This window comes from Polypterus senegalus, chromosome 13, assembly GCF_016835505.1.
Source record: "Polypterus senegalus isolate Bchr_013 chromosome 13, ASM1683550v1, whole genome shotgun sequence".
In the NCBI taxonomy this organism is placed as follows: domain Eukaryota; kingdom Metazoa; phylum Chordata; class Cladistia; order Polypteriformes; family Polypteridae; genus Polypterus; species Polypterus senegalus.
In genome coordinates this window covers 111379298-111523476 of record NC_053166.1, presented here as the reverse complement: position 1 = coordinate 111523476, position 144179 = coordinate 111379298, and positions in this window count along the sequence as shown.

The following is a 144179-nucleotide window of genomic DNA, read 5'->3' as shown; positions in this document are numbered from 1 at the left end:
TGGCCTTGGATAGAATAGTAGAGACAAAGATGGATAGAGCAGCAGAGACAGCAGCATGCCTCTGTAAGCCTTTATTTGTCCAGTCCTTGACATGCCACTTGGACCAGTTGGTTGTCATAGTGCCTGATTTGTTCCAGTCCTGTCCAGGTGTGACTTGGCCTCTATTCCATCCCTGGTCTTTCATCTCAGCCACTTGTATTTCTCCAGGCTAACTGATAACAAACCTGCCTGTCTTTCATCTCTCACAGAAGAATATTTATCTGTTTTTATCTGTAATTATGTTTCTGACAAGAACTGGCTTATCCAGCTTCCCCACCAGGTTAAACACTTTAAAAGTACATGTTATTTGAAATTAATAAAAAAAAAATAACGATTAACCTATAAGCTAGATATAACTCTCCATTACATCATCTTAGCATGACTTCTTGTTTATTAGTGCTAAGTGTGAGGTTTTCACTTTGTGAAGGAAGAAAAGTGTTATCTAGTGCTAACTTATGCAAAAAAAAAAAAAAAAAATCAAACCACAATTATGTTACTAAACATCCAGCAATGAAATGGTAAAAATGTTTTGTTCACCCAGTCTCTCATTCAACATTTCATCATCATCCAGACATTTTAGAAAGATAAAATTATCAATCTTGGATTTCTGAAAAATCCATCCATTTTCTGTGCCTTCTTACTATGTCCATCACAAGGTAGGCACACAAACACACACCAGGGCCAATTTAGGGTTGCCATTCCATCTAACCTGCATATGAACAATCAAATTTAAAATTATACTTGCTATACTTGACTTCTATGGTCATATTCTTAAGATGACAGGGTGGCATAATTTTGAGTATGCTACAGGTGAGGTACCATTTGAACAAATTTCTCCCACGTGTGTGCATTTCCACTAGGTACTGTTTTTTTCTCCTGCATTCCAAGGACATAAGGCTGGTTGGAGACTCTTCATTATCTGTAAGCAGCAGTATATACCAATCAGCCACAACATTAAAGTCACCTGCGTAATATTGTGTATGTCCCACTTGTACTGACATAACAGCTCTGACCTGTTGAGGCATGAACTTCATAAGACCTCTGAAGGTGTCCTGTGGTACCTAACATCAAGATGTTATCAGCAGATCCTTTAAGTCCCGCAAGTTGTGAGATAGGTCCTGTATGAATCTGACTGTTTTTTCTAGCACATCCCACACGAGTTTGACTGTGTTGAAGTCAAGATCTTCAGCAATTTGTCATGCTCCTCAAACCATTCCTGACCATTTTTGAGGAACAGGATGCAGCTGGCCATCTGGAGGGAAGGTGGATGTGAGGTCATCAGGGGGTATGAACTGTAGCTGGAACGGCATTAGCAGACTTGATCACCCCCTGTACCTGTCTTTCAGCATTACTCAGACCCCCATGCTGCCTCTCATGTGGATGTGTTTGACAACAACTAATAAAATATGGCTCAGCACCTGAAACATTATTTACAGCTTTTTTTTAGCTTTCATTTTAATTACTTTTCTCATATTTTCATATTAGGTTTACTGTTCCATCATGTCTGATGTCAGACCCATCACTGGATGTCATTTGACAACTGAAAAGCAAGAATCTCATAATATGACAAAAGCATCTTACACTTAAAACTATCCAGTAACTGTTTGTTTTTAATTCCTAAAAATGTTGAAAGAAGGAGATGACTATCAATGAAAAAGAAGAACAAGTTTATTCATTTGTAAATAAACTTGTTGTGGCTGAGTGGTGTATATATATATTTAATTTAATATTTTTCATGTAGTAAAATTAGGAAAAAGTGGCAAAGTGAAAACCAATATTATATAACCTAATGCAATGAATTCAGCTTCTTAAATGTGACATAAACAAGTGCAGTGAACTAGACAGATAGATAGATAGATAGATAGATAGATAGATAGATAGATAGATAGATAGATAGATAGATAGATAGATAGATAGATAGATAGATAGATAGTGTAAGAGATTAGGTAGATCATGATAAAGAGTTGGAGCACCCCCTATGATAGTAATTGCAGGTAACGTTTTTTCAGACAGGTGTTCCAAAGTGATCTGAATTGAAAATGGCCAAATTCCATATGTCCTTTTGGAAAGAAGAGGCAGGACCATGTGGATGAACAACAGAGGTTATAGCTTTCAATCATCTGGTCTACAAAGGAAGGAAGAGACAAGGCATTAGAACACAGTGCCAACCCCTGCAGCAGCATGTAATTCCAATCACTAGAGCCTTTAAACAGCCCCGTATGCATATGTGTGTGACAATTGATAGATAGATAGATAGATAGATAGATAGATAGATAGATAGATAGATAGATAGATAGATAGATAGATAGATAGATAGATAGATAGATACTCGTGTGTGTTTAATCTCTTATCTAAGTTAAATAGATAACACATGAAGAATGGGTACCTTATGATAATTTTTCACTGACTCATTGGAATATAGTTATGTAATTCATCTGTATGCTTATTATGTTAATTTACCACAACAAAAAAAAAAAAATACAAAATAATGTAGCTAATTCACATTAGTCTATTTCCAAAACGCACAAGAACAGGGTGCCAATGCAAAGTGATTAGCCTGCTAAGAAAAATGCCAATTGGTGCTGGCTAAAACAACATATTATAGTTCATTACAAAGCACTCTGAAACCTGTTTACTGTTCATCATTACTAATATCTGAAATGGTTTTGCTTCAATATTATGCAAAACAGTGGAATGTGTTTGCTTTTTTTCCTTTAATTAAGTATGGCTGGTAGTTAAAGAACTTTAAAATGTCTTTTTCTCTGCATATGCCCATTCATTTGCATCCTTCTGGTATCATAACACTACTATTATAATTAAATATATTCCCTATAATTAACTTATTTAACACTAGAATCTCTGAAGCCTACGAAAAAAGTCATAATCCACCATAAGGCCACCTTAAATTGCTTCGTACCTCCTAATCAGCGTCTTTGTCTTGCAAATGTGTCGATCAACACTGGCAGCAGGCAGCCTGCTCAGTCATCCCCTCATGGAGGCAGCTGAATTCAACTCAGATACTGAAGTCTCTTTATCTGACAGGGAGGTGTTTGAATTTGTATAGGCTGAATAATATATTATTATTTGGAATACATATATTTCATGTGTGCTCCGGGTCTGCAATGATCTGGATAAATGTAGGATAACAGGAAATTCGAGGCAAGAAATGTTGAACACATAACTAAAAAATAAATTTTTTCATCTTGCTGTAATAATGACAAAATGCTGATGTGAAAATTATAATGTGTGAAGACTGAAGTCCAAATATCATATAAACACTTTCACAAAAGGTATAACAAAACAAGTGCACTTTTATACAACAATATAACCAAAGAAAAAGAAGTAATTCAATTTGCATGTGTGATAGTGCTGGTCTGGCTCCATGCTCCCTCTTGCTGTTTTTGAGAGCCTCTTGAACCCACCACCGTCGATGAGCTGGCAGGTGGGGATAAAACACTCCAAGCAATGGGATGGCGAAAAGAGCAGAAGTGCTTTTGTTAAACAATAAACATCAAAACAGTTTGTGTCCAAAAAGAAAGTGCAGCGTTCCATAGTTCCATATATAATCGATAAAAACAGTGAAAATCCAAGTGTTTAAAAATAAGGCCAAAAACGAGAATAAAAACCAACAACAGTCATTGGGTCAAGATTCACTACTGGGGCTCCTTTACAGCAACAACAATTTTCTGTCTGTTTAGCCATTCTGGTGTGAATTCAGACCATAACATGACTATCTATCTATCTATCTATCTATCTATCTATCTATCTATCTATCTATCTATCTATCTATCTATCTATCTATCTACAAAAATATTCCCTCCTTCTTGACTTGTTGATCTGTTGCTGTTATACAAGGTAAAATCAATGTGTTTTAGTAGGTTTATTACCTTTGACATTCTGAAAAAGTCAACATATAAGACAAAAAAAAAACAGTTGATCCATCAATATTTGCGCCTACTTTTCCATTTCAGGGTAGCTGGCAAATATAGCCTATAGATTGACTTATCATTCCTCATATTTAATTAAATGATCTAGAATGATGAGGAAATGGTCAAGGATAGGTAATGTTGGGAGCAGAAAAACAAGATAAAAAATTAAAGGTTTCAGGATAAGTTTGGCATTTTTTCAAATTATTAAAGTTATTTCTTTACAATGGTATATGTTAAGGCCAAAGCCTTAAAACCTTACTGAATACATCTGCTTTAAAGTGACAACATTTCCAATTTATGAAAACGTGTCCTCCGTTTTTATGAGGTATACTTGTGACAACAAAATTCAGCTGGAAGTGATAAAATTTATCAAAGATTCTTGCTACTATTTTTTGAGGTAAGAATATGTGTCCTGTTGGCTTACCAACACACAGCAGCCTCTCTGGGTGTAGTTTTACATTTTCCAAATTGAGCTGCCTTGACATAGCTTCAGAATGGATACTATCTGCCTTTAGTTTTGCAATTCTATTTCATCAATGATTATGTTGCTATGATAGGAGTTGCTTTTAAAACCGAATTAGGTGAGGCCTCCAACATTCAGCCAAGAAGCAGGCCAGAATGTTCACTGATCTGCCCAGCAGAGGCGTAGTTAGTCCAGCCTGGTCCCTAATACTAACTGTTAGATTCAGCCGGAGCAGGCCTAAAAATGGGGAACTGGCCAAACAACTATAAAAATGACCAAAATAAAGCAAAAACCATACAAAGAGTAATGTTACTGTAAACCTCCAGCTCTATCATAAAAAGATCAATAACGAATATTTATAAATTAAAGATTTAATTCAAAAAGAGTAAAGAACAAAAGCTCAAAAGAGCCAAACGAGGAAAAAAGGTGTTGCCTACAAAGGTAATGCACAGAAACCCAGTCTCAATACATTAAACATAACTCAAGATTCTTACTGCCAAAAAATGTCAAAAAACAGAAGATCCAAAGAAACAATACTCATAAAGAAGGGAAGTAATCAACACAAAGTACATGCAATGTACTGCATTGTACTACGTTTCCCATGTTCCTTTATATGGCTGGCAGGAGTCCCTCAATGGAGATTGACAGGTGACACCACCACACCACCGCTTGAGGAACAACCCAAACAAAACAGTTAAAAAGTATATACTTATACAAATAATAAATATAAATAAATTAAAATAAATAAAACAAACAAAAGATAAAAAATCAACAAAAAGGACATAAAAACGGGATGCTTAAACATAACATATTTTCTTCCTTGACTTGTAACAAATGATATGCTGCACAAAAGTCTGCAGAGTGTCTGATGCTGTTTTGACTTAACAGGAAAGCAGGGGGTAGTTTTCTGTACGTCGCTTAAATCATTCGAGATCAGATGCCTCATCTTGTATGAGTTAATGCCGGTGAAACTCATCCGGGTTAAGTCAGTTTTTCAAACGTAGTTGTGTAGTAGATTAGTCTAGCTGGATCTAATCATCGAAGATGAATACGCACACCCACGCTGATTGAAAAGCCCATATATATTGAGTCTAGAAAACATGATCAACAAGTCTTTGATAGGCTGCAACAACATGATGAAAGAATGGGCACATTTTTTCACACAAACGGAGCAGGACGTTTTACTCGAAGGAATGAAGAATTTCAAGATTTAATATGCACAAGGGGTAACACTGCAAAAGTAGCCCAAACCAGAAAAGATGGCTGGCAAAAAGTGGCCGACAAATTAAACACTAAGTAGTGTGCATTGTACTTACTGAATGCAGTGTTTCATTTCCTATGTTTCAGATTAATTATTAATTAATATGTCATAATTACAGATCAAATGTGAGCACAACGAGAACATGGGAACAGGTTAAAGTGAAGTTCAAGAATATACTTCAAACTGGTAAATATTGGTATATAACTATTTAAAGAATTGTTGACATAAAGAATCACATATAATATAAAAACATTAATTTTAAAGCTAAAAAGAAGGCAGACAAGCAAAAAACAGGTGGAGGTCCACGCGGTCCAGACCTAACCCCTGCAGAAGAGTTGGCTCTCCAGCAAAATGTCCATCGCCCTGTTTCTGAGGGCATTCCAGGGGGAATCTCCTCCTCAGAACCAGTGGCAGGATGCAGTGATCACTTCATTTCAGGTAAAGGATGGTCATTGCATATATTTGTTCTCAATGTGTGCCATAGGTATGTTCCGTATAGCCCTCTTTTTTTTTGTTGTTGGGTCAGTTGCCAGGAATGTCATATCCCTAAGAACTTGTGTCTGACCAACGAGATATAGATGAAGGTCAAATATATGATAAAGACACTATGTCTGATTATTCATCAGGAGGAGAGGTACATTTTCCAAATAATGTTCTATCAAACTCCACTCTGATCAGTCCCATGTGCCCCAATCACATTTGGAAATCCTGGGTAATGAGAATCTTAGGCTGATTGTGAGATTCTTCTTGGAACTGTGAGTGTTTTTGACTGTGTATTACCTATCTGCAATGGCATGAAACGCCTCTTTTATTGTCTGCAAGTGTCCAAGAAACACTATGAAAACCCAAAGGAAATATTTCTGAGCCAGACAGACTTTACGAATTGCCTGGCAAACTGCACTTTTAGATAGATTTTTCACCTACAGTATATAAAAAAGTGCCGCTTGCAAAAAACCTCAAAGCAATGCATACTGCCTGCGTGCTTGTGTGAGCCCGACTTCGAATATAAGGTGCTAATAAATCTTTGAGGTACAATATTCCCCCCCGGCTAAAGCAGTATCTTTCAAAAAGAATTTCCTCCGGGAGCAATAAAGGATCTTGCCAATCGTGCAAAACCCTTTCTATATGAAATTCTCTTCTTATAATTTGCGCACCGATATCAATTGGTTGCTCATTCATGAACGGTAAAGCCATGACTGAATGAATTCCATGCATACAGTAGACACTGATTATGTGTGTAAGCTAATCCTTGTTTACACAGAACAAACATGCTCCAAACAGGTTTGAGTATTTGGATGTGCTGCTATGACAAGACATCCAGCAAGAGTTTCGAAAAACCGACAGATCCAGGATCATACCAAGTCGTCAACGATTACATCCGGCTAAACGAGTAATCCATGTACAAAAAATACCCCCCTGATAACTCATGTTTTGAGTAAACCTGGAGAAGCGGCAAAACAAAATAAAATAAAAATAAACCAAAGCAACCAAAACCCAGATGAAAGGCAATAATCAAGGTCAAATAACAGGCAATAAGATGAATATAAGGCAAGACAAGAAGAGTAGTATGCAATAAGTTAAAATGAAAACAAGGATTTTATCCACAGATCAGATAAAGCTCAGAGCAAAAGGCTGACCTTTTATGCCGTCTGCTGATTTAGTCAAGGTCACAACCCCGGAGACTATGGCCCTAGAAACACGGGACGTGACCCTGATAACAGAACACATTATGGCTTCTCTACCTACAAAATATCAATGTTCAGCCTAAACCATGACAAATACAGCAGCAGAGCTGGTAGAATGCAATGAAATCATCTGATCTGAGTATGCATCTGCCAACAAAATACTGTGACTGTACGTGATACAAATTGTGCATCAGTGCTGGCAGCAAATACATCCTCAAATTATCTTTTATATATTCAATGCTGACACACGTACGGAACCACATAGACACACAGTGGTTTAAAGAGACATGCACTCTCTGATTATTTTTCCCTTATGTTGCAGCAATCCTTCTATAGCCTAAGTGCTACAGTGCAATCTCAGATGCATGTCAGCTTCAAATAAAGAAAAACGTTTATTTAAGCCTATAATATGATGAGGTATTTGTGGGCTGTGAGTGATTGCAAGTGTGACATATTTTCAGTGATTATTGTCTACTTGTCTACAGACCAGACGCAGCAAATCAATTCACATCTGAGCATCAGCATTCAATAATGTCAATTAAAATAGCAGCAAGAAACAAGTTTTTGAGGTGCAAATGAGAAACTAAAGTAAACTGCACTCTTGGGACTGAAAGGTTGCCACAGATGAGTCGAGCAGTGAGATAAAGGGCACAGCTATTCTTTTAAGAAAGCTGAATCACACAAGAATATGTTGTTTTTTTACTTTCTAAAATGACATAGATGTGCTGTTTCACAATATGTGTACAAATGTGGACCAATACCCTTGGCTTTGTAAACAGACATATTCTGTAAATTTTAAGGTTGTCATTTTTTCTCCATTTTGAAATTCACGAAAAAGCTAGGTAATTTTTTTTAATTTATTAAAAACGTGGAAAATTAATAAATGTCATAGTTCTAAAGAAATAACTTTGACTTGAAAAATACAAAAATGCACACTTTAAGAGAAACTAAAAATGAAATTGCTTTATTGTATAGGTATCATGCTCTGCACAACAGTTAACTATGGCTTTAAAGTTAAATGGATAGAATCTTTTTTCTTTAAACCCTTATCCAACTATTTTCTCAAGTTTGTGGTCAACATTTTTTGCTCAGGTGTAACTGTGGCATGTCCAAGATCCCATTGAAACTGTCATATTTTAATTAACAAATGCTACTGAACTGGACTTTATATATATAGATACATTGTAACTGCTTAAATATGTGATCTGCAACAGTAAAGATATACAATTTAAAATAAAATACTGTTTTTAAAAAGTTGGCTTGACATAGGTATTTAATTAGTTAGATGGTCGCTTAATAATAATGGATATTTGTTCAAATTGTAATTTATAAATGAATATAATGTTCCATTCACTACTAAATATTATGCAACTGAGTTCTGTTCTGTTCCAAGTGGGGTGAGAATTTTATTATCTTGTATTCCTATGGGGGAAAACAGATTTATTTATTTAACTTAGATTATTTCTTTAAACTTTGAAAACATTTACATTGATACAGGGTGTTAATAAAGTGCAAAAGCAGCAAACATAGCATAAGGAATTCTTTTTTGTGAGCATCTTTTTCTACACCATCTGCTCTTTTTTTTAATTTAATGGAAATACTTTTGGTTTTACTTAATACAATAACCAATAAAGTAAAGAAGGTATTGTTCATAAAACTGCATAGATGTTACCCAGTTAAACATTTTGTTCAATGGAAGATTAACTTACATATACACTGTTCGTTCTGTAAAAAACAATGAAAAACATTATTTCACCAGTTCAGGAAAGATTTTATAAGCTAATTTTTTTTTTTGATTGAACATGTGCTTTTTAGTTTAAGCTTATTTAACCTATATAATTTGTGAATATTGTTATTGCGTTTTTGTTTTAATTTTTGTTAATTATTTTTCCATGAATAGTTTGCCTAACTTATTGCTTAATAAATCAAAAATATTTATTTACTTAGTCCTTGAAATTGCAGCTGTTGGAGTGCTGGTAAGTCTTTCAGTTTCATGTGAGACAAACAGGTAATTACAATGGGTGGCTTCTATGTGTTTCTGCTTCTGAAATATCCCACCAAAGCCCACTCTCTTCTTATCTTCCACCTTTATTCCCTGGTATCTCTCCAGTTTAGATTCTTTCACATGGTGGTCATACATTGCCCCAAATCAAATTCCAAAGCAAAACTCTACAAGTCAGTTGCAGTATACCCTAGTACGATTATAACTGCAGTTTAAGAGGAGATTAGTTGGTCTGGTATTAGCTGGGTGTTGTTCTAAGGTTTTTTACATTGCAGTGTAAAAGGTAACATGTTCAAGACTAAATTTACCTAAATTGCAGCTAATTTTGTTGTTGTCTGGTGGTCATCATCATCTGGCTTTCTGATTGCCCATAAACAGCAGCGCGCTGAGAAGTAACAACTTTCCATGAACTAATTTCCACATTTAATGATGCATAGCACACATACATTTAAATTTAAAATTCTCAATAACTTTCACATTATGTTTGTCAACAACTACATTGATTAACAATAATAGAGTGTCTTTGTTAAATGATTTTTTTTTTCAGTGCCCTTGAAACAAATACTATAGTTCATCAAAGTTATATAAAAGGCCCCACCTATAAAGTCTTCATGGCCTGTTTATACAGAGATTGTTGCAGGACTCCATTTTACAGTAGGCAGCACCCACAGTAGTATTAAGGAATTTTAAATATTCATTCAAAGATTATTTTGATAATTGCAAATAATGACTTCATATTTGGCATCAAACCCTAGTGATGATCATGAAGTTGGAAATTGAAAGTGCGATGATGAATGTTTTTAGTGCATATGCTCAGCAATTTGGGTGTGCATTGGATGAGAAAGATTTCTGGAGTGAGTTGGATGAAGTGATGGACAGTGTACCCAAAGGATAAACAGTGGTGATTGGAGTAGATTTCAATGGACATGTTTATGAAGGGAACAGAGGAAATGAGGAGGTGATGGGTAGGTATGGTGTCAAGGAGAGGAATAAAGTAGGTCAGATGATAGTGATTTTGCAAAAAGGATGGACATGACTCTGGTGAATAAGTATTTTAAGAAGAGGGAGGAACATAGGGTGATGTACAAGAGTGGAGGATGATGCACATAGGTAGATTATATCCTATGCAAAAGGGTCAATCTGAAGGAGTTTGAAGACTGCAAAGTGGTGGCAGGAGAAAGTGTAGTTATGCAGCATAGAATGCTGGTCTGTAGGATGACATTTGAGATCAAGAAGAGAAGAATGAGGGAAGAGCCAAGGACCAAATGGTGGAAATTGAAAAAGGAAGACTGCAAGGTTGAGTTCAGGGAGGAGGTAAGACAGATATTGGTTGGTAGTGAAGAGCTGCCAGATAGCTGGGCAACTACAGTAGAAGTAGTAAGGGTGACAACAAGAAGGGTGAGTGGTGTGACATCTGGACAGAGGATGGAGGAAAAGGAAACCTGGTGGTGGAATGGGGAAGTACAGCAGTACTATACAGAGGAAGAGGCTGGCAAAGAAGAAGTGTGATAGTCAGTGAGATGCAGAAAGTAGACAGAGTACAAGGAAATAAGCTATAAGGCGAAGAGAGAGGTGGCAAAGGCTAAAGAAAAGGTGTATGATGAGTTGAATGAAAGGTTGGACACTAAGGAATGAAGAAAAGGACCTGTACCAATTGGCTAGACAGAGGAATTGAGCCTTGAGAAGAGTTGTGGTATTGTATGAGGAAGTCGGGAGCGGCAGAAAAATATGTAAGAGCTGTACAGGATATGTACAGTAAACCCTCATTTATCTCGGTTAATTCGTTCCAGACTCTATCGCAATAAATTCATTTCCGCGAAGTAGGATTCTTTATTTATAAATCAAATATTTTCACAGTTAGAGCATAGAAAACCTGTTTACGACCTTCTAAATACGTTTTTTAACATTATTAGAGCCCTCTAGACATGAAATAACACCCTTTAGTCAAAAGTTTAAACTGTGCTCCATGACAAGACAGAGATGACAGTTCTTTCTCACAATTAAAAGAATGCAAACATATCTTCCTCTTCAAAGAGTGTGCGTCAGGAGCAGAGAATGTCAGAGAGAGAGAGAGAGAGAGAGAGAGAGAGAAAAGCAGACAATCAAAAATAAATAGGGCTGTTCGGGCTTTTAAGTATGCAAAGCACCGCCAGACAAAGCAGCTGCAAGAAAGGGAGCAATGTGAAGGTAATCTTTCAACATTTTTTAGAGGAGGCCTCCCTCTAGGCCAGTGTGTGAACTGCACCTCTGCTCACACCCCCTCCGTCTGGAGCAGAGAATGCCAGAGAGAGTGAAAGAGACAGAGAAAAGCAAACAATCAGAAATCAATACGTGCTGTTGGGGCTTTCAAGTATGCGAAGCACCGCGCGGGAAGCATATCATATATCATTGAGGAGTTTTATTTATTATGTAATACGTGCAGTGGTCAATGTTCGCCCAGGGGCTCAGATTGGAGGATGGATAAAGGGATGGAAGTTGCTTACTTCATGATGGACTAAATGTATTTTCTTAATTTAAAAGTATTACAGACACATTTTCAATATTCAGTGTTAAAACTGATAATAATAGTTAAACACTATTATCGATCAATCTAGAAATGCATGGACAGAAAATGCAAATTTCATATCGTCAGCAACGTAAGGCAGGAATGCCAGCTCTGTGTTACTACTCTGCCTATATGTTAAAACACCTGTACTAAACTTTAACCAGATTAAAACTAATTTATTCCTGTAACTTGTGTTGAATTCTTGTCACTTGACTGGAAGGTTAGTGCACACTTGACCTAAATCACTGTCACTATATAACTGAATCATGGCAACATCAGCATTTTTTTAAAGTTTGAATGAGCTGCTTCACTCCTTGCTTATCCAGTAAGAGGCAGTGACTTCCTGTAGAAAAAATTCCAAAAAACTCTGTTTTCTTTTAGCAGTGTTTTATGAGCATTACAACTGATTTCAATGGAATAGGTGTATGACTGAAAATGCTTGCAAACTACTGCATGAAGGAGTTTTCTAAACTGCTTGCTACTAAAATACTAAGGTGTGAATTGTGTTGTTGAAAACAATGGGAAATAACCTTTCAAAGGGTTTAGGAGGTCCTTAAAGGAGTAATAATCCCCACCCCCACTTCCCCCAGTAATGTATTTTTTGATTTTATTTAGGGGAGACATTATTGGCCTTTTGCATGTCCACTCTAATTTTCTCCTTAAATAAGCAACTTGGTTAATTATTAAACTTGTGCAGGTACTTATCACTCAGAGCGTTTTGAGGTCTCTTATGGGCACCCCATGCCCTTACTCACTCTCACCTTGTAAATGGTAATTCACACATGGGCAATACTGTGTATTTTGGGGTTGCTTGCTATCATGCTTTTATCTTTCTCCTATGGTTCTATCATTATTTTTCTCAATGTCACTGTGGTTTTCTGTGTTGTTACTTTGCTTCACAAGGGGCTCTTCTCAGCTAAAACATTCCCACTAAAAATAATTCTGACCTTGTCCTATTCAGAAAAGAAACACCAAATGAAACACTTAATTTACATTACATTTTGGGTGGAAAAGGTAATAAAAGAATAATCAAAATAATTAAAAAGAGTAAATGTAAAAGAAGAAACTGAATAAGACAAGCAACAAGAACCTTGAAGGGTAAAAAAATAGACATTAAACAAGAAAACTAAGCCATGTTTAGTGACAATATTGTGAACTCCACAAAAATTATAAAGCATTTAAGTTGAATTTGGCAGAGAATTATCAATTAACAATTTGGGTTCAGTTTCATACTGAATCAAAACATTAATTAGACTTCAATGTCAGAAAGAATATGAGATTTAGTGAAGTAATAAAGAAGCATATCAGTTATTTTATTTTTCTCGTGAGGCAAGTGCTAATGCTTAGAGACTTTACTATGAACGTCTCCTTGTTTTAGAGTGGAATTATTCTGACTTCACGTAACACGCTGGGGTCTCATCACATTGACTGGTAGCTTTCCACATATATTTGCACAAAATGGCAGTGCCCATTGAATAATATAAAAAATAATAAAATGTAAAAAAATAATCAGAAATGAGACAAAACAAGCTACAATGATGTCAAACACATATCTTATAGGCAGATTCAAAAACTCAAAGGCCCATAATAAACCCTATTTTCAATAAAATAATAAAAATGCTCTGAAGCAACAAGATCTTTAATGACAAATCCAATACTTATTAATAAAAAGCAAAACGTAATCTATGAGAAGAAACCTTTAACATTTTGCATGACGGGGGCCAAATATTCTTAGAATCTATCAATGGCATGAGATTAGAGGGTAGTCAACTGCTAGATTTTGTATGCTTACAGTCTCATTAATCAGTCCGCTGATAAGCATTGTGCTGAGCTGATTTCCGACATTTATTCTACAATTGTGCTTGTAGAAGTGGAAAAAAAAGCATATCAGGTCATATGTTACATTAAAACAATGATGACCACATTTTTGCAAATTGACAGACTTGATGATAAAGATTTTCCATGTGAACAGACTGTTATTCGACAGAATTACCTTGAACTGCTGAGGTGTCTGAGGGCAAACATGTCTGGCATACACAAAACTGCATGTTGAGTTTTTGACCAAAAATAATGTGGAAGTTGCTCTGTACCATTGGAATTCACCAAATCTTGCTCCCCATGACTTATTTTTGTTTATGAAACTAAAATTGAAACTGAAGGGAAGATGATTTGCTGCTGTTGAAACAATCAAGAACAAAATTGCAGGATATTCTAGACACATGATTACAGGAAAAGTTAACTGGAATAGAAGAAGACAAAGCACTGGAACATGTTTACTGTATCTCAAGAGGAGTATTTTGACAGTAGGTAATATGGAATTGCTGTAAACTATATAATAAAGTTAGCCTCTCTTCTCTTACCCGAACTTCTTTCATGTCTAGATAATTCTGTCTTGGTATCATTTTGGATAAACAAATCTCTGTAAACTTCTGAGAACCCTCTTTGTTTAATCGAACCTTACTTGATCTTTTTATGGTGCAGATAAATTAATCCTCTGGCTGCAATATAGAGAAGTGGTTTAGATCTGGTTGTTTGGGGTAGGGGCTGTCCAAACCATGCTACTAATCTTAATCCTTAGTCTTACCCTTTTTTATTCCTTTTCTCTTCTGGGGCTCACTGCATCTGTCTGGCTTCTCTCACTGATCTATGCAGACATCAGTAGTTTTAGTCCTGTATCGAATCCTTGTAACAGGGCGATTTTTGGTTTGGGTGCCTTGTATTGTTGTTGCTTTCTATGGTTACAATCTGTCCTTCCTTATACCTTATTTAAACTTAGAATGTAATAACAAAGATGGTTATAGCAAACCTACATAGTGTAATGCTTTAGTTATTGTTGTAGCTCTGTCTTAAGTTTATTCTTTGTTTATTTAATAGTTTTATTATTTTTAAAATATTATTTGCCTGTCCATGTTGTTGTGTTTGTGATTTTGATTTGACTTTTTTGATTAATTTAAAATCATGTTTTTCTTTGATTAAGCTTTCTTTAATTGTTTAAATTGTAAGTATTGTGCTTTTATATTCTCCTATACTCCTTGTATTTTGTTGATGAGACATACCCAGAAATCAGGGCTGAAGGACTGCTGCCAAGTTCTATATTGTGAGGTTCAGAAGCAGATCGTTCAATTGTTCATGGACATTCTTGAGTGCATTATAAGTAGTTTTTTTCTGGGTTTTTGGATTTTTTGAATTCTGTTCTTGGTTTTGATTATTTGATAACATTTTGAGACTTGTTTGCTCTGGATTGCCTTTTAGGAAAATCCTTTTTGCTTTTTACCATTTTTGTGCTTCTTGCCTTTAAAACAAATAACCATATTTAAAAAAATTCTTCTTTGGGCTTTTACTACCAAGTTTTTTCTTACTGTTCCTCCCTCTTGAAATTTTGTTTTAACATATTTGGAGTATAAGGGTTATTTTTGAACTTTTGAAGCCAAATTCCTTTTTTTGGGTCTGTAATCCAACACCCTCTTTGGGATGTGGCTGCTTGAGGTGAGGCTTATTTCAGACTTATGGTTCCTTTTTGAGGTCTAACACCTTCCACTATTTAGAGTGCACTCAAATCATGACACACATATAATCACTAAAAAATAATTCTTAAGCACAGAACTGATTAACTGTAAATAGAGGTGCCTCAGGTAACTTCTATAACTAGCTGCACACTTGTGTAATTGATAAGAATTGGAGACCCTGACCCTTGCCTCTCTTCTCTGGGGAAACAAGGAAAGCAATTAACACATAAAGGGGATTTTAGAGGAAAAGAAATGTTAAAATAGCCCCAGGAGAGGAGTCCCAGCAAGAACATGACACTTTCAAATGCTGTCTTTTCTCTGGCGGTTTGTTCATTAATCCCCTATGCTATTTGCCATTTTGAGGTATGTGTTACTCCTGGAGATTATTTGCATTCATGCACTGCATTAAAATCAGTTAAGATTAGGACTACAGTTTTGTTTGGTCAGTTTCGTTAGAGACAAGCATAAAGAACACATTAATTATTAACTAACAGGTAGACAGTAGATACAGTCAATGAGTCCGTTAACTTACATCTACTGATGTGGAAGTCTAGCAAAAATGTCACAAAATCTATTCCAGACCACAGTAAACACAACAATGACTCCATTTTGGCTCCAGGTTTATGCAGTTGTGAACAAGGCAATAACTAAATGGAGGAAATGCCATTAAAAAAAAATAAAAACAGTGACAATTTATTTCTTAGAAGCTCAGATTGGGCAAGTGACAGGTAAAGTAAAAAATGAAACAGCATATAGTGCAAACACTATCTGACAGGTCTGGTTAATAACATCTAGGAAGAAACTAAATTACAGCTTTAAAGAAAAGTTGATAAGCTTCACTCGCCTTATTCTAGCAAGTCAGCATGTTAAGTAAGGGTAAAATTTAAAAAAACAGTATATGTTAAAGCATAAACAAGAAGCAAAAAGGTAGTATAAAGGTGAACAAAAAATATAAACTGACAGAGATTTGAAGACCTGGGGCATCATGTACAATGCCGGGCATCGAATTCACACTAAAACATTATGTATGAACAAAAGTGGAATGTGCATATATACAAAAAATCCAGTTGCATAAAACTGTGCATATGCCAAGTTCCATTCACTTCCCTTTTAGAAATCCCAATGAATATGAAATGTAGTGCATGTGCATGCACCTACAGCCACACCCCAACTCCTTCCAGAATTTAGCATATTTCAATATGCAAATCAATATAAATATCACCTTCTGTTCGGAGTTTTGTAAAAAGTATATGGAAAAAAGAAGAATTTCAGTAAATGTGAAGTGGAGGCAAGGAAAAATATTCTATTTTTTGGCTTAAGTAGTGGTATAAGTAAGATATTACAAAAGCTGCCCCCGTGCCAAGGACACGAATCCACATGATGATAGTGTTGCTGTGCCCAGCACAGCTTTGGGCTCTGGGTGCACACACACCTCTGCCTCGGAAATCGTTGGTCTTTCATTTGCCTGTGTGTTGACAGATGCTGCTCTGAAATCCATCCATCCATTATCCAACCCGCTATATTCTAACTACAAGGTCACAAGGGTCTGCTGGGATTAATCCCAGCCAACACAGGGCACAAGGCAGTAAAAAAAACCCCAGCCCACCGCATGGTGTACATACACCCACACAACTTTAGAATCACCAATGCACCTAACCAACATGTCTTTGGACTGTGGGAGGAAACCCACACAGACACAGGGAGAACATGCAAACTCCACGCAGGGAGGACCCGGGAAGTGAACCCTGGTCTCCTAACTGTGAGGCAGCAGCACTACCACTGCGCCACCATGCCGACTGCTATGAAGTCACAAAATGCAATAGTGGATTCCAATAGGGACTCTGGTCTGTTGGGCCCTTGAGCAAGGCCCTTAACCTGCAATTGCTGAGTGCTTTGAGTAGTGAGAAAAGCGCTATATAAATGCAAAGAATTAAAATAGTATGTTGCTAATGAATTAAGGAGCATAAGGGCTGTACTATGTGATTTCACAATTTAAATGAATTGGATAAAAAATAAATGATGCCTCATATTATCTGTTTCTACATTCTGATAATTACATTCAAACTAAGATCATTTGGTGGGCCAGGGTCAGTTTCATCATACCACATCTCTTCTGGTACAAACAAGCCACAATTGTGTGTCACATTATGCAGCATGCTACATGCTTGCAGAATGCAAGACAGTTTCTGTGCACTATAAAGCATCACATGAATAAATTGGAAATGCTTTCTATATACACAAGTAAATTAATTCTTTGAAGGCACCTTTATAGTGTAGCATTGGCGCCAAGCAGCACAACAGATGGATTCTCTGCTCTTAACATGTCTCTTTGAGGTGATTCAGTATCTTTAAAAGGACTGCTCGCCTTTTGCCGCACTAGTTGGAAAAAGTATCTTCGACTCTGTGGAGCTGCCATTTTTATAGGCACTCCTGCTATAGATGATGTAGTTCCAGCTCATTATTTTGGTAATTCGTCCCTGGCTGATGTAACTTGTCCAATGCCATTGCAATAGTAATGTGTTTTCAATTGATTGCTCTGATAACATTTGGAAAATTGGACATTGCAATGAATTGCGATTTTACGTTTGCCAATTCAAGCACAGTATAAGGAAATCTTATATATTTGGATGACAAGCAAAAAATACCATCCAATACAGCTGGCATGGCGCAACTCAGTGATGTTTGTGAGATACCCAATTTATCAATAGTTTCTTTTGAAAAGCTCCTGTGAATAAAAACCTGAGGGTGGACAGAACTTGCAAAGGAGCAGGTAGAGCACAATTCCTCAAATTCTGCCTTTGTAAAGCCGGTGCCAGTTCAGCACACAACTCTAACTGGATAGCTCTTGGAAACCGAAATCGACTTAGAAGCCATTCATTATCATCTCTAAATACACGCTGTCTTCTAATTTTTCCATTTGCAAGTCTTCTAACAATGCTAAAGCAGCTTGGTAGTTGGAATAGTTTGGCCATTCCGTGCACCATTATATTGCTACAGAATGATTACAATCAAATGAATTAAATTTGTGAACAATATGTAGTTAATTTCGGTGTATTTAATAAAACTATTGTCATGGTTGTGAATATGAAAAAGAAACGTAAACGACACAGAAACACTAGCACTACTTTGACATTTAGTGCCATTTGAGTTTGCAAAACCGAGCAGAAAAGTGCATACACAAAGTGAGGGGCTACCATGAAAATGAGCATGGCTTTACGGCAAGTTTAGTTTTTATAGTGTACATCTCGAAGTGACAATGAAAATGGGCATACGCAACATTTTTGTGCGCATGCACTGTTTATACATGAGTCTCCTGCTGATCTTACCCCTGATCCAAGCCTACTTTTATGTTTTAAATTTTCATATTAGTACCATATTTCTGTGCACAGTTTGGAGTTTGGGGCGATGCTGTTTGATGTGAGGTTTATTTCTGATTTAAGGCTCTTTCTCAAGGCCTATTACCTTTCACTATTTTGAATGCACTCAAATTATGACACACATATACTCACATACTGTATATTGACCAAAAAACAATGCCTAAGCAAAGAACTGATTAGCTGTAAATAACAGTGCCTCAGGTAACTTTTATAATTAGCTTCACACTTGAGTAATTGATAAGAACTGGAGGCCCTGACCCTTGCTTCTGTTCTCAGGGGAAACAGGGAAAGCAATTAACACATAAAGGGGGTATTAGAGGAAAAGCAATGTAAAAAAAAATATTAAAAAAATAGTCTCAGTAGAGGAGTCCCAGCAAGAACATTATGGCACTTTCAAGTGCTGTCTTCTCTGTGGCAGTTTCATTAATCCCTTGTGCTATTTGCTATTTTGAGGTTTGTCTTACTCCTGGAAGTCATTTGATTCATTCACTGTATTAAAATCATTTAAGATGTGGGACTGCAGCTTTCTTTGGTCAAATAACAGATGTTAGAGATAAGAAGAAAGAATACATGAATTATTAACTAACTGGTAGACAGTAGATACAGCCCAATAGTCCATTGAGTTATGTCTACTGTTGTGGAAATCCAGCAAAAATGTCTCTAAATCTATTCTATACCGCAGAAAACACAACAGGACAGCACAGTAGTGAACGAGGCAATAAGTAAATGGCACAAACACCATTAAAGTTAAAAACAAAAACAATCTAGTGATGTTTAACATATTGCTGAAAACTTCACATTCAATAAGTGACAGGTAGACTCAAAAAGGAAATGGCATGTAGTGCAAACACTATGTGACAGGCCTAATTAATTAAATGTAGGAAGAAGCTAAATAATAGGGGTAAATGGGTACAAAATCAGTACAGTGATACAAAAATACCAAAAAAAGAAACAGTACCAAAAGCTATATTTTCAAAAGCATAAACAAGAAGGAAAAATTTAGCAGAAATGTGACCAAAAAATTTAATTGACATAGATCAAAAGATGATCAAGCCTACTTTAATGTGGAGAAATTTACACAGTAGTGGCATAGTTCTGCAAACATTATGACATCCACCAAAACATTGTGGTCATCTTAGATCCCAGAAAACAGCTCATGATTTCTAGACCAAACAAAAACAGTAAAAATCCCAGAAATATCAAAAAGACATGTTTAAAACAGCTGACACACTGTATACACACAATATGCTACCTAATGACAGACGTAATGGCTATATATTCCTTACAATTCTGCTAACAATCAGTCTGTTTTATCCATTTTCAATGTATGTTTTACAATTACTACTGAAAACACTGACATTTATGACCCATTAAAACTACAAACATTATCAGCTTCCAGCAAGTGACACCTATCAGTTAAGATCTGTTTTTGTTTTATTCCTTATAATTTTTATCATTGTATTGATGATTTTTTTTTTGGTATGCTTGTTTTATATGAATGCCACGATGCTGTGGGTCTGGCTGCTATGATGGTATATGTTTGTTAGGCATCTGATGCATTTACCACATCACATGTGGCTTCATGGGACACATAAAAGACGGCTGCAAGCATTAAGACATGCACACATTTTTTTGAAAAAGGAAGGATCTAGTGAGAAAACTTTGTCTTTGAGCACTTTTTAAAAATCAGTAGATAACAGAAATCTGTGAGCTAAACAACCTTACATTCATTCATATATATATCTGGCCTGCAGGAGGCACTCAGCTCCCCAAACCCGACCCAGACAAAAGTTCAGCAGCACATTTTTTTTATTTTCCAGTGGGAAACTCTTTCCCTTTCATTTCCCACCTGCTCAGCACATTTCAGAGCAGTGGCAGCGGGCTTCTTTTATCTTGCACTCTGGAGTACTTCCGTTGGCCTGTCAGCATGGTCCGGACATACTGAGGCACAAACACAATGAACTAGGGCTCTGCAGTCTCTGCAGCACTCCCTACTGGTGCCAACGTAACCCAACAAGGCTGTACTGAATTCCAACTTCTATTTTGTTCTGTGGGAGTCTGAGGCACCAATGCAATCCAGGCTGGCTGGCATCCAGCACCCCAGGGGGAGATAATGCCCTGCACATGTGCTCTCCTCCATCCTTCTATCACACAGGCATTTCATAGGAAGTGTGTGTGTCTGTCTGTCTGGCTCAGAAGTGCAAGGCTACAGCATGAAGCCCAAATAGCCGGCAAGACGGCCCCAAGTTAATGAGTCGGAAGAAGAAAGAAGTGCGAGGCTGAAGCATGAAGCTAAAAGAAAGTGACCCCGTTGCCAAAGTGAAACCGCCGACGAAAGATAAACTCACATAACTGCAAATACACAAATGAGGCAAGCACATCTGCAAAACGAAACCACGTACTCTGCATTTCAGTTTTTTTTCTGATGATTTCAATAATTTCTAGGAGCCAAGGCTTTTTACAACATGGGCTTACACAGCTAGCATATATATTGTATTATGTATATATATAAATAAAAGCAAAGGTCTATTATATGGTTTACATATTTGTAGCTAGAGATCCACAAAGGTAGAAAATGAGTCTTAAAATTCCTAAGCTTTCAACAACCTACCAGGTGTCATCAAGTAAATGATTAGACATACATGAATCAATGCAATACATAGCAATTGATGGGTGGGGAGTGAGTTTTGTAGGGGGGGTGGATTAATAAGGTGGGATTTGGTAGGTGTTGGTCATAAAGTCTTTTTTTATTATTTGTATGTTCTTCTTCTTAAGCCTGCATATTCTGAATTCAAGGCCAAGTGTCTGTTAATGGAGTTTTCATTAAAGAGCTATGATTCAGCCAGATCTCTGGCACTATTAGTATTGGCCCTAAATTTTCTGAACCCGACCTTATTTATCCACCCTTCCTTATAAACTCACCACCCACACCCCTGCATATTGCCTTTGATTCTTCTATGTCTAATCATTTTCCTGTCAGCGTGCATCTGAAAAACAAAAAAGGTTAAAGGCTATTTCCTTACTGAAATGTAAAGAAGATAAAACACTTCAGCTGTATAGCCTTCATCAGGTGTGTGCTTATACACTACCAATAAATAGTTTTAATAAACCCCTGTTTTTCCAGTTAGTTTTTGAAATTTAGAGTATTCAAATTCAGTGAATAGCCTAAAATGATATAGAGGTAAACAGTACATTTCCAGAAGTAAAAAAAAAAACAAAAAAACTTTAGGTTAGCAAAAACTAGAAAAGTCATTTTTAGAGTTATATAAATAGGCATTCTTCAGGGAACTAGTAATGGATTAACAATTTACTGTTTTTTCTGCAGCAGTGAACGCTAATGAAGCCTTGAAAGTTGATAAAAACTATTTCTACAAGCGTCCGATTCTTGTTGATTATCTACAAACCTATCTATATAAAAGAATTGTTGAAAAAAACAGTGTTGCGACACCCTCAGAATCATTTTTGAAAATATTACACTGTAGAAAGTAGTACATTGCAAAAATAATTATTGACAAAAAGGCAATTAACAAAGGAGACCAGACAAACCATTTTAACAGTTGAAAGTGTTGGCCTTTCCTTTCAAGTAACTGCAAAATTAGGGTGTTGTACCGTGTTAGCCATTATGAATATAGAGAAAAGCAAAGCAAAATGACACCTTTTATTGGCTAACTTAAAAGATTACAATATGCAAGCTTTCAGGGCAACTCAGGCCCCTTCTTCAGGCAAGATGTAATACAGAAATTGGAGTTCCCTGTGTTTATATACACACACTAGGACAAGAAACAGCATTGGTAAATCTTTAAGTGAAAAATCTTAAATGTAAAAAATTAATAGATTCCTTCAGGCTAAGATTAATTTAATAAGAGAGAGAAGAACAATTTATGGTCAAGATCTTTGGATAAGGTAACTGTCCAACAAAGTCCTTTGAAGTTTGTGATGAGTTTTTCAAAACAATATGGGTCTGTAGACAGGTTATCTGTGTCAGTCTGAGAGATACAAACAATCCTCATATCTCACGATAAAACTCTTGTCTTTATTCAAGACATGTTGTAATGTATTAAATTTTAACATGAGTTTAACTTCCCATTCTTTTCTTTCTTGCTGTGTTTTGAAGTTGCCCATAAGCACTGTGACTTTAAAGTCCCTCTCACAGTGTCCATGGCTGTTGAAGTGGGCCGCAACAGGAACATCTGTGTTGCCATGTTTAATGTGGAACCTGTGTAAATTCATTCTCTGGCGGAGTGTTTGTCTACTTTCTCCCACATAGAGTGCAGTGTCAGGACATTTCATGCAGGGAATTAGGTAGACCACATTAGATGGTCTGCAGTAAAATGATCACTTTATGTGATGTTCAAGTCGGCAGTGTGGTATAACTATACAGTCTTTATTGTAAATGTGGGGACACGTTTTGCATCTTTTCTGTAGGCAGGGAGATGTGCCATTTCTGTTTGTTCATTTAGGGAGGTTCGGACAATTAGTTGCTGAAGGTTTGTTGTTTGTCTGTATGCCAGGAGGGAAGGTTCAGAAAATACATTTTTAGTGTTTGGTCATTGTTTAGCATTGGCTGAAGTTCTTTTATAATTTTTCGAAGTGTTTTCAATTTTGGGTTGTAGGTGACAACAAGGGGGTGCGGTTCTTGTTGTCTTTGTTTTTATATTCCAGGAGGTTGTCTCTGGGTATGGCATTAGCTCTTGTTATTTGAGCATCTTTCATTTTGGGTCTGATGAAATCTTGTCTGAGCTCCTGCAGTTGTTGATCCCAGTCTGTCGGGTCTGAGCAAATACGATTGTACCGTATTGCTTGGCTGAACATAATGGAGCACCTTATATTCTTGGGGTGTAAGCTATCACTTCTTAGGTAGTTCCGTCTGTCTGTTGGTTTGTGAAAAACGGAAGTTACAAGGGTGTTTGTTGTCTTTTAGTTGAACGGTGGTGTCAAGGAAGCTGACTTCTGTTTTTGAGTAATTCAGCTTCAGCTTTATGTTGGGGTGAAAAGAATTATATTCATTATGAAAATGGAGGAGGTCCTTCTCACTGGCAGTCCAGATTATGAAGATGTCATCTATGTAATGGAGATACAACATTGGTTTTATGATGCACATTAACATGAAATCTTCCTCCAATTTTGCCATAAATAGGTTTGCATAGTGAGGTGCAAACCGACAGCCCATTGCAGTCCTCATTTGTTGCAAGTAGTAATCTTGTCCAAAAGAGAATAGATTACGTATCAGAGTGAATTTTATCACTTCTATTACTGACTTTGTGGGTAAATCATGTTGTCTGAGGAACGTTTCACATGCCAATATATCATCATCATGGGGGATGTTTGTGTACAGTGCTTCAACATCCATTGTGGCCAGTAAGGTTCCCTCAGGTAAGAGGCCTAAAGCAGGTAGTTTTTTTAAGAGGTCAGTGGTGTCCTGGATGTAGCTGGTTATATTATGAGTGAGGGGTTTAAGGATGTGCTCCACCCAACCTGAAACCTGTTCTGTAAGGGAGTCAATTCCTGAGATGATAGGCTTTCCTGGGCTCCCTTCTTTGTGGATTTTAGGAAGCATGTAGAAGTAACCCATTTTGGGGTTCTCAGGAATTAAACTGTTTACATGATCCCTGATGTCAAGAGGAAACCTGCTTACTATCTTTTTTAGTTCCTTTTGGTCATCTTGCAGTTTGTAATAATGCATAGTATTGGATACTTGTCTTTGTGCCTCCTGTATATAATCTGATGTGTTCATGATGACTAAAACACCCCCTTTGTCTGCTGGTTTGATAATGATTTCTGTATTTTCCCTTAGTGAATGTATGGCTCTCAGCTCATCCTCAGTAATGTTTTCTATCCAATTTTGCTGTCTGTTTAAGATCCCTGTTTTCACTCTCTGTTGAAAGCAGTCTATATAATTATCCAGGGTGGAGTTTCTGCCAGCTTCTGGTTTCCATGTGGATTTATTGGTGGGGTTGTTGTAACTGCTTGTTGTTGGTTCCTGTGTGTTACCATTTTCTTTCTTGTGGAAAAATTCTTTTAGTCTGAGTTTTCTGAAAAATTCTTCCGTACCACTGCAGAGTCTGATGTTGTCAATGGGTTTTGTAGGACAATATTAGAGTCCCTTTGTAAGTACTGAAATCTCTGCTTCATTTGGTGTGTATGAGGAGAGATTAACAATGCAGGTCTGTTGCTCTTTGTTTTTTGCTATTAAGTGTCCAGCTTTCTCTCGTAATCTATGTAGCTTTTTATTTATTTATTTTTTTTTGACAATAAGGAGTTTCTGGATTCTTTTGTAATAGTGCTGGAGCTCCTTTACCATCTCCTGCCTGTCATTTCCAAGGAGCCGGATGAGGTCTTGGATCTCTCTTTGTGTGTTCTTCTTGATGTTGTATAAAATTTGGATTAAGTTGTTTCTTATCCTTGCAGATGTCCTAAAACAAAATTGCTCTGCAAACCGAGTATTATAAGCATGTATGGTTGGATTCCTTATTATGATGCCTTTCAGGATAAGATTTTCCTTTTTGCATGTTTCTACAATGTTTTTATGGCGTGATATGAGGATTGTTTGCATCTCTCAGACTGACACAGATAACCTGTCTACAGACCCATATTGTTTTGAAAAACTCATCACAAACTTCAAAGGACTTATCTTATCCAAAGATCTTGACCATACATTGTTCTTCTCTCTCTTGTTAAATTAATCTTAGCCTGAAGGAATCTATTAATGTTTTACATTTAAGATTTTTTACTTAAAGATTTACCAATGTTGTTACTTGTCCTAGTGTGTGTATATAAACACAGGGAACTCCAATTTCTGTATTACATCTTCCCCGAAGAAGGGGCCTGAGTTGCCTCGAAAGCTTGCATATTGTAATCTTTTAAGTTAGCCAATAAAAGGTGTAATTTTGCTTGGCTTTTCTCTAAGTAACTGCAAAGAAAGTCAAAGTGTCAGTGAATTCAGTTTCCAACACCATTAAAAAGAATTTGGACACTGGGGGGAATCTTACAGGAAAAGGTCTGAGAGACCCAAAACCAAAACAGAATCAAAAGTTTATAGGAGTTAACAGCTTTTCTGTCTCACAGAACAACAGCTGCAAGAAAATGTCAATGTAAATTTATTTATATAGCACATTTAAAACAACATAGTAATGCTGCGGCCAAAGTGCTTTACAATAATAGAATAAAAGAAAAACAATAAACAATAAAACATAAATAGTAATAAAATATATGAACATAAAATAAGATAGATAATAAATAGAAATAATGTTATATGATCACAAAGAGGAAACCATCAGTATTACTGAAGGTCACTGAATGCAAGTGAAAAGAAGTGAGTTTTTAATCTTGTTTTGAACAGTTCAATTGTAGATGACTCTTTAATATGATGAGGTAAAGAGTTCCACAGGCGAGGGGCAGCAGCTGCAAAGGCCCTGTCCCCCTTGGTTTTACATTTGTTACGAGGGATAACAAGAGACAACTGACCAGAAGATCTAAGCACTCTGGATGGCTGGTGTAAAACACACAATTCAGATAAATAGGCAGGAGCAAGCCCATGTAAAGATTTAAAAACTAGCAGCAAGATTCTAAAATTAATTCGAAAACTGACAGGCAGCCAGTGTAAAGAAGCTAAAATAGGAGAAACAGAGTCATACTTCCTTGCCCCAACCAGAAAGCGAGCGGCAGCATTTTGGACCAGCTGTAACCTGTGTATCAGAGATTTGCTAATCCCAGAATACAGCGAATTGCAATAATCGAGATGAGAAAAAATAAAAGCATGAGTAGCTTTCTCAAGATCTTTAGAAGATAAAAAAGGCTTTATCTTACCTAATAGACGAAGTAGGAAAAAGCAACTCTTGACTACAGAATTTATTTGTTTCTCAAAAGAGAGGTTACTATCAAAGGTACAATACAATACGATACAGTTTATTTTTGTATAGCCCAAAATCACACAGGAAGTGCCGCAATGGGCTTTAACAGGCCCTGCCTTTTGACAGCCCCCCAGCCTTGACTCTCTGAGAAGACAAGGAAAAACTCCCAATAAATACCTTGCAGGGAAAAATGGAAGAAACCTCGGGAAAGGCAGTTCAAAGAGAGACCCCTTTCCAGGTAGGTTGGGCGTGCAGTGGGTGTCAAAAGTAGGGGGTCAATACAATACAATATACAGAACAGAACAATTCCTTAAGACAGCATAATAATAAAAATTTTAGAAGTACGGTTTAACAGTAGATGATATGACATAATTAGGTTTGGATATTTTTCCTGGAGTCCTGGAGACCTCATCCGTCTAGCTGTCTCCCCATTTGGCCATGCCACGGCTAAAACGTTGCTCCGATGAAAGGACCCCTCTTTCCCATGATTCCTGTGATCCTCCATCAGGGATGACTTTACCATAGGCAGGCCAGAAACTTGGCAGGTGGTCCGTGGCACCAATGGCCACATTTGGGTACCGAGAAAAGAAACAGAATAGGTGAGGGTTAGTATTCAATTATAATTATCATGTTACTTATGTTATAGTGCTAATGACTAACAACAGAGATGCAGTCTGTACAGTTAATCAGCAGCTCTAGTCAGGATATGCTAAACTGAAGTAGTGAGTCTTCAGCCGGGATTTAAAGGCTGAGACTGAAGGGGCATCTCTTATGGAAGCAGGAAGACCATTCCACAGTTAAGGGGCCCTGTAACTAAAAGCTCAACCTCCCACTGTTATTTTATTAATCCTTGGAATCCTAAGCAGACCGGCATCTTGAGATCTTAATGTGCTCAGGTTTGTAAGTCATGATAAGTTCAGACAAGTAAGCCGGACCTTGGCCATTTAATGTTTTGTATGTTAAAAGGAGGATTTTGAAATCTGCCCTAAACTTAACTGGGAGCCAGTGTAAAGATTTAAGAACTGGGGTTATGTGTTCATATTTTCTTGTTCTTGTAATAATTCTTGCAGCGGCATTTTGGATTAACTGGAGGCTGTATAGAGAACAGTTTGAACAGCCAGTGAACACCGCATTGCAGTAGTCAATCCTACTAGAGATAAATGCATGAATTAATTTCTCACAATCCTGTTTATTTAGAAAGCGCCTTAATTTCCTAACATTTTTAAGATGGAAAAAACATGTTTTGGACGACTTTGTAATATGCGCTTTAAATGACATGCTAGAGTCAAAGATAACACCTAGATTGCGGGCTGATTCAGTAAAATTAATTGGGATTCCAACTGAGTTAAATAACGACAAAATATTGCTGTGATCAGCGTAACACCAAGATTGCGGACTTGTGGTTTGGAAAAGACAGAGAAAGAGCCGAGAAGTCCAAGACCAATTTGGGCTTTAGCTGGTGGACCCACTATAAGCACCGCCGTTTTATTTTGATTTAGATCAAGAAAATTATTAGCCATCCATGATCTTAGTTCAGACAGACAGTTGTGGAGTGTGGATTTGTTGCAGAGTTGCAGACGGGAATATAAACCTGAGTATCATCAGCATAGCAGTGAAAAGAAATGTTAAATTTCCTAAAAAATCCCTCCAATTGGGTGAAGGTATATAGACAATAAAATAGGACCCAAAATGGATTCCTGAGGAACACCATATTTAAGAGGAGCAGTAGATGAAAAAGAGGAATTTAAAGTCACTGAAAAGTGTCTACCAGTTAAATATGACCTGGACCAGCTAAGAGCAGCCCCTTTAATCCCAACAAGATGTTTGAGCCGCATCAGCAATATTTCATGGTCAATGGTGTCAAAGGCAGCGGACAGGTCAAGGAGGACAAGAACTGCCGCATCACCTGAGTCAGTAATAAGAGAGATGTCGTTGAACAATTTCAGGAGTGCCTTTTCAACACCATGATAACGCCTAAAACCAGATTGGTAGGTCTCAAATAAATTATTGGAATTTCCATGTGGATTTATTGGTGGGGTTGTTGTAACTGCTTGTTGTTGGTTCCTGTGTGTTACCATTTTCTTTCTTGTGGAAAAATTCTTTTAGTCTGAGTTTTCTGAAAAATTCTTCCGTACCACTGCAGAGTCTGATGTTGTCAATGGGTTTTGTAGGACAATATTAGAGTCCCTTTGTAAGTACTGAAATCTCTGCTTCATTTGGTGTGTATGAGGAGAGATTAACAATGCAGGTCTGTTGCTCTTTGTTTTTTGCTATTAAGTGTCCAGCTTTCTCTCGTAATCTATGTAGCTTTTTATTTATTTATTTTTTTTTGACAATAAGGAGTTTCTGGATTCTTTTGTAATAGTGCTGGAGCTCCTTTACCATCTCCTGCCTGTCATTTCCAAGGAGCCGGATGAGGTCTTGGATCTCTCTTTGTGTGTTCTTCTTGATGTTGTATAAAATTTGGATTAAGTTGTTTCTTATCCTTGCAGATGTCCTAAAACAAAATTGCTCTGCAAACCGAGTATTATAAGCATGTATGGTTGGATTCCTTATTATGATGCCTTTCAGGATAAGATTTTCCTTTTTGCATGTTTCTACAATGTTTTTATGGCGTGATATGAGGATTGTTTGCATCTCTCAGACTGACACAGATAACCTGTCTACAGACCCATATTGTTTTGAAAAACTCATCACAAACTTCAAAGGACTTATCCAAAGATCTTGACCATACATTGTTCTTCTCTCTGTTAAATTAATCTTAGCCTGAAGGAATCTATTAATGTTTTACATTTAAGATTTTTTACTTAAAGATTTACCAATGTTGTTACTTGTCCTAGTGTGTGTATATAAACACAGGGAACTCCAATTTCTGTATTACATCTTCCCCGAAGAAGGGGCCTGAGTTGCCTCGAAAGCTTGCATATTGTAATCTTTTAAGTTAGCCAATAAAAGGTGTAATTTTGCTTGGCTTTTCTCTAAGTAACTGCAAAGAAAGTCAAAGTGTCAGTGAATTCAGTTTCCAACACCATTAAAAAGAATTTGGACACTGGGGGGAATCTTACAGGAAAAGGTCTGAGAGACCCAAAACCAAAACAGAATCAAAAGTTTATAGGAGTTAACAGCTTTTCTGTCTCACAGAACAACAGCTGCAAGAAAATGTCAATGTAAATTTATTTATATAGCACATTTAAAACAACATAGTAATGCTGCGGCCAAAGTGCTTTACAATAATAGAATAAAAGAAAAACAATAAACAATAAAACATAAATAGTAATAAAATATATGAACATAAAATAAGATAGATAATAAATAGAAATAATGTTATATGATCACAAAGAGGAAACCATCAGTATTACTGAAGGTCACTGAATGCAAGTGAAAAGAAGTGAGTTTTTAATCTTGTTTTGAACAGTTCAATTGTAGATGACTCTTTAATATGATGAGGTAAAGAGTTCCACAGGCGAGGGGCAGCAGCTGCAAAGGCCCTGTCCCCCTTGGTTTTACATTTGTTACGAGGGATAACAAGAGACAACTGACCAGAAGATCTAAGCACTCTGGATGGCTGGTGTAAAACACACAATTCAGATAAATAGGCAGGAGCAAGCCCATGTAAAGATTTAAAAACTAGCAGCAAGATTCTAAAATTAATTCGAAAACTGACAGGCAGCCAGTGTAAAGAAGCTAAAATAGGAGAAACAGAGTCATACTTCCTTGCCCCAACCAGAAAGCGAGCGGCAGCATTTTGGACCAGCTGTAACCTATGTATCAGAGATTTGCTAATCCCAGAATACAGCGAATTGCAATAATCGAGATGAGAAAAAATAAAAGCATGAGTAGCTTTCTCAAGATCTTTAGAAGATAAAAAAGGCTTTATCTTACCTAATAGACGAAGTAGGAAAAAGCAACTCTTGACTACAGAATTTATTTGTTTCTCAAAAGAGAGGTTACTATCAAAGGTACAATACAATACGATACAGTTTATTTTTGTATAGCCCAAAATCACACAGGAAGTGTCAATGGGCTTTAACAGGCCCTGCCTTTGACAGCCCCCAGCCTTGACTCTCTGAGAAGACAAGGAAAAACTCCCAATAAATACCTTGCAGGGAAAAATGGAAGAAACCTCGGGAAAGGCAGTTCAAAGAGAGACCCCTTTCCAGGTAGGTTGGGCGTGCAGTGGGTGTCAAAAGTAGGGGGTCAATACAATACAATATACAGAACAGAACAATTCCTTAAGACAGCATAATAATAAAAATTTTAGAAGTACGGTTTAACAGTAGATGATATGACATAATTAGGTTTGGATATTTTTCCTGGAGTCCTGGAGACCTCATCCGTCTAGCTGTCTCCCCATTTGGCCATGCCACGGCTAAAACGTTGCTCATGAAAGGACCCTCTTTCCCATGATTCCTGTGATCCTCCATCAGGGATGACTTTACCATAGGCAGGCCAGAAACTTGGCAGGTGGTCCGTGGCACCAATGGCCACATTTGGGTACCGAGAAAAGAAACAGAATAGGTGAGGGTTAGTATTCAATTATAATTATCATGTTACTTATGTTATAGTGCTAATGACTAACAACAGAGATGCAGTCTGTACAGTTAATCAGCAGCTCTAGTCAGGATATGCTAAACTGAAGTAGTGAGTCTTCAGCCGGGATTTAAAGGCTGAGACTGAAGGGGCATCTCTTATGGAAGCAGGAAGACCATTCCACAGTTAAGGGGCCCTGTAACTAAAAGCTCAACCTCCCACTGTTATTTTATTAATCCTTGGAATCCTAAGCAGACCGGCATCTTGAGATCTTAATGTGCGCTCAGGTTTGTAAGTCATGATAAGTTCAGACAAGTAAGCCGGACCTTGGCCATTTAATGTTTTGTATGTTAAAAGGAGGATTTTGAAATCTGCCCTAAACTTAACTGGGAGCCAGTGTAAAGATTTAAGAACTGGGGTTATGTGTTCATATTTTCTTGTTCTTGTAATAATTCTTGCAGCGGCATTTTGGATTAACTGGAGGCTGTATAGAGAACAGTTTGAACAGCCAGTTAACACCGCATTGCAGTAGTCAATCCTACTAGAGATAAATGCATGAATTAATTTCTCACAATCCTGTTTATTTAGAAAGCGCCTTAATTTCCTAACATTTTTAAGATGGAAAAACATGTTTTGGACGACTTTGTAATATGCGCTTTAAATGACATGCTAGAGTCAAAGATAACACCTAGATTGCGGGCTGATTCAGTAAAATTAATTGGGATTCCAACTGAGTTAAATAACGACAAAATATTGCTGTGATCAGCGTAACACCAAGATTGCGGACTTGTGGTTTGGAAAAGACAGAGAAAGAGCCGAGAAGTCCAAGACCAATTTGGGCTTTAGCTGGTGGACCCACTATAAGCACCGCCGTTTTATTTTGATTTAGATCAAGAAAATTATTAGCCATCCATGATCTTAGTTCAGACAGACAGTTGTGGAGTGTGGATTTGTTGCAGAGTTGCAGACGGGAATATAAACCTGAGTATCATCAGCATAGCAGTGAAAAGAAATGTTAAATTTCCTAAAAAATCCCTCCAATTGGGTGAAGGTATATAGACAATAAAATAGGACCCAAAATGGATTCCTGAGGAACACCATATTTAAGAGGAGCAGTAGATGAAAAAGAGGAATTTAAAGTCACTGAAAAGTGTCTACCAGTTAAATATGACCTGGACCAGCTAAGAGCAGCCCCTTTAATCCCAACAAGATGTTTGAGCCGCATCAGCAATATTTCATGGTCAATGGTGTCAAAGGCAGCGGACAGGTCAAGGAGGACAAGAACTGCCGCATCACCTGAGTCAGTAATAAGAGAGATGTCGTTGAACAATTTCAGGAGTGCCTTTTCAACACCATGATAACGCCTAAAACCAGATTGGTAGGTCTCAAATAAATTATTGGAATTAAGGTGATTGACCAATTGATTATAAATAATTTTTTCTAGAATTTTAGCCAGAAATGGCAGCTGGGAAATTGGACGAAAGTTGGTTAAAACTCCAGGATCTAATCCTGCTTTTTTTAGATGGGGACGGACTGCAGCATGTTTAAAAAATGAGGGCACAACACCCGAACTAATAGAATCATTTATAATGGCTAGTAAAGATGGGCCCAACACATTAAAGGCTTCCACTAAGAGACGTGGTGGTACAATATCGAGGGGGCTGGAAGCTGGTTTAAGGGTGTCAATAGTTCTTTTTAGCATTGAAAGTGAGACTTGATCAAAGGAATCTAGAACAATGTTATGATTAACAGTAGGAAATTCATAGCCAGTTTGAACAATGCCACGGCGGATAGTATCAGTTTTGCTGACAAAGAATTATAGAAACTGCTCACATGAATGAACAGTGCTATTTAATCCCCTCATAGAATGAGGGTGAATGGCCGCATTAATTGAATTTAATAAAACCCTAGGATTGTTTGAATGGCGGGATACTAAATCAGCAAAGAAGTCATGTTTCGATTTCTTAACTTCAGCCTGGAAATTGAAAAGAGAAGTCCTAAAAATCTGTTTACAGATAGTCAGTCCATCTTTTTTCCAACGTTCAGCAGTTCAACAGACGCGGCGCAGTGATCGCGTAGTTTCATTTAGCCAGGGAGCAGGTCTTACCTTATTACAGCGTATATTGGGCGGAGCAATTGCGTCTAAAACCGTTTCACAGGAGGAATTCAATTTTACGACAGAGTCATCAATATTATTATTTTGGTCATGCATATAAAGACTAGAGAAAATGGTTTTAAAATCAGATATAATGGAAGAATTTAGAAAGCGCGAGCAGCGTGGTGGACAGCTGTTAGTCGGGAGATCAACAGTAATATGCAGATCTATCATTACAGAAAAGTGATCAGCGAAAGAAACATCACATAAATCAATACTATTCACTGAAATATCACGAGTAAGAACGAGATCAAGGGTGTGACCAAGAGAGTGAGTTGGCGTATTAATATGCTGTATAAAATCAAATGAGTCCAATAGCGATAAAAAGTCTTTGACCAAAGGTTTCGATTGACAACAAACGTGAATGTTGAAATCACCAACAATAAATATTTTGTCTTGGGAGAGGGTGATATCAGCCAGGACATCAGAGAATTCAGAAATGAAAGTATCATTAGTTACAGGAGGTCTATAAACCATGGCAAACAACAAAGAAGGGAAGTTTCACACTTCGAAAAGTTGAAGTTCAAAGCTGCTAAACAGACCCCTTGTAAGGCTCATACTTTTAAAAACAGTGGCAATGATCCCCCACGACGAGTCAAACGACGAGAGTTTAAAAATGAATAACCTGATGGAACCAAGTCAGTAAAACATGAAGTGTCACCATTTAAAATCCAAGTCTCAGTGATGAAGAAGGAATCCAGATTTTTTGATGTAATAAAGTCTTGCAGAATAAAAGTTTTATTAGACACTGATCTTACGTTCAGGAGAGCAGCCTTGATAGAAGTAGAAGAGCTCGTTGCAGGATGAGCACGGGTGAGTGTGTGAAGACTAGCAGCGTTTACTGTCCGAGGAAAAGTGATGCTGTCTTGAAATGGACAAATTAAATCCGGTGTCCAGTGCCCATGAATCAGTGATGGATTCCTGAGCAGGAGAAGATGGGTCATAGACAACTCGCAGGCATTGGGAAACAAAGCTCTGGGACTTGAGTCGGCGTTGTTTAACAGCAATTCCAGCTCTTTTCCCATGACAGCAGCGGGTGCGTTTGCGTCTCCGAGAGGCATTCAACTCACTGATACAGGTGAACACCGGCGTCCAGGTGAAAATATAGATGCACACACACTAATGATAAACATTTTTGATTTTTTGTATATATTGTGAGCTGGGGGGCTGATCGCTCCCCCAGAGAATACAGACGTTCCTGGAAAAACCCCTGAAAAACTTTGACAGACTACCTTCACATTGCTCCTTACCTTATTTACACTCTGTCTCGTGATAAACCTCTCGCGCGGTACTCTGCATACTTAAAAGCTTGTTCAGTATTGGAATTGATTGTTTTTGCTTTTCTCTTTCTCTCTCTCTCTCTCTCTCTCTGACATTCTCTGCTCCTGAACTGTCATCTCTGTCTTGTCATGGAGTTTAAACTTTTGAAAAATAGACAAATGTTCATTTATAGTGTCTGAATAAAGTTCATGTCTTTACAACCTCCTGTGTTTCTGTGTAAATCTGTGACCCAAGCGTGCCAATATATATTTACGTGCAGAGTATTATGTATTGTATATACAGTATGACTGAGGATGTACTATGAACTTGTTTTAGCATTGCAGCTATAGTCTAGGGTTTCTACAAAGGAGTCTGGAAAAAGTTGTATCTCTCTAGGACCAATGTGGTATGAAAAAAGTGTCCCCCAGGAGCTCTTTCAGGTTCAGGAATTCAAGAGCCTCCCTAGCCTTAGCCTAAGAAAGTTATCAGTTGATAAGATCAAATTATTGACAGTGGAAGAATAGATGCGGAAACAAGTATGAGATTATAAGTGTTTTGGAGAGGTGGCATAACCAACTAAAAAACTAAAAAAATTGCAGTCAATATTTCTTGTTCTTTCACTACTTTCAAATTAGAAACTTTGTTAAACAGAACATGCCCAATTTTCCTCACCTCCCACCTACCTCTATGCCAGAAAAAATATTGATCAGTCTCGAGGATTCAGACCGCATTTCCATAATATATAAAACCATTTTACAGTCCCTCCCTTTCAAAGATCCAAGAGAACAGTGGGAAAAGGATCTCTTACTTAACATTTCAGAAAAGGAGTGGAAAATAGCAATGCACAGAATTCACTCAAGCTCCATATGTGCAAAGCATACAATTATTCAACTCAAAATTATTTATCGAGCGCATTTCTCTTGTTTAAAATTGTCCAAATGTTTCCAGGGCAAGATCCAACCTGCGAATGCTGCAATCAAGTTCTGGCCTCACTGGGCCACATGTTCTGGACCTGCACCAAATTAACATCATTTTGGACCAAAATCTTTAAATGCCTTTCAGACAGCCTTGGGGTCACAATCCCTCCTAATCCACTAACAGCTGTGTTTGGTGTACTTCCAGATGGGCTTAAAGTGGAGAAGGACAAACAAACTGTAATTGCCTTTACTACACTATTGGCACTTAGACTTGTATTGCTCAATTGGAAGACTCCTAACTCACATATTCTAAGTCAGTGGGTAACTGATGTTATATACTACTTGAAACTGGAAAAAATCAAATTCATAGTTAGAGAATCTGTAGAAAACTTTTTCAAAACCTGGCAGGACCTAATCAAAAATTTTAGAATGAGCATTTAAATTTAGGAAGCAGGTTCTTTCCCCTCTTTTACTCCATTTATCTTTATTCATTATTAATTTATCTATTCACTTATCTTTACTAGCATACAGTTTTACACTGCTGGCCTAGCTCTCTGTCTTTGTAGGGGGGGAGGTTGATTTGTTTTGAACCTTTCTTTTTTTTTTTTTTGTAAAACTTGAGGTATGTATATGGAATGTTATTTGATTTTAATAAAATTAAAAAAATTGTAGTCAATACTCAAAGAGAGTAAACAAGAAAAACAAAAAGCATATACATGTAAACTGAGTCAGAGTTCATTTTCAAAGGGGCAAAAAAGATGTAGAACTAGAGTTCAAAATAAAATTTTAAATAATATTAGGCTCTTTAGGCTGTATTGGGCAAGCTATGATGTGTCTGATGCTAATCTTAATATCTATGACCATGTGATGTCACATGTCACACACTTCCTATTGTCCTTGCCAAGCAAATCCCTAGCAACAGAGACAATGAAGACTATAAAATGGTGGTAACTGTAACTAAGTTTTTTAAAAGGTGGACAAAGGAATTAGTTTTAGTGAAAATGTCTTATTTAAAAACAAATGTAACAAGTACATTCCTTGATCACTAAATTCCATAAAACTATGTGCAAATATTTAAAAATGCCAAGAAACAGCTTTAGAAATTAGAAACAAAAGTCAATACATGACATGCGAGTACATTGTATTACGGCAACAGGAGTTTCTAGAATTTTCCAAAAGTTTAAATGTTACATGCAGGATGGAAATGGTTAGTGGTTTATTCTAGCCATGAGAAGGAGGGACCAAAAGTTAACCAGATTAGCCCATAACTATTTTCAAAATGTACATGTATTTCACTAGGGGATCTCAAATCAAAGCCTGGTCTGGGATAACAAAAGGGCAAGAACACCCTATATATACAATTAAGACCAATCATAAATGACTGACAGTCACCCTACTACTGTGCCTGGAAAAAAGGCCTTTCCTGATCTCTCTAAACTTTGAACCTCCCTCCATTGATATTGTATTATTCTAGGGTTCTTCCCATCAGTTATTGATTGGGAGTAAAAGCTAATTGCATAGATCCTTATTTTTATCTCCCCTTTGTGAGAATGGCTTTTGGGGGATAGAATTCATTCCAATTAGTACAGCTACAGCTGTAAAAGAATAGATGTGTCCCATGCAGGATAGAGCATTTCAAATTCTATTTGTAACTCTTGGTTCTATAAACAGCTTTACCAAACTTTGGAATATTATTGATTTTAAATGGATATTCCTTTTCATGAGGTTAGTTTTGCCCAACTTGACATATCTTCTGTTACTATGATTCCCCTTGTATTATCAGATTTTGCTTAACACTAGAATTACCAGAGCCTCTGAAAAACTCGTAATTCCGTCCCACCTTAAACTGCTTCTTAAATCCCTCACACACCTCTCCGCCAGCGCCCTTTGTCTTCTAAATGTGCTGATAAAGAGAAGCTCGGAGCAGCCGGCTATTCCATCCCCCCACCAATTTAGAACGTGCACGAACTCTCTCAGCTTGATTGATGCCTTTTTAGAGTGGAAATTAGATCGTTGTTTGGAGTATCAGTAATCTGGGAGTGAAGTGGAGTTTTAGAGTGGTAAATAATAGATCGTTGTTTGGAACACACGCATTTCATGTCTGTTCATGCGCGTTTCTACAGTAATCTGTGTCAACACATTGTTAAAACAGAAACGTTTTTATATTCTAGTAGTAGATGACAAAATGTAGGCATAAACTATATAATGTATGAAGCCTGAAGTCCAAATAGCAAAGAAACATTTTCACAAGAATAACACAATTGCACTTTTATTCAAACATATAACTGCAGAAACAAAAACCCGCCTTAACATGCGACATTGACACCACTTTACTGTAACTGACTCCGTGGCTCAATAGACTCAGGCCCCGCTTGGGAGTCAAGGGGTCGCGGGTTCGATCCTGCGCCCCTCCGTTTTGAGAAGTAAACTGCTCTTATTCTTACTGTTTTAGGATAAAAGCATACATTTGATTTCAGTCTGTAACAGCCGGTGCAATTTATGATCCATGTAAAGGTTAGCTTTTTTTTTGTTCACTTTTCACTCTTTCAGTCGCGTTCAGAATCAATCCATACAACCCCATCTGACACGGCTGTTTTCACTAAAGACGCGCTATAGCTCTGCAGTGTACCACGATGCATACTAACGCACAATCACACCCCCGGTTCTGACACACAAACGCTGGCGAAGCTGCCTTCTTCGTATCTCACCGTCACTTGCTTTTCGTTTTATTGAGTGTTCCTGCCAGTCCCCGCATGTTGCTGTATGCTTTTTCTTTTGTACTACAGGACATGCAGAGGAAAGAATGGTAAAGACCAGTAACTTCGGCGCTATATGCAATCATCAGACACTCCCCATCTGCCCGTGTCGTTCAAACACAGGAACATATATTGGTGTAAGAAAGTACAGTGTCAGGTGCTCATTCAGTGTGATAGAAATCATAGCACAGAGAGGTGTGTGCACTGCAACAATTACACATGTCGTAAATGTAGGAAGGACGGTCCTTGGGTGTGTGGGAACTGTTAATATTTGAATGTGATGATTTCATATAGCACGGAATGAAAATCAGCACTTCTTAGCATTGCACCATAGCTGTCATATCAATCGCCTACTGTAACTTGCTTTCTTTTTTCTTCGGTTATACAGGTAGTCTTGCACTTGTTTTGTTTGCGAAATGAAGTGTCTGCGTGCACTTTTCGTGGCATTACACGTGTATTTTTTGAGCATGCCCGTTTGAGCAGTATAAAAAGTATTGAAAAGTATAACAAAACAACGGGCAGATGGGGAGTGTCTGATGATTGCATATAGCGCCGAACTTACTGCTCTTTACTATTCTCTCCTCTGCGTGCCCTGGTGTACAAAGAAACAGAATACAGACGCTATAGCTCTGCGTTGTATCACGATGCATACTAACGCCCCCCCACCCGGTTCTGACACACAGACGCTGGCGAAGCTGCCTTCTTCGTATCTCACCGTCACTTGATTTTCTTTTATTCAGTTTTATTGAGTGTTCCTGCCAGTCCCCGCATGTTGCTGTATGCTGGATATGTTCATATGTATTGTCTCTTTCTTTCAGGTGTGTAATAGAAACCACAGCATAGAGAGAAGTGTGTACACTGCTTCTTACAGGAAAAGTCGATGGAAAAAGTGCACTTGAATAAAAGTGCACTTTTGTTATACTTTTACACCAATATATGTTCCTGTTTTGAACGACACGGGCAGATGGGGAGTGTCTGATGATTGCATATAGCGCCGAAGTTACTGGTCTTTACCATTCTTTCCTCTGCATGTCCTGTAGTACAAAAGAAAAGCATACAGCAACATGCGGGACTGGCAGGAACACTCAATAAAACGAAAAGCAAGTGACGGTGAGATACGAAGAAGGCAGCTTCGCCAGCGTTTGTGTGTCAGAACCGGGGGTGGTGTGATTGTGCGTTAGTATGCATCGTGGTACACTGCAGAGCTATAGCGCGTCTTTAGTGAAAACAGCCGTGTCAGATGGGGTTGTATGGATTGATTCTGAACGCGACTGAAAGAGTGAAAAGTGAACAAAAAAAAAGCTAACCTTCACATGGATCATAAATTGCACCGGCTGTTACAGACTGAAATCAAATGTATGCTTTATCCTAAAACAGTAAGAATAAGAGCAGTTTACTTCTCAAAACGGAGGGGCGAGGATCGAACCCGCGATCCCTTGATTCCCAAGCGGGCCTGAGTCTATTGAGCCACGGAGTCAGTTACAGTAAAGTGGTGTCAATGTCGCATGTTAAGGCGGGTTTTGTTTCTGCAGTTATATGTTTGAATAAAAGTGCAATTGTGTTATTCTTGTGAAAATGTTTCTTTGCTATTTGGACTTCAGGCTTCATACATTATATAGTTTATGCCTACATTTTGTCATCTACTACTAGAATATAAAAAACGTTTCTGTTTTAACAATGTGTTGACACAGATTACTGTAGAAACGGAACAGACATGAAATGCGTGTGTTCCAAACAACGATCTATTATTTCCACTCTAAAACTCCACTTCACTCCCAGATACTCAATCAAGGCATGAGCTGAGAGAAGTTCGTGCACGTTCTAAATTGGTGGGGATGGAATAGCCGGCTGCTCGAGCTTCTCTTTATCAGCACATTTAGAAGACAAAGGGCGCATGGAGAGGTGTGAAGGGATTTAAGAAGCAGTTTAAGGTGGGACGGAATTACGAGTTTTTTCGTAGGCTCTGGTAATTCTAGTGTTAATACGCTGACTTTTGTTTTTCATGTTCCATACTATAGCTAACTGAAACAGATTTCTTTTGGATAAAAATAGTTTTATTGTGAACATTGCACAATAACAAAATGCATTTAATCAGTGTATTAAAATAACAACCTGATTTTACAATGGCATCAGAAACAAAGTTACCTATAGTCAATGTAGCAGTCAACATGTTACTAGATTGATTTTCCGTAAATTCCTCATTTGTGAAGGAAGGAGACAATGTATAAAGCCTTTTGTAGTACGAAACAGATATGTTACATTATGTGGGTAAATGTTGCATGGTTTTGCACTTTTCTCTTACCGTTGTATATTTACTGGCACAATAACAATATACTGTACTACGTAATGAAAAAAAAAAAAATCTAGTATTGTGAACCTAAATTTTGCAATTATTTTTCTAATACATTTTATAGCATATACAAATCTGGCCAATTCACTAGCATTTTCAATTAAGCTCTCTGCCAGGAGGTTTTTCTCTACAGTTTGTTCTACTCAGATGAGACCTCTAAGCTTTTTGTTAAGGTTGCAGCTATAAAGTATGTCTATAAATAAAACAGAGAAATATAATTTAAAAGTACACAAATCTTAAAATATATGACTATCCATAACACCCAATTAATTGATATATTTTGAAACAACTCTAATTAAATAAAGATATAAATATATAAATGTATATACTATACTCTGTTTTCTCTTTTATTTAATAATTTTATTAGTTGTAATTATGTTGTACAGGGATCATTTTATTTCATATTTGTAATAAAGAATGAGGTAAAAAAATGGATGTCTTTCATTAAGGTAAGGATTGTAAGTAATCATAGAAGTGAAGCATATTTCAAACGCAGGTAGAAAAGTCAATCCCATTGCAAAATGAACACTTAGCGATACTGATACTTGTAAAAAACTACCTTAAGGCACACACGCATGAGCTGATGAACAGCAGCATTTATTGAGCAAAAGGGGGATCCCTGGATCTGTTGAATCTCCCAACTTTTCAGACTAGTATGAATATCCTCTAATGCAGGCATTTTACTAATTCTAAGCATTTCTTGTAAAGATGCAACTTATGTAGTACAAGCAGCAGTGGAACAAATTTGGAACTCATGCACATAGAGACCTTCACAATGTTATTCCTTGGTGCAAACGAAGGAGGATTTCTTGATTATTAGTCTCTTTCATAGAGAATTGAAACTAAGAAGATCACCCATCACTATAGACCATAGTGGTCAGAATGCATGTTTTCTCACAAGTGAATGTACAGTAATACCTTAGTTAACAAATACTATGAGAAAGAAGCTCTTTAGTAATGAAGTTGTCATGAAACAGGTTGCTTGTTCAAGTACCTGTCTTTGGTAGCGTACACCATCTCTACATGGAATATTCATTGTTTTTTTATTAATATTGTGCATGTTGTACAATGCAAAATTAATATTTGTGAGTGTGTTGGTATTTCATGCATATTTCAGTTACTTTATTAAAATGCAGATTTTAAAGTGTTTAGTAAAGGAGGAAAATAAATTGCACACAACAGGAATGAATGGGGTTAGCACTCAGCTATTAATAGCGCTGGTTCAGTGGGTAGAAAATGGGGTGCGGATAGAAAGTACTTGCAACGTACTTGCAAGCAAAATCCATTGGCCTTGATGCTTGGCCATCACTGCAGCTAATGGAGTTGGGGAAAGTGAGCCATAAGTAGCAGCATGAATGTGTAAGAAGTGGACAAGGCTGATGAGAGTGTGTGTAGCAACACCAAAGGAGCCATGAAAGATCAATGCAGCAGCAGTGCAGGAAGGAATTGGGACTGCAGTTTTGACTGTGGAATAAACAATGGTAACCTTCATTTCAATGCAAGATTATTGCAACTCCGATAACAAAGTTTTCTTATAATGAAATAAGTCATGTAATGCATTGGCTTTGTTAATGAAGGTATTGATGTGCTGGACAATGCTAGCTTTTCATTGTAAGTAAATTAAGCATGTAGTGGGCTGCTACAAGTTTTAAGCCATCTTTATGAACCCTATATATTGAATTAAAGGATGTTTTATTAGTATTGAAAACAACAAAAGTAGGAATACATTTCAAGAGATTAATTTTATTTATATTCATCATTTAAGTCTCCAGAATTTTGATATATAATTCTGGACTTCTTTTTCCTATTTCAGGATTGATTATTTGAAAGATAGGACATATCACTGCAACAGTACATCAACAATCATTGCACCTTTAGTTAGTTTAAGTAAAGCACCAAGAGAAACTTTACTGGTCTTGATAAATAACTATCATAAACATAAGAACAGTACATAAACAACATTTCAACCAAAAGCGTTCTTCAGACATGACATTAATATAGAAGAGGAAAGAAGTCTTTTTTTCTATAATGAGACAGATGTTACAACACCACTTTCTTATTATTTTAACAAGTTGGACAGCTGACATTAGGCATAGATGCATCAGAGTAGTAGCATTCTCACAACATCCTAGTGCTTTGAAGATGAGTGAAATCAAAATCCACTCCCTGAATGTTCCTGGAGTATCGATGTCCGTAATAACACACTTGCACAGAAAGCTGTTTATCTGTGATTTTCCCAGATCAATACTTGGAGCTCTTTGATGTGTCAATGATTTTAAAATGCCTGACATTTATCATCTTGTAAGCTCAGATCTCCAACACTATCTATTTCTTAGGACAGGCACAGAGCTGAGATTTGAAAGGATTATTAGTCTACATTTTGTTCTCATTTATCCGGGTGTAACTTTGTCATCTATTCTCCATTCCTCTGTAGTGCAAATGACATGCATTACATATTGTCTGGGAATTTCTTATTTAACATTCATTTCACATTTTTTTAAACTAGTTGTTCATTTTGAAACAAAAACCCATAAAGCATTATAACTGTAGTATTATATAATAATTTATCATTTATTGAAATGTAATAACTCAATAATGTTATCTTAAATATAGAAAAGCCCCAAATAAAATGGGACTCAGATGAATCAGATGCATTAGATCTCAAGGGGATCTCTGAGGATGGACTAGGTGGTGTGGGCTTCTCCTCTAGAGTGTGGTCATTTCATATGGTGGAAAATGTTACTATGAGAGCTGCAGCTGACATTGTGAACCCTAAAGCAATATACCCTGACTCGTAGAGTGTAAATGGTGAAAAAGTAAGTTAACAGTTTATTATGAAATATTGAAGGAACATATAACTGATGATAAAGGAGCCTGCCTTGAGAGGCAGTCTTATTTTTCTATTTTTCTGGGTTTTATTCTAAACTATTGATTGCCTTCTAAGTCCAGCTCTTTCAACAAAATGCCTCTTGAAAACTTTTAGTGGAGTTTGTGAGGTTTTTGTAGCATTTTTTAAAGATTAAATAAGCAATATTAGATGTAATATAATACATCCCTGTTGATCCTGAGCATGATCTATTTAGCAAATTAATTTTGTTTACTGAAATAGGTGTACTTGAATTCCGTTTACTAATTTCTCAATCACAAACCTACACTTGTGTCTTTGACCCAGTCCCTACAGGTTTTATCAAGGAAGTCTAAGATGTGTCTACTGTGCTTGACATAGTCAACTTGTCCTTAGATACTGGATTCATCTCAGATTCTTGAAGCACTGAGGTAGATAAACCCTTCTCAAGGAAAAAATATCTAGACTCCTCTGTCTTTAACAACTGTTTCTAACCTGTCTTTTTAAAGTAAAGTTCTTGTAAAAGCAGTTCTTGTAAAAGCAGTTTTTCAGCAGTTACAGGATTACTTGAGCAAATATTCTATTCTTTGTAAGATTTAGGTAGTTCCTCACCAGACTACCTAAAAAGACATCAATCAATTCTAGTCAGTTTAGAATGCAGCCGGAAATATCTTAATCAAAAAATGAGAAATTGAACATATCCCACCAGTTTTAGCATCATTCCATTGCTTCTTAAAATACCACTTATGTTATAAGACACGGGCTTTAAGGGGTTAGTTTTGTATTTTTTAAGTCAAAGTTATTTTTTCAAAATCAGGCATATATTAATTTCCCACAAAAAATGTGTTCTAAAGTGAAGGGTCTTTTTATAAATTAAAATAAAAAGTCTGTTCTTGCAGTTTACAATAGTACTCTGTTGAACCCCACTTTCAAACATGTAAGAAAAGCCTCAAAGCTAACCAAATACATCAATTTTTCATGCCAAAAATGTTATTGTGTATTGATCTGCATCTTGAGATTACACATATGTTGTTTTAGGAATGAAAAAATCAAAAAGCAAAAGGAGACCAGCTGTGAGCCTCATGTCATCGCCAACTTCTCCATTCATCTTACCCTGCGCTAACTTTGCTCTTTCTGCTCTGTAGAAAGCTAGACAATAATCACAGAAGAAATCACACTTATGAAAATATATATTCTTTCACTATATGAAAGATATTGTCTACTCTGGCTTGATTAATAAAGCATTCATGTGCTTCACTGAGATAATATTAAGCTCACATAGGAGGCAATAAAAGGGACACGATCTGAATAGACATTATAGTCATACATCCAGGGCTTGAATGGGAGGAAGCCGGCACAGAGTATCAGTGCATACTATCTCACTTCAAGCCCTACATCCATCCATCCATCCATCCATCCATAAATCCATCTTCCAAGCATGTTTATCCAAGTCAAGGTTGTGGCCCAACTAGAGTCTATCCCCGCAAGCTTTATATGAAAGGTAGGAGCAATCCTTGGAAAGAGGGGCGGTCCATCACAGAATGAACAAACACACATTATAGGGGCAATTTAGCGATGCTAATTTGCCTAAGTTTAATAAAGTGGAAGTGTACAGATATTTTAACAGGCAGAGACAGTTGTCATTCCTGCCTCACAGTGCTAGGTTCTACATGGAGTCTGCATGTATTTTCAGACCAATTGGCATCAGGTTCAGTGAATATACTAAGAAACATTGTGCTCTTGCTTTGTGGCCTATGCAAAATAATTACGCAGATTGTAATGGAGGGTTTGGTGTTTCATTGTCATAACTCCACAGTCACTGCAAGAATGCAAACAAGCAGGAAATGTATCAAAAAGGGAAAAAATAGGACCAAGAATCTGTGTTAAAATGATTTTCTCTAGTTTCCTACTTTTATCTCAACTAAACATGTTAGGTATGTTTTCTTAAATCAAAAACATTTTCTGCTTCAAAGTGGACATATCTGGTAAGACTTAAGGTTTCTTCTATTACATATGGCTCTATTGTAAGTTGCAAGAACAAAGTATTTTTAAAATTTATAAAAAAATGCTTCACTTCAGAACAACTTTTTTATGTGGCAAGTAATAATAATAATAATAATAATAATAATACACATTTTATTTATATTGCACTTTTCCCATGCTCAATGTGCTGAAAGCAAAATGATACAAATAGTTTCTTTATATAATAAACAAATAAACACAGGATAGACAGAAGCATTGCATAGAATAAAAGAAAAAATAAACCAGAGTATAATACTAAATTCAATACTAGAGGAAATGCCTGAACAAATCACATGATTTGTGATATAACACACACACAAATTATCTTGAGCACCTGGATAGAGAGGGGCAGAGTGTTAGGTTAAGTTAAAAGCCTTTCTGAAAAATTGAGATTTAAGTTGTTTTTTAAAAGAATGAATGGACCTAGTTGGTCTAATTAATTGCGGGAGGTTATTCCAAAGTCTCAGTGTTATAAAGCTGAAGGCCCTGTCAACCATATAGTGCAGCTGTGGGGCACAACAAGATTTCCAAAATCAGAGGACCTTACTGGGCGAACAGGCACATAGTGATGGAGTAGGTCACTGATGTAGTCCAGTGCAAGGCTTTGTAGGTTATTAATAGAATTTTATATTCAATCCTATAAGACACACTGAGCCAATGAAGGTGAAGCAGGTGGGTATGATGTGCTCACTGTTGCTGGTTTGTGTAAGGACTCTTGCAGCAAAGTTTTAACTGGAGATGTGATTTAAGAGTTGAAGGGTCTCCTGCCAGTAGAGAGTTACAATAATCGATGCAGGATATGATAAAAGGATGGACAAGTTTCTCAGTATTAGAAAAGGAGAGGAAAAAGTGAATATGGGATATGTTATGGAGGTGGAAATAAAAATGTTTCTGAATGTGGTTTATGTGGGTGGAGTAAGAAAGGGAGTAATCAAAAATGATTCCAAGATTCCTTGCATTAGAAGAATGTGTGACAAGATCACCATCAAGAGTGACTGAAAAAGAGCTAATTTTCTTAAGTTGTGCATTACTGCCAATTTGCAGGAGTTGAGATTTGTTACAATATAATTTTAAAGAGTTCTGCTCCATCCAGGTTTTAATTTCACTGAGGCAAGTTGTGAGCTAAGAAATCTCAGATGAAGTTTCACTTTTAACATTGAAATAGAGTCGAGTATCATCTGCATAAAAATGAAAACCTAGTTCAAAGAGAATAATATGGCTAAGGGGAAGCATATAGATACAGAAGAGCAGAGGGCCAAGGACAGATCCCTGAGGAACTCCTTGTATGACTAGCACTGCGCATATCTGCTGTTGCCAAGACTAACAAACTCTTGCTTATCAGTTAGATCAGACTTAACACTAGAATCCCTGAAGCCTATGAAAAAACTCATAATCACGGGCCACCTTAAATTTCTTTGCACCTCTCCATTAGCGTCTTTTATTTTGCAAATGTGTCGATCAGCACAAGCAGCAACCAGTATGCTATTCCATGCCCAAACCGCCGCAGCTCAACTCGAGCAAAAGGTTCTCCCAGCTCAAGGCTCTTTATCTGGGTGTGAGGTGCCTGGAATTGTATAGGGTAACTAATATATTGTTATTTGGAACACATGCATTTCATGTGTGTTCCGTGTCTACAACAGTCTATGTATATGTAGGATGACAGGAAGTTACACAGTTACATATGTTATATAAGTAACATATAAATGTTTTTTATATAAAGACCACCACAAAACGTACTTTGCATGATATCTTGGGGAGCTCAGCATGCCCTGCTGTTTCATTGAAGGACATGTTTGTGTCAGATTCACTGGCAGGATGATGCCCGACCTTTTGCTGCATCCAAATGGTGCCATCTTTTGCCCTTATGCCTGGTGCAGCTATGTTGTTCGTATGTGTGATTGAATGTTTCTTGCCGGCAGAACTTCTGTTCTCTTTCTCCAATGTAGAACCTCCATCTGAGTTCACCGCTGTTATAGCACGTCTTTATTTGAAAACAGCAGTGTCAGATTGGGGGAGTGTGAATGTGACTGAGAGAGAAAAACTAAATAAAAAAAATGCTAACCTTTACAAGTACCATAAATTTACACCAGCTGTTACAGACTCAAATCAAATTTATGTTTTTAATCTATAATAATAACAATAAGAGGAGCTCACTACTCAAAACGGTAATTGTAGGAAGCGCCCAGAATCAAACCAGCAACCTCTTGATTATGAGTCAGCAGTTCTTACTTCTGTACCACCCAAGTGGTCGTATCAGCTTCGTACCCTAACCCAATTTTACTTTTCTTCGGTTATATTCTTGAATAAAAGAGCACTTGTTTTGTTATACATGTACCTTTTTGAAAGCATTTATTTGATATTTGGACTTTAGTCTTCACACATTATACACTTCATGTCAAAATTTTGTCATTAGTACTATAACATGAAAAAAGTTTTTGCTTTCAGTATGTGTTCAACATTTCTTGCCTCACATTTCCTGTCATCCTATATTTACATAGATTGTTGTAGACACAGGACATACATATACAACTCCCGGCAACTCACACGCAGGTAAACAGACGTGAGCTGAGAGAACTTTTTGCCTAAGTTAAGCTGTGTCGGTTGGGGGATGGGATAGGAGGCTGCTTGCTGCTTGTGCTGATTGACACATTTGCAAAACAAAAGATGCTAATGGAGAGGCGCGAAGGAATTTAAGGTGGCCTGGGATTATGAGTTTTTTCATAGGGATTCTATGGGATTCTAGTGTTAAACCACTGGAGGACAGTGCCAGAGATACCCAGAATGTTCTCTGTTCTGGACAGAAGATTGTCATGTCTGACAGTGTCAAAAGCTACACTGAGGTCTAAAATAATTAATATGCTGGTTTGTCCAGAGTCTTATGACATAGGCAAATCATTGGTTACCTGAAGCAGGGTGGTTTCCCAGCTGTGCTGTGCTCTGAAATCAGTCTGAAAGGGTTCTATTACATTATTATAAGTTAAGCAATTGGTGAGTTTGGAGGCTACTCAAGAACACTCAAGAACTTTTAACACTCAAAACGCTCAAACAAATTCACTTTGTCATTTTTATGTCACTTTTGGCACTTAAAAAATACTTTTGTGACATTTGTCACACTTTGACTCTCAACAAAATTTTGACACTCACATCTCAAGAACAGTCAAGAACTTTTGACAGAAAGGGAAAGTGAGAGATAGGCCAAAAATTGTTAAGATTGTCAGCACCAAGAACAGACTTTTTTAACAATGGGATTACAGAAGTGATTTTAAAAGTGGCTGGCCCAAAGCCAATGTCAAGGGATGTATTTATTATTGATGTAACATTTGGGATTATGGCATCATGGCAGGATTTAAGATGTGTGGTAGGGATGGGATCCAGTACACAGATAGTAGGCCTCATCTTACAATGCAGGTCATTAACAAATGTAAATGTGAACGGTAAACATTTAATAAGGAAATGGATGGAGTGGGAAGACGAGGAAAGCTATAAATGTATAAAGGATATATGTTAGTTGAATTATTTAGATCTTTATTTTTATTATGGAAAAAATGGGGGAATTTTCCACAGACTTCAGTAGAGGGGGTAATTGGGCCAGATAACAACAACAGCATTTATTTATATAGCACATTTTCATACAAAAAGTAGCTCAAAGTGCTTTACATAATGAAGAATAGAAAAATAAAAGACACAGTAAGAAAAATAAAACAAGTCAACATTAGTTAACATAGAATAAGAGTAAGGTCCAATGGCCAGGGTGGACAGAAAAACAAAAAACTCCAGACGGCTGGAGAAAAAAATAAAATCTGTAGGGATTCCAGACCATTAGACTGCCCAGTCCCCTCTGGGCATTCTACCTAACATAAATGAAACAGTCCTCTTTGGATTTAGGGTTCTCACGGAAGGACTTGATGATGATGGTCACATAGACTTCTGGCTTTTGATCCATCCATCATTGCTTTGAGTAGGTGGTGGTGGTGCAGGCTGCCACCACAAAGAAACCGGAAAAAGAAACAGAAGAGAGATTAGGGCTCAGTACGGATTTTAGAGCCACCATGAATAGTTGTTATGATGAATTGAACATACAGAGTATCAGGATTAAGTTAAAGTGAAGTTATGAAAGGCCATGTTAAAGTAATGTGTTTTCAGCAGTGTTTTAAAGTGCTCTACTGTATTAGCCTGGCGAATTCCTATTGGCAGGCTATTCCAGATTTTAGGTGCATAGCAGCAGCTCACCACTTCTTTTAAGTTTTGTTCTTGGAATTCTAAGGAGATACTCATTTGAGGATCTGAGGTTACGATTTGGAATATAAGGTGTCAGACATTCCAATATATAAGATGGGGCGAGATTATTTAAGGCTTTATAAACCATAAGCAGAATTTTAAAGTCAATCCTGAATGACACAGGTAACCAGTGTAGTGACATCAAAACTGGAGAAATGTGCTCAGATTTTCTTTTCCTAGTTAGGATTCTAGCAGCTGCATTCTGCACTAGTTGCAAACGATTTATGTCTTTTTTGGGTAGTCCTGAGAGGAGTGCGTTACAGTAATCTAGTCGACTGAAAACAAACGCGTTAACTAATTTCTCAGCATCTTTCAGTGATCTAAGAGGTCTAACTTTAGCTATGTGAAAACCTAGTGATTTGATTAATATGCGATTTAAAATTCAAATTACAGTCAACAATTACCCCTAAGCTTTTTACCTCCGTCTTGACTTTTAATCCTAATGTATCCAGTTTATTTCTAATAGCCTCATTGTATCCATTATTGCAATCACTAAGATTTCTGTTTTCTTTATTTAACTTGAAAAAGTTACTATTCATCCATTCTGAGATACAAGTCAGACATTGTGTTAGTGAATCAAGAGAATCAGGGTCATCAGGTGATATTGATAAGTACAGCTGTGTGTCATCAGCATAGCTGTGGTAGCTCACGTTGTGGCCTGAGATAATCTGACCTAACGGAAGCATATAGATTGAGAAGAGCAGTGGACCCAGGATAGAGCCTTGTGGAACACCATATCGGATATCATGTGTCTTTGAGTTGTAATTACCACAACTAACAAAGAATTTTCTCCCTGTCAGGTAGGATTCAAACCAATTTAAGACACTGCCAGAGAGGCCCACCCATTGACTAAGGCGATTTCTAAGAATATTATGATCAATGGTGTCAAATGCAGCACTCAGATCTAAGAGGATGAGAACAGATAAATGGCCTCTGTCTGCATTCATCTGCAAATCATTTACTACTTTAACGAGTACAGTTTCTGTGCTGTGATTTGTTCTAAACACCCGACTGAAATTTATCAAGAATAGCATGTTTATTTAGGTGGTCATTTAACTGCATAATGACTGCCTTCTCCAGAACTTTACTTAAGAAAGGCAGGTTAGAGATGGGTCTAAAATTTTCAAGAGCCGAGGGGTCAAGATTATGTTTCTTAAGTAGGGGTTTAACTACAGCAGTCTTAAGACAGTCTGGGAAGACCCCGTATCTAATGACAATTTACTATGTCAAGAACATTATCAATTAGCACGCCTGATACTTTGAAATAATTTGTTGGTATTGGGTCAAGGACGCAGGTGGAGGGTTTTAATTGAGATATTATTTTTGTAAATCAGGTAAATCTATCCTAGTGAAAGAGTTTAATTTGTTTATAACAGAATGCTGGGGTTTAGGAGGATCCTTAGTGTTGGGGAGATATACTATGTTATTTCTAATATCATTAATTTTTTGATTGAAAAATACAGCAATAGCCTCACAGGTTTTACTGGAAGTACTTAGGAGGCATTCCTTTGAGTTACCTGGGTTTAGTAGGCGATCAATTGTAGAAATAAGACTCTGGGATTACTAGCATTGTTATTTATAATCTTAGAGAAATAGCAGCGCCTCTCAAGATGGACAGTGTTATTGTATTCTGTTATTTTAACTTTTAATATTTCATAGTGGATAGTTAGTTTAGTCTTCCTCCATTTACGCTCAGCTCTACGGCATGTTCTCTTTAAATCTGACACTCTTTGGGTCTTCCATGGTATACCAATGCTAGAAGATTTTTTAACTGTCTTTTCAGGTGCAACTATGTCAACAGCAGCTCTCACTTTAGTATTAAATCTTTCCACCTTACTATTTACATTATCCTCGCTATTATAGTTGGCACTATAAACGGACTGATTGCTTAGAATGTTTGTAAGTTTTAAAGCTGCTGATGAGTCAAAGAAGCGTTTTTAACAATATGCTTCTCATGGTTGTTTTTTATCATTATTTCTATATTAAAAAGTAGAAGAAAATGGTCTGATAGACCAATATCAATGACCTGCTTTATATCAACTTTAAGTCCTTTAGTAATCACTAAGTCTTCATATGATCTGCTTTATGTGTAGGCTGATTTACGAGCTGCCTCAAATCAAAAGAGTCCAGGAGGTTCATAAATTCTTTTACTTTTAGGTCACACTGATTATCTATATGAAAATTAAAGTCGCCAACTATTAGGAGTGTGTCATAGTTCGTAAGCAGGTTGAAGTAGTTTATTAACTACAGAGAACAAAATCCTTGGGTATCATGCTAAGTTTCTATTATTAGACCATAATGCGTGTTCTTAGCTGCAGTGCATCCCTGGTAAGCCCTTTGATGGTCAGAGAAAGCCTGGATATGCATAGTGAAGCCAGTCTTACATGACATTCTCTAAAGGCGTCGGCCAACTGCTTTCATAGACTGTAATTCTGAAATATGCCATGGAGCTGAACACTTAAAGGAAACTTCCTTATGTTTTAACTGTGCTGTTTTTTCTATTGCTGAATGAAGGGTTGAGTTATAGTAGTCAACACGACTGTCTAGCATTGGTGGAATAGGGGAAAACAGAAAAAGATCAGAAATAGATCCAGCAAGGATAGTGGGACAGATATTTTAAGGTTTCTGACATCAATTTGGTGTTTACAGGTAGGAGGAGTGAATGAGACAGTGAAAAGTACTGCTTTATGATCAGAGAGTACCAAATCACTGGTATAATTGTTGCAGACTGATAAGCCAGATATGCAGATCAGGTCCAATGTATGACCATCAGATTGGGTAGTAAAATTACCATGTTGCACCAAATCAAAACAGTCCAGTAAGGACAGGAATTCATTCCTCAATTTAGATATAGCAGTCCAATATGGATGTTGAAATCACCAAAAAGAATGACTCTCTGAGAGAGTGAACTTGAGTGGGTTAAAAGATCAGTCAGATCAGGTAAGAAAGACCCATTGTGTTTTGGGGGATGACAGAGAACAATAAGTAAGATGGGACCAGATTTTGTTGTTAGTTTAAAAGCCAGACAGTTGAAAGACAATGGACAGTCAATTGGGATTCTTTTGATGTTTACCTCTGATATAGCAGTTAGTGCGGCCCGTCCACCTTGTCTTGAGCTACGAAACTTTGGGAAGTAAGCGTATCTGGATGGTGTCACCTACGTGAGAGAAGTAAAGTCGATTGGTTTTTGTCAGGTTTCTGTTATGTATATCACATCAAGGTTGGAGTCTGTAATGAATTCTGATAACACTAACGCTTTGCCATTAAGAGATCTTGGGTTAAATAATGCAATATTAGCTGATGAGGGTTTGTTTTTCACAGATCCATTATCAGAGTTTATTTAAACAAATTGCAAATTTGGCACACCTCCTAGTTAAAAAGCCATGAATAGGCCGGCATATTCCTAAACAAATGCTGCTGTTGGACTTTTCATTCACTTTTAGGACATTCCTGTCTAAACACTTGCTCTGAAGAAACTGTTTAATATGAAGGAGTTTTGTCATGAGAATATTTCAGTATAGTATTTTACTTATCTTATAGTAGCAGAGATGTGGAGCAGAGCAGCAGAGAAGGTGAGACAGATGGGGCAGAGAGGGCTGGTGCAGATGAGTGATGATAGCGAAGCAGCAAAAAATCCAGAAGGAGCATAGTGGGAGATATTACAAGATGTGCATGAAAAATAATTACCAGAATCCAGAGGTTGCATCATACAACTTTGTACATATAGCACTAGGTATTACAGGCGGGATTGCCCCAAAGCCGTAAGCCAGGTGGCTGCAAACATCAGATCACTTCTTAATCATTCCTATTTGAAGCACATACAGAAAGAATTAACAGCAATCCAGCATATTCATTATAATCAAAGAGACAAAATATCCCCAGCTCCTAAATCTCTAAGGTGCAGTGAAAAAAAATTCTGTAAATCAAGCAACAGGCAGGAGCATCAGGCTGGAGCAGACAATTAAACGAAAGTCTGGTCCAGTGAATCAAAGAAGGATTCAGTTGTCCATGAGGCCAAAAACCCAGACAAGGCAAAGTCCATAAAAATATATCCAAAATCAATGCGATTTGAGTTGATTGCATCCATGAACTATACATACAATAAAAGAAAATGAAAGAAGTGCAAAAAGTGCAAGGTTAAAGTGAGTTTTAACGAAAAGTGTTGTTAACAGGAAGGAATGGCAGCAACATGTGTCCCCTCATCTTTGTGAAAAAAATAACTTTGACTTGAAAAATTCTGAACTAATCCTTTAAATAACCTTGCTCCTTCTTATATTTTCGTATTCCTGTCCCCCTGTATTCCAAGTCGTAACCTTAGATCTTCTAATAGTGGTCTGCTTATTATTCCAAGACCTAAGCATAAAATAAGTGCTGAAGTGGCCTTTTTTATGTTATACAACAAAAATCTGGAATACTTTACCAATAGAGACACACCAGGTTAACATTTACAAAAATTCCTGAAAAGACCACTTTTTTAATGTGGCTTTTTTCATATCTACATTTCAGTTTTATTCCTAATAGACTACACCTGTGTCAGCATTATCATATTCTTTGTGGATTTTACATCCATTATCAACTTCTACTTTTCTCTACTTTCTTTTCTGTTTTCTCTGTGGTGGTGTTTTGTACCACTATCACCTTATCAAGACACTGTGTAGCAATGTGATGTTAGAATGAAGGTGGATGCTCCAGCTGTCCATTAGACCCACTGAATTGAATCATCTGGGGCAAAGTCTAAAAAAAAATAAGGAATGACTTAAGTACATTTATGATAGGTAGAATGTCAGGTGGGACTGGGCAGTCTTTTGGCCTTGGAACCCCCCGTAGGTTTTGTTTTTTCTTCTCCAGCTTACCTAGGTGGGTTTTTTTTCTGTCCTTCCCAGGCATCTGACCTTATCATCGAACTCATTGTTAGAGACCTGAAAAATGATACTATATAAAAGGACTCTGCCTTTCTGCTAATTATATTCTGTTTTATGTAAGCTTGTATCAATTTAGTTTTGTTATTTATTCATTATTATTTTTACTTAATTTCAATTTGTTTTTCACTTCCTGCAGCTATTTCTTTGACCTCTTTTAAAACACTTTGAGCTACATCCTGTGTATAAAAATATGCTATAAAAATAAACACATGTTGTTTTTGATGTTCATTTTCAATGACATATTCATATTATTTGTACAACAGCAACAATGAACAATGGAAGTGAGAGAATGAGGAGAGCAGAATGGGACAGTGCAGTTCCACTTTGTTAATGGTCATTAATAAGGAGATCTGAGGTAAGAAGAGGAAACTTATAGTGAAGATGATGGAGAGTTGAAAAAGATCTGAGGAATGCTCTTAGATGAGTGTAGAAGTGGAGAAAGAATGTTGTTTACCTTCATAAATTTAACAGTACCATTAAATGAGATCCATCAACTGGGTTTATTCTGTTTACTGGATTACAAATCAGGGATTGTGCAGGTTTGTCTGTTGCCCTTCTGGAGCACCCATCCCTCATGCATGGCAATACTGTACCTCTTCCAGGCACCCCCTGTGTATCCATACTTACGAATCTAGTTACTCCATCGTTTCACTATCTATCTATCTATCTATCTATCTATCTATCTATCTATCTATCTATCTATCTATCTATCTATCTATCTATCTAGCCTGTTATAAACATAAATTAAATGTTATCAGCTTAAAATGTTTTATTACCACTTTTGTGAAAAAATATATATTTTTGTGATCACATTCAGTGACTACCGATGCTTTTACATTAAATTAATGTAAATAAATAAGTCAAAAAGTGCTGACAGAGTTTCTCAAGTACAATTCACAATTGAGCAAATGGATTTCTGTAAAAGAAATCAAATTGCAACTCACAGTGTAGGAGGTATTAGGGGGTGGAATTCATCCATCCTGCACTTAAGAGAAAACACCCTATAATAAGTACAGAAGCTTTAAGTATTTTTCAGTGTATGTCATTTATCATGCAGCACATCAGATTTGACAATCTGTGTATCTGTGTCTATCCCAGATAGCCAGGGTAATGACCACCAGGTGAAATCCATCCTGAAGGAATCAGCAGTACATTATAGGACTCAACCTAGTAGAGGAATCTGACTGTGTGCCTTTGCACAGTAGACTGACACCCATTTTAATGTAGAGAAGGCTCACAAAATAAAAAAGGAAGCCATCTCATTCTGCTACTGATTCCATTGATGGACACGACCGTGCAATACACTGATACAGCATGTCACCCTTAACAGTACTCCAGTATTCAAAAATATAATTACTGTTTTAGTTATCCTGCCCACAGTACTTAAAAGGGTGCTTAATTGAACAATGCATTACAAAATAAGAATAGGAACATTTACTTACATGTGTACATGACTTGCATGGTAAGTACATGATTATAATGTCTGGTTACACTGTGCTTTCCAAGGTTGCTACATAGCAATAACAGAGCAAGCTAGCCCCACTTTCCATCCAGGGATGTTTTCCAGTGTTTCCAGGATCAAGCCTGGTGCCATTTCACCTTGTAGTGGATTAAAACACACAGCAGGGTGAAATGTAAACAATGTGATAAGAGACACTGCATTTAAAGAGGTGTAGGTTTAGACATTTGTTAAAAAATGTATTTACCTTTGTAAAAAGATGAAATTCTGTATACCCAAAGTATATCGGTCTGTCTGCAATTAGTATGTTTAAAATTATATTGACTGTTTGATGGTAAAATGGAGTAGCCTAAATATTAAAAAAAGGAAAAATGTAAGGATTGTCCAATTTGTAAACAATGAATCTGGCATTCAAGCCAGTCCTCCATTCATTTATTTTTGATATTCGCTATCCAGTTCTACTGTAGTCTATGGTGTGCATGAGGTGTTCTTGCAAGACAGTTTATAAATGGAAGCTAGGCTCCATTCAGAATTGAGATCTGTTTTTTCTATTATTGAATCCTATATTGCATGCCTCCCACCTCCTGTCCCCCCAAGTGCATTTATAGTGCTTCACGCCTGCCTGAATTCATGTCTGCAGTTCCAATACACTTTGTGTCCTCGGTCAGCTCGACAAATGTGCATTTCATGTCGTTTCTTACATCATTTATGTGCATAATAAGAAGCACATATCCAGTAAGTATGAGCTCATGTAGCAATCTTTCTTAAAGAACTGTGTCAAACCTTTCAGAAATCCAAATAAATTATATCAGAACAAGAGAGTAAGTGACTGTGTGCCTTGAAATAAATTGGTTTTCATAATAGGAAAACGTTTAGCTGTTTCCGGAGTAGGCTAGGGCCAGTTGCTATTAGGGTTTTAGTATGTTTCATTTTATATGCTTTTTTCCCCCGCTGTTTGCTTCAAACACTTCAATAAATGAATCATTCTGCCCAAGCTCAAATATGGCTGTAGGATGATATGCCTGCCACAATATAAATTCCCTCATTCCAAAGGAAGATAGCTGTAGCTAATAAACAATCCATTAATTGTCAAATTCTTTTATTTAAAAAGCCCCTTTCAATGCACAGAAAATTGTGTTCAAGAACAATGCAGCACTACAATTGGCATCTTGGCTACTGCCATCTGGCTAATGGAAATATTTATACCAACTGGTAATTGGTAGCAAGTCTAGTGCAGCAGTGTATAGGCTTTTCATCCATTTTCTCTCTTTGCACCTTTAAAGCCACAGTTAATGATTAGACTAGAGAGCTGAATATAACCAGAAAAACTGGCACAGAACCAACCTTAAATCTATGAAGGTTCTGAAGCAGCTTAAGCAGGCAAGATAAAGTGGTTGGGGAGCATTGCCTTAAAATATAAAGAGACACTTTCAGCTTTCAGTCCTGAAGCTTTTGACTGCCTTTGATTTCAAACAATGTGGTACTGCGCATTGTGTCCCACCATAAAACTGCATTCAGATTGGTTGGCCATTAGCTATGGCACTGCCAGTGTGACGTCTGGATGTTCTTCTCATGATGAGCTGGCACCCAATCTACTGATGGTCCCCACCTTGTACCCAGTACTTCTTGTACAGGCAGTGGCTCCCAAGACCCTGAATGATGCTGGATTTAAAAAAATGGATGAATGGGTCAGAACCATATAAATATTATGAGTAATAATGTTATTAAACTGCATCTGTCTGATACTGGGACTATAATGCCTCAGGCTGGATTTACCTGCAGAAAGTAGTGAAAGCAGCTGAGCATATCACTGGGACATCTTTCCTTCCAACTGAGAAACTTAATAGCAAACACTGCAAAAACAGAACCACCAACATTATCTTAGACCAACCACACTTATCCCTGCAACAGACTGTTTGTGCTTCTGTTCTCTGGTAAGCAGTACCAATGTTCTGAATGTAGCAGAGAATTGCCAAATTTTATAAACCTTTCATCACACAGGAAATTAAGATTGTTCGGACTGTTAATGCTGTGCTGATCTGTTAAGATAGTACAATGTATAATTTATCTGTACATTTGTTATTGTTAAATTTATGTGCTGGATTATATTGTTTTGTAGGCTTTTTGCATGTATGTATGTTGGTGATTCTCCCTTGTTTATTCTTGATATTGTTCTTGCTTTTTTTATTGTATCTATTTTTTAGGGTTAGTATCTATTGTATCTATTCTTACACTTAATTGGGCAGGTGGACACAGTTATACATTGGTGTACACTGCTGTGTATGCTGTGTGTGATTTTGTATGACAAATAAAGTTAACCTTAATCCTTGAATTTTGATCTTGCTATCCATTACTATCAAAGGAGACTTTTCTAAGGATTTGTCAGGAGCTGCCTTTAATTATATTTGAATTTTCTAACTATACAATTATCATATGTGACAAATGGCTTTCCATCCATCCATCCAGCCAATATCAATAATCTGACAGTAGGCTAGGGAGAACAGTGAGCCACCTCTTAATAGGGAGCTCTGTATATTGCAGGGAATGCTCATCCACACAACCACACTTATTCATAACAGGACACAGTACAGTGGGTTATATTAATTGGTTGCTATCACTCTTAAAACATTATACATTTAGTTTTTACATAGTTCCTTTTTTACCACCCCCTTATTTTCCAGAGTGCCTCAGGAATCAGTTGCATTGTCTTTAGAAAATTTCATACTACAGTAAGGAGCTTCTTCAACAGATATTCCATACAAAAAAAAAAAAACACAGCGCACCTGATGCATTATCTTACAGCCGTAAAGCCTACAAGAAAATTGTCTTTTATTTTGAGCACAGAGAAAAGCATTCCAGCCAAATGTGCTCTTAAGCAGCTTTTGCTTGCACCCTGTGAACTCTTCCTAAAGAGCTTCTTTAAAAGTTACTACCATTGTCAACTGTATTCCACTGTCCAGTGCAACAGACAGTCTATGGAATATTAAAGAATCATGTACTGTGGTAATGTATGTATTTTTATTCTTATTTTTGTGTTTTAACTAGATTATCCCCGATTTTCTTAAGTATCTGAGTCATGCTAAGGTTATGATGGCTTAAAGGCACAGATTCTACGCAATCCCTGGCATAATAATTTATTGAACCCCCCTGCTCAGATAGTGAGGAATTGGAGAGGAGAGGAAGCAGAAGAATGCGAGAGATGCTATTTCATGTAGGTCACTAAGGCCTCAGGGGAAAAGGCTTGAGAAAATAAATAAGTGGAAATCTGTAATAACAAACAGTCTCAGCGGTCTTTGCCTTTCCAAATCAGGGTGCGTTACTGACTGCACAAAGAAAAATGCAGTTCAAACAGTGTAATCAACCAAAGCAATTTGGAAACCATGGATGTGGAGGCTGATTAAGAATGCTGGCAAGATGTGTGAGCAACTGCTTAATCCTGTTGTGCCTTGAAAACAACACTCTGTGCACCATGATTTATTATCAGGGGGCTGAACCCATTATTACATCCTGACCCCCAGCACCCTAATATATTGATAAATTAGATGTCTGCTCGTATAGCAGACTCATTGATTAAAAAAATGGAAGAGTACGCAAAAAGCCACTAAGATTGGGGAAACATTATTTATTTATTCTTCTGTTAATTTGTTTTTTATTCATGCATATATTTATTTTTCTTCAATTATTTATTTATTCATTTGTGTACAATGTGCACTTATTGATTTTTCCATTTATTTATTTTCCTATTCCATGTTTGCTTTTATTGTGCAGTCAGTTCAAAGTTTATTTCAGGTCATACATCAAATAAGCAATCAATCTTTATTTTATGTATCCTTCCATGCATTTTACAACCTGCTTAATTTAGTCTCGAGGTTGTGACAAACCTGAGCATATCCCAGCAGCACTGAGCATAAGGCAGGATGAAATCTGGATGGGTCACTTGGGCTTATTCTTGCACAGGCCTATAGGCTAGTGTCACCACTCATTATAACACAAATGTTTTTCAGATGTGGAAAGAGAACCAGAATACCCACTTAGTTCTAGAGAGAATATTGAATCTTATCACAGACATTGCCCAGGCTTTGTCTGGGAGGAATTACCCACCATGCTATACTATTCAATTCAAAGATACACACAAACACACACTTAGTCATAAAGGATTCATTTAGAGTCATCCTAACTTGTGCATCTTTACAAGGAAAATGCAAAAATGGTCACAGAAAATTGTGAAATTGCACAAAGTCCAGGAAATGAGCAGGCTGGGAGTCAAACCCAGGAGATATGAGTCGACATCACAAACAGCTGTTTTGAAACTAAAATGAAACATTCTTATGAGGAGAGTTCCAAAAATCCATTTAAAATCTATGAAGAAATGTAAACATGCTTGTTTCTTCACCACTTCTTAACAATATTGCATTTTATTTTGATGAACTTCTTCAAGTGGCAGAATCATGTTTTGAAACAGTCCTCAAACAACTTCTTTTTTCAACTTTTCCAGCTCATTTTCAGCAGCATTTCTTCTTGGTTTTGGGAGGTACTCCCCCTCACAAGCGCCTTAAGTTTGGAGTAAAGCCAAAAGTCACAAAGGGCTAGATTTGGGGAGTAAGACAAAGTCTCAACAACATTGATTCCAGAGGTGCCAATCAAGATGACATGATATGCACATCATGCTACATTGTCTTGGTGGAGTCAGAATAATTTTAGCATTCTCAGTAGGCAATTGCAGTGATCTCTGCAAGGAGATTTTTGAAAACCTTTTTTAGGCAGTTCTCCACGTAAACCTTGGAAATCACTGCCTGTCCTTCATCAAATGGGATGGCTGCCACGATCATATCAATGGAGAAGAAAATCGCAAACATTTCCTTGATGTGTGATTTGATATGCCATACCTTCACTGGTGGTGCCTGTGTTTTTCTGGAGTACATTATTGTTTGTTGCTTGGTTTCTTGGTCCATTTTGTAAAAACAAACTTTGAAACCTGTGAAGATTGACTTAAATTTCACCAAATGCACCAGATTGATATCTGTGAAGAATTGTTTGGCAAACACCATGCATGCCAATTTCATAGAGCATGATGATGATTTTTGCTAATCAGAAAACTTCCCTTCCAATCATGGAACATCACCATTTGTTCTTCATTTTCTCATCTCCATGACTTTCCCTGGGGATGAAATGTTTTGAACTGTTCACTAAAACACTGAAGCACACAGTTAAACAATACAATGCAGCAACGTGAAAGTACATTTCAAACTGACTTTTGGGCCTCCCCTCATATACTGTAATAAAAAATAATTATGAATGATTTAAAAATGCTTCTTTTTTGGCACCTCCTGATTCACCATTATGAGAAAAACTCCCACATATGACGTTATCAAAGATACCTAAGTTTTTAGGACCTCTCCCCTCCATTTTTGGCTCTCTAGAATTAAAAAAAAACTAACTTTTAGGCCATTTTTGGACCATATTTTGTTAAGTAAATTACATTGTTATGTAAACGATAAATCAATAGATGTTTTCAGCAAAATTATCACAAGGACAAGTTGTGCATGCCATATTAAACAACCATAGGGTTTCACTCACCTAATAATATACAAGGGGTCAAAGTTACTTCTTTTTACAAAACTTCGAAAAAATGTGGATCTATTTTAAGGCTGCTGATCACAAATATGATTATATTTGTGATATCTGATTTTTTAAAGGTGGCCTCATCCCTTGTTTAGTTTTTTTTTTTTTAAGATTTTTTAATGGCTTTTGTAAGCTTTTTTTATTTTGGACATTTTAGGAACTTTTCTGTGTTTTTCAAGTTTATCTTCAGCATTTTCCAAGAATCATTTTGTAGGGAAAATATGAATCATTTCAATTTCGTAAGCTGTCAGGTGTTGTTGTGTTGTGAACTGATTGTTGTGTTTCAAGAATATCTTCTATGACTTTACTGCTTTTAATCCTGCTGATCACAGGTTCACCCTGTTCTACAGCAAAGAGATGAAACAGACAGCATCCTGAAAAACTCTAGAACTACACACAGATGCACATAAGTAGTGATATGTTAAAAATTATTACATTTTCTATCAATACAAATGTCTGATGCTCTTGTTGTTACAACATGCTAGCACATGATCTGTTTGTCTAGTAACAGCTGGGTGAGTAAACAACTCAAAAGAACTGAACATATGTTGCATTCATATACATTTAATACTGTTTATAAATTTAATCTGCCCGATTTATGTTTACAGAGAGCCAGTAATTATCGCTTCAGCACTGGGTGTGAGGCAAGAAGCACAGGACTCAATTACATAGCCAATCAGAAAATAGTTTGTAGCATGCAATCCAACAACAAAGACCTATTATTGAAGTATATATTTAGTTCTACTTCAGTTATTTGCTAAAAAAAAATTTGAAATGGTGTGTTCTGGTGGTGTAGTGGCCAATGTTCACCTCGGGGCTCAGACTGGGGATGGAAAAATGGTATGACTGTTATTTGCTTCATGCAGGACAAAACAGTTTTTTTTCTTAATTGAAAAGTATCACTGACATATTCTTAGTATTCTGTATTAAAACAGGTAATCGTACTCAGTTAGAAACGCTCACTAATATCAATCAATCCAGAAAATTCATATGCAGAATACATAAAACCCCTACAGAGTTAGGATTCTTGGTCTATGCTACCACTCTGCCTAGATGTTAAAACATCTGTACCAAACTTTAAAATGACTAAAATGTAATACCTATAACTTTTGTTAATTCTTGTCATTTGATTAGAAGGTGTGTGTGCATTTGACCACTCCTGAAGCAGTTGTTAATAGACAAAAAGCACAATTATGCATAACAGCACTGGCAGATTTTTTTCTAGTTTTATTGAGCTATGTCATCCAGGAAGGGGCATTGACTTCCTGTTTAAAGACTTTTTTGCTGTTTCATTTCCAGCATTTTAAAATTATATTTTATTTTACCACTGATTAAAACACTTAAATAATGGCAAACAACTTTTCAAGTGGTTTAGGAACATTCTGGTATAGTGCTAAAACACTAACAAAATTCTTAGTTGTGAATAGACAAATTTCAAACAAAAGCATCTGGGGTATCATTTTAGATTATTTCAAGGTCAGTGAATATGAATATGGACTTTATTTTTGATTTTTAATCCTTTACTAGGGATCTACCCCTCTATGGACCTCTATCAGAAAGTGAAAAATCATATATTTTGATTACAAGTGAGAATATTTAAACATCATAAAGTAAATCCTTATATTTCTCATGAACACCCTGAATTAGGGTGGCTTACACTTATATAGACTTTTTTTTGTTGTCAGGCCTGACTCTCAATCAGTAAATCTTTGTGTTGGGTAGGGTTCATAAGATGAATAAGTATCATTATGTTTGTTTTGCTGAAGAGTATATAGAGACGATGGCTTTATGTCATGCACAGGGCCCTACTTACTGTATATATGGCAAAAAAACTAAATGGAAGCTAAACAAGAACAAAATATGTAAAAGAAAGTGGAAGTGCTTTTGTAATGTACTATGGTAGGAGGTGGACCACTTATACCTCATAATATAAAGAGACTTACCATAAATAAGTAGGACCTGATCAAATACAGGATAATTTCTTATCTGCTTATTTTGGTACTTTGTGTTAATATTCTTGTTTCCCTTTCTTTGTTAATTTGTTCTTAATATAAGATAACCCATTCTGTTTTACTTTGGCTTACATTGTTTTAGTCACAGTTCAGGACAATTCAAGATTGCTTTTTACCTTCCATTACTTTTTTAAGTCTTATTTTGATGAAATGGTTTGTTTATTTATTTATTAATTTCTACTTTGAATTTATGGTGATGTGGCTATTGTGCCTGGACGAATTGAAAGACAGGCTTGCCCTCAAAATGACAAGAGGCAGGAAGATCAGGGGATGAAGAGCCAGAAAAGAAAAGGTAAAAACCAGAAGATCAAACAATGAACCAAATCAGAAGACAAACATTTGTGGTATAAAAGAAGGAAGCATGGGTCACAAAAAAAAATTACCTATCAAATAAATCATGAGATTGACATGTTTTGTTTGTTATCCCAATACTAGAATGTACTATCATACAAGTATGTGGTGATGATATACTATACTCAACATGATGTTGGTAACATGATTGGTAGTTGCTGCAGATTGGTGGCATCCATTAACAAGGACACAGAATACAAACACTGATGTTGCTGATTCAAAATTGTGTCATATCAGAATTGTAAACAATAAATAAATGCAGAAAAAAAAACAAAAACCCCAAGGTGCCAAAATGATGACGTGGGTGGCGCAGCGTTAAATACTGTTGTCCCACAGCACTGAGGGTTTTGGTTCAATTTCTTAGCCTGTATGCAGAGTGTGTTTGAATAGTCTCCCTTTGCCTAAGTAAGTCTCCTTCTTAATCCAATGACAGACAGGATAAGTTGATCAAGGACTCTAGTCTGTCCCTCTACTAGTGACTGTGAGGGCCTGTGTGAATATGTCTTGAGATGAACTTACACTCAGCCCTGTATTTCTCTGTGCTTTTCACATTATATTGCTGTAATAGGCTCTGGCTACCCACATCAAGGAAACAGGAAAAAATTAATATATGTTTAGATTATTGCTCATTATTTAATTCAGATTGTTCAATCAATATTTTCAACCCTTATTTTAAACAAATGAGGAAAGCTTTAAGATAAGACATGAATACATTTTTTGTTTAATGTTGATGTTTGATGTTATTTTATTAATTAGCTTTTTGACTATAGTACTTGTTTTTATATTTCTTTATTTCATGTTTCTTTATTATGTTATTTTCATAGGGGTTAAGTTTATACATCTTCCTGAGTGATTTTCTTCAAGGCCCTTCTGGTTTTCCTCCCATATTCCCAAATACATTAAGGTTAGGTTAATTGGAAACTCCATAGTGGCCCTTTGGAAATGTGGGTGGGTGTTTGCATGACTGGCTGCCTGTCTGGGTTGGGTTCATTCCATGTGCTTGTTTCTGCTGAGATAGGGTTGCCTGTGAACATGAATTTGATTAAGCAATTGAATCTTTATTATAGAACATTAAAACAATCTAGATGAGAACAGGCCATTCATCCCAAAAAAGCTTGCCAGCCTTATCCATTTAAGTCTTCCAAAATTACACCAACTCTAGATTTGAAGGTCCCTAAAGTCTTACTGTCTAACACATTACTTGGTAACTTATTCCATGTATTTATCTGTGTAAAGAAAAGCTACTGACTTCCAGTTTTATATAGTGCATTAAAAAATAATTAGCTCATACAGAAGAGTCACTTACTTATATGTTTGCTTTTATGAAATAAGAATTGTATGTATGGGTAGCTTAAATAATGTTACATATAATTGTCAACCCACACTGAAAACAAAATAAAAAAGACTTAAAGATGCCCTCTTTCTTTGTTCCTTATGCTAAAGTGCTCAGTAAACTAGCATGTAGAAATAGAAAGGCAGAGTAACCCTAGAAGCCTGCAGTGCAGTTTCAAATTTTAGTTTAAGCTAGTGCTCTGCCAGCAGCGTGCTATGGGCATCATTGCTCTGAGGAATCAAATGTTTCCTACAACCTCAGTGATCAGGCCTGCCAGGGATTTGCTTATAGGGCTGAAAAGCAGTCAGTTGACTTTCATTTATGGTAAATATCGAGGTTATCTTATAGCCATGTGGGAAGCAAAAAAGCTTTCTTGTAGGCAAGATTAAACATCTTGAAAGTGAGAGAGAGAGAGTAAAGCACATCTGTATAATTATATTTTTTTCACTGAAACTTAGCACTTATAACTGACCAACAAGGCCAATCAAATCAATGAGCTAAATAAAAAAGCAGGCTTATTCAGGAGATGCACTGTAAACCTGTTGGAGGTTATAGTTAAGGAGAGAATGAAGACAAATCCAATGGCCGTCATGTAAAACTCTAAGTATCTGTCTAAAACACTATCATTAAATACTTTCAGCCAACAAATAATTCAGCAAAAGTGTCTCAAGAAATACTACTGGTGCTTCTGTATACTTTATACCAATGCCATCCATCTACATATACTTGAGCTTATCCCTAAACAGAATTGGCTGGATGGTATTGAAGGTACTGGAGATATCAATCATCACAGCACTTCCAACTTCATCCATATGGAAATAAGTCATGTGGAGAAGATAGGTAATTTCATCTTCCACGCCAATCTTTGTCTGATAGGCAGACTGCAGTGAGTCCAAGTGGTCTTTCACAAGATGTCTCATATAGTTCAGCACCAGCCTCTCGAAGGTCTTCATGATGACGAACATATGGCTACTGGTCTGCAGTCAGTAGGTGAAGAGACACCTGCTTTGTTTGGAAATGGGATAATACAGGATGTTTCCCACAGCAGTGTTACTTTATGGAGCATTAATGACAGATTGAAAAGGTGACAGAGGATAACACAAAGTTGGCCAGCAAAGACTCAGGGACTAACTCAATCTGGTCCCATGGCTTTCGTCATTCGTCTCATTATTTGATTATCAGTTATGGAGAACCCATACTGATTGTCAGAGGTGGGTTAATCACTCTCCATACCAGTCAGTGTGGCAGGAGTTATTAAAGAAGTAAGGATGATGGGAGACTGGTCAATGGAAGGTGGTGGTGGAAGGAGGGAAAATTTATTAATTTAAACAGTTACTAGGCAACCAATTAAATTTGTTAAAAACTGGGTTCAGGGATTCCTTTCCAGAACCTGAGCCCTGGATTTCTTGAGTCCAGTAATTATGCCCAGTCCATTATAAACATTTTTATGTTATTCTGAGTGAGCTTGTTTTCTATTTTCAATTTGTAAGCTTCCTTTCCCTCACTTGGCTATTTCCTCAGGGTTAACTCTACACCCTTTACAGACTCTTTGTCACCAGATTTGAATGCTCTCTCTTCCTGATTTAGGAGTGATTTTAGCTCCTTCATAATACAGGGATTGTTATTTGGACTGTTTTAAGGGTAAAATAGTGTCTGCACACAAGTTAATATAGTGTGAGAGGCAGTGATGGAGTGCCTTAATATCGACCCCTTCGTGACTTGCACATCATTTCCCAGTCTGATCTTTAGAAGCAGTCATTGAGGACTATTTCAGCCTCCAGTTTCCACATTCTTACTATCTTGGTGGTGACAGGTTGCTATCTAACAGGCTTATAGGTAGGACTAAGATGGATCAGACATTTCATGTGACACCTGGAGTGCAACATCATATTGGAAAATGCATTGATGATTAACATGTTTTACTTCAAGCACCCAGTAGCTGATTTGAACCTTTATTTGTATGGCTTCATATGTAATCAATCAATCACTTGGCCAAAGAACTGTTCTAAACAGTTTTAATATACACTATAGAAATGTTTTGTTTCATTGCCAGATTAAAATATATTTGTATTATACAATTGGGAAGACTGAGGCTCATTTCTGACACTGCCTTATCTTTGCTTTTTAGATACTTATGCCAAATGAAGCATACTACTGAGTAAAAGAACATTATGAGACAATTGTTTACAATAGTAATGGATGAGACATCCCATGATAATTTGATGCACCGAGTCCAGCAAATGTCATTGTGATTATCAAAGAGTTACTCTTAATATGCATCTTTGAAAGTAAGGTGTAATTGTATCAAACCAGAATCTAATTTCCAGTACACACAGAATGCTCTATAATGTCACTCAGATGAGTAATAATGACCTTATTTTTTACTTTAAGAAACAGAGATTGCAAGAAATTCAGTGTGACTGTACTGTAGTCACAAATAGGAAATAGGTTATTAGTGTGATCTTGTTATGTGGGGGGGTCATATCAGCACAAGTGAAATTTGAAGATTAGAAAATAACAGTCAGACAGTGTTAAAGACTGAGGAAAGTGAAGCCCAGGAATATTCTTTAAGAAGGTATTTCTTATTGGAATGACATAACTTTAGGTGATTCCAGCAAATGTCCTGGCTCTCCAAGGACTGTGGCAACGCCAGGGCTAAGAATATACATCTTTCTCCGTTGAGTGAAGTTATTACCGTATGTTTAAGTTTGGGGTTAAGATTAAAGTTTGCTCATTGCAGACATTTAGCTAAAGGCTTAGTGCTAATTCCTGATAAGTCAGTTATTTATGTATTTTACAAGCTGTATTGCTTACCCCTCAAAGTTTCTCATTGCATGAGGTTGCCTAGCTGGGAGAGTGTAAGGAAAGGACACAAAAGATGTAAAATAGATTAAATAGGATGAGTGAGGTTAAGAGCATGCACTGATACAGTGCATTGCCACACCCGCCACATGGCAAACCAACTCAAGATCCCAGATTAGGACCCGAGTGCAGCCATGCAATGGGTAACATCTCAGCACCACACTAGTTTAGATGGAGTGGAATAGGATGAGCTAACCAGTATTTAAAAGAAGAGCTCACACCTGCAAATGGAAAGCTCATATAACTGCCAGTGTTAATAAATTAAGGTTTGAGGTTCAAGATTATCTTTATTTGTCACTTGAAACCACTCACCACAGTGCACAGCAGGATGAAACTGTGTCACCCAGCCCAATTATGTGTAAGAATAGCCAACAAAAACATACAAGAAAAATAATGAGAATAGACAAGAATAAACAACAGAGAATCATCAACATACATATATACTTACGTACAAACACCTTAAACAATATAATCCATCACATGAATTTACCTAAACAGACAATAGCAAAAGTTAATATTGTACAGATACTGTAAGTTGTATACTGCACTGCATTAACAGACTGATTATTTTTTAAATATCTAATGGACAATGGGACAAAACCTTTATGAAATCTGTTAGTTCTGTATGGAATACTTTGGTAGTGCTTGCCAGTGGGCTGAACGACATTGTGTCTATTATGGGGGTGAGTGTGATCTCTGATAATGTTGGTGACCCTGATTTTACAATGTTTGCTGTAAAATTCCTCAATGGAAGAGAGATACAGTATGTCCCAGTGATACTTTCAGCTGCTCTTACCACTGTCTACAGGGAAATCCAGTTTTTCATCATTAACTCCATACAAGATACATATACAGGTGGTCAATACACTCCCTATGTTGTCTCTTTAGAAAGTGGCAAGAGTGGGAGAGGAGAGGTTAGCTGTCTTCATGTGTCGCAGAAAGCGTAGTTGCTTCTGTCATCTCTTGACAAAGGATGGAGGTATGTTGGATCTTGAACAGATCACTTGTTATTGTACCTCTACTCACATCAACCTTGTGCTCCTGAATGACTGCACATTGGAGCTGTTGATAGAGAGGGGAAGGAGGGTGATGTGGTTCTCAGTGAAGTTGACAGTGATTTCCTTTGTTTTATCAACATTAAGGGTCAAGTTATTGTTCTACATCAGTCCAGAAGTTGTTTATCCTCCTCTCATCAACATCATTGACAGTCTATTAATGTTGTGTCATCCACAAACATAATGACGTAGTTTGTGCTGTACCTGGTGCAACAGTCATGAGTCACAAAGGTAAAGAATAGTGACCTCAAAATGCACCATTGGGGGACAATAGTGCACTGACTTATGGTTCTGTCTGAGACTGACTGGGATTGCTTTGTCAAGCGTAAGCTTGTATACCAGGTGGTAAGGAATAATTGTGTTGAATACAGAGCTGATGTCTAAGAATAGTATCCACACATATATGTCTCTATACTCCAGGTATGCCAGGCTCAGGTGGAGTGCTGTGGCTATGGGGTCATCATTGGAGCAGTTAGGATAGAAAGCAAAGGAAGGGAGTAAGTTTGGCTGTTATGCAGGCCCTGACCAGTCTCTGAAAGCACTTCCTTATAATGAGAGTGAGTGGTATGGGGAAATAGTTATTGAGGAATACAACATTTGACTTTTTTGTTACTGGTGCGATAGCAATAAACATGACTGAGCAAGGGCCTGGTTTAGAGAGTTGAATTTCCTTGCAGGTGTTTCATTTCTCACACCCAACCTTCTTAAGTAGCTGTTAAGTATGTCAAGAAAGTTGTTGTCCTGGCATTGAGGAGGAGCAGGCTTTTAAATTCCCTGGAATAGTCTGATTTCCCTTCACAACCTTCTGATATCTTAAAAGCCTTAAAAATTGCCCTAGATGTTCTGTCTATATGCCTGCTTTCCTACGCTGACAGCCTGGTTGAAGTTGACTCTTCCTGTTCTAAAGGCTGTCCTGTCAGTGGATTTATAGGCAGCATGAAGAGCTCTCAGCAGGGCACGCACCTCAGTAATCAGTGAGAGTTTTTGGTTGGCACATGTGGTGATGTGCTTTGTGGTAGTAACATCCTCTATGCATTTACTAACGTATCCTTTTAAAGGCTCCACATACTTCTCCACATTAATGTATTGGATAACAGTTGTGGCCTCCCTAAACATATCCCAGTCAGTGCACTCAAAGTAGTCCTGTAGGGCTGAAACAACTCCTTCGGGCCAAAGCATGATCTTTTTGCTATAGGCTTAGGGAGATGGTCTGAGGTGCCAAAAAGTGGGGGTGGGCGGTCGGCTGGTTGTTTCTGAGGGGGTTGGGAGGGCTGCTTTAAATGTGTTCATTATGTTTGTGTATGCTACATCGAGGATGTTTCTCCTCCTGTGACAAACTTAACATTCAGGTAGAAATGTGGAAGGACTGTCGTTATGTTGGCTTGGTTAATATCACCAGCAACAATGAAAACACTTGGGGGAGAATCTAGATTTGAAACTAATGATTAAGTAATAGAGACTGCCCAGAGCCTCCTTAGAGGCTACACTAGTGGGAATATAAACCGCAGTGATTATAATGGCAGTGGGATACTTCTAATAGTTATTATAGGTCATCAAAGGGACAGAGAGAGAAAGAGATCACACAATGCCAGGAGGACTTCTGCCCACTGATAAGTATCACCAAGGAGATACCGTATGCCACATAAGATAATTGGACTCCTGCTGAATATTATGGAGGAAGATTACACTTGGAGCTATGAAGAGTGCCTGGAGCTGCAATTATAAATAAAGCAGGGGGATGTGTTGGGTTGCCAGAGGCAACTCTGGTAGAAAAGCCACAAGAATTTAAAAGGATATTTCCCATCCTTTAAATTTTGGATGGACAGAAAAAGCATGTTCCTAACAGTGAGCCTTTAAATTGAATTGGGAATTGGAAGGTATGCTCAGACAAAGGATCAACTGAAGCTAGTAGTAGTACTAATAGTAGTAGGACTATTGTGGAAATGTTTGAGAAACATTAGTGGATGAGGGCATTTTGGGGTGAAATACTTTGTCTGGAATGTACACAAGTCACCCCATCTGATTTTAGGGTTGTTTTTTTATTTAGTAGAATCTTTCTTTTCCACTCACTATCATTAAACTCTTCTGTGTTTCTGTTCAATAAACTATTTCTATTATTTTGGCCTTTGTTACACATCCTATTCAGGTTAGGGTACCACACAGAGCAGGGGCCTTATGTATAAACGGTGCATATGCACAAAAATGTTGTGTATGCCTGTTTCCACGCTCACATTGCGATGTATAAAAACTAAACTTGGCGTAAAGCCACGCACATTTTCACGCCAGTTTAATTCCTGGCTTATGCAAGTTCTCCACTTGGTTTTGCAAACTGTCGGCACCCAGTGTCAAAGCAGTGCTATTGTTCCAGTGTGGTTTCCCTTTCTTTTTTAGATCCACATCCCTGACGTGGCTTTATCAAATATGCTGAAATTAACCACATATCGTTTATTTGTTAAGGCATCTGATTGTAATTAACCTGTAACAATATAATGGTCCACGGAATGGCCAAACTATTCCAAATACCATAGCTGCTTTAGCACTGTTACTCTCACTGCACCACTCAGAGTATTTATCCCACTTTTTCTGAGTGTGGAATCACAGCTGTACAGCAGCTGATTGGAAAGAGAATTATCGAGATACAGCATCAAGCAAACAGTCTATACGAACATCTTCCACATTGCACCACGCAAGCTGTCGTATCAACTGCCTACCGTAACCTGCTTTCTTTTTTCTTCGGTTAAATTGTTGAATAAAAGTGCACTTGTTTTGTTATACTTGTACCTTTTGTGTGTTTATTTCATATTAGTATTTCAGGTTTCACACCTTATACATTTCATGTCTACATTTTTTCAATTATAACTAAAACATGAAAAACGCTTCTGTGTTAACTACATTTTACATAGATTGTTGTTGACACGGAACACACATGATATGTATGTATTCCAAATGACGATGTACTCTTTTACCCTATAAAGCTCCAGCACTTCACTCGAAGATAAACACTGAGCACTGACAAACTTCTTTGTGAAAAGAACTGCAGCAGTGGGTGGGGGGATGGGATACCAGGCTGCTTGCTGCTTATCAACACATTTACAGGACAAAAGGCACTGACGGAGAGGTGAGAATGCATTTAAGGTGGGCCGTATTTGCAAGCTTTCTCGTAGGCTATTGTAATTCTAGTATTAATTCCAAGCATCATGAAAATGTTATCAAGTATACATCTTAGTATTTAAATTGTTCAGCTAGCAGTGATATCATGAATGTAATGGTTTCTGTGTCCTGTTGGAGGAAGAGAAAGTTCGTTTAAGAAGCACGTAGTGATTCACACACATAGAGCACACAGAAGAACACATACAAAACAAAGCATTTAACGGATTTGAGAAACTAGTAAATTAAAAGATTTTAGATGAAGTTAATGACGTTCTACTTTAATTACAAAATAAACTACGTGATTAAAGTGGAAATTACGAGGTTAAAGTTGACATTTCGAGCTTTATTTCTCACTCTGTCCCTATTTTTTCTTTTCTCTGTATCCTAATGTTTCCAGCTTTTGAATTTCTCTGACACTCTGTGTCACTCGATCAACTTCCTTTTGTTGTTTATACCACTGTTTTAAGGGCTATTTATGTTGATTTGCATATTCAAAGAGGCGTGATTCTGGGAGGAGATGGGGTGGAGCGACAGGCGCGTACATGTGCGTTACTTTTCATGCAGACGGTGATTTATGGAGCAGAAGAACATAGAAGTTGGCATACACTCAGATTTATGCATCTGGATTTTTTTTGTGCACACACACATTTCCGCTTTTGTCCGTACGCCATGTTTTAGTGTGAATTCTACGCTTGCCATTATGCATGAGGCCCCTGGACTCAAGGAAGTATCTCAGACACCAAATTGCAGACACAACTATACCAGAACACCAAGTTCTAGGTTCAAAAAAGATGTTTTTATATTACACACAATACCTTTTCCATGGGCATCATCACACAACAATAATTTAATATTCTGTTTCTTTATATCTCATCTCTTTCTCCCCTACCCTAATTCTTTCTTCACTCTTCACTGCTGATTTCTTAGACATGGCGAAGGAGTCCCTTTCCCGGTCAGGTACAACCTCAGTAGGACAGGGAAGCCTCCAGAACCCCAACAAGTTACCCATTCAGCTTCCATGCAACCCTACAGATGTCCATATTAGAGCCGTAGCAGAAAGATGCTGCCACTCAGTGTTCTGGGGAGAGAATTGTCCCCAGGAGGTCCTTTTGCTGTATTCTTCCATTATAGCATCCACCAGGCATTACTGTCAGGATGCCCTTCCATTGTCTATTCATTTAATGAATACTGTATATACATATATGAAGCATCAACCTCATTCCACATTGTCTAAATAAATGAGTGTTCCAAGCTATGCTTACAAATTCACAATTTGCCTATGTATTGTGGCCAGTGGTGTATTTTATGCTAATATCACAGTAGCCAAAAAGTAAAATTGGCTAAAATGGATAGGGGCACACCAGTCATGCTAAAAATAAGGGAGACCCAGAAGAGCTAGACAAAGAAAAGATTAAAGCAAATCCTGTTAGCAGGCCTACTGAAACCAGAATGAAAAAGACCTCAAGACTCTCCATAATTTAAGCCTGTCCATTCAGCATTTTGTAGGTAAAGGAGGAATGGCTCTGGTTAATCAAGTATCAAATCATGAAAGACAAGGCAGTGGGAGTTATTAATCCTCCCAAATTTTTATAGTAAAAGGTTTGTGGTTGTTATGGTTTTTCTTGTAAAAACTCAGGAAAGTTTCCTGTTTTACCTCTTTTTATCTGTGAACCAGTCTGCCAGAACATTAAGGCACTTATTAGAAAGTGTAAAGGAACTGGCAAGATTGTGGCAAGGCAAGAACACAAAAGGTGAGACACAGTAGCTATGTAAATCATTTTAAAATCAGTCTGATTTCCCATGCACGAAGGATAATGCTGAATATTTTAAATAATAAGGAAGATTACTTTAGTAGTAAAATTCAATTTGTATTGAGTAAATCAACAGCTGTACTGATAAATCTGCACTAGAGAGAAAACTAGGTCTGATAACTAAGTAGTCCAATGCAATACGTTAGGGATTTTAAGGAACGTTTCAACAGAGCAAAGTGGAAAATGCTAGCAGATAGCTAAGAACAGAGCTGGACTAGAGAGAGAGAGAGCTTTATATAGCTTAAGATTACCTTTCCTCCGATAACATGAGTGTGCCTCTCCCAAAGCAGTGTCCTTCATATTCAGATGCAATTTATCCTACCAGTAAAGGTCCAACATGTTTCAAAAGGCAGCACAGTGCCCCATAAACATGTGCCCATTTATTCTGTAAAATCTGAGACACATATTAAACCCTCTGAGCAACACTGTTTACCTGGAAAAATTGATGTATAAAATACTGTTGAATTATGTGAGGGTCAGATTTTTTATGTGTGATATAATATAGCTCTGTTTTGAAATTTACACTGATCTCAATATGTTACATTAGCTGACATTTCTCATAGGTCACCCAGAAAATTATTTTATCCAATCATAAAGCAAAAGCAACACAACATTTTCAGCCAAAAAAAATGTTCTACAATTAATAAAAAAATCTTCTAGTGTAGCGCCTTTCTTCATAAAAAGCTACAGTCTCTAGAAAAGTTAACTCTGCCAAGATATATGATTGGAGGTAAGGCACTAGAAATTTCTCATAATAAATAAATCCTTTAAGAGACACATAATAGTATTGTAACTTCTGCTAGTAACGTGGACTTTTCTTGCCAAGTGTCTATCTTTCAGGACATCTCAGACTATGATGGGACCAGCTGCCAGGAAACCCTTAATCTTCAGCAGAGGACGTAAATGTCATTGAGATTTACTGAGCTCTTGCTGCCTAAGGGAGAAGGCTCTCTATTCTGATGAGCCACCGTCGAGTTTGCTGTGTTGGCGTGAATTAAAGTCTTTTCACCTTCTCCCATCTCTATTCTGAGTTTCAAATAAAGTGTGATATTGCAAGCATAAAAGAGGTCTTGACTGAAGTCTTTTAAGCACCACAGAACCCTCTGTACTGACAATATAAATAATTATAAAGAGACACAGGAAAAGCAGTAAGAGACAAAATGTATAAAAGCATTAGCTGAAGCTGCAGTGACATCAGTCAAAAAGTGAAGTTGAAATTAATTTCTCATTTCAGCTTACTTTTTGTATTTGGTCCACTGGTCTTCCAATCAGCCAGCTCAGCAAAGTTATAGGTTTTTGTCACTGTGCTGAATCATGCACTATTACAGTATATTGCCATCAGGTCAGTGTTCAGTCATTAGCCAGCACCAAAACAACCCTGTCCATGAGCAATTTTTCCACTTGCTGTTGAAAACTGAATCTGTACAGATGAAGAATAGAAAAAACAGGAAATAATTCTGAATGTGAAGTTGGCTTAAACTATTGTTTAACGTTTCGGAGTACTCCAATATTGGCATAACATAAAATGCAAATACATTTGATCCAATTGAACGTTGCATGTTGACTGTAGTCTGTACCAATAGATATAGGTACAAGGCAGGAACCAACCAGTCCAGGACAAGGCATTCAATTAAAATCACCTATCAATATAACAAATGTGCCAATGAGATGTGGGCTGATCCACACATACAAAGGGAGAAGGCCCAAACCTCACACAGAAATTGGGTGCACATGGGATTCAAACCCAGGACACTGGAGCTATAAAGCAGCTGTGCCAGCCACCCATCACATAAGTGGTTAATGCGGAAAGCTATGTGGAAGGCAAGTACTGGCTGGGGGTGAATCTTGTTAACTGAGGCAAATAAGGCTGACTGGTGCAATAGTAACAATGTGTAGACCCTCAAAGAAAGAAAGAAAGAAAGAAAAGGAAAGGAGACACAATTTAGAATAACACAGATAAAAAGCAGCAGCATGGGAAGTTTGCCATGGACATGTGTAATTCTTTATGGAAGTTGTGCTCTTGGAAAGCAAAACTGAATTCTTATTTGACTGTTTCAGCCTGTGATTGCCTACATTAATTGGAATGAGTACCCCACCCTAAACCCCAAGCTTTCAATAAATACTATGAACTAATACAGCCAGTGCTGTAAAATGACACACACTCAGAAGGCAATCTTATTTACAAAGCACATAATTAAACTTGCCTTGACTATGTTCTGATATTCTGATATTTTTGATTAATGTAATGAAGAAAAAAAAAATAAGAAGCCTAAAATGTGCTTATTTCTCTGGGCTTTTTCCCACATCTTTGTACTGCATACAGGGTATATATATCTTCTTGTTCATCTTAGTGAATTAAGAACATAAAAATTATAAATTAGTGCTTTAAATGGAAATGTGTGAAAGTGAAGTATCTGCTGTATTCTCACTGTTGAACATTAATAACTTGATTGAGAATTACAAACACATAAAAAGGCATCTGTAAGATTTCAAAAAATAAAATTTAAAGAAAGTGTTAAAACCAAATAGCTGGGGATATGAAAAGGGCCTCTGTAATCTATGTTTTTTTCAAGCAAATCTTCCTTTCAAACAATTCAAAAATCTGTATTGCCATATAGTTACAATTTCAACAATAAAAACATTTTATTATACTCTCAATCAATGAGTTACACTAATAAACAGCACATTATATCAATTATTAAAAAATAGTGGATACATTCGTAAAAAAAAAAATGGTCACACCATCATCGGGGGATTTCAAGGAAAAGGCAACATAGTTGGAGGCAAGCAATTGATAAGAATTTGGCTAACAAAACCTTTTTTATGTCTTGTTTTGTTTGATGACATCTCTCCTCAAGGCCCACAGCAGGGATATTCCAGTAGCCCCAAGCTATCCTCCTTGGCCAAGAGGGTCATCAGTTGAACTAAAAGGCCAAGCACTCCTATCCAATTCTGTCTCTTAATCAATAGCATACTTGTATGTTTCTGAAACATATCCAACTGAAAGCAAACAGACAAGGACCCGCTTTTATAATAAAGAATCCCAGATCACATGAAACATACAGATTAACCCTGCAAATTGAAACATGCTGGAATAGACTCTTTAATAAATATGTGTTTGCTAACACTGTAGCATGTTTGCTTCACATCTCTATAATGTAGTGCTTGTTAATGTAATAGAAAAATTCTGTTCACTGTGGCATTTTTACTTGTGAGTGAAAGAGACGAGAACAGAGAAAAAATGAACCCATAACCAATTAAATCACACTCTTTAAAAATACATTTAATCCACTCCATGTTCTCCGAGCCTCTCTGTAAAACCTCCACACTTTACCCATCTGCCTCTGACACAAAGGTAGACCAGAATTCTTAGGTTTGATTTTGACCTTCATGACATAATCCTGTACAACTAAGAATTGTCTCCAACAAAGTTGAAATACTTCTATGTTTACTGATAAATTTTACAGGATTTACTAGTTAATCCAAGAAGAAAGTTTTCAGCAATGTTGATCTAATTAATGAGAACATGAAAAAAAAACTCAAGATAAACACTGATCAGTGTTTAATAATATTACTCATATTATTTTTGCATATAGAGTAGAGTCTTGGTACAGTGGTTAATGCTGCTGCCCTAACAATGAATAATGACGAAAGTCATTAACCCACGTCTTTAGGTTGATTTGCAAACTTGGATGACTGTGAAGTTGACTCTACCGACCTTTTATTTCAACATGGTATTAAATCAGCACCACATACCTCTGATATGGCTGTTGCATTGCAATGGCATGACAACTGATTTTCAAAATAGCGACACCTGAAAAAACAAACATGGTGGTGAAAAAAGACATAAAATACATATATCATTTACAAAATAATTTTCAACCAGAAAACTGATGTAGCCACTAAAACATACATTCTAATACAAAGTGTAACTAAGGAAATGAGAAAATAATTTAAAAAGAATGCAAGTTATAACAAGCAGGATTTCATAGTGAACTTGAGCTTTATGACCAGGCAATATAGTTGCTAGGAATATCTCTTTGTGTGACATCTGTACACTAACAAGGTACACAGAATTAAACAACAAAATATACAATAAACAGTGTGACCAACAGCTCCCCAAACCCCTGACACAACAAACACAGAGCCCAAGTTCAGCAACACACACACGTTTGTTTATAGTGGGGAAGTTGGGGAAGGTGTTCTCCCTCGCTCCACACAATAGCACAGTACAAAACACCCAGCAGCACTGTCTACAGCACTATCTTTCTCTGCTCCTTCCTTCTCTGTCTCACTCTCTCTTTTCTTCCTCTTTGCCTCCACTCCTCCTCCAGCAAACTTTGTCCACCTCCAACCGGCTCTGGCTCCCGCAGTAGTGGTGACTGGCACCTTTTATAGGGCACCCGGAAGTGCTCCAGGTGTCTGATGATGTTCTTCCAGGAGCACTTCCAGGTGTGGAAAAAGTGCTGCCACACAGGGCTCAGCAGTACTTGCAGCACCCCCTTGTGGCGCCCAAGGAACCCAATAGGGTTGCACCAAACTTCAACTCCTATGGACACCTGTGGGAATCTGAGGCACTGCTGCAACCCTGGGGGGATGCAATGTATCATTCTGGTGGGGGTACAGCTCTGGATATGTTCTCTTCCCCAGTCCTTCCAGTACAGAGGCATCCCGGCTGTGTAAGGGCCCCAGCCATTTGACACAACAGATATATAAAAACAATAATCTTTTTTGGAGTGTATAGAAATCAGAAAAAATCAGAAATCAATCAGATATTGTGTTTAAACAGATTGACTGCAGTAGAAAGGAAACTGTTTATATGTTAATTAGTTCTTGCCTTTAGTGTCCAGTAATGTTTTCTCACTTTTAACTGAAAGATATGGTTACTCACATGAGTGTTGTCTTTGCTTATATTTCCAGCACATTTCCTGACCCATTATGTATACAGGACCTCAATGGAGTCCAGTTTCAAGCCTTCAGCTTCTTCTGCTGTTTATGTTTGGAGTGAGAAGATGCATTGCCTTACCAGACTGTTATGAAGAAAGTGAGAATGCTTTAAATGACAGCTCTATAAAATTGTGTCAGCACTCTTTGGATGAGCCAGCAGATTAGGACACAAAACAAAGCAAGGGGTAAGTGCATAAATGTGCCAAGTGCTTTTATTAAAACAAATCAACAAAAGTGCCCAAAAATTGTGCAGTGCAAGTTCAGTAAATAAATACTCCTTAAAAAGTAGGTGTTCAATGAAGGTTAAAATCTATCAAATATTCCTTTAAAAACAAGGTTAATAAAAACACAGCCAGGAATCCCTGCTATATAAACACAGTACCTGGCACGTCCCTTAAAATCGTCAGCTCCTCTGCTTATCCCACAAAGGGCCACGCAAAAGAGGAGATGCCCCACTAACAGGCATAGCCAATACTCTTCCACAGGTCCGGGTCCCTGCCATTCCTTGGTTACAGCAGGACTCCCAATCTGGACCCAAGGGTGCAGTCCTTCATTGGCCATTGCACTCGCAAATGGGGCTCCCAGGCCAAGCCTGGCCTCGCTCTGTCCATCTCCCGCTGTCTTTCCGGACTTATGTGGGAGCGAGCACATGGTCAATCCAACTTTCATGCTGCTCAGCTGGAATGATCCACTTCAGCCCTGAGTGATGACCACACGCTCACACAAGGGCTCTCTTTCCTGGCTGCCTGCCTTCTTTTTCTCTCGTACCAGTTCTCTGTCTCTCATTTATTCCTGCTGTTCTCTTCCATCCTTTAACCTCTGTCTTCTTTCTTTTCTTTCCTTTCCTTTTTTTCTTTCTAATACTTGCACTTATCTTTTAAAGTGTGGGTGAGGCCCAAATACAGCAATCACAAATCCAGCACTAATTAGGGTCAGCCCACATCTTGCACTGAAGATGCTCCTGCCTCCAGAGTGTAGACGATTATTTATTTAAAACAGGCTCCTGATTCTTAAGCTGTGGACATGCCCTTCCACATGCTGAGCTGTTTGGATAACAGCAGTAATGTTTTTATCCCAGTTCAATGTGTGCGTGATAGTTGTGTAAAGAAATTTAAATGAATTTATAGCTAATAATGTTTAAGAGAATTCAGCTTAGGATTGTTGAGGATGCACCAACTGGCCAGCTGTAATACCTCCCACCAATATGGCACTACATGCCCATTTGTAATAAGGCCAATCAGTGTGCTGTTATCAGCAGACTTCAATAGTTTAACAGATGTGTTACTGGAGATGCAGTCACTGGTCTAGAATGAGAAAAGAAGAGGAGACAGAACACAGCTCTGAGGGGAACTTGTGCTCAGACTCATCAGCCCATCTCATATTCGCATCTTCATGGTCTGACATCTGTTACTTACAAAGGCAGAGATCCAGGGGCTCATACTGAGAAGTTTGCTGTGAAGACTCTCTGGTATGATCATGTAAAATGCGAACTAAAATCCATAAAGAAAATCCTGTTTAAGTAGCAGGTGATTCTCAATGCTGCAAATTGTAGTGTTGCACCATGTTTTGTTGGCACGACTTGTTGGTATTGTAAGCAAACTGAAGCATGTCAAGGAGAAAATCTGTGACAGATTTTAGATGCTGAAGAATAAACAAAGTATTTTGCTCCTTAGGCACAGGGATGAATGTGAATTCCTGCAAACAGACAGGGAACTTACATTGACCCAAAAACTTAGTGAAAACGTCTGTAAATACAGAAGCTAAATAATCAGAACAATGCTATAGCGTGGATGAAAAAGTATTACCTGACCCAATAGCTTTAGGACCTTTCTGTATTCAGAAGATCAAAATAATATCATCCTCAGAATGCTGAAAGACAAGGTGGATTAATGTACAAAGTGGTGGCAGGGTACTTCTCAAGCCTGTTGTTTTTTGTGGGGTGGTGATGGTAGGGGTGTCTTGCATTTGTAACCAGCAGTCACTTTCGAAGTGTTCCAGGCAGGCAAATTATCATTTTTGAATATGATCTGTTCCATCCTGGCCTTGTATTTGCTTTTGGCATCCTTAGTTGCCTTGTTTAATTGATATTTGTAAACATATTTGCCCCAGCTTTTGTAAGCTTCCTCTTTAGCTTTCCATGCCTTTTTTAGATTTTTAGAAAACCAAGGTTTGTCATTATTATATTTGATCTTTGTTTTTGTTGGAATACACATCCATCTTGAGACGATCCATGGCCTCACTTGTCCATTTATACACTGTGCTTATTTTTGGCTTAGCTGATTTCTATTTCTGTCTATATTAAGGGGCACAAATGTCATGGCATGTTCAGAGTTGCCCAAAGGGGCCAATGGAATGACATGGTAAGCATTAGAGATGGTGCTGTAACATTGGTCCAGAATTTTCCCCTCTCTAGTTGTACATTTCACCAGATACCAAGGTGGAATTATTAAAGTCACCCAAGATAATAATTGTTAATTGTTAATTGATAATAATAAATGTAAAAGCTGCATTGCAGTACACTCCAAATAGAATGATAGACATGATTTCTCTTGGCAGGTAAAATGGTTTGTAATTACTCACAATTGTCAGAAATTATATATATATATATATATATATATATATATATATATATATATATATATATATATATATATATATATATATATATATATATATATATATATATATATATATATATATATACTTACTTGAACTTGTGTAATTATTATTATGTGCAGCAGAGCCCCAATCTCCAGAAACCTGAAGTAATTCCTATGTGGACTATGATTTCCCAATGATAATGATCTCAAACTGAACTTGGGAGTGCTTCTGGTGAAACAAGCTCTCCCATGTCCAGCAAATACTCTGATCAAATAGTTACCTCTTGTGGCACCTGAAAACCCCTACAGGGCTGCCCACCAGATCTACAATTCCTCTGCAGCCCTATAGGTGTCCAAACGGGAGTCATACTAGAGGGATGCCGCCACCCATCTTACTGGGGGAACACCTGGCCCCATTCAACATTCTCCCTCTGTCCTTCCACTATAATGACCCCTTCATTTTTAAAGGTATGACCAACCAACATAGCTAGGTTGATCATCCATTCACGTCCTTTCATTATAAAGGTTTCCTCACTGGATAAGGAACCATCCATTCCACCCAGGAGACCAGTAAACCCATGTTGTCTGTGACATTTTATAATGTGCAGAATTTGTCACTGGGCAGTACTATTTAATAAAAGCACTAAATTGAATGGAATTGAAGTAGAATGATGGCAGTGGTCAGCATTAACCCCTCCACTTTCCCATTGTCCTAGTCACCATCTAGGCTGAGTTTATCAGTTTATCCCCTCATCTCCATATGCCAATGTGGGTTTTTTACCAGTTGCTCTGACTTTCCCACCATATCCCAAAGATGTACATGCTAGATTAACTGGTGACTCCAACTTGACCAAAATGTGTAGATGTAGGTACAGTATATGCCATGGATGAGTACCAGGTGGTTTCAGCCTTGTGCCTTATGCTACCAAATGGTTGTGGCTCTCCGTAACTGTAAATATAAAATCAGAGATTTAAGTAAATGAACGCTGGATGAAATGGATTGTGGCAGACAGTGTGGCACAGTGATTTGAACTTCTGTTTCCAGGCATATTTTCATTATTGATGGACTAGTCTCTTATCTAAGTTGAGCACTTTTTCACGTATCCTGTGTTACTGGATAGATTCTTTTCCCTTATGCTCTAGTAATGAAAGGCAAATTCAGTATACTGAAATAAATAATAAATTATTCAATGGTTTACCAATGTCATCTCAGTGCTCTAGTTTATTAAAACTCTTTTTTACCAAACAATATTTAGCACAATTTTGTAAATGGCTGCAGAAAGTCATATAATCTGTATACATAGGCAATTATTTGCTGAAAATCATAGTTCACATTTACAAAAACACGGCATTTCATTATTGCCAGCTCTGCTCTTATCTTAATACAATGGATAATGTTGATATGTTCGTTATGACATGCCCCCAAGCATCTCTGGATATGCAAGTTAATGTCGTTCAGCACAGTTTTTGCATTCTTTAAATCTTTAGCAGTTCTCTAACATATTGTTGCTGCCTTATCTTTTATGACAGTTCAGAAAATACTACTGTGCAGGGCCAAATCTGGTACCCTATCATTCTTAACTCAGTTGATTATGCACAATGACTGACAAATTGGCACTGAAACCTGCATTGTTAGGCAGAGATACTAATGAATGCATGAAAATCCATTCCATCTTTCCATCTCTCATCAGAGGGGAGTGTCAAGTACTGCATTAGGAATTACAGCACAAAGTATGCAAAAGCATTCCAAAGGGAGACTGGAAGCCCACACACTCAAATGTCCATATATTTTACAATTAGGAATAATTCTTGTTGTTGGGTTAAGTCATCCATATTAAATTACCCCTTGGGATCAAGTACCTGACAAAGAGTGAACAACACTTCACTTAACACTACACGATAAACACACAAAAGAAAAACTCCGTCGGCTGTAACGAAATAATCAGCAGCAAATTTAACAACACTAAAGTTAAAAACCAATACATTCCCTGGAACTGCAAACTCAAATTAAAGTTTTGACTCTTGACTGCACTTGTCACCTTATACTACAAGTGATGTCAGAAAATGTGAAGGTTTTACACAAGTGCCAAAACATCCATTCCTGGTTTCAATGCTTTTTAATGTGTCAAAAACCCAGGTCCAAGGTCACCAGGTCACCCACCCCCACTGTGGGTTCTCTTCTATGCAATGAAGCACAGGAAAACAATAATGATCACAGCAGAATGTTACACAAGTCTATAATAATACTCCCCTTTCAGAATCAAGAGAATGCCTGAGCTGGCATTTGAACCCAGAACTCTAGAGATCTAAAAGCAACAGTGTCTTTGTGGGTTCCATGTGCTGCCTAATGGATTCAATCTGTAGGGTTCAGATCCTTAACTTGGGCAAGTTTTGAACATACTTTGGATTGTTACATCTATACTTTATTATTTTTAATGTTTTATACAAAAAATAATACTACAAGAAAAAAAAAAACTTTTCAACCCAGCTCACAAATTACTTAGATTCCTTTAGACCAGGTGCTGCTTCTCTGTTCACAGGTTGAGTGCAAGGAGCAAAACATGATTTCAGATAAGCAATTACAATTAAGAATCAGGCATTTATTACGACATCAGCTACACCAAAACATATCCCAAACTGAAGCTATAGAATTTTAATCAAATATTTTTAATCAATACATAATAATTTTTACAATTTAATATAAGCATATACAGTGGTGTGAAAAACTATTTGCCCCCTTCCTGATTTCTTATTCTTTTGCATGTTTGTCACACAAAATGTTTCTGATCATCAAACACATTTAACCATTAGTCAAATATAACACAAGTAAAAACAAAATGCAGTTTTTAAATGATGGTTTTTATTATTTAGGGAGAAAAAAAATCCAAACCTACATGGCCCTGTGTGAAAAAGTAATTGCCCCCTTGTTAAAAATAACCTAACTGTGGTGTATCACACCTGAGTTCAATTTCCAGGCCTGATTACTGCCACACCTGTTTCAATCAAGAAATCGCTTAAATAGGAGCTGCCTGACACAGAGAAGTAGACCAAAAGCACCTCAAAAGCTGGACATCATGCCAAGTTCCAAAGAAATTCAGGAACAAATGAGAACAGAAGTAATTGAGATCTATCAGTCTGGTAAAGGTTATAAAGCCATTTCTAAAGCTTTGGGACTCCAGGGAACCACAGTGAGAGCCATTATCCACAAATGGCAGCAACATGGAACAGTGGTGATCCTTCCCAGGAGTGGCTGGCCAACCAAAATTACCCCAAGAGCGCAGAGACGACTCATCCGAGAGGTCACAAAAGACCCCAGGACAACGTCTAAAGAACTGCAGGCCTCACTTGCCTCAATTAAGGTCAGTGTTCACGACTCCACCATAAGAAAGAGACTGGGCAAAAACGGCCTGCATGGCAGATTTCCAAGACGCAAACCACTCTTAAGCAAAAAAGAACATTGGGGCTCGTCTCAATTTTGCTAAGAAACATCTCAATGATTGCCAAGACTTTTGGGAAAATACCGTGTGAACTGATGAGACAAAAGTTGAACTTTTTGGAAGGCAAATGTCCCGTTACATCTGGCGTAAAAGGAACACAGCATTTCAGAAAAGAACATCATACCAACAGTAAAATATGGTGGTGGTAGTGTGATGGTCTGGGGTTGTTTTGCTGCTTCAGGACCTGGAAGGCTTGCTGTGATAGATGGAACCATGAATTCTACCGTCTACCAAAAAATCCTGAAGGAGAATGTCCGGCCATCTGTTCGTCAACTCAAGCTGAAGCGATCTTGGGTGCTGCAACAGGACAATGACCCAAAACACACCAGCAAATCCACCTCTGAATGGCTGAAGAAAAACAAAATGAAGACTTTGGAGTGGCCTAGTCAAAGTCCTGACCTGAATCCAATTGAGATGCTATGGCATGACCTTAAAAAGGCAGTTCATGCTAGAAAACCCTCAAATAAAGCTGAATTACAACAATTCTGCAAAGATGAGTGGGCCAAAATTCCTCCAGAGCGCTGTAAAAGACTCATTGCAAATTATCGCAAACGCTTGATTGCAGTTATTGCGGCTAAGGGTGGCCCAACCAGTTATTAGGTTCAGGGGGCAATTACTTTTTCACACAGGGCCATGTAGGTTTGGATTTTTTTTCTCCCTAAATAATAAAGACCATCATTTAAAAACTGCATTTTGTGTTTACTTGTGTTATATTTGACTAATGGTTAAATGTGTTTGATGATCAGAAACATTTTGTGTGACAAACATGCAAAAGAATAAGAAATCAGGAAGGGGGCAAATAGTTTTTCACACCACTGTACTTAAGTGAAGTTGTAACAATGGATTATTACAAGAATAATGGAATGGACTAAAGGTAAGTAAAAGGTTAACTAAACGCAGCTTAAAGCTTGGACACATGAGGCTTTTGCCTCATCTAGTGGAGCCACCAAGAAAGTTGCTAAGGTTAAAATGAAGTAGATGTATAATGAGCACCCCCTTAAAAAGCGAGATCAATGAGAAAACCCATAGGACACCCCTATTTATGAAGCAACGTTTAGAATAATGAAAAAATCAACATGTATACAAAGTTACTGTTGGCTGTAGTCGATTGGCTAAGATGAGAGAATTCTGCATATTAATAGTCAGATGATGTGATATGTCAGGTAATGGTAATATGAAAGTATAAAAGGGAAAGAATTATTTTCCTGTGAACTTAGCATGGACCTTGTTTGTTTAAAACATACTGAACTGAGATTCAAAGCTTTAAAAAAGGGTTACATTTTACCACTGTTTTGGCTGACCTCTTTAGAGGTTACAGTTATATATAACTCTTTATGCAAATAAATATTTTCTGGCATCCAGGTGAAATTTAATCTTAGCCAGCCTCCATTTTTGCTAGGTGTCCTCTGTCACAAATTAGCTTTACAGCAACTGCTGCATCTCCGTTCCCATTTTACTTTCCTAATTGTAAAGATTTCTATCGGCAATCATTTTACTTATTCATTCAGACTCCCAAGACTCACTTTCTTCAATATCTCCCAATAATTCATAGCATGCCCTGAAATATATCTTGTACCTCTTCTCTGGACATTCTCTATTGCTGTTATGACCTTTTTGTAATATGGAGAACAATGTAAGGGGTTTTCTTTTCTCTATCTTTTCACAACTGTAATCTCCCTCAGATAATGTAGTGACCAGAACATGTCTTGAATAAGTTACAGCTGCAGAACAAAATAAAAAGGAAGGCTATCGATTTCTGGAGAGTGGAAGATGACCTTCCAATTATTAAGTAAAGGAAATAAGCAAATGATTCACAGCACTAGACACACACAGCACCAGAAGGCATTGCCGGCAAGTCTCAGAGAAGCAGTTTTTTTATGGACCCTATGAATCAAGAATTCAGCATTCTGCTTCAGGAGTAAATTTAGGATCTACTTTAACTAGCCAGAAGTAATTGTCAATATTTAGGGCCAAGGGCAAGGTGCGTGGATGCTCCAGTAAATCTAACTAAAGTTCAAGGTTATTCACACACAAAAACACACCCCTAGATGTAATATCTGCTTCTTTTTATAGATGGCTTAAGAATGGATAGGCTAGGAGTATAGCATTAGTCTTTCATGTACTGAAAGATATTTTTAAATAGGCAGGCCAGCCTGCAAGGAATCCAATTTATTATTTTAGTTTTAAGAGGACTTGAGAAAAACCCTTAAAGCTTACTGTACTAAATACTCCATGACCATGAAATTGTGCTTTAGCACACATCTGAATGTGTTCATATTTAGATATGGAGATATTCTCCATTGGTTCTGAGGACCAGGCACACAAGACACCTAGTGCTTTTCGTAATTGCATGTATTTAGTAGTTCTACTTTCTCCATACAAACAAGATATTTGTATCCTATGTATTGAGGCAAAGAATCCAGAGTCGAGGAAGCCCAAAAAGACCAAAGAAATCATTTTTTTATTTTAGTTCAGCAAGTTGGCAAGATTTGTGACCTGCTGAAAGACACTTAGCATATACCTGCATTTAAGCACTATGACATAACTTACTCCTATCTAGCTCCTGTTTAACAACCTGGAAGTGAGATATCTCAATTTTATTCCTCATATGCCACTGCTGGGTGGCTTGTTTTGTTTTGGACATCTTTCTCTAGGTATGTCTCTTTGGGGTCCAGCCTCATGTGGGGAGGCAAAATGTAGGGGGCGAGAAAGAGAGCAAAGTATCTCTAATCTGTCCTTTTAATCCTATTATTATATAAGTGCCAATGTAACAATAGGCTTCATGACAATAACTTCTGGGAAAATTGGAAATTAAGGTCAAAGCTGTTTTATTTTCAATTAAGACTACAAAATGACAACAAATGTTCAGAAACAATGTCTCCAAGACAATTAACTTTGTGAGCTGGAATGTTAAAGGCCTGAATCATGAATTAAAGAGAAAGAAAGTATTATCTCACCTAACACGTCTAAACGCTAAAATAGCTCACTTATTAAACAACCTGGAAGTCACCCTGCCTTCCTCTTGGGCAGATAGACTGCAGCAAGATACTGTAGTTGGCATCTCCTTTTACTAACTGCAGTCATGCTACACTTTAGCAATTCAACTTCTATGCTGAGTGGACTTGATCACTTTGGACAGAACAAACTGATCATTTTAAGAAGTATCTTCAAAAGTATCTTCACTCAAAGAGGGAAAGCTTGAATGAGGCATCTCAAAGGCATTCCAAGACATTTTGTTAACACTGCATATTCTGTCAACTGCCCCACACTGATTGCTTTGGCTTTCTTAATGCCATTAGCAAAAATGTAATATTCTGACGTTCTGGCTTTATCCATAGCAATCAATTATCTAACAAATGACTACACTAGTCAATCAATTAGCTTTTGCTAAGAGTTTTGAGTAATTTAAACAGTAAGAAAGCCAGTGCCAGTAACTCAACTGTCTGATGCAGGGATATGCAGGAGGCAATGATGATAGGAAATGTAGGGTGTTAAGAGTTTATAGCTTTTCAGGTCAGCCTTCAAGAAGACTCAGACCAGTAGCTAAAGTGGTTAATGTCGTTCAATAATTATGTGTTCACTGCAGTCTATTGAAGCCAAAAAGAAATTTCAGTAATTTAACTGAGAGTAAAATTGACAGTGTGCTAGAGTAAGTTCACTTCTGAAGAGGAGAAGTATTGTCACACTCCAGAAATATTAAAAGTGATATGACACAGAAAGAAGCAATGAAAGCAGCTTAGATGTAACACTAAATACTTAGAGTGTTGGCTAGTATAATGGCAAAGCTGTTGACAACATCCAATATATTTGTGGGAACTGTGATTTCTTGAGAAATAGTTATACAGTAGAGATCATCCTTTTTAATTAACATAAGAATAGAATAGACAATAGAAATGTAATGTTCCTATTAACCCTCTATGGAAAATGCTTGAGTAAGCTGTAGTTTGGTAAGGAACGTTGTGTAAGGCATGTGTATTTGGGTTAATAAAAACCATGCAGTTGCTGCCAATTTTAAGTAGCTGTACTGCCAGGGGGTCCAGTGTGGATGGCGTGCTGCTTGTAAATTGTCTCACCTGTTTCACATTGGCACTCCTGTTGGAGTAATTAGAGAGTGCAACGTGGACAGACACATAAAACATGAGGATTTATGGAGTGGAGAGGAAAAAAGACAAAAGAATGGAGAGGCAGACTGACAGGACAGGGAGGCATGAAAGGAGATCTGAAATGGCACACAATATTTACACTCTAATGTCCAGCATGGGAAAAAGAATAAATCTTCATTGACATTGGAATGTCAAACATTTACCCCTAAAGACATATACTCTTCAGCAGGTACCTTCTAGATGGTGTTAACCAACACTGAATATTCTAAGACATAATAAAGTTTGCTAAATTTATCCACTGAAGTAACTTTAAACATCAAAATTGGATTATGTCCAACGAAAAACTTTCCATGATTATTGCTTGAAGGTCACTAACAATTAAGAGAGAAGCCATGTTTCATCAAAAAGTGTGCTTTCTAAAGCAATACTACAGTGCATCCGGAAAGTATTCACAGTGCATCACTTTTTCCACATTTTGTTGTGTTACAGCCTTATTCCAAAATGGATTCATTTCATTTTTTTCCTCAGAATTCTACACACAACACGGGGTGACAACCTGACAATAATAATGACAATGTGATAAAAGTTTACTTGAGATTTTTGCAAATTTATTAAAAATAAAAAAATTGAGAAAGCCATAAGTATTCACAGCCTTTTCCATGAAGCTCAAAATTGAGCTCAGGTGCATCCTGTTTCCACTGATCATCCTTGAGATGTTTCTGCAGCTTAATTGGAGCCCACCTGTGGTAAATTCAGTTGATTGGACATGATTTGGAAAGGCACACATCTGTCTATATAAAGTCCCTCAGTTGACAGTTCATGTCAGAGCACAAACCAAGCATGAAGTCAAAGGAATTGTCTGTAGACCTCCGAGACAGGATTGTCCCGAGGCACAAATCTGGAGAAGGTTACAGAAAAATGTCTGCTGCTTTGAAGGCCCCAATGAGCACAGTGGCCTCCATCATCCGTAAGTGGAAGAAGTTCTAAACCACCAGGACTCTTCCTAGAGCTGGCCGGCCATCTAAACTGAGCAATCGGGGGAGAAGGGCCTTAGTCAGAGAGGTGACCAAGAACCCGATGGTTACTCTATCAGAGCTCCAGAGGTCCTCTGTGGAGAGAGAAGAACCTTCTAGAAGGACAACCAGCTCTACAGCAATCCACCAATCAGGCCTGTATGGTAGAGTGGCCAGACAGAAGCCACTCCTTAGTAAAAGGCACATGGCAGCCTGCCTGGAGTTTGCTAAAAGACACCTGAAGGACTCTCAGACCATGAGAAACAAAATTCTCTGGTCTGACGAGACAAAGGTTGAACTCTTTGGTGTGAATGCCAGGCGTCACATTTGGAGGAAACCAGGCACCGCTCATCACCAGGCCAATACAATCCCTACAGTGAAGCATGGTGGTGGCGGCATCATGCTGTGGGAATGTTTTTCAGCGGCAGGAACTGGGAGACTAGTCAGGATAAAGGGAAAGATGACTGCAGCAATGTACAGCGACATCCTGGATGAAAACCTGCTCCAGAGCGCATTTGACCTCAGACTTGAGGCTGTAATTGCTGCCAAAGGTGCATCGACAAAGTATTGAGCAAAGGCTGTGAATACTTATGTACCTGTTATTTTATTTTTAATAAATTTGCAAAAACCCCAAGTAAACTTTTTCCACGTTGTCATTATGGGATGTTTTGTGTAGAATTCTGAGGAAAAAAATGAATTTAACCCATTTTGGAATAAGGCTGTAACATAACAAAATGTGGAAAAAGTGATGTGCTGTGAATACTTTCCGGATGCACTGTATATTGTGTTGAATGGCCCGATTTAACATGCAGTTGCAGTTATCCATATTGGTGAATGGTGATTGGTCATAGTTTACGAAAGTGATCAATAGTTTATAGCAGTGTTTCTCTCCCACTTTTTACCCTGTATACGTTCACAATCCCCCATTTAATCATCAGTGCAGGGGCCTTCCCCTTGGTGAATCGAGATCAAGATCTTCAAAATGGGGTAGGGATCAAGTGTGATTCTTGGAGTTTGTCACAACCTTCTGTGACCCACTTGTGACTCAGCATCATTATACCATTATAAACAACAGCGACTACCAATCTCTGGGTCATGACCCACTGATTGAGAAACACTGGTTTATTATACACTAACAAATCAATCTTCCACACATCAAAACCTTACTTAACACTGCTCCTCTCAGTTTTTTGTTTTAAATTACTACTCATGCATACAATACCTTTAGTTAATAACTACAGTAGCCGTCAAGGTATGTAAACAATGAAACATAGTCAATCTTCTACACACATCACTCCATCTCCTCAATTATTTTTCACACTTCACCCATTGACAGAGCAAGTCAATACCCAATCAGATATTATAAATTACATAGTATACATGTCCCATTTGCAGATATGCTGACCTTTTAGAATACCTCACTCCTTTTAAAATGTAGTAGCTAAGCATACACAGATGTATTTGTATTTTCTTCTCGGGATAAACCAGCAATAAAAAAAGCAATATAGTAAAAAAAAACTATTATTATTATTATTAAACGCCATCAGTAACTGGACAGAGATTATGCATTTCCCTGGTGCAAATAAAATGAAACTATGTTTTTCAGTTTCCATGGAGAGCAGGTAGCCATGTAAAATTGTTAAAGAAGTAAGCCTCAGCTGCATAGCCAATCCTATTTTAAACTTAGCATATTGGTTAGAAGTGTACTTATAGAATAATACCCTTAGTGAAACAATATCTTACAATAAAGATGTATGAGGGAGTGAGAAACAAAAAACACAAACCAGTGCAGATGTTGTTTCAGAATAGTTTGCGTATTACCATGTGGTCACGTAGGTACAATAGAGAGAGAGAGAGAGGTTAGGAGCACACGCTGATACAGCGCATTGCTGTACCCGCATAGAAAAAAAAGGCAGTGTGTTCCGTGGTTACTCTCTTAGGTGGGTATTAGCATATCATAATCTCTTAGACCAACAAATACAACTGACATTTTACCAGAAATTATTCAGTAAAATCAAGTCCCAACCTATCCGTGGGAGAACTTATCCGCGAGTATATACGGTACTTAAAGTTTAGTTCAAATGCATTTCCATGTATACATAGTATAATGCAGATCTTCATTGCATGTCTACAGACTATCAACAATAGTATAATATGAATACAGAAACTGGAAGTGAAATGCATTAAATGCAACATCAGAGAATATATACAATAAAAGGTTTTTGACTGTTTGAGAAGTTGAAAAGCAACATTATCCCCCAGGGGTATAAAACCATTTATCAGAAAGGAGGAGAAGGTAATGTGATATGACTGTCCAGGTCTTCAGTAATACTGCTTGCATTTCTAAGGAAATAAGAAATTTATATATACTGAATAGAAGGCACCTTAGTAGTAGTAAATGTTTCATGCCAAAGTCATGACCATTGTCACACATGTGCAAGTAGGGGGTAGCCACAAGGCCCAAAAGACTGTGACAGAACAACAGATAGGGGGTTAGAATGGAGTTTTGACAGACCAAAAGAAGAATAAAGGCCTTTTTCACCGCAATTTAGTGACACTCAATCACTTCTGGTTTCTCCATGATGACTCCAGTCCCTATTTCTTCTCCAGAAGACGTAATTTCTGGTACTATTTCAATGACTTCACACCATCTATAGTGATATGCAGACCTCAGATAAATTGAGACATAATGCAGCCTGTTGGAATAGACTCAACAGTGCATCTTAGTAAGTTTTGAGGAACATAGATGAAGACATCTAGGAAAATATAAACGTTGGGTGTCTTGTTGACAGTGATGTGTTGTGTATACTTCAGATCTTCAGTGACAGTAACTCTACTGTCCTACTCATGTAGTTGGCTCTGTGTTCTGCTTCTTACTCCATGAAGTCAATAACCAGCTCCTTTGCTTTGCTGACATTATGACAAGGAATTTACTCTTGGCACGACTGCATCTCTTCTCTGTAAGCTGTCTCCTCATTCTTGGTGAACAGATAATGATGGTAATGTAACCATCAATTTAATGATGGGCTTGTAGCTGTGTTTTACCAGTCATAGATGAAGAAGGAGTATAAAAGAAGAGTAATTACACTATTCTGGGCATATAGGTATTCGAATTAGTGTGGAGAATTCATACCAGCAAACAGTACGTGCTGGAATCTGCCAAGTTTTAAAGACCTGTGTTATAAACCCAACCAATTTGAATATAAATTCAAGCTTGGTTACTGTTTATTCATTCTATACACTAATTTCTTCTTTTTTGAAATCACTCATATTAGTTGATGTGACTGAGTCTGCTTCATGTTGGGCTACCACTCCATCTTGGGTTATTCTTAGCTTCACATCTGATGACAGTGAGGTAGGAACAGGAATAGGTATGTCTTTAGTGGAATAAGTTGGATCATAAAATAGTTGGATTGAATTTTATCACATATTGTAATAGCACTCCCTGTGACTGAAAGTGTAACCAAAATAACATTTTAAAGCACATTGTAGGATCAAAACTATACAACTGTATTAAACAAACCATACAGACAAAAGAACAAAGGAATAATTATACATGTTCAAATAACAGAAAAACAAAATAAACCCCACCATTCAGTGTTTATGTTTCTGTTCATTGAATGTCTCATCCTTTTGTTCACCTTAAACCCAAGAAGAAATCACCACAATTCTGCAATTCCTCTATTCTTTTTGCATTTTCTTTAAAGGTGTGACTTCTCTTTCGCGAGTGAGTGGCCAGCTCACCCCAAAATTTGGACTCGTGTTATAGAGTTTGTACGTAAAAAGCTACACTATATGTTGCAATCAATGAAAACAAAATGATCTCTTAGTGTTTCATGCTATTCATTTTATTAAAAGTAGGATTTTAAAGACAGCTACACAGCACTGTATCAGATACTCATGACTGATATACTGACATTTATTCAAAAGCTGTAAAAGAATAAAATACCTTTCAGGTGCTTGACTTTGCAAATTGCCTTTTTTTATCAAGGTATTTGGCGGGGCAGGAATCAATACTTTTGACATGAAAGCGTAAACAGCCATTAGGGAAGAATGAGCTCTTTTAACCTTGGCTATCTTAGCTGTTGTCTCCAAATAGGCAGTTTAAAAAGCTGTACACTCCAATTTAATTTATGTGGGGAGACTGCAAATGCAAGGTTGAGCTTAAGAATTATTTAAACTCCTAGAATATGGGTTTCTGAAAGCTGAATTGTGCAGTCTGTGCATAGTAATGTTTTGGAAGGTTATTTACCATGAAAGGCTGATCAGACTATTTATGCTTCATAAGCATTTCTATGATTCTAATCTTCATTTACAAGTCAACCAAAATAAATTTAATTATTTAATGTGGCACTTTTTTCTGAAGTTACTGCTCACGAGTGCCAAGTATTGAATATGAGAGTAATGTGCATACATGAACACTAATATGCCAAGAAAAAAGCAGGATCAACAATCTCAGGAAAGTCAGCCTGGCATTTTCCCATAAACTGTTATAATTTTTAGGATCTAAAGCTACTGGGATTGCAGGGTACATATTTTAGAAGCTAAGATTCATCCAGCTTTTGCAAACCCCAGTAAATTCCTGGGATGGTTATGCCTGGAATTTTCTTGATTGTATGTGTGAAAGGGCTACTTTATTCTTATTAGGCAAGTTACAATTTTGGAAAGATTTCTTCTCTCCGGGTACACTTACAGTAGGCTATATAGTAAGAGATACCACATTTCATATTGGAGCATTTTGTTGTCCATTCTGCCTTGTGTATGTTACAGAAGTCCCAGATATATATATTATGTTATATTTTTGAGATGTCATCTTTTTGAAACACACAAAGTCAATGCGTATAGTACACAATATGAGAAGCTTTACATTCCATAAGACAAATCACTTCATATCTCTTATTTTTCATGATTCCATAATGGGGATTTGCATTGGTTAGTGGTGCCTTCTCATTTGATCAGACTACTGTGTACAAATCTAAGCACAGACAGTGTTTCTATGGAATTTCAGTGTTTCCTGGTACATTTCAATGAGTGCAGGTTAAGATGAAAGGTGACTCGAACGTGGCCCAACATAGGTGAATGTGCTCTCTGATGGATTAAAACAGGACTTGTCCCTGCCTTGTACTGGATGCTGTTAGAAATGTTAAAAAAGGGCCCCAGGCCATATGATTTCTGGGTTTTTAGCACTGCACCAGCTGCCTATATTGATTTAAAATTGATTTTCTGGTGTTTAAAGCTACATTTTGTCTTTTTTATGTTACTTTTTATTTATCAAAGCTATTTTATCTTGATAGCTCTATATATTGAGCACTTCAATGTCAAAATTAAAGCACTATGCTGATGTGGCCCTTTCTTAATGTACTCAATGACTTTTGAATTGTCCTCCAAGATGAATTCAAAATCACTTTTCAAAAACTACTATTGACAGAAAGCTTATTTTGTTGTAAGGAATTCTAATAAAAGTATTTCCACTAGGATTAGTTTTGTTTATTTATTTGCATTTTACAAATAAATTGGAGTAACACTATTCAAAAGAAGCTAGGATGTTAATATTATCTGTTTTCCGTGTAATGCTCATCATTCATGAGAAAGAATAAGAGCTGTAATTGTGGCCCATTATTTTATATAAATATTTCATTTTCTATCTCAAGAACAATCCTTTTCAAAAAGGATATATAATGTTTCAAAGAAATTTAATAAAACATGAATCCAAGTGCATTAACTTTACGTGACTTTTAAAATTCTGCTCGTCTTCTTTGCCCTTCTTTGAAAAGACTGTTACCATAGGTACAACTTTCACTCCAGTGGTATTAATTAAAGTTGTAACCAGGGATGCTTCAAAGAGATGGTTGCAATTCAAAAAAAAATTTGTCTCTTCAAGAGAGTATATTTTCATATCATTTAAATGTGATTTTGTTTTAAGACTGATTCAATTATTTAACTACTACACCTTTGATCATTTCTTCAAGCTAAATATGCAGAAGAAACTGAACCTTGCTCAATTAAATTATACAGTACATGCATTATTGCTGTGCATTACTATAGATGATATACATTTTATTTCCTTAATAATAGGTGATGAGCCATGTATTTATCCATTCATGTAACTATCTATGCATTCTTTTTACCTATTTAATTAGAGTTAAAGGTAAATAATATTTCTTTGTTAGGCGATCAAAAAAGTTTTGAGACTGAACCTGCAAGGGGTATTCTACAATACTGATTTATTAAGTGCTCAATTAATGTATTTACATGTATTTCAACAACCTGAATTTTTTAAAATGCCCCATAAACCCTTATTCCAATGAAAGAAATCAGGTTTTTGGCCTCTGAGAAATATACTTAACACAGGTTAATTTTTCCATGAATATTTTGATTATGTGGCCATGTAAACTGTTAACCAGGTTACTATTAAAGATTCTGTAGTCTCCACATCTACGTTGCATTTACTTCACAAAAAGTTTCAATAACCACAGGTAGAAGTGTCCACAAAGTACGTTTCCAGAAATAAATGTTCGGCCAATCACAATATTCCTTCTTCTGACTGAAATAATCTGTCTCAATATTTCAGAAGTCAATAAATTTGTGATGATAAGATGAATGTGCGGTGAAAACTCAGCAACACAATCTCAAGGGCAATATTGTAACACATTAAAAGTAACATGTGTTAAGTATTCCCATTACTTTTTAAAGTAACCTAATAAATCTCAGATTCACAGTGGATGTTGATCATGTTTAACTAATTTTTGCGCATTTTGGTGATATGACAGCATTTTGACAAAGAAGAACTCTAGAAGTTTACTTGTGCATGTAAACCAGGTTTCTGCTTTAACTGGATTATTCACCTTACCATGATTATTTGTGTGCAGCAAAATGTACTGACTTATTACCTTTTCTACACCTAAATATGTGAATTACAGGTTTCCATCAGTTCTAGCTTATAGTGTGTATGTTTCTAGTTTTAGGACCAATTCAACAAGAATGCCAAAGCTTACAAACTACAGTACTGTGCTATCAATTTACTTCTAATACTACAGAAAAATTACTCATTGGAGATTTATTCTCACCAATTTACCACTTAACAGAACCAGCTCCCTTCATAAGTGAAAATCAAAGAATGGGCTGCGAAATTGTGTCATGACATGACATCTCATGAAGATAATCCATGTATGGTTTGGCCTTCAACAATGACAACAGAAGAACGTAGCTGCACTGGGGCAAATCATAATGTAGAATTATAGGGTTCATGAGATAAAAGACACTGTAGACATTAGCTATCAGCATATTACCAAGGTCTGTATATAATGGATGCCTCAAAATGTTAACTCCTGACATGAAGTATCACTGTTTCTAATGAGCTAATGTGTTTGGACTGGGAGAAATATAAGAATTATTTAAGAACTGGGGATGAAACCTAGATAAATAAGCATGACTGTTATTTTTCAAACACAAAAAATCAAGATCCAAGCCATGGTAGACAAAACTGATAAGTATTAGATTGGTTTGCTTTCGAATTGTGCCATTCAATCAGGAAAAAGTGGCAAGCAAAGCTGTTAACCATTAGATAGATAGATAGATAGATAGATAGATAGATAGATAGATAGATAGATAGATAGATAGATAGATAGATAGATAGATAGATAGATAGATAGATAGATAGATAGATACTTTATTAATCCCAAGGGGAAATTCACAATTCCAAAGACTGTTCTGTGAAACTGTGGATGTGAAGAGATGCCACACAGACAACATGTTCTTCATACCCAGTCTCAAATGATTCTTTTCCTGATCGGAATTGGGTATGTCAGTGATGAAGACATCAAGTCGTTGCACAAGCAAAACAAAATATTGTATTAGACTTGCATACACAAGCTTCATGAATGTTGAAACAAGTATATTACTGTTCATTACTTTGAAAAAGTAAAACTTGCTTATTTTAATGGGTGTTTCTCTTGATAAACCATTTTCAAAACATTTTGATCACCAAAGTCAATCTGTTATCAAAAAAGAAACGTATTGACATTTTTAGGAAAATTCTAGTGGCTAAAATAGATTTGTGAACACTCTGACAGTTTTCAGTTTCAGCCTTAAAAAAGGCTTGATTTTAGCTCTGGCCTTTTGGTGGATGGCTGGGGCCCTTGCCCAACAGGGATGCCTCAATACTGAAAGGACCAGGGGAGAGAGAGCTTATCCAGAGTATTACTCCCCCTGAATGCTAGAGGGCAGCCCCCCTGCCTTGCAGCAGTGCCACAGTTCTGGAGCATGGAAGCTCAACCCTGCTGGGGCCCATGGCCACTCCCAAGGGGTGCCTGAAAAATTGCTGAGGCCCTGGTTGCAGCACTCCCGCCACACCTGGAAATGCTGCTGGAAGAAGGTCACAAAGCAACCGCAGCACTTCTGGGTGCCCCATAAAGGAAGTCAGCTGTCACTACTCAAGGAGCCAGAGTCAAGAGGTGGAGTATGAAGCTTACCAGGAGGACTGGAAGTGGACAGAAGAGAAGACGATAGAGATAAGAAAAGAAAGACAGAAGTGTACTTTGTGTACTACATTTGTGCTGGGAACTGTGCTGCGAAGGTGGAAAACGAGGGAAAGTATTTCCCACATGGAAAAATAAAAAAGGTGTGTGCTGAACTTGTCTTCTGTTTGTGTCAGGGTTTTGGTGGCAGGAGTGCCCTCTAGTGGCCACACCTAAAACTCATGTAAAGATTATTAGAGCAAAAAGCACAAAACCATTTCAAAGTTAAAATATATCCATACCTTTTATTTTTGCTGTGTAATAAGAAGTTAGTTTTGATGCATAAAACAGCATAATGGCGTGCTTATTATAAACCTGTTGCTTTTTCCTTTTTGTAATTTTTTTTTGGCCTAATATTTTTTATGTATGGTTTGATTTATGTGGAACTCAGTTTCAGTTTTGATTTCTCTCTTTTTTTTTTTTTGACTTGGTATTTTATTCTATGATTTTTTTTAAATTGACTTCAGCATCATCTTGTTTTTCAGTGGCTGCCACCATTTTGATTGTCCATTAGTGATTAGCAAGTTAATTACTGTATTGCTCCACAAAAAAATAGCAAAAAAGATTTGCTCTTTGATACCTGTAAAATTAGTGCCATTCACACAAGAACAAAGACATTTAGTTCCTGTCAGAAAACATTTCCATGCAATGATTGCACATGCTCTTGCCAGTCATTTAGTATTTAAATAAAGATCTCTAAGGGAAAAATCAATGGGATAAAGCAATTCTTAGGTAGTGTGGAAGGCAAATAAAGAAATGGAGAACCAAAGAAAAGTTGGGCTGCTAACAAGGTCACCCTATTTACTGCTAATGTCCAGAAAATCAAACAAAAATGAGGGTGCAGTGGAGTAGAAAATCTGTCTCTTCAGTTTCAATAGCTTCTCAAACGACTTGACTCTATCGAGTAGGTCTGGGTTTGGGAATTCATTCATGTGGGACGTAGTTCCTCCAGCTGAGACACAATTTTCTGGGAGCATTTGGATTTATACTAGAAGGGGCATGGTTTAATTGACAGTGCAATGACTGTGGTGTCCTTCTTTGGTAACTTCTTGGAGCTAAGGAGGAGAAAATAGATGATATGGTTAGCTTTGTTGTGGAAGGTTATTGCACACCTCATCCAAGCCTGGTAGGTGATTCTCATGTGCCCATGTATGACAGTAGCAACGGTGGGGTACTTAGAAGTGGCAACTTTCTGTGGTTTGAGTTCTTTTGTGGAGAAAACACTGTGATGTGCACAATAGTGTGTTTCAATGTCTTTGTGTGGGAAAAATGCAGCATGTGACATTTTTAAAAACCATACTGCCCTCTTCTGCAGTGATGTGAATGAATGGCATTGATTTTACTGGTGAGAAAAAAGTACACAGATGAATGAAGAAATTGTGGCTATAGGGATCAGTATTTCTTATTTTCCTTCCAAAATAAACTTTTAAACTCAAAAAAACGTTTGAGTGTTGCATTTTGCAATTGCAAACTCATCTGTACAACAAATTTTAGTGTCAGCTTTGTGAAGCTGTATGCAAATAAAAATGTACCTGTTTCCCTTATTACATTTCATTGGCAGAACACTACTTTATCCTCCATTATGAGTAATCCCTTGTCCAGTGTTTTAGATACTAAAAGAAAATACTTTAATGAGTAATTCCTTTAGATTCCGCTTTTTTTTTAATTTAATAACAACAACAACAACAACAACATTTATCTATATAGCACATTATCATACAAATGATGTAGCTCAAAGTGCTTTACAGGGTTAAGAAAGAGAAAAAAGACAAAATATAAAAATTTTTATTAGGCAATACTAATTAACATAATAAAAGTAAGGTCTGATGGCCAGGGAGGACAGAAAAAAAAAAACTCCAGGTGGCTAGAGAAAAAAATAAAATCTGTACGGTTTCCAAGGCCATTAAGACCACCCAGTCCCATCTAGGCATTCTACCTGGCATCAGTGATCTCATTCAGTCCTCATGGTTTTCAGGCTTCACATGGAAGAATGTGATGATGATGGTCATGTGGACTTCTGGCCTTTAATCCATAAATGTACGGACATCACGGTGCTTTGATTAGGTGGTGGTGGTGCAGACAGCCACCATAGAAAAGCGGAAAATAAACAGCAGAGAAAATAGGGGCTAGTATGGATTTCGGAGCCACCATGAATGATAATGATAATTAAATGCATATACAGAATATCAGGATTAAACTAAAATGAAGCTATGAGAAAGCCATGATAAAATAATGTGTTTTAGTAGTTTTTTAAAGTGCTCCACTATACTGCCTGGTGAATTCCTATTGACACGCTGTTCCAGATTTTAGGTGCATAACAATAGAAGGCTGCCTCACCACTTCTTTTAAGTTTAGTTCTTGGAATTATAAACAGACACTCATTTGAAGATCTAAGGTTACAATTTGGATTGTAAGGTGAAAGACATTCTGAAATATAGGATGGAGTAAGATTATTGAAGGCTTTGTAAACCATAAGCAGTATTTTAAAGTAAATACCAATGTAATGACATCAAAACTGGAGAGATGTGCTTGTATTTTCTTTTCCTAGTTAAGATTCTAGTAGCTGCATTCTGCACTAGTCGCAATCTAATAGCCAAGTTGTTGAGAATTTGATTTTTGGGTTACATACTGGGTTCTGACTCACAATCATTGTTTTTCTGGTTTTGATCCCTGCTAGTGTTTTTGTTTATAATTTCATTTCTTGGTCCTTCTGTTTTTGCCCTTTTGCCTACCAAATTTCAGATTCTGCTAGAACACACACCAATGATTCCCGAGCTGCTTCAAAAATCACATTACAACTTTAGCAGGGATTGTACATACAGTAGTTGCTTAGAGATGCTGTAGACCACATAATGTATTTATTATGGTAGGCGTCCTTGTATGATCATAAATACATTGGGAATAAAGGTTTGTGATGGATAATTATTGTAATAAATTCAGTATCTGCATACAACTGCAGCTTGTTCAGCTTGTCCACTTGAAAAAGAATGAAAGAATAAATGGAACTGAATTAAATTGAAACATTACTCCCCTGTCTCGTATTTTAGATAAGCTACCTCTGCATTCAATTTGAAACTGATAATTTTGGACCTACTGCGTGATCTGGCTATAACATGTCTTCTCTTTCTATTTCCCTTTCACGCTGAAAAGTCAATTTGCTGTTAGAACACTTGGGAAAATGGGACGGGGGCCAGTCCTTTAAATACAAAATGACTTGTTTCTATCCACTGTATTGATGTTGAGCCAGTTATGCTGTATGTCAGCTTTTACTACAAACTGACTCTTAATTTTATTTCATTTTCTTCATGGAAGGCATTATATACAGTAACTATACTGTATTGGTCCTGTGTGGTTGAGTGAGGAAGTGTAAATGAGTGTACCCTGCTATGAACTCTGCTGGGACACTGTACAAAGATTTTAGAAAACTGAAGAATGGAATCTGAATAAATACAAAGAAGTTAGTATTACCAAGGTAAAAGACAAAAAGAGTTTCATATTTACTTTTATTTTAGTGGGGTGATGGAGGAATTGTTTTGCTTGACAGTGAAGTACAGTACAGTATTTTGTCATTAAAAAGCCAGATTGCATACCCTAATACTACACGGCAATGTCTTGCTTTCTTCCTTTAAAAATAGGCAACTTACTTTAACAAAGCAACAGCTGCCCCCAACCTCTGCTGCAAGGCTTTCTTAAACATCCTAAATTAATTGTGATGGACATCTCTGCTTATTTGAAAACAGTAAAACTGGAGAAAAATATCCTGTTTTATGTTTTGCTTCAAAAAGGTAAAACTGCACATACCATATAACTCTTCTTTCAGCTGCTCCCGCTTCTTCCATATCTTTCTGTTCTCTGCATCTTGTTCTGTTACACCCATCACCTGCATGTCCTCTTTCACCACATCCATAAACTTTCGCTTAGTCCTTCCTCTTTTCCTTTTTCCTGGCAGCTCTATTCTTAGCATCGTTCTCCCAATATACTCAGCATCTCTCTTCTGCACATGTCCAAACCAACGCAATCTCGCCTCACTGACTTTGTCTCCAACCGTCCAACTTGAGCTGACTCATGTACTGTATTACTAAGGTAGATGGGGTTAGGCTTAGGGTAGGGGATAATGTCATTAAGGCATGCACTGGCACACTTGGTTCCCTAATTAATATCTTAATTATTTTCTAGTTCTATTCTACCCCTTACTAAAATATCAATTAATTCTTACATATTGAATACAATTGTTTAAAAATCTTATTTTATAAAATTAATAATATTAATATTAATAAAAATCGATATTAATAAAATTAATCATAAATAATCCTAAAAACATTTATTTTCAACCTACAACCTAGTTTTAAATACCCTGATCTTCCCCATCCCCCTAAAATCTATTAATAAAGAAAGAAAGAAAGAAAGAAAGAAAGAAAGAAAGAAAGAAAGAAAGAAAGAAAGAAAGAAAGAAATTCTAAAAAATTTCCTAAAGTCCCTTCCCCATTTCCCTTTCATTATTTTTCATTTAATCCCATTGGGAAACAGGAATTCAACTCTCTGATCCATTTACTTTCTGCTTTTATTATTAGTATTACTAAGGTAGATATTTTATAGCAACATATTCTTGGTGCTCTTGCCACATACACCGACACATTTATAATGTTTGGAACCTTAATCCAATAATTATAGAAACAAGAATAATATTCAAAGTGATTTTTTTCTTTATTTTTTGTTGTAAAAAGAGCTTATTCAGAAAATGAGCTGCAACATAAGTAATTCTCCAGGAGTAAAAAAGTCTGAAAGAGAAAGGTTTGACCTTTATTTTAAAGGGTTGGATGTGAAGGTTGAGTGAATAATGAACAAGTTATAGCTAATTAAACCAAACTGAAAGGGTTAATTAGAACAACAGAATTTGTGTGTAAAAGTAGTTTGCTTAAAAATTGCCTCAAAAACCCGGTAGCTGAAGTCAACATTGCAAGTGAAGCTACTCCATTTGGTCAAGGAAGGAGTTATTATCTACGTATGGTACGCATATATGATAATGAAGGATGCAAGGGCAGAGGTGAGGGAAGTTACCAAGATTTTCAATTTATTTCAAAGGACCTTGGACACCTGGATGTGTATTTATTTATTGTTGTTAACTGAAAGATTTGTTTTCTCTCCACCATTGTCAACTGTTTAAATCTTTATGTGGTCATATCTTAGCTGATGAATCATAGATTCCTCATTTTTATTTCATTTCATTGAATCATGTTTTCTAAATCTCACCAATTGGGGCACTTGAAACAAAGTACATTGCAGCATGCTCTTGCCAAACATATAAAATAGATATGTGTTTGTGAGCTTTTGCACTTAAATATTTTTCTGTTTTATGTTTAACAACAATCCTTATTAAGTAGGTTTCAAAATGTAATAATTTCTAAGGCTATATTCAGAGGTGTCTTCTATCTAAGAAAAAAGAAATTGTATTCAACTCATCAAGCATATTTAATTTTAATGTTTGAGATGTGAGCAGCCTTTTCCGTTCAGAATTTTCCTTTCATTATGATGTCTTTATATAACATTGTTGTGCCTCCAGCCTACTATTTAAATTACACATTAACAGATCTGATAGATAGATAGATAGATAGATAGATAGATAGATAGATAGATAGATAGATAGATAGATAGATAGATAGATAGATAGATAGATAGATAGAAGGTTTATTATTCCAGTTGTGGGCATGTATATTACCCACTACTAATTAACTTTTATTCCCATCTATCATAATATAGCACCCTTTAGAGTCTGATATTGGTTATGAAAGGGATTGCTTAACAAATCAACATTCTCACTCCTCTGGTCTTCTGATCATAGAGTTAAAGCCCAAGCTAAGTCAATATCTTTTAAACCTAGATTGCTCCATAATATTTAAAATGAGTTTACCTTATGAATATCATAACTGACTTGACTGAGGTTCTTAATGTTCCAGCTTAAACAATTGTTCTTAATTGTGTTCACATATTATGTCTTTCTGTCTGTCCACTTAAAACAACTCAGCTCCCAGTGAATTAATTTTGTTGAATGACTGGCTGTAAAACCTGAGTTGGAATGTGGTGGCTAGGAAGGCTATTTCAGCCACCAGAAGCCTATCTGGGCACCTTATAATGATATAATATTGAAAAATGCTATTAAAAACACCCATTTTATATCTGGTATATTAAAAATACATGTAATTTTTTTATTTTATTTACTATTTATTCTTTTAACATGACTGACTCTGTGTTACAAAAATATTCAATAAACAAAAATGTGATATCATTCTTCTTGTTGAAATAAACAAAAAACTGAAAATGGTTAAGTTCCGGAAACATCTGAATGTTACGCCATGCTTACATTTTCTAACTTGTGTTTAAAATTTCAATCTTCCTGATCTAAAACTCTCTTCTCTCAAAAGTATAGATATTCCTCACTCTCCTCCTCCAAATTTTGTGCCCCCAAATAAGGCTAAGATCAAACACTTCAGAATGCCTGCTCTCTGATATACCACAAAGCATGGTATGCCCAAAGCACGCACATTTCCCTCAAGTGCAATAAACTGATAAGTTGCTGAGATATCAATAGTTACTAATTATCATAAACACTCCTCATAAATCAGACATCTTCTGTTAAATACTAACACTAAAAAGCAGGCTATTAGATGGAAATAAACCAGAGCAACCTGAATTCATTAACCTTCAAATTGTATCTTTTCATATAATTAAAGAAAAGAATCAAAAAGAAAGGAAAAAAATACAATTTTTTATCAAAAGAATGATGAAACAGATATAATAAGCATAATAGTACCAGCATTAATATGGTAAAATATAATATTTAAATAAATGTAATAAAGCAAAACACAAAACAAATAGAAATAAACCACATACAAATTGAACCACAGTCGATTGAATGATTAAAATAAATGAGTTAAAAGATATTTATACATCATACAGTATAGATGCACCTTACTTATCTTCTTTCTTCTTCTTTCAGCTGCTCCTGTTAGGGGTCGCCACAGCAGATCATCTTCTTCCATATCTTTCTGTTCTCTGCATCTTGTTCTGTTACACCCATCACCTGCATGTCCTCTCTCACCACATCTATAAACCTTCACTTAGGCCTTCCTCTATTCCTTTTCCCTGGCAGCTCTATCCTTAGCATCCTTCTCCCAGTATAGCCAGCATCTCTCCTCTGCACAAGTCCATACCAACGCAATCTCGCACCTTAATAATCATTATTAGCTTGCAATTGTATTTTTTTTTTGCCCTAGATCAGACCATATTCAGTGTTTGAAAATATTTGGAAGAAGCATGTTAAAGAGATTCTTAACCAAATTAATGTGGAGTGGTGGCTCTGAGGCTAGGGATCTTCGCCGGAAATCGGAAGTTGCTGGTTCGAATCCTGTAGACTCCAAAAGTTACTCTACTACATTAGGCCCTTGAGCAAGGCCCTGCAATTGCTTCATCCTGGGTATGACATTAATCTGCATCTAGGCCTGCAAGCAGATCCTCCAACTTACAAGGAAAACTTGGGTGTTGGTGGCAGGATTGGCACTCCAGCCACCATAAAAACCTCATACTCCAGGTGGTTTGGCATGTGGTGGGTATGGCAAAACACTATCAGTGCATGCTCCCAGCCTCTCTCTTAACCAAATTGTAAGCATTTTTATTTAATTTCTACGGTGAATCTCAGCTTTGCTGAGCATATTGGCACATAGCAGAAGCAATATATTTAATACTTTTGTGGCTGCAGTATTTATTTTTCCATACTTATTGTTTCTGCTCTTTGTTTTCTTTCATGTAAAATATTCTTCTTTGACCTTACTGTCTTTAATAATTTCATTTATAAAGTTTATGTTTCCATGTGTAAAGATATGTTGTCCCTTGTGCTTTGTAGATGGCCTGATATCACCACACCGACCTCTATTACAGTTGGCATCCATTTGAATTTTTCAGTGTGGGAAGTTAGCATGTAATTGACATCATCAAGCTGGAAACTAATCCTATTCATTTTAGTTGCCACTAAAATATGTACTTCAATATATCATTACATCCTTCAGTTCCCTCTTCATGCACTCTTTAATTTTTGTCATAACCCATGTTAGTTATGAAATCCCGTAAAATCATTCAACTCAAAAGGAGTTTTTGTACTGCACTTGTGTGTTACTCTGTTAACAAGTGGCTCACTGTTTGCTGTGTGAAATTAATGTGACAAATCTGTTCTATTAGCTTTGTTGTCTATTCTGCTTTTGGATTGGTCACTGCAAAATGCAGAGTACAAGTCTCTTATGATACTATAACACCAAGTGTGACCAGGCCTACATCAGGGATTATGTCCACCTCTTCCATTATTGCATCAGTTTGTCATAGGTGGTATTGTTTCACTTATATTGGCCTTGGTAACACTTTAAAAGGTTGTTGTTTTACAGTCAGGTTGTGGTATGTGCTGGAAAAAACATTAGAATGCTGCATATCTCAAATAATTAAAGGATTATTAAATTAAAGCATGTTGTATCCTCCATTTTCAGGTGCACATTAAAATGGATCTTTTCTAACTCTTTAATACAATGCTATATGTAACCAACAGAGCGCCAGTTCTTATCTTCCAAGCTACCCCTATAGTGCCCAACTTTTAACTCAGTACCTCTCCTCCTGAAGCTTTGATTATGCAAACTCCCTAGTAGAAATGGTCAGTCTTTCAGTGAGCAATGGTTATGTACAAACTAGTGGCATGTTGTGCAATGTTTGGAAAAACATATGTGGTAACAGAAAGGCAATATGAAGGAGGCAACATGTGTAGGTCTGGAATGAGAAAAACAATTCATTCTGAGAGATGGTGAGATTCTCTGCATACTACTATGAAAAGATCACAGAGACAAGATTCTGTGTTTTTGAGGGGTATTCTTGAAAATCTAATAAGCTCTGCTCACAAAAAAATGAGAGAGAGATAGAAGATGGCAACGTGGAAAGAAAGCCCAAAGTATTTTGTTACACTGGAAGAAACACAACCCAACTCAACCCAACACACAGTAAGGATGTTTAATTTTCTTACTGATAGGATGATACCATCCAGGACTGACAAGAAGCTTACACAACAGCACCACTTGAAATATTTGAAAACAGGTTAATCAAAACAAAAAGCAGGCGTTTTTCTGGTCCAACTGTAGCTGGGCTACATGATTGTAGATATTTTATGTGTGTCTTGTGCTGAGTCACATCTTTTTTGCATCTTTCCGTTTAAATCAGTTGTGTGTCTATGTAAATGTTGTCCCTGGGAAACAAATGGGGAAGAATGATGCAGGGAGGCAGCGACTCCAATACTGGTATTTCCTGTTGAAACACCAATTTCATCCGGGATATTTTTATTTAAACCACATTAGGGAAGCATCAAAGAAGGAGACTGACAGTAGAGAGGAACCATTTTGCATTTATTTTACAAAATTATTGTTTACTTTTCATTGTGCATCCTTAGCATCTTCTTTTTTCATTGACGGGATCATCAGTATGTCAGCCAGTTCGGAGAAACCCCGGTGTTTGACACAGTGAGATCATTTTGATTTATTTCAGGAAGGAGCAAACATATCAAATCAAACAGTATTTCAGTTAATTCAGGACATTTATTACTTTGGACTTAGTCTGTTTCATCCATTCATTGCAGTTTGTTTTTGATCTGTGTTCTGTGTTTATTAATTTATTGTTTCGGGACAAGGGTGGGCTTTGTATTGTTTTGATTGCTTTATATTTGTGTGCTTGTTGCAAATAGTACATATATAATGTCTTTCACTTGTGCCTTTGGGATGGTGGGGGAATTATGTGTATATATATTGTGGCAGTAGGGGGCGCTAGTACTCCCTTGAATCCTCACGTACAACTCCAGACACCAGGTAAAAGTCCAATACTTTTTATTTTCGTTTTCCACAGTGCACCAAGCACTCTCCACACTACTCATATATTATCTCAACACTACCACAATATTCTCTCTCCTCCTCGCCCAGACACTTAGCCACCCTACCTCCCAGCTCAGTTCCTTATTCCTTCCGGGTCAGGGCAGACAGTCCTTTTCTTCACCCCGGGAGCACATCGTTCCTTCCCGTCACGTGACCGTGACATACTCCCGGGTTATAGGACACACAAGAGCCCATGAGCCCCCTTACAGCGACTCCCGGTGGTCCCCAAGGTTTCCAGCAGGGCTGTGTAAAAACACTACATAGTCCACGAGGCCCTGCTGGAACTCGGGGCACGATCCTGCTGTCGGGAGAGCTCCTCCTGGCGGCCTGGGGGTGAGGGCTGGAGCACGAAGCCGGCAGTCCTCCACAATATATATATATATATATATAATTATTATTAATTGCCCTCTGTCCTTATATATGTGCCCCCTACTCACTTCATTCACCCACCATACAACCTCTACCCCGGAGGAGCTGTTCACTCTAGCCACTTCGCGTCTCTGCTGTTCGCGTTGTGGTGGGAGGGGGCGGCTTGAATGCGGACGGATCAGCTGCTGGCTTTTTGCTAGCTGCTATCGACCTGCGTGATCTGTATGTTGCTCTGCACAACGATCATTTAAAAGCCTGTACAGCAGCTGTCCTTTTGTCTCACTTCCTTGTCTTGTGGGACGTTAAAGTGTCTCCGAGAAATTGTTTGTAAGTAGGGTGTGACGTGCAAGAAATCTTGAAGGACTTCAAAGTGTCTCTCTGAGATGATCACGTCTTGACCCAAGATTTTTTTATATAATAGATATAAATATATAATATATATACTGTATATATTTGTTATCACTGTTCAATATATCTGCACTTAATTTTACACTCTGACTTGCATAGCCTGTTTAATCGTCAATTGGGAGAAAAGACTGCTTGTAAGGGGTATGGCTTGATGTTGTTAGATTCCTCAGTTTTAGCCAGGTCACAGGTCTTGGTTGTGTTGCTGCTGGTCTGGGTAAGGGGTCGGCCGTTACACAGCCTTTACAAAAACTGCTTTGTGCTCTGTGGTCTATGTGCTGTAGCAACTATTGGATGCCATGGTGAGCTTGAGAACCACAGGTTTAAAGTCCATCTCTGCCAATGAAACACAGAGCCTGGAGTCATGACATGAGCATTGTGACAGTTCGGTGAAGAAGAGGGGTGGCAGAGAACAATAGAGCAATAGAATTTGTGAGAGTGATTTGATAGTACTGGGACTGAGAGTTGTGGGAGAGTCATCCAACCAGGCAGAGATGTTTTTATTTTCTGTTTATGCAGTTTCTGGCAACATGTGTGTTCTTCTTGAAATCAGTCCTTTTTTTTATATGCTAAATTAAAACATTTTCTTTAACTTTGAATCACTTGACTTTACTAAAGGTTAAGAGTACTAGGGTGTTGTACTGTGTTAGCCTTTATGGATGTAATAAAAAGTCAAGCAAAATGACGCCTTTTATTGGTTAACTAAAAAGATTACAATATGCAAGCTTTCAAGGCAACTCTGGCCCCTTCTTCATGCAAGATGTAATGCATCCCTTTGTTCCCTGCAAAGCCAATAAAGGTTAAGACAAAACTACTGAATATTTTCCTGCTTCACCTACACTTTTTTGTTCACGAGGTATCTATTGAAAATAAAGTGCACTACCACAATACAATACAAACTAAAAACATTTAAGTGATAGCAAATGCTTTATTTAACCTAGTAAGTAATAAAGGTTTATTCAGGGATGGTTTAATATTTATAATTCATTTGTTTATAGTAACCTCTTTAAAAAAAAAAAACACAGGTCATTAAATCTAAAAAGAAATGTATGGCTTAAAAATGTATCAAACTTTACATTGTTTTTCTTTCATATTTGCTCCTTGAAATAAATGGGTATCACACAAATGAACCCTGCAGCATTATTTTTGTGTTGTGTAATACAGGTCATTAAATCTAAGAAAGAAAATGGATATTGTGCAGATGAGCTATTTTATTGGATAGCATTTACAAAAGAAAGTAAGAATAAGAAGGGGTTTGGTTTGAGAGAATGTCAGTAGAGTTTTGCCACTAGTATTTACATTGTGGATAATAAAACACAGCTTTTCAAGGTATCAGTGCTTTATTTATTATTGTCTAAAAAAGTCACTTGGATAAAGTTCAATGAGTAATCATAAAAAAGTAAAAAGCATAGGCCATTATTTCACATTCTCTGGAATCCTGTTTTAATCTGAACATTTTTTTTAGTTTTTCTCTTATCAAAAATCCAATTTATTTGTTTACTGGCACCTAGAGTAGTGCACAAGTATCATAATGCAATTCTCACCCTTCAAAAAAAGGTTTTTGTCACACTCTCTAGACGACACATCTCTCTGCAGGTGGTATAATAGTACACTACCAGATGTATACACATTTTTCTTAGATATCTGTCATTCCTCGCTATTGTATCTTAATATTTATGTCTCCACACTCCCCCAGAAGTATTTCTTCCTTCGAATGGCTCCTCTTTTCTTCATGCTTTTAAGTTCATTCATTTATTTTTGGTATGAGCTCATTTGTGGTCCTGATAGTTCAAAGCTGAAGTCTCTCTTGACAAGAATGTGAGAAAAGCAGGAACCAGAGAAAAGTGAGATACCAATTCAATAACATTCTTGCAAAAAAGAGAACACAGAAAGTCCATAGGAAAGAAACATTACACAACAATCAGTTAGTTTTTAGACTGGTCACCATGTGTTACTGTTGTGGTGACAGGCCATTGGCACATATATGTTACAAGCAATAGTATACCTGTCTAACTGCAGTGATAAACATCTGGTTGCTCACACATGCAGTGAATTTTTTTAGTGAGGATGAAATAAAGGTCTTTATTGTGTATCTGCAAAGCAAAAAAAGATTTGAGCAGTAAATTCACACATAATTTCGTAAATTGTCAACTGAAATACTTCAGATGTTAACAGTTCAGTTAGTGCGTGATGACTACACATTTAGACACATTTAGTCACCTTGCCCTGAATTGCAAGACTCTCTCAATACAAGCCCACAAAGCATGAAACATTGGCACTGCCAAAGCATGCTGACATGCAGATTTCCACACATTTTTACAAAATGCTTTCTGGCCATGCTTCTGTTGTAGTTTAGGGAACAATTTTTGAATAACTGTGTGTATTAAACAATGGTTATTCCATTTCTTTTGTTATTAATGACCTCAGTTTTGGAACTTTTTGACTGTAAAACCTATATACTGTTCACATAATAAATATCATATACATATTTTGGCTATAAAAATAAATAATGCAGCACAATTAAAGTCAAGACAAAGATTGAAACTAAAACAGGATGTTCAACTGCAATGCAAAAGTTAAAAGACACTTTAACATCTTTACTTATCCTGATTTAAACATCTTGGTGAAGATGTTTTTATTGAAATATAGAAAGTGTAACAAAGATGAGACATACTCAGATGAAGGTTTGGGCCTAACCGAGAGGTTGTGAACCTGAGAATGAGCATCAGTGTTGGCATGGAGAGCGCCTCGGCGATGATTGAGCGAAAACTTATACGGCTTTAGGTCAAGAAACCACTGGGTGACCCGCGAATTCGACTCCTTGTGCAGGGCCATCCACTGCAGAGGTGCATGGTCCGTGACAAGGGTGAATTCCCGGCCAAACAGGTAGTACCTAAGCTGAGTAACCACCCATTAAATTGCCAAAGCCTCCCTTTCCACCGTTGCATACCTGGTCTCCCGGTCCAACAGTTTCCGGCTCAGGAACATGATGGGGTGATCCACACCATCGACACTTTGGCTCAGCACGGCCCCCAGGCCTGTGTCCGAAGTGTCCGTCTGGAGGATGAAAGGCAAAGAAAAGTTAGGTGCCATCAAAATAGGTGCGGACGTAAGGGCCTGCTTTAAGTCACCAAATGCAGCGCCTGTCTTCTCAGTCCATACCACAATGTTCGGGGCCCTCTTCTTTGTTAAATCAGTCAAGGGCGCCGCTGTCTCCAAGAACTGGGGTACAAATTGGGCGTAGTACCCAGCTAACCTGAGAAAGGCTTGGATCTGCCGCTTGGTTCGCGGACGGAGCTATTTCAAAATGGCATCAACTTTGGAGCACTGTGGCCTTACGGTACCCCGACCCACCAGGTAGCCTAAATATTTGGCCTCGCTCAATCCAAAGAAGCATTTATTGGGATTAATCTGGAGCCCGGCCTCACCAAGTGTCTGCAATACCGCTCGGACATGCTGTAGGTGTTCCCTTCATGTGCTGGAATAGATGACCACGTCATCCAGGTAGGCAGCACTGTATGAGTTATGAGGCCGGAGCACTTTGTCCACCAGACACTGGAAGGTTGCTGGAGCCCCGTGTAACCCAAATGGAAGGACACGATACTGCCGGTGTCCGCTAGGGGTACTAAACACATTTTTTTTCCTTTGCGGAGTCCATTAAAGGAACCTGCCAGTACCCTTTTGTCATGTCCAGTGTGGTCAAATATCGAGCCTGTCCAAGCCTCTCGAGGAGGTCGTCCACTCGTGGCATTGGATAGGCATCAAATTGGGAGACTTGATTAAGCTGACAGAAGTCATTGCAAAACCTCCAACTCCCATCAAGCTTACCGACGAGCACAATGGGGCTGGACCAGGGTGTATAACTTTCCTCAATCACACCTAGTTCCAGCATGCGCTTGATATTAAGCTCCACTTCAGCCCTTTTTGGCTCGGGAAGACGATACGGGCGTTCTCGGACAATAACCCCAGGTTCTGTCACAATGTTGTGCTCAACCAGAGAGGTCCTTCCAGGGTTCTCACTGACTACCTCCCGAATGGCCCGGATAACTGTTTCCAGCTCCTGCCGTTGTCTGGGGCTTAAGTCCGTACCGAAGTTAAGGCTGTGTGTGTGAGCAAAGAGTGAGCGGGGCTGGCTGGAGGAAGGATCGGGGTCCCTGTCCTTCCACGGTTTCAGCAGGTTCACATGATAAACCCGCTCCTTCGGCCGACGATTGGGTTGAAATAGTCGACCAGTCCCTTCCTCTCCTTAACTTCGTAGGGGCCTTGCCAATTGGCAAGCAACTTAGAGAGGGGAGTAGGCACTAGGACCATGACCTGGATCTCAAGAAGAGACGTGCTGCGGTTGTAGTAATGGACCTGTGCTGCTTGAGCCTCTTCCATGTGACTTTTAAGGAGAGGCCGAATCTTTCCAAATCTATCGCGTAACTGCGTGATATATTCTAATATGTTTGTAGAGGAAAGAGCCCCTTCTTCCCATCCTTCTTTCAAAATATCTAATATGCCCCGAGGTTGTCCTCCATACAGTAATTCAAAAGGGGACAACCCCATGGAGGCTTGTGGAACTTCCCAATAGGCAAAAAGGACGAGGGGAAGGAGCTGATCCCAGTTCCTTCCATCCTCGCTGAACACCTTACGCAGCATTTGTTTGAGAGTCTGATTAAACCTCTCCACTAATTCGTCAGCTTGAGGATGATACACCGCGGTCTTTAAATGCTTTATTTTCAGTAATCTGGCAGTCTCCTTGAACGTCTCAGAGGTGAAAGGTGTCCCCTGGTCCATCAAGACATCCTTGGGGATTCCCACGCGCGCAAAGACCCCTAGTAATTCCTGTGCGATGGCTTTAGAGGCAGCTGAGCGCAACGGAACAGCTTTGGGGTATTTTGTAGCATAATCCACAAGGACTAAAATGTACTTGTGTCCTCGGGCTGAGGGTTCTAGGGGTCTGACCAAATCAACCCCAATTCTGTGGAAGGGAATGTCAATTAAGGGTATATTAGGGTATATTCCCTTCTAGGAATTTGTCGCAGTTGAAACTCCGGGCAGGAAGCGCAAAAGTGACAAACCTCCTCATTTATCCCCGGCCAGTAGAAACGGAGCTTGATCCGCTCCAGGGTTTTCTCGGTGCACAAGTGGCCACCTAGGAGGTGGGCATGTACTAGCTCGCAGACCTGCTGCCGGAAGGTATGCGGAATTAGCAGTAGCCTTCTCTCTTGCCCATCATGCATTGCTACACAATAAAGAAGGTCATTGTCTAAGACAAAGTGAGGGCCCTGTGGCATCGACTGGTTAGTGCACTGGCCATTAACAAGGACCACTGCATTTTTAGCAAATTTCAGGGAGTCGTCATTCCATTACTCCCTTCTAAAAGACACCGGCGTCTCTTTAAATTGGAACCGCAAAAGGGAGAGAGGGTCAGCGTCGACCTCAAGGGGCGTGGTTTCCTCCCGTTCCGTCTCAGCGTCGGTGGATGACGTATAAGCACGCGACGGCCTGGGATTTGCCATGTCACTCAGGGAAGCCGCTTCGTCTCTCTCTGCCGGCTGATTACACAGCATGGAGGTAGCCTGAAACGGCTCATTCCCATCTATAACGAGGCCCAAATTAATCCCGGGAGTGGTATGTGTCTCACCGCTTTTAATTTCAGGCCAGTCCCGCCCCAGTATCACCGGGTGCGGAGGATTAGGGAGGATTGCCACGGTTAATTTCCGAACTGATCCTCCGTAGCTGATGACACAAGCGGCGGTCCTGTACTGGAAGGTTTCCCAGTGGACACAGGTCACACTTCAGGTTAAATTTCAACCACTGTTGCGGTAGCACAAATCGGCTCAATGAGCTCTACCATGTTTTTAAATTCTCTACCCCAGACCGGCTGGAAGAAGCCTTGGGGTAGTGTATCCAAAGCAGGTAGCAAGCCACCTGCTCTATTATTTGAGTGGGCTTCAGATCCTGTGGCCGTAGCCACCGCCATACCTTTGCCCATAGGGACCAGGCTTGTTGAGGGGTTGGCCACTCTGGGTCAAACGTCCAGTTTTTCTGGATACTCACCTGCCAGTCTGGGGCACCCCTAGGCGGAAATCAGGGTTCTGGCTTCACAGGGAGGCGGGCACTCTCCTCCGAGAAAGCATAAACAGCCCTCTTTGTCTCCCCCTTCTGAAGCAGCCCAAGTCTGTGAGCCTCTCCTGAACACTCCCTGGCCAGTCTAGGTTGCCTAGTGGAGCATGCCAGGTGTAGAGCCTGTACCGGGCCACTCCGAAACACGGGACATCCTCCCCACCTGGAAACTTGGCCCCGGTACGCTCCCACCTGGATAGGTTGCAGGTCCTGTCCCCTTCTCTTCCAGGACTTCTCAATCCTGCCGGCTATGCCAATGTCACAGAGATGAGACATACTCAGATGTAGGTTTGGGGCAGCCACCCGTATATTCTGGTATTCTGGCTGCAAAAGTTGTTATTTCTCACAATAGACAGCACTGATGTGCATACAATTGAGTCCAAAACAAGACTGCGGGAAAAGGGAAAAAGGGCAGGCTTTTAAAGGGGGAGACAGGAAGTGAGGTCATAGGGATTGGGCGTGTGTTCTTCAATCATTGGATCGAGCCCGGACGTGACATCACAGGGGCCGGAGCTGGTAAGGTCTACTTCCATTGGCTCGGTCCCAGAAGTGACGTCAAGAAAGCCAGGTGGAATCTCCCGGGAATGGTCTACAGGAAAGGGAGAAAAAGAGTCAGTGCACTCTGCCACATTCCGGCATGCCTCAGAACTGCCTTCACTCAAGCCCTTTAGCTGCCTCCCATGCACACGTGTGTGACAAAAGACACAAAGAAATAAGCAGCATGTTAAACATTAACATATTTGTTCACTGGTGACCTTCACCAATACCATCATGAAACAGTATAATGAATGAAAAATCAAGCAGAAGTCCATTTCATCATACCATTCCACACCAATATAACAGATCGAAAGACAAGGAGAGGATCAGCGCACATTTATCACTAGAAACATTATACTCCAATTCAATAAATCAAGAAAAAGGAAGGAATTGACTGGTGGAGATTAAAGAACAAATTAAACATTAGGCTGGCAGAACTTAAGGTCAAAAACACTAACTCTTAAATATGAAACAATTGACAAGTGGTTAGATAACTAGCATTATGGCATTACACACTGTCATGGCATTGAGCTTCCACAAGATGGCTGTGCCCATAGTGTTGCTCCAGAAAAATAAATATTATTAATATGATATGTGTTTCATTATTCCTAGCAACAACATCAAGAATGAGGTAAATGGTTTTCATGACATGTGTTCCTCTAGCAAAATGCTTAGAGTGGAAGAGAACATGCAGTAATGAGGGCTGAGAACTTTACATACCTCACAGCCTGGTCTACTTTTCTTCAAAAAGAAATGAAAAGTGAACTGCCAAACAAATGTTTAGGAAGGAAGAACATATGTAGTGAGGAACCATCCAAAGCATTAACTAGATAATATACTTGAGTAGCCAAATTTATGCCCCTGAGAAAGGAGGATAAGTTCATTTATATTCATTTAAAAGAAAGAACTCTGTCTGAGAGACAGCTCCAGGGACCCTGCAAGGACCATTCACTCACTGTGATGACACAAAGAAACTTTTAGTAATGATTGACATTTCTTAATAAAATGTAATAAAGTTGATTGGATTTGAAATGTTAATACTAAATTACCATCTCTTGTTTAGAGCTTGAAGTCTCAGCACATGTATATTTATTATGCATAATGTGGCAAAAAAAGCAGCCAAAACAGAACCTCATATACACTTCTGCACCATTGTCACAGGGTTGCTGAAATTTCTTCTGCCAGATTCTGCGTAACATAATTCTTTAGTTTGCATGTTTGATCTGTTTGTACCTGCTTTAAATTCCACTATCTACAGATGTGATGCTCTCTTGATTGATTCACTGGAGGCTGCACATTTTCCTCTTGTGTTCATCCCACATGTCAAACACTGCAGTTATGGTTGATTGAAACCTTGAACTGTACTCGGCAAAACACCGTATGCATAAATAGTCAACAACCTGTAATTTCTCAATTTCTAGCTTTTTTGTGTCAACCCAGAAATTACAAAATGTGTTTGCTAAATTTTTAGGAGAAAGATTTTGCTCTTTTTAATCTTCTGGTCAATGTAGGTTTTTCTTAATTTTTGGATTACCGTTGGGATTGGTTTGATGTGGTTTTTGTTTTAGTCAAACCCTTTTTGCCTTCTTTTGAGATTTTTGTTGTTCTTTTTGTTAATTCTAAATAATTTACATTATTCATAAAGGCTCTGTTTTGAATTTGTCACTCAAGCCAGAGGTTTTATGGCTCTTCTCCCTTGGGGAATCTATATGCATTATTGGTATATATTTGGGATAATAAAGATATTTTTAACTTTTGAAGTCAGATTCCCCTTTGGGTGTGTGTAGTCCGCAACCTGTTTGTGAAATTTGGGGTCAGACTGTTATGCTAGAGACCTATTTAAGGCCATAGCCTGGTCAATGGGTCTTTTTGAATCCTCACAGTGTTTATGTTTTGTTGTATGCATTTAGAATATAACAATGAGTATCAGAACAAACTACCAAGTCATGCAGCAAAAGCAGAACACTTGACAGCACTTAAAAATATTTCAATGAGTTACTGGAATGATTTAGCTGTTATCTGACCAAATAAGCTTAATATACTGAATTGTCTACTCTCATTTGTGAAATTTCCTATAACGTTTCTGTAGGTCATGCAGAAGCTCTATTCCTATATTGTGTGAGAAAGCTTCAAATCAATCTCTGTAAGAGTCATGGGAGTTGAGCAGCTGCAGTGGAGACAGCCTTTGGGAAACTGCAATAGTCGGTTTGCACTGACTGTCAGGCCATGACCATCTCTTTCTTGCCTCAAACCTCAGTTCACCTTCTGTTTGGCCATTCAGGGTCAACTGAGAGAGCTGAGAATGTTGCTTATTTTGAAAAGTGAAGGTGAATCCTACTGTCATTAGTCTGTAGTGAACATGCAAGTATAGTAAGAATCTCAATGAATTGTTTACACATGACAATAAACTCAAACTTGAATATGGATTTGATGCCCAAAATGCCCAAAAATATAAGCTAAAAATAAACAAAATGTTAATTTAGAAATCTCAGGAAGAAACCACAAGATACCTTGACTGACTTAGTATGAATTGGGAAGGAAGTACAACCCTCTACATGGTATCTTCCTTTCCCATAGGGTATCAATGTTGCAACATTCACTAGAGTCACAGCTGAGGCCTCCTTTTCAGATATCCAACTTAAAGAATTTTTATTTTCAAACACAGGCATGCATTATGAATATTAAATGATGGCAATAAAAATATAGGAGTGTTGTGCAACTATATATAACAGTGATTACAATGTAATGGTTAATATCACCAGGAAATAAATAAACACATATCCATCCATGGAAGCTACTGACCTAAAATAAAACACAATTAAACTAAACATGCATGACAGTTTCCACCTACTTTTTTACTCTCTCGTCTTCATTATGACATCTAAAAGTTTTGGACTTTCATCTCTACACTGTGGTAATTTGTTTATCTTACTCAGTATAAGAGGAAGCCTCCACATGCCCCTTAATGCCAACAACAGACACGGAGAATCAGCATAAGGATGTACCTTCTTAACCTACAATAATCTCTATTGCACATTGTACATATATGTCTCCCTCAAATATACTGCAGAGAGAAAATGTGTGCAGTGCTTTGCAGTGATAAACTCCATGCATAAATACAGAGTGTCACCAATAAAGGACCCACTGTTGAGAGTTCCTGGTATTGCCCATTTCATATGTTAGGAACTGTTCCTGTTCCAGTGTTCAAACATGACTAGTTTTTCTGCATTTTGTATTTCAGGACAATCAGAGTACACCCTAAAATTCAATCAACTAAATATTAATTTTGCAGCTTTACTTCTGAGTAAGCATTTCTTACCTTAAATAACATAGCATGGATTAAATGTGACACTAAAAGTTTGTGTGGTGTTTCTGAAATAGATAAGTATGTAGCGGGGCCACATAGTTAGTGTTAAATGTCAGTTCTGAGTGTGTCTCGTTTCATTGTCCCGTTTGCTGTTTGTATGTGTAGCAGTTAATGCCGTCCCCGTAAAGGAGGACGGATGATGGAAGGAGACCACAGCCGCAAACCTGGAAAACACCTGTTCTTAATTAATCAATCACAGCCGTCACAGACTATTTAAGTAATCAGGAGAGAACGAAGGAGAGAAGGAAGGAGAAAGAAGACCATTTTGTTTCAACCACGTTTCAACTTGCTTGCTGTTTTTTCACATTGCGCCTTTTCACCAGTTTGCTTTTCATTTTGCCGGACTGTCTTTCAACCTCCATCTGCTGAGACCCCGGGGTCGATTCACCATCCATCATACGCCGAGGAATCATGGTGAGGTTGCTCCAATCGCCGGGAAAATCAAACAATGCATTTACCGCTACTTCAGTCATCCGTATTCAGGACATTTTTATAATCGGACTCAAGTTCACAATCATTCAGTTTACTACAGTCATTTTGTTATTCGTGTTGTGTGTTATATGTTACGGGGGCAAGGGAGGATTTTTGTTGTATTTATATTTAGTGGTGTCTTGTTGTTGCTGGGGTGGAGGGATATTTATATTTATATCTGTTTTCTGTTTTTTGCATGTCTTGTTTCATTTAATACATTTAATCCATTTAATTTTACATCCTGCTTTTGGGTACTTACATTTACACCGTCGATTGTGGGGAAAAGTTTAATTGGTTAGAAGTGCGGCTTGATAGGTAGATTATTTCTCAGTAAATTATCCAGGCCACAGGTCTTGGAGGTGTAGCTGCCGGCTGGGCAAAGTGGTCGGCTGTTATATGTAGATGAGAAAATAAATGGATACATTGCATGTATATGTACCGAAAAAAGGAAGATACTGTACAGTGGATTCAGAAAGTATTCAGTTCCCTTCACGTTCTGCACACTTTATTGTGTTGCAGATTTCATTTTCAATGGATAAATTTGACATTTTTGACTATCATTCTGCATTATTGAGCATCAATCTGAATTAAGTATTCAGACCCTTTGCTGCGACACTTCATGTGCATCCTGTTTGCTTTAATTATCTGTGAGATGTGTCCAGAACTTGACTGGAGCCCACCAGTGGTAAATTGTATTGACTGGTGAGGCACACACTTGTGTATGTAAGGTTCCTTAATTAACACTGAATATCATAACAAAAACCAAGCCATGAAGTCTAAGGATTTCTCTGTAGACTGTCATGGTAAAACTGATGTGAGGCCTAGATCAGGTCAAGGATATAAAATCATTTCTAAAGCCTTGAGATTTCAAGAGCACAATGACAATAATTCTGAAATGGAAGAAGCCTGAAACCATCAGGACTGTTCCTACAGTTCGCCATTCAGAAAGGCCATTAGGAACGTGACCCAATGTTCACTCTAACCGAGCTTCAAAAGTCCTCATCTGAAATGGGAGAACCTGTCAGAAGAATGATCATCTCAATAGCACTCCATCAATCTGCCATTTATTGTAGAGTAGCTAGACCGAAACCACTCTTGAATAAAAGGAAAATGACAGTTTAAAGAACTCTGAGAATAGCTGGAAAAAAATGATCTGGTCTGATAAGATAAAAATGTAATAATTTAGGCAGAACTTCAGGCACTGTGTCAGGCAAAGACCATTCACATGCACATCACCTGCTTAATACCATCCCTACTTTGAAGCATTGTGCTGGCAGCATCACGCTATGGTGGTGCTTTTCTGCAACAGGGACAGGGAGACTGGTCAGAATTGAGGAAAGGATGAATGTAGCCAAATACAGAGAGGCCCTTAAATAAAAACTGTTCCAGAACAGACACAACCTTAGACAGGGGGGATGGTTCACATTTCAGCATGGCAATGACCTGGCAATTCTAATTATTGTAACAGTCTACTAGACCTTGACCCAAATGAGGCTAATAGGACTAGTTAATTTGGACAAGCTGTACTGGACAAATTTGAACTGCATAATTTGACTTCAAATTAGCAATTTTCACTTCTGTCAGTCAGGTTTGGGAAACACTCATGTGGTTTGGTTGAACTGTTGTACATCTAAAAGTGAGTTTAATTTGCTTGTTTCATCTGTAACACGCCTACATTTTAAGATTGCAGTATATATAAATTTTACAAGGACAGAATTGTGTTTGTGTCATGCGTTCATAGTTTGCAAAAGCGTTAATTTCCATTGTGAGCCTTTAATTTGTCTGGTGGACAAGGTCCTTTTTATTGTTTTAACAGACATCTTTCTTTCATTCAGTACTTTTATCTTTTGTGCACCATTTGTTTTTTCAGTGTACTTCATACTATAGGTGGCTTCCAAGACAAACACTGGTACTAAATAGTTAGCTGGTATGGACTTGCTTAAAACAAAAAGGGTTGCATAACCTTTTCTGATCTGGGTTCTGCCTAAATAGTAGGTGAACACACTTCATCCAAGCATGTCATTTTAAAGCAAGATGTTTCTATCTGTTGAGAAAAGATTCTCTTTCCAGTGGAAGTCTGCCTACCAAAATAGTATCTGTTGCAAATGTTTGTTTTCCAAGGTATGCTTTCTGTCCCTGCCTCTTTTTAAAACTAAGCTGGTCATTTCTTTTGAAGTGTCTGAGCCTGTCTATAGCTAAATAAATGCCACCTTATCTTCATTAACAACCCTTCATCAAATTCAACATTTAAATGTTGTGTAAGGATACCACATTTCAAGAATGAGTAAATTTCTTTGGACAATGTAATTTCATTGTAGTGAGACTCTAAAGAGACTGGCCAGTGTGTTTTCTTATTATTTGACTGAAGGTGAATTCAACTGAATTAAAGTTTATTTTCTAGGAAACATACAATTTATAGTATAACACACAATGAATGATATTGCCTCAACATTATGTGCAACAGCAGTAAATTATAATACAGTATCAATCAATCAATCAATCAACATTTATTTATATAGCACATATTCATACAAAAAAATGTAGCTCAAAGTGCTCTACAAAATGAATAGAGAAATAGAAGACACAATAAAAGATAAACATAAGTCAACATTAATTAACATAGAATAGGAGTAAGGTCCGATGGCCAGGGTGGACAGAAAAAAACAAAAAAACTCCAAAGGCTGGAGAAAAAATAAAATCTGTAGGGGTTCCAGACCAAGAGACCGCCCAGTCCCCTCTGGGCAATCTACCTAACATTAGTCAAACAGTCCTCTTTGTATTTAGGGTTTTCATGGAAGGACCTGATGATGATGGTCACGTAGACTTCTGGCTTTCAGTCCATCAATGTTGGTGCATCATGATGCTTTGAGTAGGTGGTGGTGGCAGGCCGCCACCACAAAGAAACCGGAAAAAGAAACAGAAGAGAGAGTAGGGGTCAGTATGGATTTTGGAGCCACTGTGAATAATTATTATGAAGAATTGAACATACAGAGTATCAGTATTAAGTTAAAGTGAAGTTATAAAAAGGCCATGTTAAAGTAATGTGTTTTCAGCAGTGTTTTAAAGTGCTCCACTGTATTTGCCTGGCGAATTCCTATTGGCAGACTATTCCAGATTTTGGGTGCATAACAGCAGAAGGCCGCCTCACCACTTCTTTTAAGTTTAGCTTTTGGAATTATAAGGAGACACTCATTTGAAGATCTAAGGTTACGATTTGGAATATAACGCGTCAGACATTCTGATATATAAGATGGAGCGAGATTATTTAAGGCTTTATAAACCATAAGCAGTATTTTAAAGTCAATCCTAAATGACACAGGCAACCAGTGTAGTGACATCAAAACTGGAGAAATGTGTTCGGATTTTCTTTTCCCAGTTAGGATTCTAGCAGCTGCATTCTGCACTCGTTGCAAATGATTTATGTCTTTTTTGGGTAGTCCTGAGAGGAGTGCGTTACAGTAATCTAGTCTACTGAAAACAAAAGCGTGAATTACTTTCTCCGCATCTTTCAATGATATAAGAGGTCTAACTTTAGCTATGCTTCTTAAGTGAAAAAATGCTGTCCTAGTGGTCTGATGAATATGCGATTTAAAATTCAGATTACAGTCAACGGTTACCCCTAAATTTTTACTTCCGTCTTAACTTTCAATCCTAGTGCATCAAGTTTATTTCTGATAACCTCACTGAATCCATTATTGCCAATTACTAAAATTTCAGTTTTCTCTTTATTTAGTTTGAGAAAATTACTATTCATCCATTCAGAAATACCAGTAAGACATTGTGTTAGTGTATCGAAAGAGTCGGAGTCATCAGGTGCTATAGATAAGTACAGCTGTGTGTCATCAGCATAGCTGTGGTAGCTCACGTTGTAACCTGAGATAATCTGACCTAACGGAAGCATGTAGATTGAGAATAACAGCGGACCCAGGATAGAGCCTTGTGGAGCACCATATCGGATATCATGTGTCTTTGAGATTTGATTACCACAACTCACAAAGAATTTTCTCCCTGCCAGGTAGGATTCAAACCAATTTAAGACACTGCCAGAGAGGCCCACCCATTGACTAAGGCGATTTCTAAGAATATTATGATCAATGGTGTCAAATGCAGCACTCAGATCTAAGAGGATGAGAACAGATAAATGGCCTCTCTCTGCATTTACCCACAAGTCATTTACTACTTTAACGAGCGCAGTTTCTGTACTGTGATTTGTTCTGAAGCCTGACTGAAAAGTATCAAGAATAGCATGTTTATTTAGGTGGTCATTTAACTGCATAATGACGGCCTTCTCTAGAATTTTACTTAAGAAGGGTAGGTTAGAAATGGGTCTAAAATTTTCAAAGGCAGAGGGGTCAAGATTATTTTTCTTGAGCAGGGGTTTAACTTCAGCAGTCTTAAGACAGTCTGGAAAGACCCCGTATCTAATGACGAATTAACTATGTCCAGAATATTGTCAATTAGCACGCCTGATATTTCTTTGAAAAACCTGGTTGGTATTGGATCAAGGACGCAGGTGGAGGGTTTCAGTTGAGAGATTATACTGTGTATACATTACACAAAAGATAAAAAGCTATGAAAATGAATTGTATTTGTGCTCCATAACTGTCCTTCATAGGTGTGCACATTTAAGGCTTAATAAAAGTGTTTGGACATCTTGGAGAGTAGAGATAAATGTAAAGTTATAATTGATCAGAGTGACTACGGCTGTTGAGAAGTCATTCACATGTCCAGTGGCTCTAACTTTGAATGGCTAGCAGCACTTTCATCATGATAATAGTAATTGAAAGAAAATGTTATCTGGGTGACTGTGGTCTTAGATTACAGTGTGTGGCTTTTACCTGAACCTACAGGTACACTGTATAGTTTCAAAATGGAGTCCATTAAAGCTTACAATTCTTCCTGCTGTCTGAACAACACATTACAGTTCATCTTTAAAGATATATAGACTGTTATAAAGGAAGTCTGTTTTGGACAATGGCCTAATGTGCATTGTCCATGTAAAAAGAGCAGTGCCAGCAGCATCGTATTGTGGACAGGACACTGCTTTCATTACATATTTAATCAGCAATATAGTTTAATATTTAGAAATGATCAGCCAAGTCTGTTATTTAAGATTCATCTCTGCTGGAATTAAATACATTTTTGACTGTTAGAAATACTGCTATCCTGATTATTGTTATTATTGTCATTATACAACCAAAGCTGTCGCTGTCATTAGTTTTTTTTTTTTTTCTTTGCTCATAGACAGGATTATTGTTCAGCTGTTGAAAAAGAAATTTCACTCACCAAATGTTTTCTTACGTATTGTATAAATACATTTCAATATCTGAATGACAGGAGAAGGAGCAGTTTTTGTTTTCTAGTGATATATGTGAAGTCACAGGTTTTTGATTATAGATGGCAGAATGACTACAGATTAGTTATTATTGTCTCTTTGGACGATCTGGTATTTATTTAATAAAATTTAACTTAAATGTAGATTAACTAAGTCTGGCATAGTGTATAGATCTACTGCCATTTTACAGTATCCTGAAGACCTTACCCACTGTCTGGATGGAGTTTGTCTCTGTCTGTAGGTTCTGTTTGAGCAGTCAATGCTTTTCTCCCATAATCCATAATCATGTGTTATCTAATTTGGCAGAGCCAAATTGGCCTGGTAGCAGCCCTGTTATGGACTAGTGCGTTTAGTGGATGGCACGCATGGACTGGCATCCTGGCTAGGATTGTACTAGGATCCTTTACACAGCCAGGGCTCCAGTATAATGGAAGTACTGGGTGAGATGAACACTACTAAATATCGTCTCCCCTCATATGTCAAGTGGCAGCCCATATGGACTAGGATACCCATGTGAATGCCCACAGGGCATGCTGAAACCTGTGGTCCCATGGCGCAATCCTGTTTGGTTCTATGTGGGCTACTGGGAGAGTTGAGGGGATAAACAATTCCTGCTTTGTGGAACTTGTGAGTGACGCGGAAGTACAATACAATACAATACAATACAGTTTATTTTTGTATAGCCCAAAATCACACAGGAAGTGCCGCAATGGGCTTTAACAGGCCCTGCCTTTTGACAGCCCCCCAGCCTTGACTCTCTGAGAAGACAAGGAAAAACTCCCAATAAAACCTTGTAGGGAAAATAGAAGAAACCTCGGGAAAGGCAGTTCAAAGAGAGACCCCTTTCCAGGTAGGTTGGGCGTGCAGTGGGTGTCAAAAGTAGGGGGTCAATACAATACAATATACAGAACAGAACAATTCCTTAAGACAGCATAATAATAAAAATTTTAGAAGTACGGTTTAACAGTAGATGATATGACATAATTAGGTTTGGATATTTTTAGAGTCCTGGAGACCTCATCCATCTAGCTGCCTCCCCATTTGGCCATTCCACGGCTGAAACGTTGCTCCGATGAAAGGACCCTCTTTCCCATGATTCCTGTGATCCTCTATCAGGGATGACTTTACCATAGGCAGGCAAACAACTTGGCAGGTGGGCCGTGGCACCAATGGCCACATTTGGGTACCGAGAAATGAAACAGAATAGGTGAGGGTTAGTATTCAAATATAATTATCATGTTACTTATGTTATAGTGCTAATGACTAACAACAGAGATGCAGTATGTACAGTTAATCAGCAGCTCTAGTCAGGATATGCTAAACTGAAGTAGTGAGTCTTCAGCCGGGATTTAAAGGCTGAGACTGAAGGGGCATCTCTTATGGAAGCAGGAAGACCATTCCACAGTTTAGGGGCCCTGTAACTAAAAGCTCGACCTCCCACTGTTATTTTATTAATCCTTGGAATCCTAAGCAGACCGGCATCTTGAGATCTTAATGTGCTCAGGTTTGTAAGTCATGATAAGTTCAGACAAGTAAGCGGACCTTGGCCATTTAATGCTTTATATGTTAAAAGGAGGATTTTGAAATCTGCCCTAAACTTAACTGGGAGCCAGTGTAAAGATTTAAGAACTGGGGTTATGTGTTCATATTTTCTTGTTCTTGTAATAATTCTTGCAGCGCATTTTGGATTAACTGGAGGCTGTATAGAGAACAGTTTGAACAGCCAGTGAACACCGCATTGCAGTAGTCAATCCTACTAGAGATAAATGCATGAATTAATTTCTCACAATCCTGTTTATTTAGAAAGCCCTTAATTTCCTAACATTTTTAAGATGGAAAAACATGTTTTGGACGACTTTGTAATATGCTTTAAATGACATGCTAGAGTCAAAGATAACTCCTAGATTGCGGGCTGATTCAGTAAAATTAATTGGGATTCCAACTGAGTTAAATGACGACAAAATATTGCTGTGATCAGCGTCATTCCCTCCAACAATTAACATCTCTGTTTTATCTGTATTTAAAGACAAGTAGTTCTCATTCATCCATTCCTTTAATTCACTAACACAACTAATTAAAGACAACATCGGAGAAACTTCATTTGATTTAAATGAAAGGTATAACTGGGTGTCATCTGCATACAGTGAAAATTAACATTATGTTTCCTAATGAGAGATCCCAGTGGAAGCATGTAAAGTGAAAACAGTAAAGGTCCCAGTACTGAGCCCTGGGACACCATATTGAACTTCTGTGTATAATGATGGAGTACTGTCTGCACATTTCTGTACATACTGGAATCGATTTGATAAATAAGAACTGAACCAAGCGAGCACGGGCCTGTAAGCCCAACATCTTTTCTAGCCTGTGCAGTAAAATAGAATGGTCAATGGTGTCAAATGCTGCACTTAAGTCCAACAACATAATTACAGTGGAATTTCCTTCATCAGAGGATATCAGAATGTCATTTACAACCCGTGTTAGTGCCGTTTCTGTACTATGACCAGTGCGAAAGCCAGACTGGAATTTCTCAAATAAATTGTAATGCGTAAGGTGTGACTGAAGCTGACTGGCGACTACTTTCTCTAGTATTTTAGAGAGAAATGGTAAATTTGAAATAGGCCTATAGTTATTTAGTATGTGTGGGTCTAGGTCTGACTTTTTAAGTAAAGGTTTAATGACTGACACTTTTAGTGCATCAGGTACTGTGCCATGCAGTAATGAACTATTGATAATGTTAGAATAGGCTGCAAGAACATCCATTGCACTTTTACTAGTTTTGTTGGCACTGGATCTAGGGAACAAGTAGTTGGCTTCATTTTAGTAATTAAAGTTAAGACTTCCTGGTTAGTTACAGGATTAAAATTATTAAAGTGCTGAATGCAATGTGACAGGGTCTGCTAAGCTAGTATTTGGTTTGTACTGTGATGCTGAGATCTGGGATCTTATATTTTTAATTTTCTCATTGAAGAAGTTCATAAAGTCTGTACTGCTAATATCTGTTGGTATTTTGCACTGTTGATCTGAATTCCCATTTGTTAATTTAGCCACTGCTCTAAAAAGTACCCTAGGATTTTTATTATTGCTATCTATTAATGTAGAATAGTATTCTGAGCGAGCTTTAAAGAGGGCTTTTTATATTTATTAACACTCTCTGTCCATGCAATTTGAAAGACATGTAGCTTTGTTGTTCTCCATCTGCGCTCCAGTTTTCGACACTCTAATTTAAGAGCTCGAGTATTTTCATTAAACCAGGGAGAGTTTCTATGTGCTTTGATCACTTTTGTTTTAGGGGAGCCACTGTGTCCAGAGCATCTCTCAAGGTCACATTATAATGTGATATTAGCTGATCTAAATTGTTTTCCACGTTTACATTTGATGTTAACTGATCTAAATGGTTTTCCACAATTACACTCGACTTACTCAAGGTATCTATAAATTTTGAAGCAGAATTACAATCTAGATGTCGCACTGTCTTTGTTTTAATCTGCGAGTGCTGGCATGGGCAGAACTAAATCAAACGTAATTAAGAAGTGATGGAAATAACTACATTTAATGGAGTAATATTTAAATTTTGAATTTCAACTTTGTAAGTTATAATTAAATCTAATGTATGGTTATGATTATGAGTTGGACCTTTGACAATCTGACAAAATCCTACTGAATTTAACAAATAAGTAAAACATTTGCTAAAAGTGTCAGTTTCCACATCAATGTGTACATTAAAATCCCCATCAGAACTACGTGATCATAATTTATAGCCAAATCAGACAGAAGGTTGCTAAATTCAGTCATGAACAATGAATATGGCCCTGGTGGTCTGTAGACTAGCACTATAATTGTGTTGGAATCTGTTTTAATATTTAAAATGAATGCCTCAAAGGATGTAAAGTTGCCTAAATTTTTAGGAGTGATTTGCATTTTGTTACAATGAATTATTCCAAGGCCTCCTCCTCGACCAGAATCTCTAGACTTATGAAGGAACGAGTATCCATCTGGTGATGCCTCAGCTAGGGGAACAGTGTCACATTTACTAAGCCAGGTTTCAGTAAGAAGACACAGATCAGATTTTGTACTTAATATTATATCATTTACCAAAACAGCTTTAGTGCCAAGAGAGCGAATGTTCAATAAACAGCATTTAAAACTGCATGGTTCTTTCTGAACTGCTGATATATTTTTGTTTTAATTTGAATTAAATTTCTATTACAGATGCCCCTGGTGGAGTGTCTGGTTTTATCCCTTGGTCTAATTATACACCTTATTTTTTGGTTATCAATTAATTTATGGTTTGTTTCAAGACTAAATTTACTGGATGCCCCACAACAGGGATTATGGGTAACAGCTTCAGGAAAATAACAGGTGGGATAAACAACAGCCTGTGATTTAAGATCACATGACTGCGGCCTGGATGGTGCTCTAATCAGTCAACCAGGCAGTTTTGCTGCCATATTTTGGGATAATACATAAGATCCCTCCAGTTAGGATGAAGACCATCTCTTCTGAAAAATCCAGGCCTTTCCCAAAAATCATCCCAATTGTTCACAAATGCTATGCTTTTATTTGCACACCAGGTTTCTAGCCAGCAGTGAAAGGAATGCAATCTGCTATAAATCACATCCCCTCTATACAATCTTGGTAAGGGACCAGATACAATTAAATTCCGACATTTTGTTTTAGCTTTGGTGCATAGAGAGATGAAGTTCCGCTTTAATACCTCAGATTGCTGTAAATAAATATCATTAGTGCCGACATGCAGCAATAAGGTAGATACTTCATCGCCGGCAACACGGTCCAATGTGGCCTTTATGCCAGAAATCTTGGCCCCTGCAAGGCACTTAACATTAACTGCTGGTTTAACATAGTTTGGAATTCTAACATTCCGCACTATGGAATCGCCAATTATGAGCACTTTATTATTCTCAGTTTCCACAGGCGCTGCGAGAGCTGAGAACCTGTTCTGGGTCCGAATTGGTGACCTGGGTGCTGGGGACTAAATTTTGGATTCTTAGACCCCGTCTTACTGTTACCCACTCGCCCTGTGGCTGAATTGGTGCTGCTGATTTCGGCCTCGCACTGACTACAGTGGGACCTGGAGAGACTGAAGCCGAATCAGATGTAGCCGAATTGTCTAAACAAACCGAGTCGATCCAATTTTCGGTTTGCCTAATCGCTATCAGATTCCTAACGCGGTCCTCCACTTCGTGTATTTTCCCGACCAACTCTAAATTAACTAAACATTTTTGGCAGGTGAAGCTATCTGCACTGTCGGCCGGAAAACCTGAGCTGTACATACTGCAGGACACACAACATATAAACGTGCCCTCGATGGGCAGAGAGCAGATAGAACTTACATTAAATGTTGAAGTCATCTTTGCCGTTTTTATAGGTGCTTCGGCGCTTTCCATGTTCAGCTGAATCACCGTCGCTTTAAGTTTCCACCACCCGCTGAGCGATCGACTTTAATTTCTCACTGCCGGTTATTTCTACTGGTCAGCTGCCGGCTTTACCTCAGGTGAACTTGCTCGGGTGCTTTCGAAGGGCTACGTGCCTGTGGGAGACGCTGCCGCTCTCTGCTTCCGCTCTCTGCTTCCGCTGATCCGCTCTGCTTCCGCTCATCCGCTCTCTGCTTCCGCTCGCTGATCCGCTCTCTGCTTCCGCTCGCTGATCCGCTCTCCGCTGGAAGTACTTCCATCGGGCAATTGGAAGAGGACAAAGCCCACCTGGAAGAGTGGAAAGAAGAACACAAAAGGAAGCAAAGGGATTGTGTTGATTTGTGCAATTTTTCCAGCATTTTTACAAGTTATTTGATATAAATAAACCTTTTATTTTTACCAAAACTGGTGTTTTTGAAGTTGTGTCTGATGTTGGGGATGTTGCAATGCCCCCTACTGGTCACGAACTCCATCCAGGTTTGACCCTTGCCAAATGGCTGCTGCTATCAAGATAGACTTTGTAACTAGATTAATCTGGTTGACATAAAAGAGCAATAGACGGATGTAATTCAACAAGTCATTTGTCACCACTTTATCCCAGTTTAGGGTCAAAGGTGCTTGGGATCATCTGGTCTAGCATGGCAGTTAGGCTTTATTTTTTGTTGCATAATTATCACATAAATGAAACTGTTATTATGGAATAGCTGGAATGAAGAGAAGAAATAAATATAGAATCTTGCACTAAACTCTTTTAGTTCTATTTTGATGGGGAGAACAATGTAGTGCTATGTTTTTACTGTTAAAGGAAAACCTAAAGGAGCTCTAATAAAGTAGTTCACAGAAGCTATATTCGTAAAGAATTTCTGTCAACACTTGTTATCTTTTTGCCAATAATTATGATCAAAACCACCACTTTTTCAACATCAACAGGTTGAGAAGAATGCCTTCTCTTCAGGAGCAAGGCTGTAGTGCAGGCAACTAGAAGACTGAAACCTCTGCCAGCTTTCTAATTGAAGGATATGATATCAGAGGGCTACCATATTTCCCTTTTGATGATACATGATTAATAACTGATTAATGTAGTTTTGGTGAGTAAAATGAGTGAGTGCAAGACTTTAGACTAAAATGGAGAGACTAGAACAGACAAAATCCTGTGAAGATCATGTATGGAAATCATAGTCCATAAGTGTTTGAGATTCCACCAGATACAATTGGTATACTTGTTTGCTTGACCAGTGAAAATATATCTGTGAGAGTTTTTAAAGGCTGTTGGGTTTTGAAAACTTATTTAGAGTTCTTTAAATAGTGATAGGCATAGATGCCAGTATTCCATCCATCCATCCATCCATCCATCCATCTTTCCATCCATCAGTTCCTATTCCCACTATATACTATGAATCTTCAGAGTTCACAAGCACAAGGTCCCAAAAACTTCCAAAAAATGTCAAATTTTGTAAGTAAGTAGTTTGTGAGAAAATGGAATCAGAAGATGGGATGGAGGAGTCAGAATTCATGCATGGTCATAACCATAAAGATAAGTAAATAACAAAGCTCAGGAGGGCAAAGTAGTAAGTCCTAAGCCAGAAAGGGAACATGGAATCAGAACCAAGAAATACAAAACATAAATCAATATCAGAGGATGAAAAATAATTTAACCAGAAAATGTAATAACTAAAAATGTAAAAAGATGCAAATTTCACAAATTCAGATCTTGAATGACTAGGTTTGCATAGCACCAGGTTTTTAAAAAGTTTTCCTACTAATGTTATGACGTGAGACCTCCTAGCAATGGAAGTCTCTTATCCTAGCAATTTGTCTCCAACATGGTGTCCTCTATAAAGAAAGCAAGATAAAGCCATGGGAGAATGCAAATCATTTTTAACAATGTTAAAAGCACAACCGAGCAAAAGATAAATATAATTACTAGATTCTTTATCCTCAGAAACTTTGAAAACCATACTGAATGTCATTTTTAGAGGATAAAGAACAACTTAAAAAAAAAAAAAAGTAATCTGTAAGTCAGACCATGACATTTCGGACTGCAGGACATTGACGTAACATGGACTCTTGTGCACTTAAACAGTTTGTAACAGGATGTATCTCATTTGGAAATTATCCTAAAGATATATTAACTCATATATTACTAAATCTACAAAACATAAAATAATATTCTCAGACCCACTTTACTCCAATTTAGAATCTCTGGGAGTCAGAGCCTATTGTTATTTTTCTAGAATATTTTTTAAAACGATTCCACACACATAGATTAATTTACTATATACAATATAGCTAACACATTGCTTTGTATACAATACAGCAAACATTTGTTGATATTATCATTTTATAACATCTCCTGAAAACTGAACGTCCGTGACAAGATTGCAAAAATGTGTGCAACCCATATAAGCAAGTAAGCTAGGAGGTGAAATTAACTTTAATACTGCATTTAAAATAAATGCACAGTATTAAGCAGCCTCAAATAGCTAGCTCTGTGGATATTCTAATATACTTTACTTTTGATGGATAATTGATTATTAGCTTAAATATTAACCTAAACTGAAAGCTTCATTTTATATTCCAAACTAAATAAATGAGTGAGTGGGTGGAAAACAACAGTTTTATTTAGCTAGAGTTTCTACAGTTATGTGCAAAAGTAAGGCACCAGAATTTACTCTTCTGTTTTTGCAAATTTTGACATTGAATTTTAATTAGATTTTCACATGAGTCATAATAATAACTGAACATGAGTGAACAAATAATACCAAATGTTAAAACTTAATTAATTTAATAAATTACGTCTCCAAACATGCAGTTCGCTAATATGAAATAAACATCATCCCTTAATGTAAAAAATCCAGTTAAAAGACCTTTACAGTTTGTTATCACTGAAGGCTACATGAATTCAACAACAATGTCAGGCAATCTCTTTCTCATTTAAAGTTGATGTACATTTGGGTCAAGGCTGCATCACAAATGTACAAGTAATTATATGAGCAACTGATTGAGCTAGAATAAACTGAGTGTTTTAGAAAGTAAAGGTTCAGACCCAAATTCCTTCAACAGATGAGACAGCAGTTAATAAAATAAATTCTCCAGTATTAAAAGTAAAAGCATCTGCCTTTGAAGAATGCAGCAATATTCTCCCACATTGATTTGTGATGGTGGTCAACAATTACAGAAAACACTTGGTGCCTACCCCTGTGATGAATAAACCTTTTGGAGAAGAAAAATGATTGCGTCCTCCACTCCAATCTTTGTACAATAAGTACACTGATATGGGTCCAGATTGTCTAGCACAAGAAGACTCGTTTAATCCAGGACTAGACTCTCAAAGGTCTTCATTATGTGAGATGTATGTGGCACTGGTCTGTAGTTATTAGGTCAAGAGATGCCTGCCTTCTTTGGAACAGGAATACAGCAGGATGTTTTTTCCACTTCAACAGTGCTTTCTGTATCCTTAAAGAAAGATGGAGTAGGTGGCAGAGGACACTACAAAGTTGTTCAGCACAGGGCCTAAAAATTTGAAGACTCACTCCGTCTGGTCCCGTGGCTTTTTTTGTGTGTAGCTTTCTTGGTTGTCTCCTTACATGGTCTTCAAGTGGACAGCAAACAATTGATGGTCAGATGTGGACTCATCACTAGCCATTTCAGTTGACATGGTTGGAGTTTGAATATAGTAGTGATGGAGTGGGGATAATGATTATTGGAAGAAGATGGCAGTAGAAGAGAAAATCTATTAAAATATTGAACAAGTTAATCTTTAATTTTAGAAAAGGCTTGCAGTTCTTTAGGAACTGTGCAAGGTCAATCACTTTTTATGAAGCAACAGAGCTGGGATTTCTGTTTCTGTTCAGAGGATTTCTTGTCTTCTTGGCGAGGTATGATAGACTAAGACTAAAGGGGTACATGGTACATCTGGACAATATTATGTTGAAGGTGTGTCAGGAGGCTGTGCTGAAAGTCTGTAGTAGTATGTTGATACCTTGGAGTGAAGTGAAGAGTAAAGTGGTACTAGTGAGACCAGGGACCTCATGCATAACACCGTGCGTAGAATTCATACTATAACATACAGACAAAAGCAGAAATGTTTGTACCCACAATAAAATCGAGATGCATAAATCTGTGCGTTCGCCAACTTCCATGTTCTTCCGCTCCATAAATCCCTGTCAGCGTGAAAAGTAACGCATCTGCACGCGCCTGTTGCCACACCCAAACTCCTCCCAGAATTACACCTCTTTGAATATGCAAATCAATATAAATAGCCCTTACGCTTAGCGTTCTGTGAAAAGGCAATGGCAAAAGCACGGGGGGAAACAGAAGATTTTCAGCAAATACCAAGTGGAGGCAAGGAAAAACTTACTATTTGTTGTAATTACAACAAAAGGAAGTTGATCGAGTGACATGGTGTGTCAGAGAAACTTGAATGCTCAAGTTCACAAAGTCGCATGGTGCCCAAAATAAAAAAGAAATTGTCAGATGTCAAAGTCGCCGTGAAAAGGCAAGTTGTAGCCCACCGTCTAAGTGTCATATGAAAGCTTATTAGGGTATACAGAAAAGAAAAAAAATAGGGACACAGTGGGAATAAAAGCTTCAAATTTCAACTTTAATCTTGAAATTTCCACTTAAATCACATAGTTTATTTTGTCATTAAAGCAGAACATCATAAACTTCATCTTAAAATGTGCTTTATGTGTGTGAATCACTATGTGCTTCTTAAGCATGCTTTCTCTTTCTCCGACTGGACACAGAATCCATTACATTTGTAATATTACAGCTCTCTGAATAATTAAAATACTGAAATGTATACTTGATATCATTTTAAGATGATAGGAATTAAAGCATGTATTAAACATGGGAACACAGTGGCGCAGTGATAGTGACGAGCTGGCGCCCTGTCCAGATATTGTTCCTGCCCTCTACAAGATGCTTGCTGCGCCATGCACGACCTTCGATGAAATAGGTTATTGCAGCAGGACCGTCTCTTTCAAACGTACTAACCCCCAATTCCTGTCCTTCCTTTTCTTTCTCCAAATACCCAATCATCACACAATCAGCTCTGTAAAAGACATTAAGCAATCTATAAGCTGAGAACGCCGATTATTCAAAACTTTTAAGGAACATTGAAATATTTTCATAGTACATATTTAATTATTCTATCCTTCCAGTGTCGAGCCAGTCCCAGCAAAAATACAGCGCGAGGCAGGAACAATCCGTGAACAGAGCGCCAGCTCCTTGCTAGCTGTTTAATTATTAACAATATAGATTATTTAAATTAAGTTAAAGTTTTATCTGTATAATATAATAAATATATTTTGCTGTATTTCATCTTAAAAATGATATTGTCACCATATATAAATATGTGCTTTATAAACTGGCTCAGGTTGTGCAAATTATACCTGTATCGCAAGTTTACAGTGAGGTAATTGTACTTATAAGTACAAACAGCTCTACAAGGAACACTTGATGGACTGATTAATTGCGTTTATTGTTCTTGGGATGAAACTGTTTCTGAACCGCGAGGAAGGGCTCTGAAGCGTTTGCCGTATGTGAGCACTTCAATAGACTGCATGGCTGAGGCAGCGTGTGCTTGATGCTGTATAATGATAATTCTCTTTCCGATCAGCTGCTGTACAGCGGTGATTCCCCACTCAGATACAGTGATATAAATACTCTGAGTGGTGCAGTGAGAGTAACAACACTAAAGCAGCTATTGTATTTGGAATAGTTTGGCTATTCCGTGGACCATTATATTGTTACAGGTTAATTACAATCAGATGCCTTAAACTAATAAACAATATGCGGTTAATTTCAGTGTATATGATAATGCTGCGTCAAGGATGTGGATCTAAAAAAGAAAGGAAAACCACATTGGAATAAAAGGACTGCTTTGACGCTGGGTGCCGCCAGTTTGCAAAACCGAGTGGAGAACTTGCGTATGCCAGGATTTGAGCTACCGTGAAAATGTGCGTGGCTTTACATCAAATGTAGGTTTTATACATCATTATTTGAACATGGAAATATGCAACATTTTTGTGTGTACGCACTGTTTATACATAAGGCCCCTGCAGTCTCAACGAAGTGTGGACATAGCCAGATATCAACAGCAGGGTAGTTCAGGGTAGTAAACAATTGAGGGGTCTGTACTTAGTAGGAAGATTCAATAAATCAGAGATGCCATCTCTTATGCTGTACAAACAGAATTGGACCATAATACTGTGCTGTAAGCTGCACTGAAGTGAAGTAGATATTTGATTGGAATAGTGGAGGTATTTGCTGCACAACTGGCCTAATTTATGACAGAAATATGTAGGCTTCCAAAGTTCGTCTTAGCTACTACGCAATTGGAGATCAGTTGGGATTGATTGTAACTCAGTTGACATTCCAGAGTTGACACTCCATCTAAGAGGGCTTGTAGCTCCTTGATTTGAGTAATGGTGGAATCCAGCAAAGGCTTCTGAGTAAAGGCAATGAGGTAGCCCAAACCAGTAAACAGTTTTGTTTGGGTGAGGTAATGAGATTTGGGCAATTATATTTTTTAACAAGATGCGGTTTCATAGGAACTAAACAGGATTAGGATCTGAGGGGGCAGTGCCAAGAAAAAATTAGGATGTAACTGAAGTAAAGAGAAATTTCTAGGTTGCATCATGTGTAGTAATAGGAGTGATCAAATTCATTTGGAGGCAATTAACTATAAAGTCGGAAGGCCTGGGTAACAACCTGGTGAGAAGCCATTATTTTTATGTCAGCAAAATTATTCAATGTTTGTAGAACTATTAAAAACTACATTATCCATGTGATGCATTATAGCATCACTTATTATTTAAACATATAATCAATGTTTTTTTTGGAGTAAAAAAATGTTATATAGCAAAGTTATGTCTAAAATGGTGAGATTTAAACATCTTCAATAATTTATAGGGTTATACTAACAGAATCAGCAGCAAAGGATTTGCATACTGAGTGGGACAATATTACACAAGCAGTCACTGGCAGACATGAATACTGTCAGACAACAGCAAGTTATAGATATAAAGGAGAACAGTTCACAAATGCTGCAGTTCATACAGTTCATAACTACAAAATTAGTCACACATGTTGTAGGAAGATCATAATGATTATAATAGAGCGCATAATGAGAAGTAACTCCACCAACAGTGCACATTAATAAAAGAACATAAAATAAAATGAAACCAAAAATAAAACAAAAGACAAATCAGTAGCTTTGGATAAATATCACGGTTTATCGTGTGTTTTTATTTTTTCTTCTAGTATATTTATTTTTCAAATTAGAAATCATCTACTCAGTTTCTTTTGTTTATTTTGTAGTGATGTGATTCACTTATTTTCTTGTTTCTTTTTTGATTCATCTAGTACTTCATAATAACTGTTATTTGTCTATACCTATAACTGAGTAGGAGTGCAGCTTGCCTTTTATTTTAAACCAGAGATGCTGTAGCATAATTGGATTGGCTAATCCTGGAAAAGCCACTGGTGTCAACAGAGACTGGCATGCATAGTAGAATATTCCAATATCACTAGAGGTTTCTAATACTTGCAAATTACAAGCATTAGGAATGGGATTTCTGGAAAATCAGTTAACATGGAAGTAGACACACACCAAATAGAGAGCCTCAGGAACCACTTGGCAATTTTTTTTTATTATTTTGGTGCATGCTGCACATGAATTGATGTGTTTCTCTTTGGTGACTGGTGACTTATGACACTGCTAAAGTGATCTTAAATTGAATTGAGAAACATTTTTGTGTTTTTAACAAAAAGGAAATGAACTACCACTACTAATTACTCTAAGCTGATAGAGTTGAAAAAGCCAATTAGACTGGTTCCAAAATGAAAAACAAACCTCAAAAATAAAATTCAAAGTATAGTTGGTTATACTATTGAATGACAAGCACTACAATAAAACCCAATACTTTGACCTGCACCATTAATGTAGTCAAGAACTCTTTAGAAAATGTTTGTTTACTCAATGTCAATGTCAATTTATTTATATAGCACATTTAAAACAACATAGGAATGCTGTGGCCAAAGGGCTTTACAGTAAAAGAAGAAAAAAACATACAATTACCATAAATAAATAGAATAAATAATAAATAGAAGTAAGATTAAAAATGAAGTTAAAACATAGATTAGCGAGACTCCTTGGACATTTCCTATAACACACTGGAAACAGATGAATATGATAAGGCTTAGCCTACTATTAAATGGAATCAACACATAAGACCATAAGAAATCTGACAAATGATAGGAGACCATTTAATTCATGAAGCCTGTTTGTTTAGCTAATAGCTAAACTGTCCCTTACCTCATGCAGATACTTCTTAAAGGCTGTCAAGTTGTTTGCTTCAATTCAAGATTCCCACAACTCTTTGCATAAAGAAGTGCTTTTTGGCTTCAGTACTAAATGTATTTCCATTAGTAAGGTGGTTCAATGATGAAGGCTGAGATGATCTTCTCCTGCTCAAGTGAATGCCATTGTGCATGATCACGAATGTGGTTTACTCACCATTATGTATTTAGGGGAAGTATCTGTACATTTCAAAGGAGACAGACTTTCTTGAGTAGCCATGTTGTTCTCAATCCGATTATACTTCAGATACCAATGCAAGTAAGAAACAGTGTGATATTCCGAATATTGTTTATGAAATTTTTATAAAAATGGATTGCTCATCCACCACCGGTACACATGAGGGCAGGGAGTGCTATGTTATAGAAGGAGATGAAGAATCCTGTGGTCTTCTCTTTCAAATCTGGATTTGTTTTCAAACATGTGTTAAGGCTTGTATCTTATTACACTTTGTAAAAGAGATATGAGAGACACACATAAAGGTTTGGGGTTTCCGGCCCCGTATACTGTAAAATTATCCACAGTAATAACAAAAATCCGGGTCAAAAAATACATAAACAAGCTGTATTCGGATGACAGTCAAAGATGGAGTCGAAGGAGTATTTATGTAGGCGGGGCCGGAAGTGGAGGAATGCGGGAAGGAGCCGTGGTGGATGATGGGACTGCTGACGTCATGGGTAGCGGACAGAGGAAGGGCGGAAGTAGCATACTGCGGGAAGGAGGTAGGCTCATGGCGGCGGTGCATCTTTTTTTCTGTAAGAGAAGAGAGAAAGGTTAGTACCCCGCCACTCCCTCCTGGCGTATGGCTTCGCGATCGTATTAAGGTCCGTCCGCGGTCCCCTACTCGCGCATGAGTGACACGACCCCCCCCCTCAGCCCAGACCCGTCAGGTCGGGCGGACCGAACCGAGAGGTCGTGAATACGGGAGAAGGCATCGGCATTGGCCTGAAGGTTACCCCGACGATAAGTGACAGTGAAGAGCAGCGTGATCAGTCACTAGAGTGAATTCGTGACCCAACAGGTTGTAACGTAAATGAGTCACCGCCCACTTAATAGCCAAGGCTTCATCTCTCCACTGCCGCATACCTGGTCTCCTGGTCCAGCAGTTTCCGGCTCAGGTACATTACGGGGTGCTCGACACCATCGATACTCTGGCTCAACCCAACGCCCAGGCGTGTGTCCGAAGCATCGGTCTGGAGGAGAAAAGGAAGAGTAAAATCAGGGGTTCTCAAAATCGGTGCAGAGGTCAGGGCCTTTTTCAAGTCACTGAATGCCTGTCCCGATTTGTCGTTCCATACCACGTATAAGGGAGCGCCTTTTTTCATCAAATCAGTCAAGGGTGCTGCCCTTTCGGAGGAGCGGGGCACGAACCGGCGGTAGTACCCCGCTAACCCCAAGAAAGCCTGCACCTGTCTCTTGGTATTCGGACAGGGCCATTCGAGAATGTCTTTTATTTTCGAACATTGTGGTTTCACCTGTCCTCGTCCCACCACATAGCCTAAATATTTGGCCTCCTTTAAACCGAAGAAGCACTTACAGGGATTTATGCGGAGACCGGCCTTCACTAGTGTCGCGAGGACAGCGGATACCTGCAATAGATGCTCCTTCCAGGTGTCGGAATAGATGACAACGTCATCTAGGTAGGCGGCACTATAGGACTGGTGGGGCTTTAGCACTCTATCCACCAGACGCTGAAACGTCGCTGGGGCCCCGTGCAGTCCAAATGGAAGGACCTTGTATTGCCAATGTCCACTTGGGGTGCTAAAAGCAGTTTTTTCATTGGCAGATGCCGCTAAGGGAATTTGCCAGTACCCTTTCGTCATGTCAAGGGTAGTCCGATAACGAGCCGTACCCAAATGCTCGATAAGGTCATCTATTTGGAACATCGGGTAGGCATCGAACTTGGAGACTTGGTTTAAATGTCTGAAGTCGTTACAAAATCTCCAGGAGCCATCGGGCTTAGACACAAGGACGATCGGACTGGACCAGGGACTATGGCTCTCCTCAATGATATCCATGTCCAACATCCGTTGAACCTCGAGTTCCACCTCGGCTCGTTTTGCTTCCGGGAGTCTATAGGGTCTCTCCCGGACTATAACTCCGGGTGCCGTGACTATGCCGTGCTCAATCAGCGAAGTCCGGCCTGGTGCCTCGCTCACTACTTCAGGAACGGCCAGGATTGCTTGGGTTAAATCCTGCCATTGTAGGGGGGTCAGCTTGTCGCCGAGGTTAAGGGCAGGTGTGCGCGCGAATAGGGAGAGGGATCCACGCGTCTCGGGAGACTCCTCCTTGTCTTTCTAAGGCTTTAACAAATTTACATGATAGACCCTCTTGCTCGGTCGACGGTTTGGTTGTTTAACCAAATAATCGACGAGCCCCTTTCTCTCCTTAACCTCGTATGGTCCTTGCCAGTGTGCTAATAATTTAGTGTGGGAGATAGGAACGAGCACCATCACTCGATCTCCCAGGTGGAACTCCCAGAGTACCGAGTTGCGGTTGTAGCACAGAGCCTGCGCTGCTTGCGCACGAGTCACGTGTTCCTTTAGGAGTGGCCTGATTTTATTGAGCCTGTCGCGCAGTTGCGCCACATACTCTAATATATTCGTGGATGGTAGGGCCTCTGCTTCCCAGCCTTCCTTTACTATATCCAATAGTCCTCGGGGTTGTCGTCCATACAATAACTCGAAAGGGGAGGCCTGGGGTACCTCCCGGTAAGCAAAAAGCACAAGGGGTAATAGCTGGTCCCAGTTCCTACCATCCACGCTGACTACCTTGCATAACATCTGTTTCAGAGTCTGGTTAAACCGTTCCACCGACCCGTCCCTTTGCGGGTGATAGACAGACGTCTTCAGGTGTTTAATACGGAGTAACCTGGCAACTTCCCTGAACGTATCCGAAGTAAAAGGCGTACCCTGGTCCGTGAGGACTTCTTTGGGTATTCCCACTCTAGAAAACAGGTTGATCAGTTCCCGTGCAATGTTTTTGGTATTAGCGGAGCGCAGAGGAACCGCCTCTGGATACCAGGTTGCGTAGTCGACCATGACCAATATATATTTATAGCCACGGTTAGAGGGTTCCAGGGGTCCGACCAAATCCACCCCTATTCTTTCGAAGGGAATATCAATAAGTGGGATGGGGATGAGAGGAGCACGGTCCCTCCTAGGTATCTGGCGAATCTGACACTCCGGGCAGGACTGGCAGAAACGCCGGACCTCCTCATTATTCCCGGGCCAGTAAAAGCGGAGCTTTATCCTCTCCAACATTTTATTGGTCCCGAGGTGGGCGCCTAAGAGGTGGGCATGAGCTAGTTCACTTATCTCCCGCCGGAAGGTACGCGGGACTAGCAGCAGTTTCCGCACGTCACCCTCGTGGGTCGCAACTCGATTTCCAAACGAAAAAAGGTCCGCGTGGTATGGAATCATCAGCCTGGGGACCGCCGGGGACATCAATAGCATTCCGGGCAAATCTCAGGGAGTCGTCATTCCACTGTACCCTTTTGAATGACGCAGGCGTAGATCGAAATTGCTGTTCTAAGCTGTTCAGGGGATCTTGTAAGGTAGCAACCGGAATTGTTCCCTGGCTTGTGCCCTCTCCGGCGGATACTTCCGGGTCAGGGTCCGTCGCCCAAGAAACGTCCCCCGAAGGGCCTGCGTCATTACTGTCTACCCTAGTGCACGGCGTGGGGACCACGGGAAGGGAGCCCTGCCCCTTCATAACCAGACCCAGTGAGGCCCCGGGTGCGATGGGAATTCTACCACTGATTCTGTGCGACCAGTCTTGTCCCAAAATCACCAGAAAGGGGGGCTCAGGTAAGACAGCGACTGGCAAGCGAGTCAGGTCCCCTTTCCAAACGATATAACACTCCGTGGAACGATAATACTTGGTCTTCCCATGTACACAAGTGACTTGTAAGTGCAGGGTTAGCCACTGTCGCGGTAAAACATAACGGCGAGCAACAATGGTAATGTTGCTGCCGGAATCAAATAGAGCCATCACTGAGTGCCCGTTCACTAACACTGCACAGGGCACAGTACCATTCTGTTGTCGCCCAGGTGCAATCCATCGGCTCTATGTTGAGCGGGCACGTAGGTAATAGGTGACCGACCTCACCGCACTTGAAACAGCGTGGGGAGGCCGGCTTCTCTTTAGGCTTCGGCGGCGCTTCCGCAGCGCATCGAGTGGGCTCAGGGGTGGTGACACGTCCCTGCCGGTTCCCACGAGCTTGCCTTTCTGACCCCCCGGCTCGGAAAACCGCGAGCTGACGCTCGAGGATTTCCAGGAGACCCTGCATGTCTTTGAAAGGGTGGTGCCAGACCTGCTGGGTGAGGAAACTTGGCATCGCATTGACCAGACCCTCACAGCCCACTTGTTCTACTACTTTCCGGGCCTGGGGACCTTCGGGCCGTAGCCATAGCCCCATCTTGCCCCAGAAATCAAATGCCTGAGCTCGGGCCGGCTTATCAGGATCAAACTGCCAGTTCCTCCATTCGCTCGCCTGCTGGCCCGGCGTAATACCGTAGCGTGCCAGGATCTCCTGTTTTAAGTTGTCATAATCTGCGGCCTCCTCCTCGGGGAGGTCATAATAAGCCCGCTGCGCGGGTCCCTTTAGATAGGGTGCCAAGATGGACGCCCACTCGAACCGCTGCCACTGGTTCCGGGTGGTCGTCCTTTCAAAGATGCCCAAATATAATTCGATGTCATCAGCCTCCGATAGTGGAACCAGGGGAGAAGGCGTCAGTCGAGGCGGGTCTGCTCTTACTGTTTGTGCTGCGGCCAACCTGGACTTTGTTTCCTCCAATTCCCGGTTTGTTGCGGCT